Source organism: Rhododendron vialii, chromosome 1a (assembly GCF_030253575.1).
Source record: "Rhododendron vialii isolate Sample 1 chromosome 1a, ASM3025357v1".
Classification (NCBI taxonomy): Eukaryota; Viridiplantae; Streptophyta; class Magnoliopsida; order Ericales; family Ericaceae; genus Rhododendron; species Rhododendron vialii.
The window spans coordinates 2381644-2485320 of record NC_080557.1 but is presented as its reverse complement, the minus strand read 5'-3'; the positions used below and the strand labels follow the sequence as shown (position 1 = coordinate 2485320).

At 38.8% G+C, this 103677-nt stretch overlaps 7 protein-coding genes and 3 long non-coding RNA genes across 13 annotated transcripts; 5 read left to right on the top strand and 5 right to left on the bottom strand.

Moving 5' to 3' along the window:
* Positions 1-2309: 2309 nt before the first annotated feature.
* LOC131303030 (pentatricopeptide repeat-containing protein At4g30825, chloroplastic-like) lies at positions 2310-5840 on the bottom strand. The gene has a single exon (XM_058329826.1). It carries the CDS (start codon positions 5536-5538, stop codon positions 2728-2730), a length of 2811 nt encoding a protein of 936 aa, XP_058185809.1. The 5' UTR covers positions 5539-5840; the 3' UTR covers positions 2310-2727.
* A 1812-nt stretch (positions 5841-7652) lies between these two features.
* On the bottom strand, positions 7653-29936 carry LOC131303127 (uncharacterized). 3 transcript variants are annotated; one of them, XM_058329932.1, is made up of 5 exons: positions 29667-29936; positions 9928-10001; positions 9525-9628; positions 9312-9383; positions 7653-8585 (listed from the first exon to the last, which is right to left on the bottom strand). In XM_058329932.1, exons 1-5 carry the CDS (start codon positions 29693-29695, stop codon positions 8310-8312), a joined length of 555 nt encoding a protein of 184 aa, XP_058185915.1. In that variant the 5' UTR covers positions 29696-29936; the 3' UTR covers positions 7653-8309. The 3 variants fall into 3 exon arrangements, with proteins under 3 accessions (XP_058185915.1, XP_058185906.1, XP_058185911.1); XM_058329923.1 differs by lacking the exon at positions 29667-29936 and adding an exon at positions 12633-13203; XM_058329928.1 differs by lacking the exon at positions 29667-29936 and adding an exon at positions 12633-13203 and having other exon boundaries at positions 9327-9383.
* Positions 16385-17341, bottom strand: LOC131303179 (uncharacterized). Its single transcript, XR_009191915.1, has 3 exons — positions 17199-17341; positions 17016-17087; positions 16385-16828 (listed from the first exon to the last, which is right to left on the bottom strand). It is a non-coding gene; the product is annotated as an uncharacterized LOC131303179 (long non-coding RNA).
* A 6286-nt stretch (positions 29937-36222) lies between the features above and the next one.
* On the top strand, positions 36223-40641 carry LOC131303144 (uncharacterized). Its single transcript, XM_058329939.1, has 2 exons — positions 36223-37769; positions 40184-40641. The coding sequence occupies exons 1-2, from the start codon at positions 37488-37490 to the stop codon at positions 40253-40255; spliced, it is 354 nt and encodes a 117-aa protein (XP_058185922.1). The 5' UTR covers positions 36223-37487; the 3' UTR covers positions 40256-40641.
* A 5673-nt stretch (positions 40642-46314) lies between these two features.
* Positions 46315-48549, top strand: LOC131303166 (uncharacterized). Its single transcript, XR_009191913.1, has 2 exons — positions 46315-46632; positions 47824-48549. It is a non-coding gene; the product is annotated as an uncharacterized LOC131303166 (long non-coding RNA).
* A 13062-nt stretch (positions 48550-61611) lies between these two features.
* Positions 61612-66114, top strand: LOC131318368 (transposon Tf2-1 polyprotein). The gene is made up of 2 exons (XM_058348070.1): positions 61612-63177; positions 63331-66114. Exons 1-2 carry the CDS (start codon positions 61612-61614, stop codon positions 66112-66114), a joined length of 4350 nt encoding a protein of 1449 aa, XP_058204053.1.
* An 843-nt stretch (positions 66115-66957) lies between these two features.
* LOC131303012 (uncharacterized) lies at positions 66958-72437 on the top strand. Of its 2 annotated transcripts, XM_058329811.1 has the most exons (3): positions 66958-67558; positions 68745-69154; positions 71444-72437. In XM_058329811.1, the coding sequence occupies exons 2-3, from the start codon at positions 68747-68749 to the stop codon at positions 72278-72280; spliced, it is 1245 nt and encodes a 414-aa protein (XP_058185794.1). In that variant the 5' UTR covers positions 66958-67558; positions 68745-68746; the 3' UTR covers positions 72281-72437. The 2 variants fall into 2 exon arrangements, with proteins under 2 accessions (XP_058185794.1, XP_058185789.1); XM_058329806.1 differs by lacking the exon at positions 66958-67558 and having other exon boundaries at positions 68091-69154.
* A 569-nt stretch (positions 72438-73006) lies between these two features.
* On the top strand, positions 73007-84939 carry LOC131303005 (uncharacterized). Its single transcript, XM_058329799.1, has 4 exons — positions 73007-74729; positions 74840-75077; positions 75187-75472; positions 84452-84939. Coding segments are annotated over exons 1-3 (1305 nt in total). The 5' UTR covers positions 73007-73664; the 3' UTR covers positions 75189-75472; positions 84452-84939.
* A 3876-nt stretch (positions 84940-88815) lies between these two features.
* LOC131335442 (uncharacterized) lies at positions 88816-91627 on the bottom strand. The gene is made up of 2 exons (XR_009202518.1): positions 91555-91627; positions 88816-91068 (listed from the first exon to the last, which is right to left on the bottom strand). It is a non-coding gene; the product is annotated as an uncharacterized LOC131335442 (long non-coding RNA).
* A 2678-nt stretch (positions 91628-94305) lies between these two features.
* On the bottom strand, positions 94306-101881 carry LOC131322207 (serine carboxypeptidase II-2). The gene is made up of 10 exons (XM_058353450.1): positions 101339-101881; positions 99934-100041; positions 99364-99459; positions 99166-99258; positions 98325-98410; positions 97981-98244; positions 97136-97269; positions 96301-96396; positions 95007-95112; positions 94306-94721 (listed from the first exon to the last, which is right to left on the bottom strand). Exons 1-10 carry the CDS (start codon positions 101613-101615, stop codon positions 94560-94562), a joined length of 1422 nt encoding a protein of 473 aa, XP_058209433.1. The 5' UTR covers positions 101616-101881; the 3' UTR covers positions 94306-94559.
* Between the last annotated feature and the right edge of the window lie 1796 nt (positions 101882-103677).

Below are 103677 nucleotides of genomic sequence, written 5' to 3'. Positions count from 1 at the left end.
GCATACCCACAACGCTAGATTCAATACGCAGAGAGAGAGAGAGAGAGAGAGAGAGAGAGAGAGAGAGAGAGAGAGAGAGAGAGAGAGAGAGATGGTGAGTGTGAATGAAGTGGTGCAAAGCCTTAATGTTCGTGTATTCAAGTGGAACGAGGAGGTTCAGAACGTCGAATCATCGCAAGGATTGTTCCTGTTCTGCGTCAATGAAAATTTACAAAATTTTACTTTAAAACGACCTGAGTTATTGTCAGTGTTCGAGCTTGTAAACTTATCGAATCGAGACTCCATCAAAGAACTGGTTTCTCAGGCCATTAAAAGCAGAGAAGACTACTTGGACGACACGATTGCCAAACTGAGAGAAGCTGTATCCGGATACCTGCTCGGTTGCTTCGACTTCGACATCCAACCACTGCCTTCCCTGAAAAAATCCATACCCGTTATTGTAGTAGATGTTGCCGTACCCGAAAGGACAAACGGTGCAAGGAAGAGGCACTTACCGTCCGGCTTTTCATCAGAGAGACAAGAAACAGAAGATTCTCGTGACGATGCTTCAAAAAAAGATTCTCGTCACGAAGCTTCAACAGGTTCAGAATCCGTAAAGAAAAGAAAAGTTGGGAATGCTAGGGCATATAAGAAGGAAATAAGGTCTCGGATGCAACAAAGGAAATTGTCTAATCAAGAACAAGTTGAGATTCGGGATATTTTAAGGTCGTGTTTGGAAGAACCAAGAGATTCTACGATAATCCCGATAGTCGCTGGGGAACCCAAGGGGCTTAGTCAAGTTGAGGTTGCGGTGAAAGAGAAGGAATTTGATGGTCATGAATTGGAAGATGTGTGTTCGATATGTTTGGATGGGATATTAAGAGGGATGACGGTCGCGAAATCTCCTTGTTCACATATCTTTCACAGAGATTGTTTGTTCCGGTGGCTGCCAAAGGATAGTCGCTGCCCCTTGTGCAGATCTATTTGCGCTACCTTAATACAATCATAGTTTGTTTTCAGTACGGGTGATGGGTATCGGATTTTTATGTAGTTGACTCATTTCAATCTTTCTTGAAAGATTTTATTCTTCCTCAGATTCTGTTGAATTCCTTCGCATTAAATTTTCTTCCCTATCGTCTATCAATTCATGCATTCGGGTTAACAATATCAACACACAGTTAATATCACTAGGTCCGTTCACCATAGGGGAAAAAAGTTATGCCTATCTCTATCAAATTAGTTTTTCAAAGGATTCTCATTTGCAACACTTAATGGGATTTTCTCCATTCAACACTGTTAAGTTTCTCCTATCCAGCAACACTTCATAATATGGATTGCAGAGACGTATAATATGAAGACACCGGTTACCAGCACCCATAGAAATGTGTTACTTCTGTGCCCATATGATTTGTACGAACAAAATCCAAGCACAAAAAAAAGTCGTGAATAAAATAGCAAGCAACGCTAGTTTCCAGTACCCACATGGAGAAAGTAAATAGCAACTTAAAGATCACTGTACAATGCTTAGCTCAAAGTCAAGTAAGTGTGAGAAATCTGGTCATCGGGCTTGAGACAAATGACAAGTTTATTGAGGGTTAACAGAACCTGGTATTCTAAAGAGCCCAATAAACCATCTGACTAGCTAGCCATGCTATGTAATGTCCCCCCAGCCTGCAAGAAGGCCAAACCAACTGAAGTTCAAATAACAGGCAAAACTCAAGTGAAGTGAGTAGCTTATGAGAATTAGTCAGTAACTAAGTACAACTCAAGAGGAAGTTCATCTGAATAACTTTAAGCGTGTATTCCAAGACTCTAACTTTGCGCAAAAGTTCAGTGCAAAATATTGGTGGCCCAATCTCTTTTTTTGGCAAGCTAATTCAGTGAAGAACATAACCCATACAGGAGCAAGGGGTACTCCCCCAGAAACCAATAACTGACTTGACTGCGAAGCCTCACCACAAGACTAAATGTCCCAGAAACACCAGAACCTTAGACCAGCCTAAAGTTCAAAAGCAGAACTCGGCAAACCAAACCACTAGGCAGTCAAGTTAGGCCCTGGCCACTTCTACAATCATGAAACTGAGAAAACAATAGTAGAGATTTGCCAAACTATGCAAAGAACCCTATTTTTATCAGTTTTCTGCCCCTGCCTCCAGGTGCCAAATCTTGCATGACATTCAGTGAATTGTCTCATGACTATCTTTTAAGATTTTCACAGAATCCTTCACCATGTTCTGGTGGCAATAAGTTGCTAAGTTAACTGGAAATCACAGATCTAGATTGCTTATTTATGCAGCTGAGTGGCCTGAGCTAATTTTCACAATGAATTACAAATCGAAGTCATATGATAATTAGGGTTATAATCAAAACTTTCTCATAAGACAACACCGCGATAGGCAGGAGAGTTGCCATTATAAATGGAAAGAAAAATAAAAATAAAAATGCTACATGGCACCAGTTCTTCTGTCACCAATTTGTATCATTGCATACTTGACGCAAGCTCCGCCAAGACCCGCTCATGACATCCATAGGATTGGCTCCAGGTCGGAAATAAAATTAGGGAATCAAAATATTGCCCTGTCCCCCAGTTGTATAGAATGGAAAGACAAACTCTGGGGTTATATTTCATAGGTCAGGTAAAATATATCTTACAATGGGAGTAAAAGATTCAATTTGTTCAAGAAGCAAATTCAATCAGTAGTTTTGAAAGGCAGAATGAGCAGAAACATGGAAACAACTCCAGTTGCTTCATCCACAAACATTAGGGGACAACCCCATTTGCTTCATCCACAAGGACCACTTAACAGCCTCAAAGAACATATCATTCCTTTGCAGCGCAGTGAGAACGTTCCTATAGGTCCTTGTATCGGGTTCTATCCCATTTTTTCTCATTCCCTTCAGCAAGCCCAAAGCATCTTCAACCATTCCTGCTATTCCATACGCCTTTATCAACGTGTTATAGCTGCACAAATCCAGCCCAATACCAGATTCTTTCAATTCCATCAGCACCTCAGCTACTTCTTCAATCCACCCTTGCTCTCCATATATGTTAATCATGATATTGTATGTGTAGTGATCAGCAGCAGCACCCGATTCCCTCAATCTCTGCAAAACACTCCTGAATTTCTCCATTTCACCTTCTTTCCCATATGCATCCAACATAGAATTGTAAGCATGAAGAGAAACTGAAAACCCATCAAATTGCATCTTCTTGGCAATCGATGCCATGTTCCCCAAGTACTTATGTTGCCCATACACAGCAATAAGGGTATTATAAGAGATAACATCAACCATGCCTCGTTTTCTAGCCATCCATAACACTTTTCTAGCTTTTTTGAAAAGCTTGGATCTGCCATATACATGAAGCACAATGTTGAAAGTAACAGTATCAGGGTCAAAACCACGATCAAGCATCTCATCAAAAAGTCTTGACAGCTCATCAATTGGCAAGGCACGAGCACAGCAGTTTATCACCATCTTATACATTTCCTGATCCCAAGTGATTTCAGACCTCAATAATTTGTAATACAAATCTCTCAGGTTATCTAGCATGCCACATTTTTGATAAACGCGGAGCATGTCACAAATAAGATAAATATCAGGGACAATGTTCTTTTGTTTGTCAATTGTCTCTAAAACCAAACAGGCACCTTTTAAATTCCCAGCTTTGATATACATTCTTACCACAACACTGAAGGTAATCAAGTCCAAGGCTATACCTGAGGATTTCAAATTCAGATAAATGTTCTCTGCTTCTGTGAACCGCTTCATAACACTGTAAATGTCTATCATGGTGCAAATGATGTGCAAATTTATCTTTTCATCAGATTTTGGCATATTGGTATATATCTTGATAGCATTCTTAAAATGACCCATGTCCTTACACGAGCATATTAACAAATGGTACAAGTTATCCTCAAAACCCCGATCTTTCCACTTTTTATTCTGTAAAATTTTCACTGCATCATCAACCAAAGAGTGTTTCACATAAGCCTCGGCCAGAATAGAGCACGACGTTTGGTCACACAGTACATGTTCATAAAAGGAACCTTCTAAAACTTGAGGCACTTTATCAAACCTTTCATATCTCTCATATGCTTGTAAAAGAATACCAAGCATAGAAGAATACTGACAACCCATTGTAATCATGTCCTCAAGTGTTGTAAGGGCACCCCCCTCATCCCCATTTCTGGCTTGCAAATTGATCATTGTGTACATGTTGGATGAGTTGGGACGAAATCCTTCCCGTTTAAGTTCCTTATAGTACCACTGTGCCTCCTTGTAATTATTGGCTCTACCCCACCCTTCGATCATGGACCTGTATGTTGTTTCATCAGGCTCAATTTGAATGGCTCTTAGGTTATGGAAAAGGCGGTGTGCATCTTCCATCTTAGATACCTTCCCATATCCGGTGATCAACATATTGTAGACAACTATATTAGGGGAAAATCCAGCTTCTTGCATCGAAACCAATACAAGCTCAGCCTCCTCCAACTTGCCTTGTTGACAATATGTATTAATCAAGACCAACCAATTCTCCCTATTCAAGACAACTTCATCTTCTCTCAAGAAACTAATCACTTTTTCTGCTTTATCATACAAATCCAAACGGGTATAAATCGTCAGCATAGAAGAGTATGCTGATTGACATCTAACTCCAAAATTCCTCATATGGGAAAAAGTAAACTCACCCTCCTCAACATTCCTACTCTTTTGACAAAGACTCATAAGCATACCAAAAGTCGCCTCATTAGGTCGCACACCATTTTCCAACATCATACGGAACCACTTTGCACCCAAACCCACGCGCCTTTGTTTAGAACAAGCATAAATAAGCGTATTGAAAACCTGAAAGTTGAGTTCACAACCTGATTCACTAGTCATTTCAAGAATCATCTTCTCTGCTAGATCCCAATCCCTTGCCCTCCCCACCACCCGGAGAGCCAAGTTATACGCCGCTACATTCTGCTTCAACTTTCCCTTTCTTCTCATCCACTCGAAAAACTTCAGAGCTTTGCTATCATCGTTAGTCCTCTCCAAATTTTTCAAGATAGAGTTGCAACGCTCGGTACTCAAAGCCCCAACTTTATCAACATCAACGCCAGAAATACTTTGCTCATCTACAACAATAGGTTTACTTTGTTGTTCCTTGCTGTAGTCACTACCATTCCCTCCACAAGTAGATTTAAAATACACATCTTTCCTCACTCTCTTCACACCCCGAACCCGTTGCCATACATTTCTCCTACCCTTACTAAATTTCCTACCAAAACCCAAGCCTTTTCCCAAAACCAAACCCGCAATACCCATTTCTTTAGTTGAACAATCAAAGGAACTATCAACTTCATTCGAACCCGAATCGTCTGATACCGCGGTATCAGCCCGAGATACCCTAATTCTATTGAGGTTGCTAAATGTGTTGATGAGATATACACCAGTTATATGAACATAACCACCCGTAAACGCAGAAATTGAACACTGACCCAATAGTTGTGAGGAGCCAATGGCGAAATTAGGGTTCTTAGACTCCAATGAGACGGAGAATTTCAAAGAGGCCATGGGATAGACTGGTGAAAATCGCACCTTTGTTGCATTAAATTCACTGAAATTACATGAAACTCAAATGTAATTTAGTTGTAATTCAGTTGGAGGTCAAAAGGTAGTGAGAGGAAGTGAGTTTCTGGCAATTCATAGTTATGGAATGTGGGATATTGATGGAAATGAAACCCTAGTGAGAGAGTGAGAGAGAAGTGATACCTGTGCAAATTAGGAGGTAGTTCAGATAATGAGCTTCGAAGCAGTGGATGCAAATAACCGTTAATCGACAACCCTCTAACTACTAGAGTTTTTTTTTTTGGCTGGATTCTCTATGTAATTAGGGCGGTAATTTGCCGGTAAACGAGCTGAGCTTTATAGGATTCGAGCCCAACTTGTTTATTTAACAATCAAAAAATTCGATCTCGCGTATGGTTCATTTTGCAAATAAGCTGAGCCCTTAACAAGTCAAACCTGACTGCCGAACTTGACTAAATTTCTTAACGAGTCTCTTTAAATGAGTCGAGTTTATAAGACGAGCCGGGCCGAGCCGAGCCGAGCTTTTGAGTATTAAGTTCCTCTTGTTTAATAAATGAGCCTAAAACTCGAGCTCGGGTAAATAATTACTAAATGAGCTTAGCCGAACCGAGTCTTAACAAGCCGAACCACGACACAAGCAGCTCGATTCATTTGAATGTGAATTTTTATCTGGAATTGTTTGAATGGTTATTAGCATCATTTAACGTGTAAAAATATTTTACAAGGCAAATACTTTTCGAAAATTAATGGAAATAATAAGTTAGTGTAAGAATCTCTTAGATCCAGGAAAACAAGCATGAAAGACAGATCATAAATAGAATGCTTAAGAGCATAATCACATAGCTAGATAAGCTCATACTAAGCCATTAATTTTGGATCCAAATTCCAACTTTTTTCAGAGTATTCAGTTGAAGAATCAAGCACTCTCTTTGCAATGGAAATCACAACAGTCAAGCAAAACGAGGTTCGGGTAACGTCTACCAAGTTGCTTGGCAATGCTAGGTAATAGCCAAAACGTTGCTGAGTAATGGCAACCAAATTGTTGGGTAACATCTACCAAGTTGCCGGGAAATGGCTAAAAAGTTGCCGGGTAACGCTGGGTATCGGCTATAACATTTTTAGGGTTTATGCTGCATCAAATTGCACTTGATCGCATCGAATTGCACTTGGCTGCATCGAATTACTTTTGGCCGCTACGAATTGCACTTGGCTGCATCGAATTGCTCTCTGCCGCATCGAATTACTTTTTGCCGCATCGAATTGCACTTGGCCACTACGACTTGCACTTGGCCGCGTCGAGTTGCACTTGGCTGCATTGAATTGCACTTGGCCGCATTGAATTGCTCTTGGTCAAGAGCAATTCAATGTGGCCAAATGCAATTCGATGCCCAAGAGCAATTCAATGCGGCCAAGTGCAATTCGAAGCGGCCAAGTATAATTCAATGTTGCCAAAAGATAAGATGAGTTTCTTTGAAATTGGGGTTGTTCGAACAACCACTATGCGAATTTAAAACGATAATAAAGATGGGTTTCATTAAAATTGGGAAAATACCAAGCAAACAATTTTCTTTTGCCACTTTTCTTAACCCATGGATGAAACCAACAAAATCCCCATTACTTGTCTGAGTATTGAAAAAGGATGATGACAAAAAAAACCGTTTGAAGGTCCACAGTTCTGTTAAAGGTTATCATATCTCACTTAATAGACTTTACTGTGTTTACATCTTTTCCTTTGTAGTTGGAACAAGAATATGGCTTGTTTGCATTCCATAGCTGGACGGTAGAGGGGACTGTCCAAGTGATTGTAATCATCCTTGAGTGTTTTTCAATCATCTAGATTTGTTAATAGTATCTTACCCAATAAATTGTTTTACCATAACAAATTTGAACCATTGATTGTTGAGATGAACGACCAAGATTAAATTGCAGAAAAGCTGGGTCCTAAAGAAGCCAGGTCCTTGAGACAAATATTTTGCCCGGACTAAAAAATGAATAGAAAGCAACTGAAATGGATGACTTCTTGGGATCAAATCTAATAGTAGAAAGAAAAGATATCACCCAGAGACACAAAAATACAAGAAAATAAGGAAAAAGTAGACTTGTGAAGGCTTTTCTTTCATTTATTTGTGTTTACATAACAGCCCATAAGAAATAAGTAGTAATCATACAAAGTGTAAATTCATTTACCTAGTTATATCTAACGTCATTTAAGAACGTAACAAAAAAAAAATCCACCTTCTCATCTCAAGGAGCAAGCCACCATGCAGCATGTGAACTAGATAACCAGTCAAATTCAAGTGCTACAACCCCATTCCGTACATCAATACTTGGATTTCTTCGATCAATGCTTGGATTCAAGTCTTCGTAGCAGCTTGGTAGGGTTAAAATCTAGTCTTTTGGCTCACAGCACCTAGTGGAACCTAAACTTCGGTCCCCTTGTAGGTGTAGTGGGGTCTTCTGTTGATGATTGTGTGATGCTGAGGATAATACTTCCAGATGGGTACAATGAGAGGCCTAATTGCATATCCATTTTGTTTGCCCAGAAAAAAAATCCAAATGCAACTGACACATGGTTATGTAGCATTACACAGACTGTCGCCTTTTTATTTCTGTGGCTATGGTCATGACAATAATTGATAACCATCCAAAACATAAACGAATTTCCACTGCTATACTTATCGAAATCTGACCAAAATGTCACCTTCTCATCTGAAGGAGAAAGCCAAGCAGCATATGAACTAGAGTATAGAATCCACTCAAATCCAAATGCTACAGAAGGCTTCTTCGAGTGCCCGTTTCCTGCTCAATTCCAAGCTCCACCCTCCCGCCCTTCCACCTCTCTCTGCTCTGAGTCTCGTCATTTCTTCATTGTCGTAATTGTAGGCATCCATGTCCGGGTTCAATCCAATAGGAATGGGCTGTGGAGCCATGCCTGTTGGCCGTGGCTGCCCAATTGCCCCCCCTGCAACCGCGGGGGCATAATAACCTTGCGCACCTGCACCGACACCTCCTTGAAAGCTCTGGCTCGTGGTCTGTACCAAAGTAGAGGTGAAAATAGGTGAGAATCATTGCGATTGTTGTAAGGATGCAAATCCACCTTCATAATAAGCACATTGGATCATTGCAGGCTTAAGTAGTACTCAGTGAGGAAGGTGTTAATACACATGCTCGCGTAAGAAAACATCTTTATTGGGAGATGAATTGGTTCTGCAAAATGAAACCACTTATACTTCTTGGAGGTGCAAGTATTTGCATCAATGCTCCCTTTCTGTAGAACGATTAGCTACAAATTCCTTGCTGAAATAGGATTTCCTCATCACACAGAATCTTTAAAACGTTTGCGTTATACATTGTTATACATTTTTTGCATCAAGTTTAAGAAATCACACAGTTATAAAGGATCTGCAAGACACATAGGTAGGCAGATTTAGGAAGTTTCCAGGCTCCATAGTAGTAACTGGAAGATGTATGAAGTTGTTTATTTTTATTTTCCAATTCGGCTATTTGTTTCTAAATACCGATGCAAAATGATCAGCTCTCAAGGAAGACTTCAAAATTAGTTGACGACAAAGCTAATCAATAATGCCGGAATGCAAGGGATAATTGCATATGAAGCAATGAATTAGTTTAAGGGTTGACAATAAACATAGGGAAATCCCCCACCTTAGGATGCTAACCTAGTTGAACTTAGGGCAATCTTAGAAATTTAGTTTGATCTTAAGTCAGGCACTGTAACTAAAGACAAGAAATGGTAATACACGTAATTTTCTCACTGGATCACTATCATGGTGTCCCTTGCTTGCGGCTAAAGCTGCAGCATATTCTTCAGCCTGTCATAGTCAAAAAAATCAGAATAAGGGTACATAAAAATTTTGCCCCTGATATCACAAAATCACCACCTTTAGCATAAACTAAATTAAATTGAATAAATGCAAAGTACGATAGGAAATTTAGTTAGCTATAAACCAAACCTTGCGGGCTTGAGCATTAATTATTTGTTCAGCATTTTCTTTCTGGTATTGTGCAATTTTTGCCTCAATAGCAGGAACATCTATTCCTTCAATCAAATTGAACGCTGCAAAGGAAACCATTTTCTGTTGGGTAAGATAAGGTTTACAGCCAAAAGGACAAATAGAATGAAGCTAAACCTAAACTCTTTGGATGAAGCGGATAGTTCAGGCTAAAAATATGAATAATGAAGATCTCATAACCTCAGTGTGAAGGTGACGAAACGAAGTTTCTCTTCTTAAAACAGTAAGTAGGTAACAATCATATGCCAAATCAAGAAACACCACTCCAAGATTTTGGAAGAAGGAAAGAATTTATTCTAAACAGCGAACTACTATAATATAGAGGACATGTACACTAACTTACTCATATCTTCCACTTCCTCTAAGTAATCATTGTACTCTCTCAATGATGGGAAATCCTCCTCTCTTTTATTAAATCTGCAAAAATTGTGCATTCTAGAAGTGAAAAACCTAAACAGAAATCAAGAAATTCATATGTGTATTAAGTGGTCGTGGAGGGCCTTAGTGCTAGAGGGAAAAGTCTCTGGTTCGAGTTGATGGAGCAACATCAGTCAGCTGTCGTAACTTACTTACCACCAACATGATAACATCACTATCACTGGCAATGTGGCTATCAAACACAGTACGCTTAATGAAGAAAGGAAAATCATGACAGAGGATCTCAGATGTTAAGCTTAGTGAAGTAGTGATAATCATGCAATAAGATGGTAGTTTGAATTGGCAATAAAGTACTTCATTTACCATTATGCAATTTATCAAGATCTTACAGATGGATTGATAAAACCATATCACAAACTCATTCTATGACGAAAAAATTTGCACCAAGTACTTACTAAGTACTGAAAAATCAGACCCACATATTCTTAGCTGATAGGTGTTGAAAAGCACCAATCCAATCCCTTTAGTTTACGCTTTGTGCGTTCCTTAGCATGTTTGTTTGATGTGTTTCTTGTTAGTTTTGATGTTAGTAGGCCTTGGGACTCAATAAGCACGAAAACATGTCAATTGGAGGACGTTAGAGATGTTGGGGAGCAAAGAGGAGAAGCCGATGTGCGAGAAGAGGCAAAATAGAGCGAAAATCATGTTTGCAGCATCTCTGGTCCGGACCAGCACCCAACAAAGCAAAACCAAGCTTGCAGCAACGATGATCCGGTTCTGGTCCGAAGCATGCCCGCGCAACTTAGACAACTCTCAGCAACGATGGTCCGGTTCTGGTCCGGACCAGCATGCCTTCACATGCTAACAGCTCACAGTAGCCTTGGTCCGGAGCTGGGCTGGTTTGGTCCGGACCAGCGGGACCGGACTTCTCCATTTTCAGCGGTTTTTTTATGTAATTTTTAGGGGAAAAACTATAAATAGGTCTTCCTAAACTTATATTAGGGTTCCCAACTTTTGTTTAGAGGCAAAGGAAGAGAGAAACACAATTGTTCATCATTGTTCTCCATGTTTTCATCAATTCCTAGCGCGTTCTTCTTCTCCATGGCCGGCTAAACCCCTTTTCTAGGGGGAGGATGAAGCCTCACACCAAGTAATCTTGTTCTTTTGCATAGATTAGGGTTTTTATTCGCATTGGATTATGTGTTCAGAACTCCTTTCATGATATCAACGGAATGGTTTTTAATTCTTTCATTCGGTTGAGTATTTGTATCCATGGTTTTCAAATATAGTTCACATAATGGTTTTCACTGTCCGCAATCCGGGTGACTGAGATGGGTTATGCTCGTGAGACGATCATGCCGTTAGGCAGCTAGACTGCGCTAGTGAGATGGTCCGTCCCGTGGGATAGTCCACGCCGGTTGGCGAATTGTAGAAATCTACTTGACCACTACCGATAGGGATTGCAAGCCCTAGCGATAGTGATTTGTGATTCGAGTATTAACTCGGTCTATGTGATACATGGTTATGCGGTTGGGGTGGATTCTAAACCCTAGATCCTTCTCTCATCGTTTCTAAACTCTTTTAATTAATTGCTCTTTAGTTTAATTAGTTTCCTAAAACAATCAAACCAATCAATCAAACTCTTTCTTTCCAAATTAGACTAGAAATTAATCAAATCTATCGTAACTCAGCCATTCAGTCCCAGTTGGAATAATATTCGGTCTTGACCACTATTGTACGGAGTAGTAGTTAATTCTTAGTTTTTATAAATATATTTTTGACACGTACGACGCAGTCATTAGCCACCAAATTTGAAGCCAATTCATGACCAACTTCAGTGGGGTTTCGCCAGATTTTTTCTTGAATATGCAATCTCATATTTCAGATCCAACTATCAATACTCGAAACAAGGACAAAGCTTTCCCCATCAAACCTTTTCACCATATGAATCACCCAAACCCTCGTAATTCCACCTTTCTTTCCCTAGTGCATACATAAAAACCTAATGCAATGATTCAATAACTTAACCTTCATAAATCCATAATGTTTTCCCCAATTTCACAGCTCAATCTAACTCTTTTACTTCTTAATCAATACAATTTGAATTTAAAAAAAATTAAATTTTCACCATTTTCTTTATGTACAGCACAATTAACCATATGGCCAACCCCATCTGCAAAAATTCAAACAGGGGCCAAAAATCAAATCTTTTCTCCAGAAGAATCACCCAAACTGGCCAAATCCTCTGAACTCCATCTCTCCTTTTATTTCCCTAATATAGACCTAAAATCTAATGTAGTGATTCAATAACTCAATCTTCATCAATCCACAGTGTTTTCCCCAATTTCAGAGCTCAATCTCACTCTTCTACTTCTTGATCAATGCAATTCAACCAAAACAATCAATTTTCCCCATTTTGATCATGTAAATCACAATTCACCATTTAGCACACTCTTTTACTTCTTGATCAATGCAGTTCGAGTAAAAAATACACAATTTTCCCCATTTTCATCATGTTAAACAGCACAATTCACCATTTAGCAAAACAAATATTCAAACCGGGACAAAAAAAAAAAATCAACAGTACCCAGACGCACGCACCTACAAAAATATCGAGATCGAGAGAGAGAGAGAGAGAGAGAGAGAGAGAGAGAGAGAGAGAGCGCGTACATGCTGGCGATTCTTTTGCGAATGGCCATCTCCTTGGAGAAGGGATTGACGACAACCATTGGCTTCTCGCGTGCTGGATTTTCAGACTGTTTTTACAGAATTCAATGGCTTGTGTCCGATGCTCCCTCGTAATGAATTTATATTCTCTTCGATAAAACGGGTTCGATACAGCGTGGCCAAATCTATTTTCGCATAAACAATTTCACACAAATCATCTCCGATTATGCATCGATTGGTGCTCGATCAATATGATCTTCAACTCTATATATCTTCTCAACGAGCTCTAGAACATGAACGCTTTAGATCGGAGAGATAAATCGGGATGAGATCACAATTTGACGGATTCGCATTGGAGTTTCCCTGCGACGTCGTTTCAAAGGAACTCGCACCTTCATACGCGAGGTTCTAAAAAATTCAGTGCGGCCAAGCCCATTTTCGCAAAAACAAATTCACTCAAATTGTCTGCGATCATATATCAATAAGTATTTGATTCACATAATCGTACACCTGTTATTTTTTCTTTACAAGATCTTTAATACGAACTGTTCAGATCACAGAGATAAACAGGAATGAGAACACAATTTGTCAAATACACGTTTAAAGGGACTTTTCAGGTTGAAGATGAGAAGTGTCTTTAAGTACGGCCGACGTCGTTTTTTTTAGGAAACCTCGCGTGTTGAAGTTGCGAGCTTAAAACGAAATGGTCGACGCCGTTACGGCATAGCTGGCGTCTGTTAAATGCGAGTTTTCTAGTGAGTGCTACTAATAACCGAATTCCAGATTTCGCCCAAAGATCTCTCTCTCTGCACATTGTATTTCACTGAATCTTCGTCTATAAACGGGTGTTAATTATTTACAAACTGATTCTGGCCTCACATTTTTAGATACGCAAAAGTTCAAATTTCTTTTTTTGGTAAATGCAAAAGCTCAGGTCGATCTTCATTTTACGGTACTTGCATGTTTATTTCTTTTTTACAATTCTTGTTATTATCACCAAGACTATAGTGTTTCCTTTCTCCACATGTGCCTCTATGGAATATCTCGAGTGTTCAGATAAGTTTCCACGTAGGTATATTTAGAAGTGTTGTTGCCCTACATTGATTAGCTACTGGATCTTTGGCTGTGGCCATGGCCGTTTCTCTCAGAATGAAGCCCGATTGTGATTTCAGAAGGTTCTATATCACAAGCTGTTACGTACATATCTTTTTGTATTCTTAAGTTAAATAAGAAATTGAGTTCATTATTCATATTTCTAGCAATGAGAGAAAATTCCTTATTTTGGTTGTCGTCATGGGAGTCTGGGACTACATTACTTTTCCATCGGTGTACACCGTCTTAGTGGTTGCTAGTATCCACGTGCGCACACAGCACACAATGTCGACGGTGTTTTATGAGATATATATATTTCTGTTGTGCAATCTTTGTTGTTAATTTATCGCAAGTAAGCTAGACAATGTGCATACACTTGAGGGACTGTTGTTCAATTCGGAGTCAGTGATTAATGACTTCTACATTGACATGTTGACCAGTTCTCATTGACAGGTAGTTTTGCTAGGATACCCATTGCGTGAAGTGAGGATATCTTTTTATACGGCTTTTAGAAAGAACCATTATTGTGCATGAATATATTCTAACATAGATTTTTAGAATTCAATTGAACTTCATCATTTCCCCCGGCTCCATCCCATTATTCTTTGGACAAAAGTACCACAGTTGACATGAATCAAAATAACAATATGTTGTGGTGTTGTCGAATCTGCCGGGGATCAGTGATTTTTGTTGTATTTCCCAGAATATCAATCGTTGTGCTGTATATTGAAACAGTGGTTGTTATTTTTTATTACTTCTATTAGACAAAAGATGCAAATTTATGCATTTGGTTGTCACTAGTTTGAAACCGGCATTTCAAAATAAGATTTCAGTGAGTTTGATGGAGAATTGGCTCTCATCTGCTTGCAGTTCAATCTAACTGTTTCAAGCATTGGTGGTGGTTTCAGGACAGAGGCTAGATGGTATTGATAGTGAAGCAGCAGCACAGAAGTTGAGAGGGCGTGCTGTAACAATAAAAGTGTTAAATTGTGGGCATTTGCTAATTTGTGGGCTTCCAATCTGATCTAATGTTTTTTCCTCTTCAAGGTAATGATTGGCAAAAGCAATTCCGGTTTTAGAGAGGTTCCAAGTTAGATTTTCTTGAAGCTTTCCCCTATATCCAGCACAATCATCCCTCATAGAACTCAAGATGGCCGTCTAGCTATTAGCTTTCTCTAAGGTAGTTTTACATCATTTGTCTCTTGGCCTTGCCATCTTTTCCCAATCTTTACATTTTGTTATTCTTTATATATTTGTTCAGGTGTTGAATAAAACCACCTTATTCTGATTTGACATAATGCTGCCGTTGATATGGAGAACACAGTTCATGAGATGGAGGATCAGGGGGTAAAATCATACATACTGGACCTGCAGAATAATTCGGTAACTTCCTTATTCTTAGCCAAAATGGAGAAATTTCTCATGCTGCGTTTGGGTCGTGAATTTGTAGATTTGTGTATGGAGGGCAAGAAAAATGATAGGGCAAGTTAGAAGAATATTTAGTTTACTCACTTCATACCTTCTAGAGTAATATTTTCCTTTACCTTTTCTCTTCCCTCCACCATTCTATATGGTACATAAACGGGCTTAAATTTGATATTGTCTTTCTCTATTATTCAAAATGTTTGCAAATTGTTTAACAGGGAGGTTTGGTGAAAAAGCAGGACTTGATGTTGCCCGAATACTAGACGGAAATGAGACACTTGTTAGAACAATTGATAGGGATGGCATTATGGCACCTATCAACATGGCTAATGGCCATGCCTTAACACATGATCCGCTTATTGTGCTCGTAAGTCTTCGACCATCTGCTTAAAGTTCCGTTTTCCAGGAAACCACTTTACTCGAGGAGCAAATATGTCAAGTGAATTACCTGAAACACATACCATTTCCATCCTGTATTCTTCTTAGATTTAATCCAATTACAATTTCGTCTAGGAAAAAGCCATGTTTTTTTTTTCAAAAATGTATCTGTTTGAGCTGGCTCTTCTTCGTGGCTTTAATGCTAAAACATGAAGGTACTTGGTATAGTGATCTTATAGGTCGAGTGCCACTTTGTTTAATTCTCTGTGCTGCTAAAACATGAAGGTACTTGGTATAGACTGTATAGTGATCTCATAGGTTGAGTGCCACTTTGTTTACTTCTCTGTGTTGAAACAGGTGAATAAGGAAAGTGCAAGTGCCGTGAGATTTTGGCTGGAGCTCTACACAACAATGGCTGAGCTATCCTTGTTGGGCACAAAACCTTTAGGAAAGGAAAAATTCCTCTTACAAAAAAGTTGGTACCTTATACATAAGTTTTCCCTGCTTGCACATGGTTTGAAGAACTAGGCAGGCATGTTTTAGTTTGGAAAAGCTAATAATCTTGACTCAAACCATGCCAACACACTTCCCTAGATGGAAAAAAATGATGACACTGCTCATGTGACTTGAAGATAGCATTGGCCATCTCTACAGCTCATGGATGGATTGCTGATTACTTTGAAGAACGACAAAGAATGCACTTTTAGATATAGTTTTTAGCATATTGGAATCCTTTTTTTATCTAGGAAATGTGGAACCCAAAGATGGCTCAGGTTAGTCGCAATAAACAATACCGAATGTTGCTTACTTTTGTAGCCATTGCTTTAGTTCTAGGGAGTCAACATTGATAGTGCTATATTGATACTTCTGTTACGTTCATGTTGTGGCCTCAATCCTGGGCTACTCCATTTTGGCTTCGTTGATGCCTCTGTTATGGTCTTGTTATGAGGGCCTCATTCGAGCTGAGACGCTGCTGCTGTTCCTAATCCCTTGGTGTTACTCCCCTGCTTTTGGAAGTGCTACTTGAAGGTCTCAGTTTTGGTCTTGTCAACACATGCTACTTTACTTTTTGGGTTGGAATGTAATTTAGCACTTAGCAACAAAAAAGAAAAGAAAAAGATTATGCGACCAATATGGTTATCAAAACAAAACATACCCTTCATTCCTTCTTTCTCATCACCTCCCTTGGAAGAGCATTTCCATGTCTTTGCGGCTCGTGGTGTATTTTTAACTCCAACCCAACTTCTTTGGCTCTATTTTCAATTGCATTGAGCGCAGCGTCGGTTTTCTCGCAATATCTTCTTCTGGATTTCAAGGAAGGAATCAATTCTCATTTCATCAAGGAAGCACAAATTAACCCCTAACACTAAACCTAACTGATTGAAAGAAAAACTATACTCAACCCCTAAACCACCTATCAACTCTCAATAAAAAAATGGCAAAGAATACATCAATATGACAATATGACAATTAAGGTACGAAGAAACCTACCCATAAGTTTCAGTCCTCTTGAAAACATTCCTTTGAACATCACGGACTCCTTCTAGACGTCTCGCTTGAATCCTACATGATTGAAAGAAAAACTAGGATCACCAACTATACTGAACCTCAGAACCACCTATCAACCCTCAACCAAAGAAAATATATAATACATCAAAATGTGAAAAAACAAACCACTGAGTTTCAGTCCTTGTGAACACCTTCCCTTTGAGCGTCACGGAATGCTTCCTGCTCGTCGATCAGCTCCAACAAATTTTCTCCAACTTGAGTGGGCATCTCCAGTACCAAACAGGGGACTTCGTTCAACATACCCCCATCAAGAAGTTGTACTCAGCATGAAGCTGGCAATCCGCCAACCATTGTTGTTAAAAAACTACGATACACAATACGTATCCCGTCATGTATCTTTTCTGTATAAAAATCCTATGATATGTGTATCCTACGATTTATACACGTATCCTAATTCTGTACGTATCCTACTATTACTTATTCGAAAAAAGTCAGACCAAACGGAACTCCAAATGCATTAATTTAAGTCGTTTGATCTAATTATGGCATCTTTCAAACCCTTTGATAGAAGAAATTTGATGTAGGACAAAAATGGAGAATTTTTGTATTTTATTTTTATTGTTTTAGAATAAGATTTTGATTAGGAATATTTTCGTTTAGGTTAGAATTATTAACTTTCCGTATTCAGTTTGATTTTGATTTCTACCTTTATTAGGATTCTTGGTCTACAAGAATTAGGATTTTATTTTAATTAATTAGGAAATATCTTTTATTTAATGCCGCTTGTTTTGGCATGATTTATTATTTCTTTACAGTAGGATTTCTAGGGTTAGGGTCTTATAAAAAGGGCTGTAACCTATTTAATTATTGGACTTTTAAGCTTTTTGATCAATAATATTCAGAGATTCTCTCTTTCTTTCTTGTGCGCAAGATTTGCTCGTTGCGACGAGTTGTTTATCTCGTTTGGACTAGTACGCTAACTAGTCTCTCGTGAATTCCGACGCGTCAAGTGGTATCAAAGCAAGGCTTTGCCTGGTTCGATGGCACCAAACAAAGTTGAAGACACACCTATTGACGTTCGTCGTGGTGAAGTATTTAACAAGACTCGCACCAAGGGATTTGCCCATGGTCAATCTGTTAAACGCAAAGTTGATAGGAACCGCGTTGAGGGATTTGCCCGCAACCAACCTATTAATCAAAACGTCTCCAGAAGATATTCTTATTATCAACTTGATAGTGAGGATGAATCTGCAGACGAGTTATTTGAGGATTATTATGGATATCAGTCGAATAAACGACACTCAAGGTTTGAAGGGTTTTATCACATAGATGACGACTTTTCAACTTTTCAGGTACAACCAATAATTCCTAGTTTTAATGGGTATTGCCATCCTGAGAATTTAATTTATTGGTTTCGTAAAGTTGATAAGTTTCTTGAGTATATGGAAATTCCGGAAGAAAAGGAAGTTAGATACGTGACTTGTAAATTACAAGGCTATGCTTCTAGATGGTGGAAGCAATTGCAATATAATCGGGAGCGCCAGTATAAACAACCAGTCAAGACATGGCTCAGGATGAGACGATTGATGAGTGATAGATTTCTTCAATCGCATCATGGTCAGATGTTATATGAAGAGTATCGAAGAAATCTTGAGTCCAAGCGATTGTCCCGAGATAATCTTGAGTTGTCTTATTCTTTTTCAAATAATAAAAATTATACCGTTGCGGCTACTGAAAACTCGAGGGACACATCACTGAGACTGTTGGGTTCGGGTCACTCAAAGCGTCAACAAACCGATAAAAATCTTTCAATCTCAGATTCATCACGTTCCAGCTATTATGATGGATATGAGATCGCAGAAGAGGAAGGAGATCGCATTGAACTAGAGGAGGTGATATTTGTTGAGCCCAACATCGAAGAAACAGTGGAGGTCGATATTGAATGCAGTCATTGTGGGCACATTGAAGCTGACGGTAAAGAGAAATTTGACCTTGGTATTAGCGAAAAAGAGGAAACTATAATTGAAGTTGATAATAAAAAAAAAGGTATCGATTTTGGTGATCAAGTTGTTGATGACCAAAATAATTGTCCATTGGAGGTGGTTGATACTAATATTAGTGTCAATGAGGAGATTTTGGTTAGCGACATTGACGAAAGTAAATTGGTGTCCGAAAAAGTAGATTCAAAAGATTCAGCCAACGATCATGTCGAAGAATACATTCATGGAAAGGATTCAAAACATGATTGCGGGCAAAGCAGAATTAATGATGCTAATTTTGTCGATTTTCTTGGTGTGCAACAATTTGATTGGGTTCCGAACATTCGTCTAATACATCTTGTTAACAAGTTGAAGTACGAAGAGAAAAGATCATTGCATAAATACTTTTCTTTAAATGATTTTTGGAAGACGAACAAGAGGTTGAAGTATTCCAAATATCTATTTTTTTTGGAGTGGAAGGTGGCAAGTTTCTAATGAGAACTCGAGGTCGAGTTCTTTTGAAGAAAAGGAGACTGATGTAGGACAAAAATGGAGAATTTTTGTATTTTATTTTTATTGTTTTAGAATAAGATTTTGATTAGGAATATTTTCGTTTAGGTTAGAATTATTAACTTTCCGTATTCAGTTTGATTTTGATTTCTACCTTTATTAGGATTCTTGGTCTACAAGAATTAGGATTTTATTTTAATTAATTAGGAAATATCTTTTATTTAATGCCGCTTGTTTTGGCATGATTTATTATTTCTTTACAGTAGGATTTCTAGGGTTAGGGTCTTATAAAAAGGGCTGTAACCTATTTAATTATTGGACTTTTAAGCTTTTTGATCAATAATATTCAGAGATTCTCTCTTTCTTTCTTGTGCGCAAGATTTGCTCGTTGCGACGAGTTGTTTATCTCGTTTGGACTAGTACGCTAACTAGTCTCTCGTGAATTCTGCTGCGTCAAAATTCAACCTCAATGTAGGTCTTGTATAAAATAAAGAAGGTCTTGTATAAAATAAAGAACCATACTTCGATTGTATTTTGTCTTACTTTTCTTTTCCTAACAAAGAGAACATAAAGCCTTAATTTAATAGGTCCCAGTTGAGAAACTTAAAATTTTGCATCTTTTTATTTTTTTTTAATGTAAGCATAGTTTGTTGGTGTTATTAGATGTATCTACTTCTTAATTACATTTTAATTATGATTAACATTGTTGAAATATAAACTAAATTTAGTATTTCGACAAAGCTTCAATTGATAAAATCCAAATATGATAGATATTATCGAAAAAGATATAAATATCTAATTTTTAGAAACTCTAAATATCTAGCTCTAGAATCTCTAGAATATTCTTGTGAAATATCTAGAGTTTTTTTTGTGAGAATTAGTCTCATGTGTAATTCTAGAATTACCTCAAAGTTTATCTTGTATGAAAATATCTTTGTACTAGAGTTTACATGGAGTAGTACAAATAGGGATGGGTTCTAACCATTTTGTACCAAGCCAAAAAAAAGTTTGAGTTCAAGTGCAATATAAATACTTCCCTTCGCCACTCTTGTCTTTAGTATTCTCCCTCTTCCAAAACTATTGTCCAACTACTTCTACTCTTCTACTCTTCCAGCAAACGTATCTCAAGAAACATGATACATATCTCGATACGAACTATACAAGTGAAAAAACGATACGTGATACGTATCCCGATTTGAAAACATTGCCGCCAACGTCCTGCATATCGGAAAAAATGGGCTTAGTTCACACAATTTTGGGCGAGTTTGAGCCAAAAATTAAGTGGGACCCGAATACCTCGAGAGGTGGGTCCAAGTGGATTTATCATCTCCTTTGTTAGAAGATTAATCCACAAAAGAAGTGAACAAAAAACCATTGAAGATTGAATGAGAAATTGTCAACCAAAATAAGGGACAGTCCGGTTTTTGGCTTCAAAAGTGTGCTATTGAATGTAGCTGCTGTTGCAACTTGCAGAAGCAAGTTTGATTTTTGCTACAAGAGCTGGAGCACCTTTCCTCAGTTTTCAAACTGTATTTATGGAGCTTGTCTGTCCACCCAATACCCAACTGTGGAAGAAGGGGGTCAAGCATTGAATTCTTGTTCCAATTCCACAGTTCTCTTTTGCCTATAAATAGGCATCCTCTGCATGAGAAAAAAGAAGGAAGAATATTCCAGTGATACATTACCTCTTTTTCCTGTAAACCTTTTGTGTTTTGGTTTTATCATCCGAGAGAGTACTACGCACATAAATTCTGTTCGCAGCAAGTTCAAGTGTGGTGCACGCTTAAACTTTCAACCGGTTAAATCCTGGGAGACAGACGTCTACTAAAACCTCTAGCACCCCGGTGAGGTGACGAATCTGTTTTAAGGACACCGTGTGTAACACGGGTGTCGGTCTGTATCCAATATATTTTAGATTCTATATTTTTCCTTATGGTTTTCAGATTTGAATAAAAGTTAGCTAAACTGTTTTTATACCGCATGCGTGCAACACTGTATGCTTGAGTGATTACAGCGAAGATACCGCTTGTCTCATTACCAATATTTCGATCGGTGTGATATCTTCTCGCTCAATCCATATACGCCAATCTGATTTCCCTAACAGTAGTTGTCCGTCTAGGAAGTCATATAGTGTACCCTCAGTTTCCATCAAAAAGATTGTACTTGTCCTGAGTTTAATGATAACAAGATTGTATGAATATTCTAACGCATCAAGAACAAGAAAGGAAACAAACAAACAATGCACAAAAAGTAAGATGTGACCAATTCAATTAAGGGTACCTCTCAGTTTCTTTGATCACCAACAATTCATCGTTATTAGGTCCTTTGGCCGGCTCGTCATGGAGGTAAAAAGATGTTTCTCCGGCTTCCATGAAGTACAATCGGTTCACTATAGACAGCGTGAGAATCCCATCGTACTCCGCACGGAGTCTTCATGGATTTCAGTGAAGATTTTGGTGGTGTCAACCTCATGCCGTAAATTTCTATTAGGGTGGAAATCCCGGGCTCTCTGGAGGTAAGCTATCCATATTTCCCTAGTGGACGCATTTCTTGAAACCCCAAGAAGGTCATACAGACTACTACTTGCTCTTCTCCTCAGTTTCAATGTACCCCATGCTTCTGATGACATCCATATTTCCAAGTGGGTTTCGAGAATTTTAATTGAGTGAGAGAAAAAGAGATTCTTGATTGAGAGAGAAAGAGGGAGGGAGGGTGAGAGTGAAAGGTTATATCAACGGCTTTACATAACGTATTTTAACTAACTTCCGACTACAGGTACCAAAATTAAGAAAATTATCATGTGAACACCAAATGAAGGGACCCACTTTGGGATTCTACACAAATGATCGGAGCCGTTCAATATTCTTAAAACAGTTTTTCAACTATCATTTTACAAAATTAGCTCAGTTGGACATCGGTAACGGCATGATCGATTCTATGCCCAATTTGCTGATAGGAAATTGAACAAAGAATTGATCAAACCCTTACCGACATCCAACTGAGCTAATTTTTTACATGGACCTTTAAAAATACATGTATTTTTCAGCATTCTTCTCTGCATAGCAATATAGCATGGGTTCATACTAGAGATTAACACCAAAATAAAAGAGAGATTTGATTGCATGGAGAATGTCTGAACCAAAAAATCACTATATATGTGAATATTTAACTATATACTTTATTATTTCAAGGGTACTTTGCAGGATTTAAAGACCTCTTTAATGTGAAATTAAAAATGAAAATTGCATACTATCATGCCATGCATAGCACAGATTTTTACTAGTAATGGTGTATGTGGGAATGTTACGGGCAGATGACCGGCTTTATACTTTTGGAGGTCCTAAGCCATCTTGCAGAATGGGTCCTGTCTATTTTCACTATTAAATTCAAAACTGAGAATATATATATATATATATATATATATATATATATATATATATACATATATATATATATATATATGAATATATACTTATATGTTCTTATTGTTTGTTTTAGATAATTTGAGCTTATAAATATATATATATATATATATATATATATATATATATATGAATATATAGTTATATGTTCTTATTGTTAGTTTTAGTTAATTTGAGCTTATAAACAAACTTATGAAAGAACATAAGACATAAGATAAAATATCAAAAAATTTAAAGGAATAGAAAATATTTGTGTATATTTACTTGCAAAACATAGATAGTATAAATATTTGTTTCTTAACTTTAGAGCACCTTGAATCAAATACCGCAGCTTTGTGCCTTGTGGCGGTCTATTAGTTTGTTTGATTGGGACTGGGATTTGGTCTTAGTTTAGATAGGAATGCTAACTTTGGACAAAAGTGCATAGATTCAGAGCCGTCAAATGCACGTGGAGGAACACCACCTCGTATAGTGTGATTGGTTCTAACTCCTTGCTAAGGGAGAGGTCTTGAGTTCGAGTCCTCGTGAAGGAGGTGCTCAACTCCTGTTGTAACTACTAAAACAAGTAACCCCTAACATCCAATCGTATGACATATATATATATATATATATATATATATATATATATATATATATATATATATATGCACATGAATCTCACTCGGTAGATGCGTCAAAGTTATAAATCTCGTACCAGACATCATACCATTTTTCCAGTTGGTATGGTACATATCGGTATCATACGGGTACCGATATGTTTGGGTGTAATGTAGGGTTCAACTACAAAAATCAAATTGATCAAGTATTGTTAGCAATTTAAAATTTTACATTCCCTTGAGAAAAATGGATCGTTACAATTCTTCACGTTTCTCAATTGATTTCATTGAAACACTTATCGATTGATATCTGATCACTATGATTTTTTGCACGAATAATGTAGATGTCTTTTGAGCTACAAAATGAACGATTTGAATTGTCAAAATATGTTGTGATTATTGGGTGGTATATTTAGGGTAGGAGTAGTTAATTTCGTTTTCATGTCCTAACTATCCACATTTTTGTTTACTTCGTCCCTAAAATCACCTATTTCACGGATACAGGACGGAAAATAGGTCACGTGAGGACCACATGTCTTTAAATTACTGTTTGACATTATCTGCTTTGTCTATTACAGGCAATTCTTAAATTTTTTTTTTTAAAAAAAAAAAAACATGAAACACCCTTCAAATTTTCACGTGAGGACCACATGCCTTTAAGGGAGTGATTTATGCACTCCCCTTCTTACTAACCACACTCTCTTTTTTTTATTTTGAGGATCTAAAATTTCCAAAAACACCCTTCCACTCTTCAATATTTTCTTTTTGTTGTTATCCAAATGAAATGATTTCTACAAAAAGTTTAAGGATGTGTTGTTAATTTCTCATATAGTACTAAAAACAAAAGGGAGAGTGTGCTTAGTCAAAAGAGGAGTACAAAAATCACTCTCCTTCGTTTATGCAATTTAATCCTCAAAATTCATCTTCAATTTCACACTGCGAATTCTTCCTACCTGTAGCCTCGGATCACGTGCAAGCGCAATATTCATCACTAGGATTGCAAGTAATAACCGAGTTATCTCAGTTAAGGGAAATGTCTACGGCACCCTTTTACTTACATTTTTTTTTTGAACAGCAATTTTATTTATTATTAATCTTTAAAATTGTTACACATCTCCTTTACTTTCAAAACCTAACCACACCACCCTTAACAATTGTACTAGATTGATACAAAACCGAAAATACAAAGGTCAACATCACGCCAATTGAAAGTAGAATTACAAAATCAAGCCGATTCAAAATCGAGCCAAGAAAATATTAAGTAGACCGAAGAATCCAAACGTTTGTCATTAATAGCATAAGCGTATTGCTCTTTTTTTTTTATCCGCAGCGTATCGTACTTGATACGCCCAGTAAAATGGGCACATAAATCTCTCCAAATACTCATGTAGTAATCGCTTGTCCACACCAAAAAAACAAACATATTACTGAGCCCAAAAGTGGCCCAAAAGTGAAGAGTACGAGAACAAATGGTTGAATATTCCATTTCTCATTTTTAGTCTGTTCAGCTTATATACTCCATATTAGAATTCCACAAGCTAGCGGCCCCGAAATTATCATCGATTGACATCCACCTGAAAATAACAGGACAAAAAAAAGCTAAATATTGGCCTTCAAAGAAAGCCATATCGGCTAACCATCCACCCATTAACAGACATAAACAACATAGACATAATGTGTACACGGTCCAACGCGAGTATAACCATTATTGTTACGTACACATCAAACAGTCATATTCAAAAGGAGACATATTCAAAAGGATCAGATGAATAAAGCTTCTTGGAACAGAAAATCGAAAATAGATTTCCTTGGCCTCGTTTCCACTAAGGACGGTTCACTATCTTTCTACATGTGGTAGTATTTCTACCCCTGTAATTCCACGGAAATTTCCTTAATATCACCAGAATAATTCTCGTCTTTTCTTTTCCTTTTCTGAAACGGAGAATAATTCTCCTCTGGAATGAGTCTACCCTGTTTGTTCAAGTTCCTAATGCAACAAAACAAGTAGTGACGTAAAAGTGTCAACAAGAACTTAATTCAATTTACTGTGCGATTTATTTGGGATAACAGAAGAGAAGCTAGAAGTCAGCTTTGGAGTGTCCTATCCTCTTGTCCCTTATTCTCTGATAATGTGTCATGCGTCCTCTTTGGAGAGAAGCTAGAACATTTTAATGTTCTAGAATGCTATAAGGGTTCACTCTCCTATTGAACACTCGCATAATCTAATCTGGTATCCTAGATCTATTTCCACGCATTGATTTGTACTTTGGACGGCTATAAAAGGAAGGCTTGGAACTAAAGATCAGATTATTAATTGGGGCATTCATACTTCACCTAACAAAGTGAATTGGCATGTGCAAAATCCTTTTACAAAATTGTTTGAAAGCTTGCTAGGGCATTCAAACCCTTTTCCAGTGTCGTAAACGTGAGATCCAAGGTTAGGCTAAGGGTACTCAATTCACCTTTGTGAAACCCTCCCCTCATAAATCTTTGTACATGCCACTACTGGTGAATTCCCCCAAAGGTTGTATCCCTGTTTCCGAGTTTGTTTGGACGATTTCCTCCGGTAATGTGGCAGGTGTGGCTCCTTTTTACTACACAGATTGAGCAATGGGAACAACTCAACTTGGAAAGGTGGCTAAAATCCATTGGTTCGACACAATCCACGGGTTTCCTCGCCGACGTAAAGACCCATGCCACAACCTGGGGGTCATATCTCAAGTCTTAGAATCATGAGACAGGTCTGCTCTCAACTGACAAGTACAAAAGAGTTTCCAAAGACACTAGATTAATAGGTAAAAACCTCCTCTGTCAAATGTACGAAACAAACAATGAGAATTTCAGCTATTTAAAACTGGCCCGCTAGAGAACAAATTCTTGGGAAATTGCATTGGGCCACCTCTTAGAGAATTGATTTACTAGTGAAAAAAAGGTCCATTTTGAATGGCAAAACAACTAATATTGAGTTTGGGCTCTGAGTTGTAGGCAAGGGGGTGCCACTTTAGTCCAGAGGATAAGGTATGGGGCTTCCCCTAAATCTGCTTGGAATCGGTTATTTATTAGCTCAAATAGCTCAATGAAAGTGCACAAAAATTAGGAGATTTTAGGTCGGTTATTAAACAAGCTAGCAAAAGTTTGCACTGAGATATTCAAAAGTTTGTTATGAAGGGAGGAAATAGAGAAGTGAACAAGAAGGATCTCCTATAGAGAGATTAGTCAACAGTGTGGCAAAGGTAACGGAAAACACTGAGACTTGTCTAAGCACTCAAAAAAAGGGTCCAAGACGCCATACACACAATCTGGTATTTCGTAAAAAAAACATATCATCCCGCGTATCATAAACAATTGATTTTCTATTTTGCATCAGTTCCCCATAGAGTATAACAGTCTATAAAACCGAACTACGATATCATCCATAAATCTTGATTCCATTGAAAAATCACTATGAGTTGAGCAACTGAAGTTGTGTGTTGACATGATGATTCAAATATACTAACTAACCGTGCTAAGGCTGCAGCTCTGTCCAGAACCATTTTTCTTCACCATCACCTAAACCTACAAAAGGGGAAACGAAAAAACTCAAAATTATATATGTGTAGAGCTCTGACAAAAACACTTACTTAGAAACATCTAAACAACTAACTGAAACAGCATCCAATATTGTGGCGAAAAAGCAAAGATTGCCTGCATATTTCAAAGTTCTAAGCAACCAGACTTATTCATTTTTACATAAGCAAAATTAAGGGGGAAAAGTGGCGAAGGAGTCTGATTTACCTTGTCCAGGTTTGAGCCTGAGAGATTTCACTGACCACGGATTGCGGCCATGGGGCGGTCCCATTAACACCTCTGTCTGATAGATCTTAACCTTGCCATCATCAGCAAGATCATTGGCCTCAAAAGTTATGTAGAATGTCATTAAACAAGACGGCTGAGCCATTACAGTTAAAACCTTCACGAACTGCAGCTCAAGACCAAGTTTTTCCTGCACGTCGCCCATAGATGTCATCATGAGGGTATGCCATTACAATCATGAATCATAGGTCAAAATAAATTTGTCAATTATCATTAGTTACTCTTTCCACCGCAAAGGGCTGTCAGCAGCTCCCCTCCATACCTCGTCTCGTCATATCCCTCCCAACTCCCATGTCGTGGGCCACCATGGCCCAAAACAATGATACCAATCGATCATCTCGTAAGTCATAAATAAACAGCAATAATATGCTGGGATCTAACATGAAAATATTGATTGAACATCGAGGGGAGGGCACCTAGAGTCATGGAAAGCAGCCTAATTATCCAAACATCACATCAATGTATAGAAAATTAGAAATTATTTTGGGGGAAGATTCAGAAGACATACCTAATAGCGCAAGTTGTATTCGTTGACAGCAAGCCGAGAACACATGTCTTAGTCGTAGCACCTTTCCTCTTTGCTTATCTCCATCTCGCGAGCTCCACCGAACCAATAAGGCCCACTATCAGGTGCGAAGGGATGCTCAGACTCCTAATGAAGTTTAGGTTAGAAATCTGATTAGGATAATCCAAACTGAGCCAAACTTTAGGGAATATTCATGCTAGTCTCTGGGTACTTCAAACTTCCAAATGACAAACCAAAGCCACAAAAACCGGAACTGAAAACTGCAGTGATGGATCAAGAAAACTAACCGCAGATGAGGTTCAACGCAATCCCAATAAAACCCTTCCCTAATCAAGCATGACTCCGACAATTAAAACATCATTTTTTACCTACATATAAATAGTGCCATCCACAAGAATGGACTGAAAACGGACAAACCATATCACAAACTCATTCTATGACGAAGAAATTTGCACCAAGTACTTACTAAGTACTGAAAAATCAGACCCACGTATTCCTAGCCACCAAATCTGAAGCCAATTCATGACCAACTTCAGTGGGTTTTCGCCAGATTTTTTCTTGAATATGCAATCTCGTATTTCAGATCCAACTATCAATACTCAAAACAAGGACAAAGCTTTCCCCATCAAACCTTTTCACTAAATGAATCACCCAAACCCTCTTAATTCCATCTCTCCTCTCTTTCCCTAGTGCAGACATAACAACCTAATGCAACGATTCAATAACTTAACCTTCATAAATCCATAATGTTTTCCCCAATTTCAAAGCTCAATCTAACTCTTTTACTTCTTAATCAATACAATTTGAATTTAAAAAACTAAATTTTCACCATTCTCTTCATGTACAGCACGATTAACCATATAGCAAACCCCACTTGAAACTAATGGGGCCAAAATTTAATCTTTTCACAAGAAGAATACCCCAAACTGGCCAAATCCTCATAATTCCATCTCTCTTTCCCTACTACAAGACCTAAAACCTAATGAAGTGATTCCAAAACTAATTTTCATATATCCATAATAATAGTTTGCCCAATTTCAGAGCTTAAAACCTCACTCTTTACTTCTTAAACAATGCAATTCGAACAAAAAAAATAAAAAATTTCACCATTTTCTTCATGTACAGCACAATTAATCATATAGCAAACCCCATCTGCAAAATTCAAACAGGGGACAAAAATCAAATCTTTTCACCAGAAGAATCACCCACACTGGCCAAATCCTCTGAACTCCATCTCTCCTTTTATTTCCCTAATATAGACCTAACATCTAATGTAGTGATTCAATAACTCAATCTTCATAAATCCACAATGTTTTCCCCAATTTCAGAGCTCAATCTCACTCTTCTACTTCTTCATCAATGCAATTCAACCAAAACAATCAATTTTCCCCATTTTGATAATGTAAATCACAATTCACCATTTAGCGATTTTGAAACAGGGACCAAAAATCAGATCTTTCCACTAGAAGGATCATCCAAAGACTCTCAATTCCATATCTTCTTCCTTTCCCTAATATATCTTCATAAATCCACACCGTTTCCCCAATTTCACAGCTCAATCCCACTCTTTTACTTCTTGATCAATGCAGCTCGAGTCAAAATACTCGATTTCCCCCATTTTCATCACGTTAACAGCACAATTCACCATTTAGAAAAACAATATTCAAACAGGGACAAAAGAAAAAAAAATCAACAGTACCCAGATGCACGCACATACAAAAATATCTAGAGAGAGAGAGAGAGCGTACATGCTGGCGATTCTTTTGCGAATGGCCATCTCCTTGGAGAAGGGATTGACGCCAACCACTGGGCTTTTCGCGTGCTGGATTTTCAGACTGTTTTTACAGAATTCAATGGCGCGTGCTCCCTCGTAATGAATTTATTCTGTTCGATAAAATGGGTTTTTGATACTGTGCGGTCAAATCTATTTTCACAAAAAAAATTTCACTCAAATCATCTCCGATTATGCAGCGATCAGTGCTCGAATAATATGATATTCAACACTATATATCTTTCCAACAAGCTCTACAACATCAACGCTTTCGATTGAAGAGACAAATCGGGATGAGATCACAATTTGACGAATTCGCGTTGGAGTTTCCCCGCGACGTCGTTTCAAAGGAACTCGCACGTTCATACGCGAGGTTCTAAAAAATTCAGTGTGGCCAAGCCCATTTTCACAAAAACAAATTCACACTAATTCTCCGCGATCATATAACAAAAATCACTCGATTCCAATAATGCTGATCATGGTATTTCCTCTTTACAAGATCTACAAGATGAACTGTTTCGATCACAGAAATAAACAGAAACGAGCACACAATTTGTAGAATACATGTTTAAAGTAACTTCGCAGGTTGAAAATGCGAAGTGTTATTAAATGAAAGCAACGTCGTTTTTAATAAAACTCCCGCGTCGAACAGGCGAGCTTATAATGAAACCTAAAACTCCCGCGTCGAACATGCGAGCTTATAATGAAACCTGTTCAACGCCATTTTGACATAGCTCGCGTCTGTTATATGCGGGTTTACTAGTGAGCGCCAGACCTAACCGACTCCTGATTTCCCCCAAGATCTGTCTCTCTCTTTCTCTCTCTCTCTGTTATATGCCGAAACCAGTGCAAGCGGCTGCAGCATCAGCCCTTGCCTTCACACTAGGTGCGATAATGCCATTACTTGCAGCTGCTTTCGTCGAAACCGTAAGGTGAGGATATGTGTGATTGTGGCGGTAGCGATGTTTGGAGAAGTGTTGGGGAAGACTGCTGCAGTTAGGTCTGGTACTAGGGTGGTGAAGAACGGAATTTTGTCATGAAAGTTTGGTCCGCACAACAGTTTGTTATAGGTGCGGGCATGTCCCAAAAGGTACTCCAGTATATCTTTTGTTAATTTCTTGCTAACTTTAGATTTAGATCTCGGATGAACATGTAATTATTCTTAGCTTTGTTACTTTGTTGGATCTCAAGTTAGGGATACGATGCCATCAATCATTATTCCTTTAAATCTTTGTATTATTTTTCAGAGATTAATCAAAAAAAATTGCCTTTCGAAAAAAAAAAGAATAACAGCCCTTAAGAATAAGTAATAATCATACCTAACATAAGGTCATTCACCCAGTTATATCTAATGTCATTTCAGAATCTAACAAAAGATTTCCAACTTCTCATCTCAAGGAGGAAGCCAACATTCAGCATATGAACTAGGCTAGGGCAGTGAGCTTCGTAGCACGAAAAGCATGATCGCAAGTTGTTTCTTGCCGAGGATAGTTCTGGATAAAATGGTATGTAATCTATATTGAAGATGTAAGCTGACTTGAAGCACTTCATTCCTTACAGAAGTTCTAAATTGTTTTCCCACAAATCATTGCCACATAGGGACGTAAGTTTGAACCTCACAAGTAAAAAATTTCTCCCTCCCCGTACTTCGAAGTGTTCTTCATGAGTCTAAGAACGAAACAAAAAATTATCTCCCATAGTGTTACGCTAAGGCATGAAAGAAACAAATAACTGAAGGCATCTATCAGACCTGAGTAAAAATAGCTTGAACAATCGTAAGATGTTTGGCATGTTTTTCTACATTTTCAAACAAATAAGCACGAGCTGCCCTAAGACGATACCATAAAAGCAACATTCCAACTTCGAGCTACTCTTTTACATAATTTGATCTTCCACCAAACATTCATGAAAATTTTCCGATTAACATTCGACACGAAGGACCACGGCGCACAACCGGGCTTGGGAAAGCAGCATTTGGCCAGAAAGGCAATAAAAGCTCAACTTTACGCAGCTGCTTTAAAAAGCAATGGAGGTTCTTGCAATGCCCTCATCTAGATAGAACAGCTCCTTGTTGGGGATTAATGGTGGACAAAATCTGAGAGGAAAACAAGAAATGCTAACAGCTCAAGTGATCCTTGTACAGTTTGACTAATCAACAGTTTAAAGGTGAAGACAAGCAGGGTTCACGGAAATGTTGAAAACGTGATACCTTGTCAGTAAAAATACAGAGAGAGAGAGAGAGAGAGAGAGAGAGAGAGAGAGAGAACACTTTCAATTTTGGCATCAGGGGAGCAGTCGATGTTGCAAATTAGTTTTTTAAGCTCTTCATCCTTTAAAGCATCTAGAAGAAGCTGCATGGAAAAACATGAGTTCTCTAATGTTTTCTGAAGGTTCTCACACCGATCGAGCTGCTGCACTAAACCTCTTTTCTTCTCCCTTTCAAGATGCAAAACTTTAAGATGGATCCATCGGACCCTCTACCGTAGTTAGAAAAAAATTGTAACTGGATGACCCAAGTTCCTTACCATGCTGTCAGCATGCAAATAAAAGAGCAAGAGTAACCATCTTAAGTTTCAACCAGTTGTGCCTAAAATGCACAAGATAATGCGCAAAAACACACATCAGGTAATGGATATCCCTATAAAACTCTGTCTAATAACTGACCCATGTGACAAAACTATACATAAATGAATAGGATGAGCCATCCAACGAAGATGGATGGAATCTATACGTCTGGCTGTTGTAGTCAAACATCAAAAGTATAGCTATTGAGATGCATTGGAATTTAAACGCAGGGCTGTTGTAGTCAAAGATGCCGCACTTCTCTCCAAGAAAGCCTGGTGTATGGAACACAGTCCAGGAAATGTAAGTGTCTATACTTTGTAAAAGCTGAAAATTGGAAATACCATCTCTGACACATCCCAGCACAATCATATGGTGTCAAGTCCTGTAAAATTTACAGAATCGTCCAGACATTTGCATGCGAAACTTCTTAACTTAGCTCAAAGGAGGAGCGAAGCACTACCGTAGAGGATCTCGATCTGCAATTAGGATTGTCAATGTTTCAAAACAGGGTCCATTCTTACTGGTTTCTTGTATACAGAAACATTAGCAAGTTTCTTCTAGCTGCAGAGACAATTTGACACACAATACCAATGTTACTGTAGCTGTCACTATTTCATAGGATCCATTGAGAAACTTTTCCAGTTTTGATGTATACTTCCATCGAACTTGCAGAGTTAAATACCATCTTAGATGAACAGAATTGTCACTAGCACAAAAGAATACCAAATTGCAGAACTACCATTATAGTTCTAACCCAATACCTACAGACTGCAATTGCAATTGTTGCAGCACCTCACCTGGTTCATCAACATGGTATGGTCTTTCAGCATGTACTACCGGACCTGAGCCTTATATGCAGGATGAAGAACAAGAACGCAAAAGATGTTAAAAACGTTCCCAAAAATTGGTGTCTTGTAGCTAGAGAGGAGGGAATGTGGACTGATCTCCAAAGAGATTACCACACGTGTACTAATACTGAATTCTTAGCTCTAGCGGCATACCCTAAATCGTAGAGCCAAATTTGTGCTCTGTGCTCTGCAAATTACCAAACTGCTTGCTCTCAGTTCTGAACATGCTTATATGAGTTAGATTGACCTTTAAAGAACACAATAGGAATAAATAAAAAGCAGGCACCCCCAAAATATCATTGGAGGCCAGACTTCTTTCGGTTATCTTATTTTATTTACGCATAACAACTATAGATTACCCAAACGTGCAAAGAAAACTGTAAGGTCTCATTTAATACAGCATCATATATCTTTGATGGTCACAAAAACAAAAAGATCTCACTCACCACCCCAAAACGTAACCGGTACACAATAATGGGTTACAAACCTAAACAAACCCTGTTCATCGAAAACCAAACTGCCAAAAGTAGGGGAAAAGAAATCCAGACCAGATCACAAAGCATGCAAGATCAGCAAAACGGCAGGGGGGAAAACCAAACCATTTTTATAAACAACACTTTGTAATGAAGCATCGAAACCCAAAACTGTATTTTCTTCGATCAACACAACAAACATTAATGCCCTACTAAAAACAACGGCGAAACGATTACCTGCACACATCAAAGCCCCACACCACGATTGCTAAGAAATCGAAGAGATACCTGATTCCCAGAATCCCGATTGAATGATTTGAAAGAAGAATGAGCTCCACCAGTGTCCACCAATTTTCCCACCAAATCAGGGAAGAGCAGGAGAGAGAAAGAGGTCGAGGAGAGAGAGAAACGTTATCTCCCCACCACATAAACAGCTCTGCACACAAGCCTCAACCCCCACCCCACCAAAAAAAAAAACAATTGATTTTACAAAAAACCCCAGGCACAAGAGACCCAAAAGGAACAAAAAAAGGACACATAGGGAAAACCCTAAAAGTCTGATAAGGGCAAATTTGTAAAACTGGCGGGCCCACAGTTTTATCCACTGTAGCAGCAAAGGAATAGGAATACCCCTAATTCAATAGTGTTGGGCTCCCAAATAGAACAGTACGATTGGAAAAAATGCGCCAAATGTGGTAGGGCTACAATTTTTCCTACTCACTCTTTTATCTTCTCAGTTTTCAGATAACCAGATCAAACTGAAGTGCTACTTTTTTTTTGATTGGCAAAACAAAAAATTTACTAATAGAAACTCGATAAGGGTACCTCAAGGAGGAAACAACAAGGGAAAATCACCCACTTCATGATATTGATACATGAAGCAAAACGATTATCCAAACAAAAACGAACATCCAACAAAGAGTTGAATGGAGAAAAGGAAAGGGAGTTCAATACAATGCAAAACAAAAACAAGGCACAAAGGCCAATCCTACCAAGTGGATTCAGGTCGCTCCTCATCAGGGACAGATCCTAAGCCTCCAAATAAAACTCCTCATCAGCATCCAAGAGAGATTCAACATTCTCCAAGTGATACAGCCAATGTTCTAACTGGTCAGCGCTAGTCGGGTGGTCAGCCACCTTCAAGCAATTAATCGGATTAATTGGCGATTAATCGGTGCATAGCAATTAATAATCAGCGGTAAATCGGCGCATAGCAATTAGTCAAATCTAGTCGGATAGGCTTCGACAGCGATTACTTGCCAATTAATCCCTTGTTTTAGAACATTGGTGATTGGTTACAGCAGCAGCATCCAAAAGGCAGTTTCCAGATAAAAAAATAACAGCACCATAGTAGCAGATTCCATTGAGAATAACAGCATCAAAGCAGCAGAATCAGCAGATACAGGTTCAGCTTTTCAAAAACAGGATCAGCAGTAAGATGATGCCAGGCCAATAGTGAGCCAAAGCCTCAATCAGCATCACAACAAACGAAGCGAAGGCTAGAGGAGCCAGAGCTTCCAAAGTGAATCAAAGCCACAATCTGCACCAGAATGAAAGAAGCGAAGGCTAGAGGAGCCAGAGCTTCCAAAGCAGAGTTCCAACCGAAAACCAAACTCCTGTTTGTTCCAAGCTTTGAGGTGCTTCTTTATCTCCTTAAGTTTCTTCATGATCGGGCATCCAGTCCACGCATAGGAGACTGTGTTTTTCCATTCCTCTTCAGCTAACTTCATACACTTAGGATGTGACAACCAGGTGTCAATAAATCTGAAGGTATGGGTCCCCATCCCAATTGGAATTTGGAATCTGAAAGCAGACTGTGGTCAGAAATGGGCCTAGGCAAATTCCATTGTGAAATCTTGAACTTGTCAATCCATTCCAAAGAGACCAAAAATCTGTCTAGTCTGCTGTGAATGGCCTGATCCTGAAAGTTGGTCCATGTGAATTGTCTTCCCATCATCGATAAAGTCCATTAGTTCTGAATTGTTAATGAAATCCCTCGTGCTCCTATCAACTCCTGTGCACCCCACTCTTTCACCAATAGACTTAATTACATTGAAATCTCACCCAAGACACCAACGTAATGAGTAAGTAGCTTTGAGTTGAAGTAATTCATCCCACAAGGCTTTCCTGCTACTGCTATCATTGGGCGCATATACATTGACAAAAGCACATGCAAAATCCAGTAGTTCTCCAGTGATGAAAATGTAGTTCTTGTGAGTGATAGTCAGCATAGGTTTGGAAACCCCTTTATTCCACATGGTAAGAATACCACCTGACGCACATTAAGCCTTAGAACCTGCAAAACCCATCTCATTCTTCTCCCAAAATAACTATATTATCTCAGCATCAAAATTCTCCATTTTGGTTTCCTGGAAAAACACAATGTCTTGATAAGTTTGTAAGAAATCTCTTTTAACCATGTTTCCCAACCCTTTAATATTCCAGGAGATGATTTTCATACTCTATCACCTTTTCCACTACAGGTTTGCCTAATTATTAGAGAGATTTGTTTCTCTGTAGAACAGAAAACTGATATGAGCCCAAGGAGCTTAACATGTTTAAGTGGGTACTTGTCTCATATCGCTTGGTGAGTGGAAGTTGCTAGACCATGTGGTGCAACGGGGAGGAGATTGTGGAGTCTCACATCGGCTAAGTTAGAAATTGTTGAATGGTATATAAGGGACCGCAAGCAGCTGCTATATAACCTGAGGTTAACCTTTTGAGCCATGTGATTAGGCTAAGGGTAAGCAGGTCAGCTGGCACGGGTTGTTACAGTTTCCCTTTCTCTTTTCGTATCCTAGAGAGAGAGAGATAGAGAGACGTGTTGATGGACATCTTGTCAAGGATTCAGTCAAAATCCCTCATCCGATTCAAATCCATCTCCAAATTAAACTGGTACTTTCTCATTTAAAACCATAGCTTCATCTCTCTCCACCACAACCTTGCCCAATACTACGACTGCATCATCTTTCAACCTACCGCCAACAAATGTTGCATGTATTTATTCCCCAATGAAACTTCAATCGAAGAACTATATCTTTCATTAGACCACAACTAAAATAATTCTACCACGGTGGCTTTTGTAACGGCCTCATTTGTCTCTTCGATAAGTCCACTATCGTCATATGCAACCCTGGAATTAGAGAATACAGGCTACTCCACACCCCCCTTATGAAACATTTCATACTACCTATTTAGGGTTTCCTTTTGTTCCAAAACCAATGATTATGTTATGGTTAGACTCGCTACTCTCTATGAATCTGACCTTAAAACTTTTAATTCATATGATGATATGCCTATTGATCATAAAGTTCAAATCTATGGTATGAATACCAATTCATGGAAAGAAATTATTACTACGGTGCCCAACTACTACATCACCCCTCGTCCTTTTCCTTGCACATCATTGGATGGGATTTTCTACTGGTTATGTGATGATTCTTCTACTGATGTCAAGGTAATTCATGCCTTAAACACCATTAAAGAATCATTCAACAAGGGCAAATAAATCATTCAGAAGACAAACATAAGAACAAAATCCATTTCCCTTCTCCTTTTTCTTCTCTTTCTCACCATCTTCTTTGTTCTTTTCCCTTTTCTTAGAACAATCAGCAATGGCAGCAACGAGGTGGTGGTGGTGACGACGGAATTCGGTGGCGGTGCTAGTTTCACGGATCTCAGCAACCGATTTTCTCTGGCCGTTTTTAGGAGCCTATACACTGTGCTTCACGGCGTCTAAGCATCGGGGGTGTCGGTCGATCGACGACCTTCTCTAATATGGTCTTCGATCCTTTGTCTTCTCCTTCTGACTCTATTTTTTCGACCCCCTAACCGTATCGATTGGTGCTCTCATATCATGGCCGTAAATCTGACTGTGCATTCCAAGTCGATTTTTTGCTTAGCTTTTTGAACATGCCTAAAGGTGAGGGTTTCTACGGGTTGGATGGTGCAGTTGGTGTGGCTCCCATCGTGGTCGTTATTGGTCGGCCTGGTTCTTGCCTAACATGTATCTTCCGCAGTAGGTTTGGTGCGTTTGGATTCCAGTTTGCAACTCTGAAAGGGTGGCCAAAGGCGTTTCGGTGTTTCTTTGGGCTAGGTTTTGGGTTTTCTTTGGGCTGGGCTTTATTGTTAGATTCAGGTTTTCTGGGTATTTTGAGCTGTTTTTGTTTTTATCTGTGCACATTAGCCCTTCAGGTGTTGTATAAGGCTTTGTCCTTCAGGCTGTATTTTTCAACTTTTGGTTGGAATCATTTTCCCTATCCCTAATAGAATGTTACTTTTAACGATAAAAAAAAAAAAAACACGTCTTCCAGCAGCTCGTCCACAATCGTCATAGCCTTCTTTGCCATGTCAATAGATTGTTAAGAAATCCAGTGCTTTCTGCAAAATCTAGCTATTATTTGCAAAAGCAATATTGGCACAAGAAACAATCCTTGTCTACTAGCATTTGCGATGAATTTTGTCTTTATATTTGTCTTCTGAATGATTCACTTGCCCTTGCTGAACGATTCTTCAATGGTGTTCAAGGAACCAATTACCTTGATATCAGTAGAAGAATCAACACATAACCAGTAGAAAATTCCATCCAATGATTGTAAGGAAAAGGACAAGGGATGATGTAGTAGTTGGGCAGCGTAGCAATAATTTCTTTCCATGAATCGGTACTCATACCATAGATTTGAACTTTACACTCAATAGGCGTATCATCATACGAATCAAAAGATTTAAGGTCAAATTCATAGAGAGTGGCGAGTCTAACCACAACAAAATCATTAGTTTTGGAACAAAAACAAACCCTAAATAGATAGTATGCAATGTTTCATGAGGAGGTTGATGGAGTAACCTAAATACTCAAATTGCAGGGTTGCATATGACGATATTGGACTTATCAAAGAGACAAATGAGGCCGTTACAATAGCCACCGTGGTAGAAATCCTTAAGGTGCGACCTGATGAAAGATATAGTTCTTCAATTGAACTTTCATTGGGGAATAAATACATGCAACATTTGTTGGCGGCAGGTTGAAAGAAGATGCAGTCGTAGTGTTGGACAAGGTTGTGGTGGAGAGAAATGAAGCTATGGTTTTGAATGGGAAATGTTGGACAAGGTTGTGGTGGAGAGAAATGAAGCTATGGTTTTGAATGGGAAAGTACTAGTATTTGAAGACGGATTTGAATCAAAGGAGAGATTTTGACTAAATCCTCGACAAGATAGCCCATCAACACGTGTGTCTCTCTCTCTCTCTCTCTCTCTCTCTCTCTCTCTCTCTCTAAGATATGAAAAGATAAAGGAAAAGTGTAACGATCCGCGCTAGCTGATCTGCTTACCCTTAGCCTAATCACGTGGCTCAAAAGTTAACAGTAGCTGCTCGCGGTCCCATTCAACAATTTTTAACTTAGCTAATGTGGAACTCCACAATCTCCCCACCTTGGCTGTAACGTCTCGCTACTCTACATGATCCAGCAACTTTCACTCACCAAGCGATGTGAGACAAGTACCCGTTTAAGCACATCAAGTTCCTCGGGCTCATCTCATGTGGGGCCCACCCAAGCACGACAAGCACCTCAACTTCTTACTTGTCGGGCCCGCCAAAGCACATCTCTTCGCGGGACCCGCCCCACACTTCTGGTTGGTGTCGGCTTTGATACCACCTGTCACGACCCAAGCCAGCTGACCTACTTACCCTTAGCCTAATTACGTTGCTCAAAAGGTTAATCTCGAGTTATACACTAGTCGCGGTCCCTTACATACCATTCAACAATTTCCAACTTAGCCGATGTGGGACTCTACAAAAAGGCTAGGGTTTATGTCCTGGGGAAGAGTCTCTGCCACTCCCCTCCCCCGAGGCTTTCCTCCTCCCTTCCCATCCTCTGGCTCATCTCCTTGTCCATCTTCTCATCCCGCTTATCCATTTTCTTCTCCCTCTTGCCTTCTTTTCCGTTCTTTCATTTTCTCAAAACGATCCGCAACGGCAGCAGCGAGGTGGTTGTAGTGACAGCGGCTTCTGGTGGCGGTGCTAGTTTCACGGATCTCAACAGTCGATTTCCTCTCGTCGTTTTTGGGAGCCTATACACTGTGTTTCACGGCGGCTACGCATCAGGGGTTTCGGCCGTCTGACGACCATATGGTCTTCGATCCTTTGTATTCTCCTTCTCCCCTCTATTTTTTTGACCCCCTAACCGTGTCGGTTGGTTTTCTCGTATCATGACTTTAAATCTGCCTATTTATTCCCGATTGGTTTTTTCTGAGCTTTTCAATCATGCCTAACGGCATGGGTTTCTATGGGTTGGCGTGGCTCCTGTCGTGGTCGTTGTTGGTCGGCCCGGTTCTTGCCTAACGGATTGGTGTAGCTTCCACAGTAGTATTGGTGTGATTGGATTCCGGTTCGCAGCTCTGAAGGGGTGGCCAGTGGTGGTTTGGAGGTGTTTCGGAGGTGGCTGACCGGCAGTGGTGGCTTGATCTGTCTAATCGGGAGGGCAACGACGCTTTTCTTTGGGCTAGGTATTGAGTTTTCTTTGGGCTAGGCTTTATTATTAGATTTAGGCTTTTTAGGTTTTCCAGGTGTTTTGAGTTGTATTTGTTTTCATCTGGGCACTTTGGGCCTTCAGGTGTTGTATAGGGCTTTGTCCTTCAGGCTGTATTTTCCAACTTTTGGTTGGAATCATTTACCCTATCCCTAATAGAATGTTACTTCTGCTGATAAAAAAACCTGTCTTCTGGCAGCTCGTCTACAATCGTCATAGCCTTCTTTGCCATGTCGATGGATTGTCCAGCAATCCAGTGCTTTCTGCAGAATCTAGCGCTTATCTGCAAAAGCAATATTGGCACAAGAAACAAAGATAGGATAAAAGAATGGGTTTTTTTAAAAACAATTTTAGGCCTCGTTTGATTAGCGAATTGAAACAACGGGATTAACAAATCAGGCACTAATAGTCTGGAGCCCCATTCCGCTAAGGGAAATAAGTACTTATTTTTTGAATTAAAGGTGATGTATTGTGAGAGAATGATCTGTCTCTCGTAAAGCGGAAAATAAATACTTAAAAAATAAGAATCTTAGTGGAACGGGGCCTAGTCCTGGAAATAATTTCATCCCGAATTGAACCTAGTAATTCTTATGTTTTGATTCTTCAAAATGAAACCCCTTGTATTGAATCAACGCTCCCTTTTAGTAGAACGATTACACAAATTCCTCGCCGAAATAGGATTTCCCCATCATACATAATCTTAAAAACCTCTAGTTTATACATAGTAATTCTTATGTTTTGATTCTTCAAAATGAAACCCCTTGTATTGAATCAACGCTCCCTTTTAGTAGAACGATTACACAAATTCCTCGCCGAAATAGGATTTCCCCATCATACATAATCTTAAAAACCTCTAGTTTATACATTGACAGATTTTCAAAAATGGAAAATTGCTTCTTGCATCAAGTTTAATTATAAAGGTTCTGCAAGACACATAGCTAGATGGATTCAGGAACGTTCCAGTCTCCATAGTAGTAATTGGAAGACGTATGAAGTTGTTTGTTTAATTTTCCCTTTCAATCTATTTGTTTCGAAATACTGATGCAAATGATCAGCTCTCACGGAAAGACTTCCTGCATTGAGAATCATATTATCCATGAGAGGGATCTGCATGTCTTTGCAAGAGCGCAAGTACGGGATTAATTTTGGCAATTCTTCATTCAGATCTAGTTGAAGTGACTCCTTAGGTCGAAGACTTTATGCCTACTCCAAAGAATCATCCACAGTATCAAACTTGCAGATAATCCCCATTGTAGCGAACAGAGGTCCCAGTCATTTTTAAGATGTACTTGATGACCTATTTGGGTTTTCAGAAATAGTACACTAGTCGGGAAACCAGTAGAGCCCATGTTACATTTTTCTTCACTCTTTGCCAGAAATAGTCTAATGACTCTAATCGTCAAGTGGAAGAAATTTCAGCAAAAAGCGCCATACTTTTTCAAAATAGATAATCCCAATTATTCATTGGCTCAAGTCACGAGAACTTCATGTCAAAGGAACTTTGTACAAAGTTCAAGTACCAATTACTTACATCAAACTTGTATAATATCTCCACGCGTAAAAGAAAAGCATCTTTGGACCATGTATTCACGGGAAGAACATGGAAACTCCGCTGCTATGCCTTCACAATTGAACCTCATCATGTGCCCTACCCATTTTGCTCCGGGCACAAGATGCTCGTATTCCCGTGGTCGGTTAGGATGCCTACTTTCAGGGAATTCAGTTGGCAATGCATTGTGTTCAAAAAATCACTCCCTCCTCCACAATTTAATAGTCCCTCGTTCTTTTCTAACCAGATATAAAACTAGTTATATATTTAAATTTGTAATGAATTTTATATCCAATATGGATCTCGTCTGAAAGATCTCGATTAGTTCTATAATACAATATTTTTAAAATCAGATAAAACATTATAAATTACAAGATATAATCAATTGAAAAGTGGCACGAACTCCCAAAAGGGACTTGGGACGGAGGGAGTAATTGGCAAGGCATAAAACGGCCCAAAGTTAATTGACACCAAAGCTAATCAATAATGTTGGAAGGCAAAGGATAATTGCAAATGGAGCAAGGATTTAGATCAAGAGTTGATAACAAACATACATCCCCCACCCTACGATGCTAACCTAGTTGGACTAAGGGCAGTCTTAGAAGTTTAGCTTGTTCTTGTGTTAGGCACTGTGACTAAAGAAAAGAAATGGTAATGCACATAATTTTCTTACCGGATCACTATCAAGGGGTCCCTTGCTTGCGGCCAAAGCTGCAGCATATTCTTCAGCCTGTCTTAAGAAAATAACCAGAATAAGAGTACAAAAAAAAAAAAATTTCTGCAGCTATTACAAAATCACCATCTTTAGCAAAAACTAAACATGCATGAAATAATGGCAAAGTATGATGGGAAACTTAGTTAGCTTTAAACCAGACCTTGCGGGTTTGAGCATTAATTATTTGTTTAGCATTTTCTTTCTGGTATTGTGCAATCTTTGCCTCAATAGCGGAAACATCTATTCTTTCAATCCAGTTGAATGCTGAAAAGGGAAGCACATTCTTTGGTTGGGTAAGATAAGGTTTAGTTGGCTCAACCAAAACTCTTTGGAGGAAACCAAATAACAAAGCTGACATAACCTCCGAGACTTAGAGTGAAGCTGACATATTTCTCTTCCTAAATGAGTAATAGGTAACTAATAACTATCCTATGCCTACAAAAGAAACACCTATATCCAGAACTCAGACCCCCAAGGGTGCCACTCCAACATTTTGGAAGAAGGAAAGCATTTATTTTAACCAACGGACCACAATAATATAGAGTACATGTACAAAAACTTGCTCATATCTTCCACTTCCTCCAAGTAATCATTGTAATCTCTCAACAATGGGAAATCCTCCTCTCTTCCATTAAATCTACAAAAATTGTGCATTCTAGAAGTGAAACAAATGAAAAGAAATAAAGAACCCAATTAATTACAAACTTCCATATGCATTAAGTGGTCGTAGAGGGGGCCTTAGAGCCCATGGGAAAGGTCTCTGGTTCGAGTCGAAGGAGCAACATCGGTCAGCTATACTAACTTACTAACCAGTAACCACTATACTAGCGAGCGCACACACACACACACAAAAACTAGAAGCCATGCAGCTATCAAACCAAGTAAGGCCTCGTTCCGCTTTCTCAAATAAATACTTAAAAAATAAGGACCTATTTTCAAGCTTAAAAATAACGAACTTACAAAAGTAATTTTTTTAATATTTTTTTATAGGGTTTGATAGATCTCATCGAAATCTATCAAACAAGATCCATATAGCATATTTTTTTTTATTTCATTAAGCCTACTATTCTTAAGCTTGAAAATTGCAAATAAGTACTTATTTTTTAAGGACCAAAAGCGGAACGGCGGCTAAGCTTAGTGGAAATGAAAACCATGGCAGATGATCTAAGATGTTGAGCTTAGTGAAGAAGTGATAATCATGCAATAAGATAGCTGTTTGAAGTGGCAATAGAGTGCTTCATTCAACATTATGCAATTTATCGAGATCTATAGATGGACTAATAGAACCATAAAACAAACTCGTTTCTATGAAAACAAAAAAGTTGCACCAAGTACTTTTACTAAGTACTCAAATAACAGACTCACGTAATCTAAGTCACAAACCTGAAGACCATTCATGACCAACTTTAGTGGGTTTTCGCCAGATGTTTTCTTGAAGATGCAATATCGTATTTCAGATCCAACTATCAATACTCAAAACATGGACAAAGCTTTCCCGTCAAACCTTTTCACTAGAAGAATCACCAAAACCCTCTTAATTCCACCTCTCCTTTCTTTCCCTAATATAGATATAAAAACCGAATGCAACGATCCAATAACTTAACCTTCATAAATCCATAATGTTTTCCCCAATTTCACAGCTCAATCTCACACTTTTACTTCTTAATCAATGCAATTTGAACAAAAAATTTATATTCCACCATTTTCTTAATGTACAACACAATTAACCATATAGCAAACCCCACTTGAAAAATATTCAAAACGGGCCAAAAATTGAATCTTTTCAGCCAAACTGGCCGAATCCTCATAATTCCATCTCTCTTTCCCTGCTACAGACCTAAAGACCTAATGCAGTGATTCAATAACTATTTTCATACATCCACAATGTTTTCCCCAATTTCAGAGCTTAAAAAATCTCACTCTTTTACTTCTTGATCAATGCAATTCGAACAAAATGAATTAATTTCACCATTTTCTCCATGTACAGCACAATTAACCATATGGCAAACCCCACAAGAAAATATTCAACCAGGGGCCAAAAATCAAATCTTTTGATCAGAAGAATCACCCAAACTGGCCAAATCCTCTTAAACTCCATCTCTCCTTTTATTTCCCTACTACAGACCTAAAACCTAATGTAGTCGTCCAATGACTTAGTCCTCACAAATCCACAGTGTTTTCCCCAATTTCAGAGCTCAATCTCACTCTTTACTTCTTGATCAATGCACTTCGAACCAAAAGAACTGTTTCTTCCCTATTTTCATCATGTGCAACACAATTAACCATATAGCAAACTGCACTTGACAATATTCAAACAGGGACCAAAAATCAAGTTTTTTCTCTACAAGGATCACCCAAACCTTCTTATTCCGTAACTTCTTTCTTTCCCTAATATCTAAACAACTCAACAGTGTTTCCCCAACTTCAGAGCTTAATATCTCACTGTTTTACTTCTTTATCAATGCAATTCGAACAAAATGAATTAACATACCATTGGCTTCATCTACATCACTATTCAGACAGGAGCCAAAAATCAAATCTTTTCCCTATAAAAATCACCCAAACCTTCTCAATTCCATCTTCTTTCTTTCCTTAATATCTTCATAAATCCACAATGTTTCCCTCTCTTTTACTTCTTGATCAGTGTAATTCGAGCCAACATAATCAAATTTCCCTTTTTCTTCATGTCAACAACACAATTCACCATTTAGCAAAACAAGTATTCAAACAGCGACAGAAAATCAATACCCATAACAGGAACAACGCTTTCCCCATTAAATCTTTTCACTAGAAGAATCACCCAAACCCAGAAGCACGCACATACAACAATATCTAGAGAGAGAGAGAGAGACCCAGATGCACGCACGTACAAAAATATCTAGAGAGAGAGAGTACATGCTGGGTCTTTTGGCTCGATTCAGAAGAGGAAGCTATTCTCGATGCAGCAAGCAACGCAGAATCCGCAGAGGTTTTTATTCCTCGATGGTTCACCATTTAGCAAAACAAGTATTCAAACAGGGACAGAATCAATACCCATAACAAGAACAAACGCTTTCCCCATTAAATCTTTTCACTAGAAGAATCACCCAAACCCAGATGCACGCACATACAAAAATATCTAGAGAGAGTGAGAGAGTGAGTACATATCTTTTGCGAATGGCCATCCCCATTGGGCTTTTCGTTTGCTTGATTTTCAGAGCGGTTTTGTTTGTACAGAATTCAATGGCGTGCGGCCGTGCGTCCATACACTCCCTCCCTCGTAATCAATTTATACTTCGATAAAACGGGTTTGATACAGTGTGGCCCAATTTATATTCACAGAAACAATTTCACACAAATCATCTCCGATTATATAGTGCTCAGAGTTCTATGAATATCATACTCAACAAGATTTATGTTCTCTACAAACTCTACACCATGAACCATTTTGATCACGGAGATAAATCGGGACGAGATCACAATTTGACGAATTCGCGTTGTGCATTCAGACGCGAGGTTCTAAAAGATTCAGTGTGGCCAAACCCATTTTTGCAAAAACAAATTCACTCTGATTGTCTGCGATCATACAAAAAAGAAGTACTCGATTCCAGTAATCTTGAACATGGTATTATTTCTTTACAAGATCTACAACATGAACTATTTCGATCAGAGAGATAAACAGAAACGAGCACGCAATTCGTCGAATACATGTTTAAAGGGACTTCTCATGGCGAAGATGCGAAGTGTAATTAAGTATAAGCGACGTCGTTTTCACAAAACTCCCGTTTTGAACTAGCGAGCTTTAAATGAAATCCGTTCCGCGCCGTTTTGACATAGCTCGCATCTGTTATATGCGGGTTTACTAGTGAGCGCCGGAGCTAAACCGAACTCCAGATTTCCTCCAAGATTTCTCTCTCTCTCTCTACACATTGTGAATCTTCGTTCAAATGAAGAGAGAGAATGGTGGAGGAGAGAGAGAAAGAACAGCCGCCGAAACCAGTGCAGGCGGCTGTAGCATCAGCCGTTGCCTTCACACTAGGTGCAGATGCTTTCATCGGAAACCGTTAAGGTGAGGATATGTATTGTGGTGGCAGTGAGTTTGGCGGTGGCGATGTTTAGAGGTGTTGGGGAAGACTTCTGTGGTGAGGTCTGGTACTAGGGTGGTGATCGGAGGGTGGATGGCCGTGGCCATCACTTTTGGACTGACCTAGTTGATTGGCTCAAATGGACTGCAAGTGTGATCCCTTGATTTCAATCCTCTGTTAGCTGATTCTGGCCTCGCATTTTCAGGTATGCAAAAGCTCAAATATTATCCAAATCGTACATGATTTAAATTATACTTTCGATTTCGTTATTTTATGTTACCTAATTTAATTCAGGCCCATCTTCATTTTTCGGTACTTTAATTTTTAATTCTCTTTTGCAATTCTTGTTATTATCACGAAGATTGTAATTTTTCCTTTCTCTATATGTACCTCTATGGAATATCTGAGTGTTCGGATAAGTTTCCGTACAGGCAAATTTAGAAGTGTTATTGTCCAATATTGATTAGTTGCTGGATCTTTGGCTGCAGTCGGTTCTCTCAGAACAAAGCCTGTTTGCGATTTCAGAATGTTTCATACCACAAGCTGTTATAGTGCCATGCCATTTGTGAAGATTTTTAACTGTCTGGTTAATAACTTTGTAGTTCATTCAGAAATGTTAGGCACACATCAAGTTTATCTCAACTTTTTGAAGAAGCCATGATGTACATATCTTTTTGTATTCTTAAGTTAAATAAGAAATTGAGTTCATTATTCATATTTCATAGCAACGAGAGAACCTTCCTTATTTTGGTATGGCATCGTGGGACTACATTACTTCTCCATCGGTGCACACCATCTTAGTTATTGCTAGTATCCACATGCGCACACAATAACTGTGTTGTATGCAATATGTATTTCTGTTATGCAATCTTTGTAGTTATTGCAAGTAAGCTGAACCGTGTGCACACACTTGAGTGATTGTTGTTCAATTTGGAGTTAGTGATTAATGACTTCTACATGGACATGTTAAGCAGTTCGGTTTGACAGGTAGTTTTGCTACAATACCCATAGGTGAAGTGAGGATATCTTTGAAATAGTAAATATTGGATGTTGCGTGATGAGCCAAAGGATATCACCAATTTGTTGGCTGCAAGGAGAGTATAGTGTAGTATTCGTAGAGAGAGGAAATGGAAGGGAGATTTGAAGTGAAGATCAGGATCGGATATTGTTGTTGATTAACGGAATTTGAATTGATATCTTTGTAACTTTATATTTGGAAGAAGTGCTAATATCTCGTCCCAAAGCTCAATTGTAATGAGCAATTAGAATGTGCACTCTAGTACACTTCAGTTCATGACCAATGTTGCTTTGATATTTCCTTCTATGGCCCACAGTTATCCATCCATCATCAATGCCATTTCCTTCCCTCTTATCTTTCCCATCTCTCTATGATAAGGATCAAAGCTATGGTGGACTCTACTTAATATTCAGAGGTAGGAGGAGCAACTCAATATGCTGCAACTTCAGTTGAATCGAATTCAAGTCTTGGGTAAAACAGCTATGGGGGCCAGGGGTGTGAGCAAGTGGATATGATGCAACTTCAGTTGGTGGGTTGATTGTCGGGGTGAGTGAGTAAGGAGCAAATCCTTCTGCTGGTTGAATTGGCAATAAAGTACTTCATTTACCATTATGCAACATCCCTTGAAGCACTCAAGGGATGTTGTGCTTTGTTCTGCTGTTTGGATAGCCAAGAAGGATATGATGTAAGTCTTATTTGCTGCATAATAGGAATTGGGTGTTCTTAGTTAAATTCACTTTTTTTTGGTAATGAAGAGTGTCCCGATGAACCAGACTAATCTCTCCAGCCCTTTCCATGCGTTTGCATAAGGTAAGGTGGTCCTAAGGACAAATCGCTGCTGATGGGGTGTTCTTAATTTGAAAGGATGTAGATTGTGTTTGAGTTGTTGCTAATTTTTGGGTTTGAATGGATCGGATAAATTGGTGAATTTGGAGGTTAGAGGAGCAATCAATGCGGTAGAGGCATGTGCACAGATAGATAGCATACAGAAGATTGTGTACAATTCTTCTCTAACTGCAGCCATATGGAGAGAGGATATTAGCTCAGAGAAGGATGTAGATGAAAAGTACAGGAAAAAGAAGGTATATGTGGATCCAGTTAAAACGTTTTTTCTTTTTCATAAAATTAGTGGTGTCTTATTGTTTTGTTTGGCCAAATAGATTTTATTTGAATTATCCGGCCTCAAGCCATATTTTCTCACCATGAATGTTCCAACGAGATTGAGAAATTTCAAAACTAGCCAGCAATGATCTAATTCTTATAAGTGGGTAGTCTTTCCATGACAGACAATTCTAAAATGGTAGTATATTTTTCCTTTTCCAGTCCTTATAAGGTTATCTTGTGTAAGCGATCTTTTCTTAGATTGAGTTCATATGCTGCCTCATTATGCTAATCACTTGTGGTAGTTTTTTCCTGCAATTATAATCCATTATCTTTCCAGCATGAGTTAATTCTTGTAATAGTTTCCTAGACATGCACTCATTTGGTTGGTTAGGAGGACGGAAGAACTTTTAACTGATTTCACCGTTTGGTTTGTGAAAAAATAATAAACTGGTAGGACAGAGATGATATGGAAAAAAGAAATAGACAGATGTGGCAAAATCTTTTTCTCTTCTTAAAAAAAAAAAAACAGATGGGGTGAAATCTTCATCTTCTGCCTTCTTGTTTGTCCTGAGCTTTTCTGGTGAGTTTTTTATTTATTAGTCTAGAGAGTGTTATATAGCTTACATTATGGAGGCCCGGTTTGTTTAACAAGTAATTTACTTCACTATAGTTGGATATGGTAATCTTTGACGTTCAAGACATGGAATGGTTATGCTTTGCTTAGTACTTCGAATTCACACTTCGAAATGTGAAAATGTAATTCATAAAGCTCGGTATAGCAGCAGACTTTTGGGCGTCGATGGCATAGTCTTAACCTCAACCCCTTTACCAGTCAGAAGAAGAAACTGATGCTCAGGCTGTTATTTCAATGCCAGAGAGCCTAGCTATAAGCATAGCACTTAGATACATACGAGGAGCCGCACCAAACTCTCGTGTTTGAGAGAGGGCTAATGGATTTGCATATAGCTTCACAAAGTGCTGTTCTGTGACTGTAGATAGCTTCTTCTACCCCCTACGAATCAATTGAGGATTACATGGGTGCTGTTATTGTTGTTTTTTTCTTGCCTGAAATATATGAAAAGCATCATTGAGGTGGATGAAAGAGGCGGAGGCTCTAGGGATCATGCGACTGATTGATGGTTTGACGGTTACTCTATTTGCTTCTTGGTGTTTTTGGCTTCATCTGAATTACTACGTACCTCAACTCCTCTCATAACCCTAACCCAACCAGTCATTGTTTTTTCACCACCCAAGACATTATCAGTCGGGCACAGGAATGGTTTTTTGTAGCACAAAAACCAAAGATCACTCCAGGTAGAGTGGTGCAACAAATTGGTTGACAGCCCATGATTGGGGCGGTAAAAAATTAGTAATACGGATGGATCGGTGAAATGGGATGGGATCGCAGCAGCAGGGGGTGTTATGAGAGAGAGTTCTGGACATTTCATTGCAGGTTTCCAGAGAAGAATTGGGTATTGCTCTCCCTTGCGGCAGAACTCTGGGCTTTGCGAGATTTGTTGGGGTGCTTGGTTATATTTTGAAGTAAATTGGACAAGAGAGTGGGAAAGGATGAGTGAGAGATGTTATAAGAAGGAGTTGTGAAAGGCTTTTAGTAGATTTTCATTACACAAAATGAGTACAACAAGGCTCTATTTATAGAGCACTTCTACCAACCTACACTTCTCTAGAATTGTCTAGAGATAAGCACATGTGCTTAATTTCATGAAAGATCTCCCATCTTCTAGAATCATCTAATTCTACCCATGTGCATAAATACAATTATTACTTCTACACACTTCTAATACAATTATTACTTCCACACACTTCTAATTATTTTTAACTTAGACACTTATTCTACATTATACAAATTACATTTTTTAACACTCCTCCTTAATTTGTAATCTTCATGATCTCTTGAAATTGAGAGAATTTATCTGCTGCCACTGCTTTGGTCATTATGTCAGCTAGCTGCTCCTTCGTGTTGATGAACTCAAGCTGAATTTCTCCTTTCTGCACTAAGTCTCTGATAAAGTGATGTCGGAGCTCAATGTGCTTTGTCCTGCCATGAAAGACTGGATTTTTGCTCATTGCTATGGCTGACATATTATCGCAGTAGATGACTGCAGGGCCTTCTTCTTTATGCTCCATATCAGAAAGTATTCTTCTGAGCCATACAGCTTCACATGCTGCATCTGTTGCTGCAATATATTCTGCTTCTGCTGAGGACAAGGCAATTGTCTTTTGTTTTTTGGAATTCCAAGATATAATTTTAGTTCCCAAGCAAAATACTTGGCTAGATGTGCTCTTTCGATCGTCAATTGATCCGGCCCAATCACTATCGGTGTAGCCAATAAGCTTGCAGTCATTCTCTTTTGTATACTTGATGCCAAATTTCTTCGTCCCTTGGAGATAACGGAGGATCCGCTTGGTTGCTGCATAGTGTAGCTTGCTCGGCTCGTGCATAAATCTCGAGATAAGATTTACAGAATACACAATATCAGGCCTTGTATGAGTGAGATAGTTTAGCGATCCAACCAATCTTCGATAGGCCGTAGCATCGACCTTCTCCGCTCCATCATTTAATTGCAACTTCTCATTTAAAGAGAGGGGTGTAGAGACTGGTTTACAGTCGCTCATGCGGAATTTCTTTAATAAGTCTTCAAGATATTTTTCTTGAGAGATAAAAATCTCTCCTTTAGACTGCCTTACTTGAATGCCGAGAAAATATCTCATAAGGCCTAGATCTGTCATCTCATATTCCTTCATCATAGCATTTTTAAATTCATCGAGCATTGCTACATTGGTGCCTGTGTAGATTAAATCATCAACATAAAGGCAAACAATGAGAAAATCTTGCGTACCTCCTTTTTTGACATATAAGGATGGTTCACTTTGGCTTCTTTGAAATCCGCTTTGACAGAAGTACTTGTCAATATTGCTATTCCAAGCTCGCGGTGCTTGCTTCAAGCCGTAGAGGGCCTTCCGAAGTCGATACACTTTGCCTTCTTTTCCTTTGACTGTATAGCCTTGTGGTTGCCCCACGTAAACCTCTTCTTCTAGTTCACCATTGAGAAAAGCAGATTTAACATCGAGCTGATATACGGGAAGCTCGTGATGTGCTACCAAGGCAAGAACTGTTCTGATGGTCTCCATGCGAGCGACAGGAGCAAATGTTTCATTGAAATCCACTCCAGGCTGCTGTGAGTAGCCTTTTACTACTAAGCGTGCTTTGTGCTTCTGGATTGATCCATCTTCTTTGTATTTTGTCTTATAGACCCATTTGAGTCCGATTACGTCCTTTCCTTTTGGTAGCTCCACAAGATCCCACGTGTGATTTTTCTCAATAGTTGCAATTTCTTCATTCATTGCTTTTAGCCAAATTTCTTCTTTTGCTGCTTCCTCAAAATTATGTGGTTCACAAGTGAAGAAGGCAAAATCACAAGAATCATATATATCTCGTAAGGAACGTACCTTTCTTATTGGATTGAGATCATCCGACGATGAGCTCTCTGGATTGGTCCGTGGGCTTTGATTTGGACCTGGGTCTGGAGTCAAAGCTTCTTGCTCATGTCCTGCATTATCAGCCTCAAAAAGCTTTGGCTCTTGAAAGGAATTGTCCTCCCACTTCCACGCCGCAGCTTCATCAAATATTACATCTCGAGAAATAGTAAATTTATTTGTGTTTGGATTATAGAGACGATAGCCCTTGGATTCGTCACTATATCCGATGAAAATATATTTCTCCCCTTTTTCGTCAAATTTTTCCCTTTTCTCTGAGGGAACTAATGCATATGCAATGCATCCGAAAATCTTTAGAAAATTTACCTGAGGCTTCTCTTTGCTCCACGCCTCATATGGTGTCTTGTTTCGAACTGCCTTAGTGGGAGAACGGTTGAGGATGAAAACAGCAGTATTGACAGTTTCGGCCCAGAATGTGTTAGGAAGCCCTTTGCCTTTAAGCATGCTCCGTGCCATCTCTGCAATTGTCCGGTTCTTTCGTTCTGCCACTCCATTTTGTTGAGGTGTTTTCCGGATTGTAAGTTGCCTCTTGATTCCTTTTTCCTGGCAATAGTCCATGAATGGAGTGTAGATGAATTCGCCACCACGATCTGTCCGAAGTGTCTTTATTTGTCTTCCGCTTTGTCTCTCCACCAAGGCTTGAAATTTGAGGAATACAGAGTAAGCTTCTGATTTTTTGTCAAGGATGTATAGCCACATCATCCTTGTATAGTCATCAACAAAGAGGAGAAAATATCTTTTTCCACCAAGAGATGGTGTTCTGGTAGGGCCAAAAATATCAGAATGCACCAATTCCAAAGGCGCTTTAGCTCTCCAAGCGAATTTTGGAAATGGTAGTCTATGCATTTTTCCATATATACATCCCTCACAAACTTTATCAATTTTATCAATATTTGGTAGCCCTTTCACCATATTTTTCTCCTTTAGTAATCTCATGCCCTTGTAATTTAAGTGGCCATATCTTAGATGCCACAAATATGAGTCATCAATTTTTTCTCCTTTAAGGGCAAAATTTTCATTAAGTGGCATTATTAACGGAAAAACTTTATTTGGAGTCATTTTGACTGTTGCCACTTTAAAATTTTTCTTTTTGTCAATGATGGTGCACTCATCACTATCAAAGTTAAGTGCATAGCCTTTTTGCAGTAATTGCCCCACGCTTAATAAGTTTTGAGTAAGCCCCGGAACATAAAAGACATCAGAAATTAGTCTTTTGTTACCTCCCTTGGTATAGACGGCAATAACTCCTTTTCCTTCGATATTCTGCAGCTTTCCATCTCCGAGCTTCACTTGTGAAGAAACTTTATCATCCAGCTGCACAAACTTTTTACGATCGCCTGTCATATGATTACTGCATCCACTATCCAAATACCAAATGTTATCTGACTCTTGTTGAGCATTCATGCAAGAGAATAGGTGTTCAGCTTCATTTTCTTCTGAAAAATTAGCTTTGTTTTTTTCTTGATTGAACCAGCAATCTCGATCAGAATGATTAGAAACCTTGCATCTCTTGCATTTAAATCTGCAATCTTTGGATGCATGATTAGATTTTTTGCAAATAATGCAAGAAGAGTTAGAGTTACCGCCATTAGGATTTCTCTGATTGTCGTATCCTTTTCCTTTGTTCCGAGCTTGAAATGCATTTTGGCCTCCCCGTCTTTGTCCGTTCATGCCTCCTCCTCGAGATGAGCCCTTCTCTTGATCTTCTTGATTCTTTCCTCCAAAATTGATTTTGCTTTGAAATGCTTGCTCCAATGATTGATTTGTGAACCTGCTCATTCTTTGTTCATGGGCCTCGAGAGAACTCATTAGTTCATGTCGAGTAAGTTTAGACAAATCCTTGGATTCTTCAATAGCGGCTACAACATGTTCAAACTTTGGAGGCAAACTCCTAAGAACCTTTTCAACGATTCTTTTATCCGGAAGGGTATCTCCATAACTTCGAATTTGATTGATAATTCCAGCAACTCGGGAAAAGAACGTTTGAACGGATTCATTTTCCTTCATTGCTAGATTATCAAAGTCTCTCCAAAGTGTTTGAAGTTTAATGGAGATAACCCTATCATAACCTTGATATTCAATTTTTAATGTCTCCCATGCTTCTTTTGAAGTTTTTGCACCCATAATTCGTGGAAAGATAAATTTGCTTACCCCACGTTGAATGTTGAGGAGGGCCAAAGCATCTCTCTTCTTGTTCTCCTTGAATTTCTTCTTCCTTGCTTCCGTCCAAGTTGCTTCTTCTTCGGCATGTGCCGGTGCCTCGTATCCGCTTTCAACAAGATCCCACAATTCTTGTGAGACAAATAAAGTATGCATTTGGATGCTCCAATAGTCATAGTTCTCTCCCTCAAATATAGGGATGAGATTTTGTGCATAGTTGAAAGTGGAAGAGTTGGTCTCCATGGTGGATGAAAGAAGGACAAGGATGGATCGGTTAAACCTGCTCTGATACCAAAATTGTTGGGGTGCTTGGTTATATTTTGAAGTAAATTGGACAAGAGAGTGGGAAAGGATGAGTGAGAGATGTTATAAGAAGGAGTTGTGAAAGGCTTTTAGTAGATTTTCATTACACAAAATGAGTACAACAAGGCTCTATTTATAGAGCACTTCTACCAACCTACACTTCTCTAGAATTGTCTAGAGATAAGCACATGTGCTTAATTTCATGAAAGATCTCCCATCTTCTAGAATCATCTAATTCTACCCATGTGCATAAATACAATTATTACTTCTACACACTTCTAATACAATTATTACTTCCACACACTTCTAATTATTTTTAACTTAGACACTTATTCTACATTATTCTAGAAGATTACAAATTACATTTTTTAACAAGATTACCTAGAGTTGGGGATGCCGGCATGGTCATTCAACTATTGGAGGATTCAATCTCAGTTGTTCGTCACTCTTTGACCAGTCTCGTTTGTGATTGCAGGTACCTCATGGCATCATTCGAATCGGCAAAGATTAGCCACAGTTTCAGAGAATCAAATAGAAGTGCGGATGTTCTAGCCAAGGCTTAGACTTTATTTCTCTTTACTGTTCCACTGGATGTTGTTGTCTTTCAATAAAAATAAAACGTTTTGATTGGCTCCTTCCCTTTCTTATTTCACCCTTTCTCACCATCCAAATGGGCTATTAAAGCTTTTGTAAGCAGCCCCCATTTTTGGGACCACACGGAACGACACTTGAGAAGATCCTTTTGGATCTCATTTTGCAAAATATTTAAAATTTATGCATTTGGTTGTCACTAGTTTGAAAACGGCATTTCAAAATAAGAAGACTTCAGTGAGTTTGAAAAGAAGAAGATTCTTTAATAGGTTATTTAATGCTTAAAAAGAGAATTGGCTCTCACCTGCATGCAGTTCAATCTCTCTGTTTTCAACACTAGTGGTTCTTGTAATTTTAGGACAGAGGCTAGATGGTATTGATAGTGAAGCAGCAGCACAGAAGTTGAGTGAGAGCTTAGTAGCAGGATCCTTTTAAAATGGGTGTGCTCGCTAGATGAGAGCTCGAATTGGCATGCCCAAGATGGCTCGTTTGTAAACAAGCTAAGCCCTTAACAAGCTGAACTTGGCTAAATTCCTTAACGAGTCAAGCCTATAAAACAAGTCGAGCTTTTGCGAGCCGAGTTGAACTTTTGAATATTGAGCTCCGCTTGTTTAGTAAACGAGCCCAAAAATCGAGCTCGAGCTCGGCTATATTACTAAATGAGCCAAGCCGAAGCGAGCCTCAATGCAAGCAGTTCGGTTCATTTGAAACCCTATCCAAGTTTGTACGAAATTCACATTTTGAGATAATTCTAGCAACAATGAAGTTATTGGAGAGCTACGGTTTTCTTCTCTTGTTTTTTCTAACAGGAAATGTACTCGAATCTCGATTAGTCGCTTGAATCTTGTAAGTTTATCAATTGTTCTCCGGAATTGGAAATCTTGCAGTGCGGGCACTGTTGGGCGGCCGATCCGGTCTTCCATTTTCCGAGTCATCCTTTTTTCGGATTAAAATTCAAACCGTCAATTGCCGAAATTGATGGCCGGTTGCCGCCCTACAGCCTGCTGTGCGGTATAGCTGTGTTGATAGAGTTCATCTGTGAAAAAATACTTTACAAGGCGAACAGAATATGTATCCATTCAAAGAAAATACTTTTGGGTTGTGTAAAAAGTGCATTGAGACTCCCAGTTTTTAAAAAATACTACCAACAATTGAAAGGGATTCAAATTCTCTACAAAAAAATTTAAAAAAAATGAACCATTAATTGTCGAGACAAATGACCGAGATTAAACTGTAGAGAAGCCGGGTCCTTGAAACAAATATATTTTCCCTGGATAGAAAGCGACTGAAATGGGTGACTTTTTGGGATCCAATCTAATACGGAGTAGTATTTGAAAGAAAGGATATAACCCCGAGAAAAAGAATCCAGGAAAAAGTAGACTTGTGAAGGCTTTTCTGTCATTTATTTGTGTTTACATAACAGCCCATAAAAAATAAGTAATAATCATACATAACACGAAGTCATTTACCCAGTTATATCTGATGTCATTTAAAAATCTAACAAAAAAATTCCACCACCTCTTCTCAAGGAGCAAGCCACCATGCAGCATGTGAACTAGATAACCAGTCAAATTCAAGTGCTACTGCCCCTTACAGTACATCAATAGTTGGATTTCTTCGATCAATGCTTCGATCAATGCTTGGATTCAAGTCTTCGTTGCAGCTCGGTAGGGTTAAATCTAGTCTTTAGGCTCACAGCACCCAGTGGAACCTTTATAAACTTCGGTCCCCTTGTAGGTGCAGTGGGGTCTTCTGCTGATGACTGTGTGATGCTGAGGATAATACTCCCAGGTGGGTACACAAGGAGAGGCCTAATTGCATATCCATTTTGTTTGCCCAGGAAAAAGAATCCAAATGCAACCGACTCAAGGATATGTAGCATTATGCAGGCTTTCGCCTTTTTATTTATGTGTATATAATAGGTCGACAATAATTGATAACCATCCAAAACATAAACTAATCTCCACTGCTATACATATTCTGTTTTGGGAATCTGACCAAAATGCGTCACCTTCTCATCTGAAGGAGAAAGCCAAGCAGCATATGAACTGGTATAGAATCCACTCAAATCCAAATGCTTTTGAAGGCTTCTTCGAGTGCCCATTTACTGTTCAATTCCATGCTCCACCCTCCCGCCCTTCCATCTCTCTCTGCCCTGAGTCTCGTCATTTCTTCATTGTCGTACTTGTAGGCGTGCATGTTCGGGTTCAATCCCACATAGGAATGGGCTGTGGGGCTATGCCTGTTGGCCATGGCTGCCCAAATGCACTCCCTGCAACCGCGGGGGCATAATAACCCTGCGCACCTGTACCGACACCTCCTTGAAAGCCTTGGCTTGTGGTCTGTACCAAAGTACAGGTGAAAATAGGTGAGAATCATTGCGATTGTTGTATCCACCTTCATAATAAGCACATTGGATCATTGCAGGCTTAAGCAGTACTTCAGTGAGGAAGGTGTTAATACACTGTATACACATGCTCATGTAAGAAAACATCTTTATCGGGATATGAGTTGGTTCTGCAAAATGAAACCCCTTGTACTTCTTGGAGCTGCAAGTATTTGCATCAATACTGCCTTTCTGTAGAACGATTAGATACAAATTCCATGCTGAAATAGGATTTCCTCATCACACAAAATCTTTAAAACCACTTATGTTATACATTGTTATACATTTCTTGCATCAAGTTAAAGAAATCACACAGTTATAAAGGATCTGCAAGACACATAGGTACGCAGATTTAGGTAACTGGAAGATGTATGAAGTTGCTTATTTTTATTTTCCCATTCGGCTACCTGTTTCTAAATATCGATGCAAAATGGTCAGCTGACTCAGCTCTCATGAAAGACTTCTTGCATTCATAATCATATTATCCATGAGAGGGATCTGAATCTCTTTGCAAGACCGCAAGTTCGGGATGAATTTGGCAATTCTTCATTCAGATCCAGTTGAAGTGACACCTTGGGTCAAAGACTTTATGCCTACACCGAATAATCATCCACAGTATCAAACTTGCAGATAATCTCCATTGTAGCGAACATAAGTCCAAGTCCTTCATAAGATGTACTTTGTGGCATATCTGGGTTTTTTTCAAGAAATAGTACACTACTCAAGAAATAAGGAGAGCCCATGTCACATTTTTCTTCCCTCTTTGCGGAAAATAGTTGAACTGTCGAGTGGAAGAAGTTTTCAGCAAGGAACATCATTCTGTTTCAAAATAGATAATCACAATTATTCTTTGACTCAAGTCATGAGAACTTCATGTCAAAGGAACTCTGTACAAAGTTCAAGTACCAATTACTTAAATCGAAGTTAATATCTTCATACTTAAAAGGATAGCATGTTTGGCCCATGTATTCACAGATGAACCTCATCATGCGCCCAACAGATCCCCCTACCCATTTTGGTCTTGGGCACAAGATGCCCAAAAACCTGAGGTCATTTAGGATGGCAACATTTAGGGAATTCAGTTGGCAATGCATTGTGTTAAAAAAAAAAAAAGTTGGCAAGGCATAAAATGGCCCAAAGTTAATTGACGCCAAAGCTAATCAATAACGCCGGACCTCAAGGGATAATTGCATTTGAAGCAATGAATTAGATTAACGGTTGACAATAAACACAGGGAAAGCCCCCACCCTAGGATGCTAACCTAGTTGGGCAATCTTAGAAATTTAGTTTGTTCTTGAGATAGGCACTGTAACCAAAGACAAGAAATGGTAATACGCATAATTTTCTCACTGGGATCACTATCAGGGTGTCCTTTGCTTGCGGCTAAAGCTGCAGCATATTCTTTTTTGCCTCAATAGCAGGAACATCTATTCCTTCAATCAAATTGAACGCTGGAGAGGAAATCATTTTCTTTAGTTCGGTAAGATAAGGCTTACAGCCAAAAGTACAAATAGAATGAAGCTAAACCATAACGAAGTTTCTCTTCCGAAAACAGTAAGTAGGTAACAATCATATGCCTACTAAAGAAACACCCCTCCAACATTTTGGAAGAAGGAAAGCATTTATTCTAAACAGCGAACTACTATAATTGAGGACATGTACACTAACTTACTCATATCTTCCACTTCCTCCAAGTAATCATTGTGCTCTCTCAATGATGGGAAATCCTCCTCTCTTTTATTAAATCTGCAAAATTTGTGCATTCTAGAAGTGAAAAACCTAAACAGAAATCAAGAATCCAAATAATTATAAGCTTTCAAATGCATTAAGTGGTCGTGGAGGGCCTTAGTGCAAGAGGGAAAGATCTGTTGTAACTTACTTACCACTAACATGATAACATCACTATCACTGGCAAATAAAGACTAGCAGCAACATGGCTATCAAACACAGTTAAGCGTAATGAAGAAATGAAAATCATGACAGAGGATCTCAGATGTAAGCTTAGTGAAGAAGTGAAAATCAAATAAGATAGTAGTTTGAATTGGCAATAAAGTACTTCATTTACCATTATGCAATTTATCGAGATCTTACAGATGGAATAATAAAACCATACTATGAACTCATTCTACGATGAAGAAATTTGCACCAAGTACTTACTAAGTACCGAAAAATCAGACCCACGTATTCTTAGCCACCAAATCTGAAGCCAATTCATGACCAACTTCAGTGGGTTTTTGCCAGATGTATTCTTGAAGATGCAATATCGTATTTCAGATCCAACTATCAATACTCAAAACAAGGACAAAGCTTTCCCATCAAACTTTTTCACTAGAAGAATCACCCATGCCCTCTTAATTCCACCTCTCCTTTCTTTCCCTAATACAGACATAAAAACCTAATACAACGATCCAGTAACTTAACCTTCATAAATCCATAATGTTTTACCCAATTTCGCAGCTCAATCTCACTCTTATACTTCTTAATCAATGCAATTTGAACAAAAAATTTACACTTTCACAATTAACCATATAGCAAACCCCACTTGGAAAATATTCAAAAAGGGGCCAAAAATTGAATATTTTCAGTAGCAGAATAACCCAAACTGGCCAAATCTCCTCATAATTCCATCTCTCTTTCCCTGCTACAGACCTAAGACCTAATGGAGCGATTCAATAACTAATTGTCATACATCCACAATGTTTTAAACAATTTCAGAGCTTAAAATCTCACTCTTTTACTTCTTGATCAATGCAACTCGAACAAAATGAATTAATTTCACCATTTTCTCCATGTACAGCACAATTAACCATATAGCAAACCCCACAAGAAAATATTCAAACAGGGGCCAAAAATCAAATCATTTCATCAGAAGAATCACCCAGGCCAAATCCTCTTAACTCCATCTCTCCTTTTATTTCCCTACTACAGACCTAAAACCTAATGTAGTCATCCAATGACTTAATCTTCATAAATCCACAGTGTTTTCCCCAATTTCAGAACTCAATCTCACTCTTTTTCTTGATCAATGCAATCCAAACCAAACAAACTGTTTCTTCCCCATTTTCATCATGTGCACCACAATTCACCATATAGCATACAACATACAAACAGGGACCAAAAATCAAATTTTTTCGATAGAAGGATCACCCAAACTCTCTTAATTCCATATCTTCTTTCTTTCCCTAATATCTTCATAAATCCACAATGTTTCCCCAACTTCAGAACTTAAAATCTCACTGTTTTACTTCTTGATCAATGCAATTCGAACAAAATGAATTAACATAATTACATCATAATTCAGAATATAGCAAACCCCACTTGATAACATTCAAACAGGAGCCAAAAATCAAATCAAACCTTTTCACCAGAAGAATCACCCAAACCCTCTCAATTCCATCTCCTCTCTTTCCCTAATATCATCCACACTGTTTCCCCAATTTCACAGCTCAATCCCTCTCTTTTACTTCTTGATCAGTGCAATTCGAGCCAACATAATCAATTTTCCCATTTTCTTCCTGTTAACAGCACAATTCACCATTTAGCAAAACAAGTATTCAAACAGGAACAAAACATCAATACCCAACAAACCCAGATGCACGCACATACAAAAATATCTAGAGAGAGAGTACATGCTGGAGATTCTTTTGCGAATGGCCATCTCCTTGGGAAGGAATCGGCGACAACCATTGGGTTTTTCGGGCGCTGGCTTTCACACTGTTCCTCACTCCCTCGAAATGAATTTGTTGTTTGATAAAATGGTTTTTATACAGTGTGGCAAAATCTAATTTCACTCAAATCATCTCCGATTATGTATGGATCAGTGTTCGATGTTATATCCAAGGGACTGAATTGTGATTTCGTATTCTTGTTGTATTTCCGTGGATTTAGGGAGTTAGTTGAAGTTAGTTAGGAGAGAGTGGAGGGAATTGTAAGGGAGGCGTTATAAATAATGGGGAGTCCCCATGACTGTGAGGTGTGTAATTTTCCAAAAGAATAATACAAGACTGAGTCTTTTCTCTCTACATTTTGTGTTTTTCTTCCCCAGCCATTACATTGGTATCAGAGCAGTACGGTTCTTGGCCTGACTTTTCTCTGTGTCCACCATGGCCGACGGAACTAGAGCAGCGGAAGTTCGAAAATTTGAGGAGGCATTGAGATCATTGAAGGAAGCAAACGAGAAGAATGCCGCAGACATTGGGGAAATCAAGAATTCCCTCAACGATTTGGGTGATATCAAGGAATTGATTGCGGCCATGAGCGTAAAGTACGATCAGATGGCAGGCCACGTTTACGGGAAGTCGCATCAGAACCCGAATGGAGGATTTCGCATGGATCGTCAAGAACCAAATGGCGGATTTCGCACGGATCGTCAAGAACCATCAGGATTTTCTCAGTTAGGGTTTCAAGCTCTTGGGGATCATCCCCTAAGGTCAGAACATCAAACCCATGCGCCATTTACCTTTAATCAGAGACATGCAAAGATTGAATTTCCTCGTTTCTATGGCGACAATCCACACGGGTGGCTCTATAAATGTGAACGATATTTTGAGTACAATGCTGTTGATAATCTAGATAGAGTCAAACTGGCATCCTTGCATTTAGAAGATTCCTCACTCCAGTGGTTTCAATGGTTTCAAAAATGCCATCATTATATTACTTGGGAATTGTTTACACAAGGTTTGTTATCAAGATTTGGTCCTAACTCGTATGAAGACGCAATGGGGGACTTAACCAAATTACGGCAGACCAGCACTGTGAGAGCTTACCAAGAACAGTTTGAGATCTTGGCAAATAAGACCCAAAATCTTCCTGAAACTTTTTTTGTTAGCTGCTTCATTAGTGGTCTCAAGGATGAAATCCAACCAGGAGTGTTAATGTTTCGACCAACTTCTATTACCCAAGCAATAGGGTTGGCCAAATTACAAGAAACCAGTATTGAAGCAATTACTAAGAAAACTAGGTTGGGATTCAAATCAGAGGGGAATCCTCCCTTTATAAACAGATCATCTATGGGTAGTGGAAGCAGTGGAGGTTTTGTGAGGAAGGAGTTTTCTAAAGAAATGGAGGAAAAGAGGGCAAAAGGGTTATGCTTTAAGTGCAGTGAGAAGTACACTAAGGGACACGTGTGTAAAAAGAAGCAACTGTTTGTGCTGGAAGGAGAAGAAGATGAGCAAATACCAACACCAATTCTTGAAGAAGACATAGAGGAAGGAGAGGAGCAGTTGTCTGGAGAGGAACCTCAGATTTCTTTAAATGCTCTAACTGGTTCAATCTCCTACAGAACCATGAGGGTCAAAGGAAATGTTAAGAAAAAGCTTATTATAATCTTGATAGATTCGGGAAGTACTCATAACTTTTTAAATCCAGAAGTGGTTAAGAGGGCTAACATTAAAACTGAGGACACTGATTCATTACCAGTGTCAGTAGCTGATGGTACAAGGATGCTGAGCACAGCCATGTGCAAGAACTTCCAATGGGAAATGCAAGGGGCCAAATTTCATGCTGACATGAGGATTTTGCAGTTAAAAGGATGTGATATGGTCTTAGGCATTCAGTGGTTGGCAACTTTAGGGCCAGTCAAATGGGATTTTACAAATCTCAGCATGGAATTTCACCTCAATGGCAGAAAGCATGTACTAAGGGGAGGAAAGAATGATGAGCTAAAGATTGTAGGTTCAGGGAAGATGCACAAGTTGTTACAGAAACAACCTCAGGGGGCTATAGCTCAAATTTATCTGTTACAAGCTGACTGCATTCCAAGGGAAGAGGACACTCCATAAGACTTGGGAGTTTTACTTTCAGAATTTACAGATGTTTTCCAGGAGCCAAAGGAACTCCCACCCCCTAGGTCACATGACCACTGCATTCCTCTCAAGCTGGGAACTGAACCAACAAATGTGAGGCCTTACAGGTACCCCTACTTCCAAAAAACTGAGATTGAGAAACAAGTAAAGGAAATGCTTAATTCTGGAATTATAAGGCCTAGCGTTAGTCCATATTCTTCACCGGTTCTTTTGGTTAAGAAAAAAGATGGCACTTGGAGGATGTGTGTGGATTACAGGGCACTAAATAATGCCACAGTTAAAGATAAATTTCCCATACCAGTCATAGATGAGCTTTTGGATGAATTATGTGGGGCAAAGTTCTTTTCTAAGTTAGATCTCAGGTCAGGTTACCACCAAATAAGGGTTCACTCTTCTGACATTGACAAAACTGCATTTAGGACTCATGATGGTCATTATGAATTCTTAGTAATGCCTTTTGGGCTTACTAATGCCCCTTCCACTTTTCAAAGCCTAATGAATGAAGTCTTTCGGCCTTACTTGAGGAAATTCATTTTAGTATTCTTTGATGATATCTTAGTATACAGCCAGTCTTGGGAGACTCACTTGCAACACTTACGGCTTGCTTTGCAGCTACTTAGACACCAACAATTGTTTGCTAAGATAACTAAATGTGTGTTTGGCAAGACAGAGGTTGAATATTTGGGACACTTAGTGTCAGCCAAGGGTGTTTCAGCTGAACCAACTAAGCTTCAAGCCATTAACTCCTGGCCAGAACCAACTAATATCAAAGAGCTGAGAGGATTTTTGGGAATCACTGGTTATTATAGGAGGTTCATTCAGAATTACAGTAGAATATGCTCTCCACTTCACTCTTTGCTCAAGAAAGACTCTTTTGTATGGACTCCAGCAGTCACCACAGCTTTCCTTCAACTTAAAACTGCAATGACTTCTACCCCAGTACTAGCCCTGCCCAACTACAGCAAGTCCTTTGTTGTAGAGTCAGATGCCTCTGGAACAGGACTGGGTGCTGTACTCATGCAAGATGGGCATCCCATTGCTTATTGGAGTAAGGGAATTTCTACAAGAGACATAGCTCTTTCTACTTATGAGAAGGAATTGATGGCAGTGGTATTGGCAGTATTGAAATGGAAGCATTATCTGTTGGGAAGACATTTTCTTATAAGAACAGATCACCAAAGTCTTAAGTATCTCTTGGAACAGAGAGTGGGAACACCTTTTCAACAAAAATGGATAACCAAGCTATTGGGTTTTGATTATACTATAGTATACAAATGTGGAAAGGATAATCAGGCTGCTGATGCTTTGTCAAGAAAAGGGGAGTTAATCAATTCTGCAGATCCAATAGCCATGATTCATGCATTATCTTGTGTTTCTACCAGTTGGTTGGGAGAGGTAAAGCACAGTTGGGAGGCAGATGCTAACATCCAACAGTTGATTTTGGACCTTCAACAAGGTCAAGCTCATGTTGGTTATGCTTGGGCACATGACCTTCTGACATACCATGGCAGGCTAGTAGTAGGGGATTCTCCACTCAAAAGGCAACTCATTCAGGAATTCCACTCTTCATCCTTGGGAGGTCATTCAGGAATCAGCAAAACAACAAAAAGATTGCACAAGAATTTCTATTGGAAGGGACTCCAGCAGGATGTGGCACATTTTATCTCTGAATGTGATACATGTCAGAGGTATAAAAGTGAAAATGTGAAGTACCCAGGATTATTGCAACCTCTCCCCATTCCTGAAAGGATTTGGACTGACATTTCAATGGATTTTATTGATGGTTTACCAGCTTCTCAAGGCAAGACTGTGATTTTTGTGGTGGTGGACAGACTGACAAAATATGGACACTTCATGGCTCTATCACACCCTTATACAGCTAAAGATGTGGCCAAGGTATTCTTTGATCAAGTGTTTAAGTTGCATGGTCTTCCTTCTACCATTGTGTCAGATAGAGATGCTGTGTTTACTAGCCATTTCTGGCATGAACTTTTCACTTTGCAAGGCTGTAAATTGTGTCTTAGCACTGCGTACCATCCACAAACAGATGGCCAAACTGAGATCCTGAACAAATGTTTGGAGAATTACCTTAGGTGTATGACTGGGGACTGCCATAGGCAGTGGGCTAAATGGCTCCCACTAGCTGAGTGGTGGTATAACACTACTTATCATTCAGCTACCAAGACCACTCCTTATTTTGCAGTTTATGGGCAAGAGCCTCCTGACCACACTTTTTGCATTTCCAAACCTTCTTTAGTGGCAGTGGTGGATAATTGGGTAACCGAAAGGGCTGCTATCATCAAACACTTAAGGGAGCACCTATCTCAAGCACAACATAGGATGAAACACTATGCTGATAAGGGCAGATCTGAAAGGGAATTTGCAGTTGGAGATTGGGTGTTTCTCAGGTTACAACCATACAAGCAAACTACAATGGCTTTACAAAGGAATATGAAATTAGCCCCACGATTTTATGGCCCATATCAGGTGTTGGAAAGGGTTGGAACAGTGGCATATAAGCTACAGCTACCAGCAGCTGCAAAAGTTCATCCAGTATTCCATGTTTCATTGCTCAAGAAGAAACTAGGGGCTAATATGGTAGCTCACACTACTCTTCCCCCAGTTGGTCCTGAAGGAGCCTTGCAATTGGAACCTATGGCAGTCTTGCATAGGAGGATGGTTAAACGTGGTAACAAAGCTGTGATTCAGTGGTTAGTGCAGTGGGTGAACTCTTTTCCTGAGGATGCTACTTGGGTTGACCATTCAGAGATTGAAGCCAAGTACCCCCAGTTCCAGCCTTGAGGACAAGGCTGTGTTCAAGCAACAGGGAATGTTATATCCAAGGGACTGAATTGTGATTTCGTATTCTTGTTGTATTTCCGTGGATTTAGGGAGTTAGTTGAAGTTAGTTAGGAGAGAGTGGAGGGAATTGTAAGGGAGGCGTTATAAATAATGGGGAGTCCCCATGACTGTGAGGTGTGTAATTTTCCAAAAGAATAATACAAGACTGAGTCTTTTCTCTTTACATTTTGTGTTTTTCTTCCCTAGCCATTACATTCGATTAATATGATCTCCAACATGGTTTATCTTCTCGACAAGCTCTGAAACATGAACTCTTTCGATCATGGAGATAAATCGGGATGAGATCACAATTTGACGAATTCGCGGCGGCAGTTCCTCGTTTCGAAGGACCTCACACGTCGAGAGTTCAAATTGCGAGATTTCAATAAAGCGATGCCGTTTTTAATAAAATATGTTTGATACGGTGTGACCAAATATATTTTAACAAAAACGAATTCGTACATATCATCTCCGATCATATACCAGTATTTGTTCGATTCAAATGATCTTTAACGAGATTGTTGTTCTGGACAATATCTGCAAGATGAAAGATTTCGATCATGGAGATAAACCGGAATGAGCTCACAATTTTACAAATACACGTTTCTATGGGACTTCAGGGGTTCAAGATGCCAAGTCTATTTGAGTACGGGCGACGCCGTTATCGAAAAACCTCTTGTGTTCAAGATGCGATCTTTTAATGAAACCCGGCCGTTATCGACGCGGTTTTGACCAAGCTCGCGTCTGTCATATACGACTTTCTAACGAGGGCCATTAAACCGAACTTACCGAACGCCAGTCGTCGTCCCCGTTTCTCTCTCTCTCTCTGTATAAGGGTCTGTTCGGACAAATGAATAAGCTGGCTTCCCCTCCAATTTTGAGCCAAAAGGCCACAGTGCTTCTGCTAAAAAATGCCAATCCCAAAAAGCCAGACATGGGATTGGTGTAATTACCAAAATACCCTGCCTGTGTGTCTTGCTCTGGCCTTCCCAACAAATCCTATACTTTTCTCCACCGTAGCCATACATCGACTGACCAAACCCTTTTCCCCTGCTCTTTTTTCATCACCGATTCTACAGTTGGGCATCTCCAATAGCGTCGGGGAAGCTCCGGGGAGGTCAAAGTGCCGACCGGAAGTCGTGTTTCTGGGTTTCCAGCAGCCTCGCCTGCAGCTCGTAACTTTTCCCCCTCGCTCCCACTCCTCGCCACGCCCAGCGACGTACGGAAGCCTCGCTGGGCCTCTCTCTCTCTGATGTGAACAAACACTGAGCCCAAAACAGATCAGCGCCGACTCCGACGAGTATAGATCGAGGCCGACTCCAACGACTACAGATCGTGGCCGACTCCGACAAGTATTGTTGGTCCTTCTCCAGCGAGTTTGCTTCAATTCCCGGCGAAATTTCCGGTGGGTTAATTGAATTTTTAGTGGTTTATATATATACACACACACACATATGAATTTGTGGGTTTCAATTTATGCTTGGTAAATATGAATTTCAATTTCTAAGTTTGCATAAATGAATTTGTGTGAATGTGTATAAATGTGGCTGGATTTTAACTTCTCTCTGTGAAAGTTGAGGTTTCTGGGTTTGTTCGGAGGGAGAGGAAAGAGGATAGAGGTTTGACGGAAAAATAGGTTAGGGGGTAGAATAGCAGATGATTTCCTCTGCGCCAACCGTAGAACTTTCTTAGAAGGACTAATATTTGAGTAATTTTCCACAAAGCTAGGGATCTGTTACTGTCTTACCATTACTTTGTCAACTTAATTGACTAGGTAGACCAATATGCATGTATGAATATATATTTTCACGTGTGGCACAATGCATAAAATTAATTAGGAGAATGGAGCCTAATTAACGAACTTAATTTGACAATATCCCTTCTTCCGGTACTTCGACAGTCTTATTCTAATTGGTTTCATGCGGTAGCATATATGTGCATGACATGGCCATCACTTGTTGGCTGTTTGTTTGACACATACCATGTACTTTGCCAATGACTATTGAAGGATGTGAAACAATTTATAGTGGAGTGTGACTGTTTAAAATTGATTAATGGATAGGTTGTCTATTCTTCCAAGGGTTTGTCAGTGCAGTAGTTTCTTTATACTCCAAAGTTTTTGTTAGTGCTCTTGTGCTGTACTTGATCCATTCTGAATTCTTGCACTAAGCAAGAGTGTACATTGCACTAACCAAGAGTTGGTGAGGACTCTAGTTTAGGAAACACTGATTTATTTGGGTTTTTGAAGCACTTAAGTGGTGGAGGATTTGTTTTTTTTTTTAGAATCTCAGTGGTAGATGATTGAATGATTAGCTTTCCAACTTGGCTGGCTGCTTTGTCACCACATCCCCACCTATTTCATGCATCTAAAACGTGCTGAAATCAATAACACCTTATGTGAATGTGCCTTATGCATATTAATCTTGCAAACTTGTGACTTAAGGTGCATAGTATGAAAACTTTGATACTTGTTTGATGTTTTATGTATCCTTCAATCTTTCGTAACTTTTAATTTGTGGCCACATTGGATTTATATGACATGATAAACTCTAAGAGTGTTATTTTTTTTGCTTCGTTTAATATACGTGAAGACATGGTGTCCCCTCGTAAGAGGATGAACCTTGGGAAGAAGGTTGCACCAACTGGCAGTCATCGTCTTGGGGTTCTGCCTCCAGGAGCATACACCCCCGGAAGAGCTAATTGGGGTTCACATATGACAAGGCTGTTCTTACAGCTAGCCATAAAGGAGATTGAAGCTGAGGGTAGGGGAACAACACAACTTTCGAACAACTCACTGCGCAAAATCGCTGCAGAGCTCAGCGCTACGACTGGAGAACTGATCACTCTGAAGCAATGTAAGAATCGGTATGGCGTCTTGAAGCGGGATTGGCAGGCATGGATATTACTTGCTGATTCGAGAAGAGGTGCAACAGGCTTGGGCTGGAATCCAGTCACGGGTACTTTTACAGCGCCTGACCATTTTTGGCCTAACCTAATTGCAGTAAACACTTTCTCCATTTATTCATTTACTTTTTCTTGCATCACATATGTGCATGACGAAAGGCCAATATGATACCGTTCTAGTTTTTCTAGCTCATTGCATCGATCAGTTCATATTCAAGGCATTTATTGATGAACCACTCGTATTTCGATTTTCGACATAGAACTTATTTTTGGTGGCTGACGAAATACTAATTTGGCAGATTCGAGTATATTTTGGACAGCCTAATTTATTTCACAACACGGTCTTTACTTAGTTGGCAGATTGTCATGTTTTGGGTAGAGCATTTGTTGTTAGTTTCAGCATAACTAGTCTTTGATATGCTTTCATCAGGGGGTGCGCTATTTTTGTGTCACAAGTTTAGAGTTGCCAAGTGTTTTGTTGGTAAATATAGACTATTTATGACGCTCTCTCTCTCTCTTTTTGTTTTGTTGTCTTTTGCTTCCTGGTTTAATTTGCTTGCATCTGAGGCGAGAGATAATGTGTATTTGTAGCTTTTGGTTCCATAATATGTCAAAAAACATCAAATTGAGACTGATTCCAATTTAGCAAGTTAATAAGTTTTCTAGCTGGAGATTGTTTATGTGCGTTTTAAACCAATCAGCACCTAAGTTATGTTGGAATCTCCCATTTTTACAAATCTCAACTGCATTTGCAGTGTATTGGTAAGATTTTATTAGTCCTGTGTTTGTCCGTCCTCCATCTTGCACCCTATTATCTTTGTTAGGGTAGAGCATCTTTTGCGTGCCAGATTCGTGTCTGCAAAGCCAGTTTGCACATGCTGCTTTTGGCCAGGCTTCACATGCAAACAGTGCAGATGGTCATCTATTTGACCCAAACAGTGAACTCAGCCATGCATTTGTAGTTTTTGACCAATAATGTTGTACTGCATGATCAGCACTGAACTGCCTTTTTCAGAAACCTGCAATGCCTTACATGTTTTTGACCAATAATGCCATTCACTGATCAGAAATCCCATGCCAAATAGTAAACCCTCAAATGCCTTACATGTTAATAACCAATAATGCCATTCAAGGGAAAGACATCATATGCCAAATAGTGAACCCTGCCTCCATTTCACCTTTTGCAGCCTTTTAAAGCTCCCAGGAGTGTCATTGTTTTTCTCATCTCACCCGGGGTTATAAAATCATGATACAATGCATCTGATATATGGTTCACCCACAAGTTGAAATCATTGGCTAGGTCATACTCTAACCTAAACATATATGTTTTAGCATCGAATTGTACTTCTCATGTTACATTCTTTAACTTTCATAGTGTTATGTGAACATCATTTTGCCTCCTTTAGTTATGTGAATGTATTATGTGAACTGCAATTTTGTACTTTAGTTATGTGAATGTCTTATGTGAACGATAGAATGAAGTTACATTGACATGATGGTAAACTTTTTTTACTGAACCCTGCCAATGCTTTAATAATATTGTCACTGCATTATAGTTATGGTTTTCATGCTTGCCCAATGTTCTAAAAAGCGCTCGGCGCTAGGCGGGCAGCCGACCACCTTCAAGCTTCGAGACCTATTAATCGGCCATTAATCGCCTTTTAGCAATTAGTCGGGTTTTTTTTTTTTTAAATACTCTGCAACCTCCCTACCATTAATAATCACAGATTTCCTAGTTGCTGTGATATATCTTCTCTCCCAAAAAATTTCCTAGTTCTCTTTGGCTATTGGATACTCAATGTTAACACTTCTAAATGTTAACAGTTCTCTACAATTCAAATATATAGACATAGAAACTAGGTACTACCAAATAACTAGTCAATCCATAATGAGAAGTTCAATGTTCATAGTTCAAATCAAATGAAACCAAGTACGAAATTACCAGTCAATTACAAAGTGCAACGTTCAAACCAAATGAAACCAAGTACGAAATTATTAGTCAAATACTCCTCTTCTTCTCCATATCCATCCATAACTTCATCTCTATCGGACTCACACTCAAAATCGCCGTTTAATCGATTAACCGATTAATCACCGTTTAATTGCCAATTAACCAATTAATCGCCGATTAATGGGCGATTAATCGCCGCCAAATCCCGATTAATCTCCAGACCGCCTAATTCAAACGCCCAAGCATTAATCTGATCGGAGAGGCCATAAAACCTATTAATCGCCCATTAATCGGCGATTAAACGCGATTTTTAGAACACTGTGCTTGCCACCGCCTTTTTGGCCTCTGTGTTATACTGCCAGCAGTCATGCTTTCTAACTATAACGTGTCTATGTCATGCTATATGTATTTCTGTTTTTGTGTGTTTCTCTATAGCAAAATGAATGTGTGGCCAAGTTCCGCGACTGTCCATTGGAGCACGAGGAGTTGATGCAAAGGGTTTTTGAAGAAGTTACAGCCACCGGGTCACTGCAATGCACTCCGGGAGCGAATGGGGAGCTTGGTATGGGTGCAGAAGGTCGTCGAGCTTTGGTTACCGACAATGATGACCGGACTGATACGGATGGTGAGGGCAACACAGTTGGAATAGAAAACGGTGAGGAAATTGGAAGTGCATACACAAGCGCCGAAAATGGTAGGGGGGCCCACTTTCCCCCACATGTCCCTCAACAGGAATATGGTACACCCACCACCCATTTTTTTAACCGTGGTACAACAAGTACCGCCCCTTGCCTGCAGCCCGAAATCAGGTGCTCCCCCCCTTTATCTGAGCATGGTACAAACACCCCCCCTTTCCCGAGAGCTATGCCCAAATATCCCAGTTCCAACTCAAGTGGAACGAAACGGAAAAGCAGATCGAGTGGGACAGATGCTCTCTCGCAGTCCATGTGTAATATTTTGGCAACCATGGTATCCAGGCAGAGTCAGTACAGATCAGTGATTAAGCACGGATGTAACATGGTGGACATAATGAAGATCCTTGGTGGAATGGAATATTTCCAACAAGATCCCGTTCCCCCGGTTTATTGGTGGCTGATTGACTACTTGTCAGGTGATCCCATGAAGATGGATGTGTTCTATGGCTTGCCAAATGATGAACAGAGGATTTCTTTCGCTCAACGGGAGCATACAAAGGCAATGTTAGCACAATCACGCGGACAAGGCAACCCAAATGAGACTCTTCCACCTTGGCAACCGCCCTCTCATATTTAATTATTTTATGACTGGAAACATTATCAATAACTGTGTTTTTTCCTCTGGCTTGCGGCAAAGTACACTGTAGTATGTTTGGTACTTTTAATCGATGTTTAATGTGTTGATGGACGGCATTATTTAGGATTGTTGGAAAGATTGGGTATGAATTTTGTGAGTAGTATGTGTTATATGGTTTGCTGTGTTCTATGGCTCGTTATGAATTGTTTTTCGTAATATGTTTTCAGAGCATAAATTGTTTTTGTAATATGTTTTCAGAGGAGATTAGTTGAGACAACAGAGGACATCATCAACAGTACAGGTCAAGATCGGAATTGGGCCTGTCAATTACGTGAGAGCCGGTATACTTTTTCATTGTTATGGTTAAAGTATGACATGCAATTCGAGATTGGAACTAGCATTTTTTTTATCGGGATTGTGTTCTGGGCCATTTTATTAAATTGTGACTGGTATTTGGAGCTAGAATTCCAATTTCCATATCACAAACTTGAAAATAGATAGGAAAATCGTGATTCATATGACTTTCAAGTTGAGGATACCCGACCTTTGAAGTGCGTTGATTGTCCACTATTTAAGTTGTTTGGTACACTTATGTTTCCTGTTTTATGTTTTTTTATTTTTACAAATTTTCCAAAATAATAATGAAAATATGTTTGGTGAACTACTTCCATAATCCATTTTGTAAACAACTTTCCGTATGTTTTTTTTTTTTTTGATCCGCAACTTTCCGTATGTTGAAAATGTGAGAAAGTATCAAAATCTGACTTTCACTTCTTTTAAAATAAAAAAAATCGTCTGCCAAAAATCCCAAAGTCTTCTGCTTGCACCAAGGCTTCTCCTTATCTCATCCCAAACATTTCGGTTTCCTTTACGTTGGTGACTGCTTTTGGCCATATGGAAGCTTTGACACCTCTCTATGGCATTATAATCCTATGTACTCTATACCACATATACCACTTGGGAACATCTTCCCCCTTCTGTCTCTCATATCGTTTGGGACTTAGTGGAGAAATTTTTGTCTGAGACAATTTTAGGAAAAGTAAAAATTGGTTTGATAAATGGTTCTTTTTTTTTTTTATAAAAAAAACAGGTTCACACAAACATGTTTTTACCTTCACTTTTATTTAAGCCAAATATAGCCATTGCTTTCGTGAGTAGGAAGAAACAATGATCAAATTGGCTTATTTTTTCTCTGGCCGTGAGCTAAAAAAAATAGGAACAAACAATGATCACATTGGCCATTGTAAAGCAATTCGATTGTTGTTTTTTTTAGTATCAAAGCCGTTGAGTTTTATGTTTTTGTCTGGGACTATGTACATTACAATTTTTTTTTTCATGCAAATCATCTGTTGTTTTTTTTTCTACCTTACAATTGTACCCTCATATGATGGCAAAAGTTAAAGTGAAATTTTATTCTACAAACAACGAATTGTCTTTGTCCGTAGGGGTCATGGCGAATCCAAGTTGGGGGAACTATGGAAGTCCAGACGACATTGCAAGGGGGGCGTTCGACTTTGGTAATTTTAAGAGGTTATTGGAAACTGGAGTTTACCCGGAAAATTATCTCATCTTTAACTCTGGGAACGGAGGGAATGAGCTTCCCAACTTTAATTATCCAAGAGCGCATCAACAATCGAACGAGATATACCAAAATAGCGAGGGCTTTGGAAACATGCCATGGGTGAACAGGTTTGCCACTACCGGGCAAGGTGATGCAGGACCGAGTGACAATGGTCCACGTGTTCAACAAATAGTGGAGGAGTACAATTCTTTGCCTCACTTGTATGCCAATTCTGACTTCCGGCAAAGTCACAACGGTACATGCCATGGAACTGAGGCCCAGGCCGGATATGACAATTGGGAGTGGATGAACAACAACAATGGAACTTCCGGTTCAAGTACGAATGTGTTTGACGAAGACGCTGACTCTGAGTATTCAATCCCGGCCGACGAGTTTTATGCCGAAATTGCAGAGGACGAATTGTTGGTTGACATGTTGACCATAGCGTTGTTGCATGCCATACAAATCCTACGTAGGCCGCAGAGCCTACCATTCCACACATGCCCCTTGTCAGGTAAAGCTTATTTGCATGAACTAATGACTAGTCGTGATGAGAGATTTCAACTTGAGCTTTGCATGCCCAAAGACACTTTTGCAAAAATAGTCCAAGAACTTCAAGGAATGTATGGTTGGAGTTCTTCTCGAATGAAAAATGATGGAGTTGATTGCTTCGAGAGTTTTGCAATGTTCATGCATCTATTGAGGGGTCACTCAAACCGGAGAACACGGGAGAGGTTTCAGCACTCGGGGGATACTGTGAGCAGACATGTGCATAAGATATTGGCGTGCATGAGGAGAGGTTTCACTGCTGATAAGTTAAAGCCAACGCGACATCAACATGAGACTCACGAGTACTTAGATAGACGCGACTTCTATAAACCATTCAAGGTGAGTTATATTTCGTGTTGGATTGTGTTTGGGTAATGTTAAGGATACTGTGTGTCTTTCCACCAAAATGAGGGTTAGTAAATCGATAATATGTTTTGTTATTGGTGCAGGGAAATTGTATTGGTGCTATAGATGGGACCCATGTTATGATACGATGCAAGAAGAAGGAAGATGAGAAGAGGTTCTTTTCACAGAAGGGTTATGCCACCCAAAATATAATGGCCGTATGTGATTTTGACCTTACTTTCGTGTTTACATCAGCTGGATGGGAGGGGATCTATCATGATTATAGCATATTCAAGCGGTGTGTCTTGAATCCAAGATATCGTTTCCCTAAACCAGAACCATGTAATAATTTAGTGCAAATTTACGCAGTATAGGAGTTTTGTATGATTTGTTTTAAATATATTACATTGGCCCTCCATTTTGTAAAACGGTGCGTGTACGAATTGCACAGGAAAATACTACCTAGTGGATGCTGGTTATCCCAACAGGCCGGGCTTTCTTGCTCCATACAAAGGGTTTAGGTACCACCAGGCTGAATTTAGAAGGGGCCAGCGACAACCTCGCGATGATAGAGAGCACTTCAATAGGGCACACTCATCGCTGAGGAGTATCATTGAAAGGACATTTGGCGTTTGGAAAAATAGGTTTGGTTTCTTGGCCCTCATGCCGTGGTATGAAATGTCAACTCAGGTGGACCTTGTGTTGGCGTCGATGGCAATTCATAATTACATCCATAGGTGTTACCCAAATTATGCAACCTAGAGGGGGGGTGAATAGGATTGCTAGTAATAATTACCAATAAAAATTTATCTCTAACAATATATGCAAACAATAAGTATGCAATCAAAATAGAGAGATAGAGAGATAGAACCCGTTTATAGTGGTTCGGTCCGGATTTGTCCACGGTCCGGCCCTACTCCACTTCTCCTCAAGCAATTACTTGAAGGTTAGACTAATCTTTAAAAGATTACAACTTGTAAGTCTTGCGGGTGCTTACAAGAACCGAATGCCTCTAGCTTTCCCGAGGAGCTAGCACAACCGCAAGAATTTTCTCCGAAAACTTCTCAAAAACAATAACACCCAAATTCCAACCCGAATTTGGTCTTCTAAGCTTTCAAGTGTTTGACTCAAACACTCACTTAGGAAATACAAGTATGTGAAGAAGGTATGAAAATTATCGCTCACGACTTGTACAAATTTTCTCTCAAGAATAATATGAAAGTGGAAGAACAATGAGAATTTTTGGCTTTGATCTTTTGAGAATTTTCTCTTGCAATAATATGGAATGTTGTAGCTTGTGTGTGTACTCATTAATGAGTTCTTGATGCCTTATATAGCCATCCATATGCTTCCTAGCCGTTGGAAACTAGCCGTTGGAACTAGCCGTTGGAAACTAGCCGTTGGAAACTAGCCGTTTGAAACTAGCCGTTGGAAACTAGCCGTTGGAAACTAGCCGTTTGAAACTAGCCGTTTGATAGAGTGGTCATCCGGGTGGTCGTCCGGTTGTCACAGCTTTCTGTTCAGACAGCCGGCTTGTCAGCCGGTTCGTCAACCTGTGGCTCACAATTTCATCTAAATAAACCGTTAAAGCATGTATTGAGCTCAATAAAGTCTTTGTAAATATAAATCATGAATCCAAGAGACTTTAAGCTATATTTCAAGGTCACGAAAATATTTAATTCGGGAATCGACTTTTCGATAATTTTGTATTTGCCGAATAAAAATATCATTGAATTAATCATCAAAATAATTAATAGAGATGCATATAAATTTTCACAAATTATAATGCATACATTTTTCAACAATCTCCCCCTTTTTGATGATGACACAAAATGATAGTTTTTATTCAAGTAGGAGTTATGCCAATCTCCCCCTTAATACATGCACCAAAGCAGTTATCTACGATCAACGAGTAATAGCAATAATCATCAGATCATAGCAAGCAATTTTTTAAATTTGCCCAAAATGGCAAGATAGATCAATTAAAACTTGGCTTTTTCTCCCCCTGTGACATCATAAAAAAAAAACTAAAAAGAGAAAAACAATAGGGCCATGGTTCCAGCACCATGCCGCTCTTGCCCTGTAGCACTCTATCTTCGTACATTGAGAGCTTGGCGTCCTTGATTTTCGTATTCTCGAATAATGGCTGCTACAACGGCAGCTATAATGCCAATCCAATACCACAGAGTATCCACATTTACATTCCATCCGAACCATGGTGGTATTCTCATGGTAAGTAACGCACACAGCAGAATGAAGATAAAGAGTTGCATCCAAATGGTTTGGATAAACAACCTGAACTCTGCTCGTTCGGCATCTCTTTCGTAAAACTCAAACGGTAACCCTTGCGGTATGTTTGCCATTGCTCGATTTGGAAGGATAGAGATTTGGAGAGATTTAGGCCGAGAGAGAAGGAGAGATAGATAGATGAGGAGATAGAGATTGTGTTGTTGAATTTATAGAGTATGAGATTGCCGAATTGTTTGAAATGCTGCGCCGAATTGTTTGAAATGGTGCGCCGAATTGATTGAATTGCTGCGCCGAAAGAGAGATAATAGGGGATGCGGCACCGAATAGAGATAGGATAGGGGATGCGGCGCCGAATAGGACAAGAATAGGGGTGGCGCTGAAAAGAACAAGAATAGGGGAAGAAAATTGTGTTCGGGTGTTTATTGTTGTGTCCCCTTAATACATGCTCCCCCTAAAAGAGAGCTTTTTAAAGAATGCGAGGGGTATTACCGAGAATGATTATCCCTGCAAGCTTAGAGACAAGAAATTCATATCGGCGAAGTATATAAGAGACAATTTAAGCACTAAGCCATGAAGTTCATACAAACTAAGTGTAACAGACTTAATAAATCAGAGTTAGCAACGCAAAAGCTTGAATAAGTCTCAATCCTCACGGTTGTCCGGTTGGACATCCGCTTGGACATCCGACTGACTGTCACGACCCTGACCCGCCCCTTGAGGTCTTAATCATGACAAATGCCAGTGATTTCTAGCAGAGGGCTCCCAAAAGACAGATTTCCAAAACCCACGAAATTATCAGCATATAACAGATTTGTTCAAGACTCAAAAAAAATGATCAAACTTGATTCTTGTACATCTAACCAACACTTAAACACGTAAAGAAGGTAGGAGATCCCTACCTCGAGGGTTAGAAGCAAGCCCGAACATGGAGGAAACCTCAAAGTGCTCCGATCATGATTCTTCTTCGATCAATAGGAAGATCTCGTCGCGTAGAACAACTTTAGTACTTGGGATTTTTCCGAAATCTCATTCTAAGGCGATGAAATCGAAGAGAGAAGTTTGGACGAGAGGTGAGAAAGAGAGAGAGTCGGTCGAGGGAGTAGAGAGAGAGAAACGTGTGTGTGTCTGCCCGGAAAAGAAAAGAAATATATGTGGGGGAGAATTATCCCCTACACACACCTTCACTTATACACCCATGCATAGTACACTTGCATCCCGAACTTCTAAATTCTAGCACATTCGACATCCGAACTCATTCTCCATTTTATATCACAACTCATGCCTTAATAAAACATAAAGAATTATGGAAATAAAATACGGGTCTCTACACTGACAAATGCAGGTTAAGTCCAGAAAGCGTTTAAGAGGAGTAGCATTAAAGACCATAAAACTGTTTTTCTGCATACCAAACACAGGAAAATGAATCATATGATAAAATGTTTGGAGGGTGATTTCTTTATCAAGATCATTTGTACTCTCCATCAAGTATGATATTTACGAATTCAATCAACTCAACATTGAATCCAAAAAAAAAAAAACTTTTGACATCAAGAACACAACTTTTTCATAAATGATTAGACATGCCGAGTTCTCGTCGAATGAAACAAAATTGTTCTTCACCAAGGGGTTTTGTGAAAATGTCCGCCAATTGCTTGTCGGTACTAATAAAGTTAAGTTCAATATCCCCTTTTTGAACATGATCTCTTATAAAATGATGTCTAATCTCAATATGTTTTGTTCGAGAATGTTGAATTGGATTCTTGGTTAAGCTAATTGCACTAGTATTATCACATTTAATAGGAATATGATCATATTGCAAATTGAAATCCTCCATTTGTTGTTTGATCCACAATATTTGGGCACAACAACTTCCGGCCGCTACATATTCCGCCTCGGCGGTAGATAGAGCTACGGAATTTTGTTTCTTGCTATGCCAAGACACTAGAGAGTGCCCTAGAAATTGGCAAGTCCCACTTGTACTTTTACGATCAACTTTGAAACCTCCAAAATCCGCATCCGAATAACCAATTAAATCAAATGCAACTCCACGTGGATAAAACAATCCTAAGTCATGAGAACCGGCAACATATTTAAAAATACGTTTAATAGCTTTTAAATGCGATTCTTTAGGACATGATTGAAATCTAGCACACATGCAAACACTAAACATTATATCCGGTCTACTTGCAGTGAGATAAAGTAATGAGCCGATCATACCTCGATACATCTTTTCATTGACGGCCTTACCATTCTCATCTTTGTCTAGTTTAGTTGATGTGCTCATTGGTGTGCTCATTGGCTTTGATCCTTCCATGCCAAACTTCTTAATAAGTTCTTTCGCATACTTGGCTTGGTTGATTAGGATCCCCTCATTAGTTTGCTTGATTTGAAGTCCGAGGAAGAAGTTAAGCTCCCCCATCATACTCATTTCAAATTCACCTTGCATACACTTAGCAAACTCTTTGCACATATTATCATTAGTGGCACCAAAGACAATATCATCAACATATATTTGAATAATGAGCATATCTTTACCTTTGGCTTTAATGAAAAGAGTAGTATCAATTTTTCCACGAGTAAAGCCATTGTCAAGCAAGAATGAACTAAGTCTATCATACCATGCACGTGGTGCTTGCTTCAAACCATATAGAGCTTTTGAGAGTTTAAAAACATGATCGGGGTATACATGATCTTCAAAGCCGGGAGGTTGTTTGACATAAACTTCCTCATTTATGAACCCATTCAAAAATGCACTTTTCACATCCATTTGATAAAGCTTGAAATTTTTGAAAGATGCAAAGGCAAGCAATATGCGAATAGCCTCTAATCTAGCTACCGGTGCAAAAGTTTCTTCAAAATCAATACCTTCTTCTTGATTATAACCTTGAGCAACAAGTCTAGCTTTATTCCTAACAATATTTCCGGATTCATCTAGCTTGTTACGAAAAACCCATTTAGTACCTATAATAGTGTGATCAAGAGGCTTAGGTACTAATGCCCAAACTTTATTCCTTTCAAATTGATTTAACTCATCTTGCATGGCCAAAATCCAATTTTCATCATCTTGAGCTTCCGGAAAGTTTTTAGGCTCAATTTGAGAAACAAAAGCTTGATTTTCACAAAAATTTCTATGAGACGAGCGAGTGGTTACCCCTTTCGAAACTTCTCCAAGAATCAAGTCCTTTGGATGGTTTTGCACGAATCTCCAATCCTTGGAAAGATCTTGGTTGTCTCCCATGGCATCTTGAGGTTGATTAATAACTTCATCTTCTTTGATTTGAGAGCTTTCTACTTGAGTATCACCATCAACTTTTTCTTGAATTTTCAAGTCATGAATCTCATGTGTAATTTCTAAGTCATCATTATCAACAACATCCTTAGTAGCACAAGGATTAGATTCATCAAAGGAAACGTGAATAGATTCTTCAACAAGATTAGTGCGCTTATTATAAATTCTATATGCTTTGCTAGTAAGAGAGTAACCAATAAAGATGCCTTCATCCGATTTTGAATCAAATTTACCCAAGTTATCTTTTCCATTGTTTAATACATAACATTTACAACCGAAGGCATGAAAGTAATTAATGTTGGGTATTCTACCATTCCAAAGCTCATAAGGAGTTTTCTTGAGGATAGGCCTAATTAAAACTCGATTCAAAATATAGCATGAGGTATTAACGGCTTCCGCCCAAAAATATTTTGGCAAAGAGTTTTCACAAAGCATAGTGCGGGCCATTTCTTCCAGAGTACGATTTTTTCTCTCTACTACTCCATTTTGTTGAGGAGTACGAGGTACGGAAAAGTTATGACCAATACCATGTTCATCACAAAACTTTTCATATAAAGAATTGTCAAGTTCTTTTCCATGATCCGTACGAATGTTAGAAATAACAAAGCCTTTTTCATTTTGAACTCTTCTACAAAGTTTAGTGAAATTAGGATAAGCCTCATTCTTATGAGCTAGGAACATCACCCATGTATATCTAGAGAAATCATCAACAACAACAAGACAATAATAGTTTCCACAAAGACTTGGAGAGCGAGTTGGTCCAAACAAATCCATATGAAGTAATTGCAAAGGTCTAGTAGTTGAAACAACATTTTTGGACTTAAAAGAAACCTTGGTTTGTTTTCCTTGTTGGCAAGGACCACAAAGTCTATCTTTTTCAAATTTGATTTTAGGAAGACCTTTTACCAAATTTTTTCTAGAGAGTTTTGAAATAGCATCCATACTTGCATGTCCTAGGCGCCTATGCCAAAGCCAACTATTTTCACTCAAAGCGGAAAAACATTTTATATCACAATTACTTAAATCATTGAGATTAAAAACATATACATTTTCAAGTCTTTGTCCAACGAAGAGTGTCTTGTTGCTTTTGACATTTTCAATGATACATTTGGATTTTTCAAAGATAACACGATTTCCTCTATCACATAATTGACTTATGCTAAGAAGATTGTGTTTTAAACCACTAACAAGTAAAACATCTTCAATAATAGGAGAATTACCTATATCACCGATTCCTATGATTTTGCCTTTGTTGTTGTCTCCAAATGTGACATGTCCACCATCTTTAGGCGAAAGAGAATTGAAAGCCCTCTTGTCACCGGTCATGTGTCTTGAACATCCACTATCAAGGTACCAACTTCCTTCCTTGAGAGAACTTTTGAAGCATACCTACAATAGCACATCAATTCTTGACTTTTGGTACCCAAATCATCTTGGGTCCTTGAAGGTTAGCATTGATACGGTTCTTAGGAACCCAAACCTTTTTTGCATTAGAAGATGAGTATCCTTTCATAGGACATGTAGGAGAAATATGACCAATTTTACCACAATAATGACATGTCAATTTAGAATGGTTAGAAGGAGGAACATCTTTTCCAAAAAGATTTTTGTGTTGAGTGGGATTATAACCAATTCCGGCCTTGTGAAAAGAAACCATTTGTTTTCCAAGAAGAATGTCTAAACTTTCTTTTCCATTAGTGAGTTTTGAAAGAGAATTAGTTAAATCGTCAATTTGTTTTTCTAAAGATTCGTTTTTGGAAGTATCCTTCAAATACTCTTTTTCTTTTGCCAAAGAGGTTCTTAAACTTTCATTTTCTTCCTCCAAAATATCTTTCTCTTCAATTAAATCATCCATTTCTAGTGAGAGATCTTTAGCAACCTTTTTAAGAAATTTGTTTTTAGAAACAACTTTTTCAAATTCTACTTTCAACTCTTTATAGGCAATAAACAATTCATCAAAGGAATAGGATGAGTCGAGATCTACCTCGTTTTCTTCGATGGCCATGAAACACAAGTTAGCGACCTCTTGTTGCTCATCGTCCTCATCGGAGCTACTATCGTCACTATTGTCCCATGTGGCCATCATAGCTCTCCTTTTGTCCTTCTTTGAATATTTTTTGGCATATGGACATTCACTTTTGATGTGGCCGGGCTTCTTGCACTCGTAGCAAATGATTGGATCCTTTTTGCTACTTTCTTCTTTGCCTCCATCTTTTCTTGAAAATCCTCTACCTTTGCGAGATGCTCTATTTTTGAGGAGTTTCTTGAACGTTTTTGTGATGAGCGCCATTTCATCATCCTCACTTTCGTTGCTTGAATCCTCCTTGCTTTTTGATTTGCTTGTTGTACTTTTGAAGGCAAGATCCTTAACTTTCTTCTCTTTTTCACCCTTGAGGTTGTGATGCATTTCCTCCGTCATGAGAGATCCCATGAGCTTGTCCATCGTGTATGTTGAGAAATCTTTGGATTGTAGGATGATGGAGGTGGTAGTGTCCCAATTGGTTGGCATGGAACGGAGCACCTTCCTTGTCATTTCGGATTGACTGTAAATCTTTCCAAGAGCTTTTAAACCGTTAGTAATACTAGCAAATCTAGCAAACATTTGAGATATAGATTCATCCGGTTTCATTTTGAAGAGCTCATAGCTATGCACAAGAATATCAATTTTGGACTCCTTAACTTGACTATCTCCTTCATGTGACATTTCTAACTTATCCCATATTTCTTTAGCCGATTCACATGCGGAGACACAATCATATTCATTGGGAGTAATAGCACAAAAAAGAAGGTTCATAGCTCTATAGTTCTTTTCTATTGAAGCCTTTTCCAAATGACTCCACTCATAATCTGGTTTAGGCATAGTCTCTTCTCCAACTTTCTTAGTAGGAATAATGGGACCATTTTTGATAATTTTCCATAGATCATAATCCGTGGATTGAATAAAGATCATCATTCTATTTTTCCAATGAGAGTAATTTTCTCCGGTGAACAAGGGAGGTCTATTGGACGATTGACCTTCGATACAAGAAACATTACTAGTGGTTGCCATGGATCTTAACTCTTAGATGGTTAAATCTACAAACAAGAGCCGAGGCTCTGATACCAATTGTTACCCAAATTATGCAACCTAGAGGGGGGGTGAATAGGATTGCTAGTAATAATTACCAATAAAAATTTATCTCTAACAATATATGCAAACAATAAGTATGCAATCAAAATAGAGAGATAGAGAGATAGAACCCGTTTATAGTGGTTCGGTCCGGATTTGTCCACGGTCCGGCCCTACTCCACTTCTCCTCAAGCAATTACTTGAAGGTTAGACTAATCTTTAAAAGATTACAACTTGTAAGTCTTGCGGGTGCTTACAAGAACCGAATGCCTCTAGCTTTCCCGAGGAGCTAGCACAACCGCAAGAATTTTCTCCGAAAACTTCTCAAAAACAATAACACCCAAATTCCAACCCGAATTTGGTCTTCTAAGCTTTCAAGTGTTTGACTCAAACACTCACTTAGGAAATACAAGTATGTGAAGAAGGTATGAAAATTATCGCTCACGACTTGTACAAATTTTCTCTCAAGAATAATATGAAAGTGGAAGAACAATGAGAATTTTTGGCTTTGATCTTTTGAGAATTTTCTCTTGCAATAATATGGAATGTTGTAGCTTGTGTGTGTACTCATTAATGAGTTCTTGATGCCTTATATAGCCATCCATATGCTTCCTAGCCGTTGGAAACTAGCCGTTGGAACTAGCCGTTGGAAACTAGCCGTTGGAAACTAGCCGTTTGAAACTAGCCGTTGGAAACTAGCCGTTGGAAACTAGCCGTTTGAAACTAGCCGTTTGATAGAGTGGTCATCCGGGTGGTCGTCCGGTTGTCACAGCTTTCTGTTCAGACAGCCGGCTTGTCAGCCGGTTCGTCAACCTGTGGCTCACAATTTCATCTAAATAAACCGTTAAAGCATGTATTGAGCTCAATAAAGTCTTTGTAAATATAAATCATGAATCCAAGAGACTTTAAGCTATATTTCAAGGTCACGAAAATATTTAATTCGGGAATCGACTTTTCGATAATTTTGTATTTGCCGAATAAAAATATCATTGAATTAATCATCAAAATAATTAATAGAGATGCATATAAATTTTCACAAATTATAATGCATACATTTTTCAACAATAGGGATAGAGAACCTGATAACTTCTTCGCTCCTGTAAGCTCGGCGTATGAGTACGCGTTTGAGGACTTGCCAGATGAGGACCCGGAGTTGGAGGACAGATTGGACGACAGGGACGACATTGTTGACGAAGATCATGTTCCAGAAATGAATGACGTGAGGAATGATATTAGAAATGATATTAGAAAAGCACTGTGTACACTACGAAGACGTGGTAATAGAGCTGCATAACCAACATTGCGTACGGACGTGGCAAAATGTGAGTGGCAATAAACTTGTACTTGGCCTTAGGTTGATTTGCTGAAACGTTAATGTGTGTATGAAAATTGGTATGGTGTATGCGGCAATTGGGGAGTGGCGTCGGTGGGCTTGTTTTGTTTTATTTTTTCGCGGGATTGGTGGGTTTCCCGTTGTCTGTAACATGGAAAAATTCAATTGTATTCCAATTATTGTGTAAGGGCATTATAGCCTTCGTGTTGGTATGAGAAGGACTAAAAACTGTCAAAACCCTTCAACATCATTTTCCATTTTCTCTTAATTCTCGTTTGTTGACATAATAATCTTTCTATGTTTGTTCTATTTTATTTATTTAGCACCAATTATTTACGTGTTTCGATTTTCAATTTGGTTGAATCGGTGCAGAGATCTTATTTTCTAATCATATCATCTTTAATGGTCATAATAAATTTTTGACTCTAAGGCTTTTTAACGACCACCCTAAGGCTCCTTATTTAGTATCCTTCAATCTTTTACGGGTGCAAATTGAAAGGCATTAGAGCTAAAAATTCATTCCGACCATTAACGATGAAATGATCACAAAAATAATATTTATTAATAACTAAAAGAGAAAAAAGATAAAAATTAAATACAACAGAAATCAGGAAATTTGGGGTAATCCAATTTGTGGGGCGGGGGTATTTTTGGAACAACGGGGTGGGGTCTGGAGAGGTTGTGTGTGTCAGAAGTGGCAATAAGCCAATAAGCCATTTGTTTTGGCGGGAAAGCTAGGTGGGTTTCTTTGGTCGAACAAGGCCTAAATGTATACATATTGTATTTCATTGAGTCTTCGTTCACAAACAGATGTCAATCTTCTGCAAATGCCTTAAATTTTCAGGTATGCAAATGCTCAAGTTTTATCCAAATTGTATACAATTCAAATTATGCTTTCGATTTCATCATTTAATGTTACCTAATGTAATTCAGGATGATTTTCTTTGTCGGTGCTTGGTTTTTTTGGCAACTCACCAAAACTACTCATTTGTCCCGTTTTGTTTGCTCTCTATAGAAAATCGTGACATTTTAACCTCAAAAATAAATTACTTCCCAAGATAATTTTTTTCGATTTTTTTGCACTGATCTGCATTCAAGCAAGTATTGCTGAAAACACCTTATTTGTTTGGTTAAAAGACACGACTTTACATAACAAGAAAATAGAATGGATCGGAGGAAGTATCATTATCCCTTTCTTTAGATGTACCTCTATGGAGTATCTTGAGTGTTTTGTGGTCGGTTCTCTCAGAACGGAGCCTGATTGGGATTTCAAAAGGTTTTATACTTGAAGTTGTTCTAGTGCCATGTCATTTGAGAAGGTTTTAACTGTATAGTTTTTTGGCATAAAAAAGAACTTCATTGATAACCATACAGTTAAAACATATCGTATGTGTTTTAGCCGTATAGTTAAAAACTGTGTAGTTCGTTAAAAAATGCTGGGCACCCATCAAGATTATCTCAACTTTTTGAAGCATTGCATGATATACATATGTTTTTGTATTCTAAAAGTCAAATAAGAAATCGTATTCTTTATTCATATTTCATAGCGACGAGAAAACCTTCCTTATTTTGGTCGTCGTCGTGAGACACATTACTTTTCCATCGGTGCACACCATCTTAGTTATTGCTAGTATCCACATACGCACACAATGACTGTGTTAGTGTGTTGTATGCGATATGTCTTTTGGTTATGCAATCTTTGTAGTTATTGCAAGCTGAACCATGTGCATACAGTTGAGTAACTTTTGTTCAATTTGGAGTTAATGATTAATGACTTGAAGAAGCAGTTGTTCGAAGTCAGTAAGAGAAACACCATAGTATGCTGAACCACCTAGCCACTTGAAGATGCAGTTGTTCGAAGAAAGATGCTCCGATATCCTTACTCTATTGATCATTTCAAGTGTAATTTGGATGGCATAAGAAGGCTAATGATCTATCATGGTAATTGGAGAAGATAATCCCATCCGGTTGGTGTGTATGAGTGGGATTGGGTTTGACATGGGGTCTGTGTGTGGGGTTTGGGCAGCTTGGGTGTGTAAGGTCTGATTCCTCTCTGTTTCTAGTCAAAGGTGGTTCCATATTTTTCATTTGCTTTTGAGTGGGGAGAGGGTAGTTTTCATACGGTGTGTGTTTGGAGTCTGGCTCTACTCTTTAAGATCAAGTTTGTGTCGTGTGTGAGTATGTTTGTGTAGTCCTAAAATCTGTGAGTCTGGGTTAGGCCTTTTGAGGTGTGCGGCGTGTGCCTTGTTTCGGCTAGTTACATGTTTCTCTAGTCCAAGCAAGTGCTGATGATGATGTGAAGATTGTTTAATCAATGTAATCCGTTTTTGCCGCCACCTTGGCCAGGTCTATGATTATGTTTGATATGCACAAAGTCTGCCTCAGATTGCCTATTTGGTTTGTTTCCGCTGCTGATATGGAGAATTCTTGTGCTAGTTTCTGCTGCTGTTTTAATTGTGCTGTTTCAAGGAGATCATGAAACGAGGGATACTTTTTGGAGATTTTGCATTGGCTTCTAACTACTCTTGGCTACCACCTAGGCCATGTCTAGATGTCTGATTGGTTATGCTCAAGGTCTGTTGTCTAGTGCTTGAAGGGCTTACTGTTGCTTGCTCCTGCTGCAGTTTTGTGGTGCCGATTCTTGAAGAGGTGATTGACCATGTGGGACCAAATCCCTTCAGGAGTAGCTTGATTTCCTTAGCTTAGCTCTATAGTCTAATAAGGCCTATCTTTAGCCAACTGTTTGGCTCTTTGTTTTTGGATTGATTTGGTAGCTTCAGCTAGTGCTAGTCCTGTCCTACTACTTCATTTACTTTCTTTTTCACCTCTTCCAACTTTTTGTTGGAAGTTTCTTTTGTTATGGTCCAACACTTTGCTCTAGCCTCTATGTATCAATATCATGAAGCGAGTGTTTTTCCTTTTCTCGATGTACCCTTATTGAGGTTTAATAAATATCTTTTTGCAGATCAAAAAAAAAAACTCTTGGGGCTGATCCTCCTTCTGTTTCTATGGGTGTTGTCACTGCTGTTGTCCTTGCTCATGAACTAATTTGGCCAGATTTTTCTAATGCTACTGTGATACGTTCTGAGGTTGAATGCTGGTTCTTTAGCAGCAGTTGAATGTTGGTGCTGTAGCTGCTGTTTGTGAGGTGGCTTGCATGGATTGGGTCTGATATAGATACATCAGTTGCTGCGGCTGCAATTTAGGGACTATATTATCTTTTTCCATTGTCTGGCTATGTATTCAAACCGGAAATGCCGGGGAAACACCTCTCGGCCACTCCCCAGATGCTCCTCGATCTCTCACAAGCAGTGGGCTCCACACATCTGCGGGCTCCACTACTTGTAAGAGAGGAGTGTCTAGGGAATGGCCTTGAGGCGTGTCGGTAGCATGATATTCAAAGTGTGGGTAAGGTGTGTACTTTTGTATGTTTACCATTCTTCTCTGCTTGGCTCCTTGCCAACTGGTCGGTGCTCCCTCCCGTCCCCCGGGTTTGAAGTGGCATATGGTTGTCGAGTGGTTCACCGGGCGTCAACTTTGTTGGGACGCTACCTCTCATAGTGATGCTTCTTGCTTTTTTTCTTTAATCTTTGTGAATTGTTTCCAAAGATTAATTAATTCCTCTTTTTTGCTGTTTTAAAAAATAATTTGTACAAACAAAGGCAATGCTCGGGGGTTTGCATCTTTGCCTTTGTTATCAATTCGTGAGGGAGGCTGTGACCACTTTTGTAAACTTTGCTAGGGATGTTAGTGCAAATTTTGAGAATTTTTTTTTAATTGAGTTGAACGTTTTGAATAAGAGACAGGGGAATGATTTTCACGCTCCAAAAAAAGCCTAAAGTGCTCCACCTTTTGTCTTCATTAGACAAACTTCCTGCATTTTTTTAGTTTTTCGTCAAATTTTTGTGGATTCTTACTTCGTCATGACGAGAGAAATTTAAAAAGTAAAAAATTACGGTCGAAACCCAATTTTTTTGAATAAAGACGAAAATAAGCTAATAATCCTAAATATGAATAAAATTCCAAGAAACTTCAGAGACACAGTTTTTTTTTTTTGAAAGCAAGCAAATCCCATAGATAAATCAAACATTACACATTATTTTGAAAGCATGCAAAATCCATAGATAAATCAAAACATTACACCTTGTTCAAGGCTGCCCTAGCTATACCATGAGCAGCAGCAACAAACATCCGTTCTAGGAAAATTGATAACTTTTACAACATATACTGATAACATAATTGAACAAAATCCAAAAGAGCATGGCAAAGCAAAGTGGAAGCAGCTGACCACTCGAGAAGCCCTTTGACAAACTCCAAGCTATCTGTGCAGATACAGACCTTCAACCCTCTTTTAATTCTCCTTTGCCCACTGCAGAGCCATGATGCCAGCTCTAATTTCCACCAAAGTTGCTGAACAGGCATCTCCGCCACTTGCTGAGCAGCGTCTATGCCTTGACTCTTCTTTGTAACTCAAGCAGCAGCTCCGCGCATTGATTCTGCACCCCAAGCCTCATCCATCCGTGACGAAGTGTCATGCTCCAGTCAAATCCACCTCCTCATCCACAGAGTTGAAGGTATAGGAGATCTCTGATTCCCTCCCTAATTGTTTCCCCTTAAGACACCCAAACCTCTCTAATCTCTGCTTGCCGCTTCTTTTCTGGATTGAATTTAAGTTGCAAGGCTGCAAATCTGGCCATAGCATCATCCAAACTAGCCAATTCCCCTCGAAAGGCCATATCATCGGGACTGCACGGATGAACCACAATAAGCATACTGAATCCCACATCACTTTTATATAGGGGCCTCCCTAATCCATCCTTCCAGCCACTCCTCGACTGGGACAGGCCTTCCACTGTCAAAATCAAATCCCAGATGGGACGCTCTCCATAATCGCTTTGAAAAACCACATTTGAAGAACAGGTGTTCCATCGTTTCCACCTCAGTCTTGCACAGTGGGCACTCCAAGTCTATATCCATTGATCTTCTTCTCAAAACATCTTTTACTGCCAGAATACCATGCACTACCTTCCAGATAAAAAGCATAAATTTTGGAGGAAAGCCAAGAGCCCAGACTTTACCCCCAAGAACTGAACGCATTCTGCCTCCTCTGAAGATCCTCCAAGAATTTGATATAGAACTGATGGAAATATGCTGTTTTGACCGAGAATCCTGAGCACTTTCAAGACGCAAGTACAGAGCTAAGAGTTGCCGAGCTATCTCTTCCGGGAAAAGAGTCTTTACTAGTGGAGCCCCCCATTGCTTAGAAGAACCATCAAACAGACCCTTTACTTTGAAGTCTGAGAAAACATGCTTAAAGTCACGCCCAACAAAGATTTGCAAACCTTAGGAATCCGTTGGTCTTTGAGAACTCTGATTCCATTCCCATTACCGATTCTCCACTTTAAGCCCTCGATCAGAAGATCTTTTCCTTACATAAACACTACTCCAACCCCAAGGAGCCAAAGAGTTCACTTGGGTTATCAAGGAAGTCACTCATTTGACTATACTTACCCAAAAGAACTGATGCTAAGAGGGAGTCAGGTTCCTTCAAAATTCGCCAAGCTACTTTTGCAAGAAGAGCTTGATTGAAACAAGCTAAATCGCATAATCCAAGACCCCCTAAGCTTTTGGGTTGACAGCATACATTCCACCTTTTCCATATGATACCCGATTTCACCCCTCCTTTCCACAAAAAATTAACCACAATGGATTTTATCTTTTTCAAAAAATACACCAGAGCTCTAACTACAGATAGGAGACACTCACTTTTGTTTAAAGGCAATTCACGTAACTGAAGACAAGCAGACACAAGGAACCAAATTTTATTCTGCCAAAGGTCTCCCTGTCATGCATAAAAGCAGCAAAAGAAGTTTTTGAATAAAGATGCTCCACAGAGAGAGAGAGAGAGAGAGAGAGAGAGAGAGAGAGAGCCTCAATAGCTCTGCTTAATTATATCTAGGGGCTGTTTTATTTTCTCCAATTTTATTGTTTCTTTTTGACAACCAAATGTTTGGCCCAGCTTGCGCACACCTCGACTAACGTGTGAGAAAATAGGAAAAAGAGAGCTCTGGTCAGATGCTCAGGCTGGCCATCATACATAATTGGATGAGATAGAAGTGCAATGGGGTGTTGTTTTGAAGGGTCGCATTAGGACTCGTTCAAGATGAGATACATCAACTCTAACATGACATACAATTGCTGGCACGAGCGGAACAAGAACTTCTTCTATTCTAAAATCGAGAGAAATCAATTTCCTAATGCGAAAAAGTGAAAATCAGGAAAATGGAAGGCCATCTTTATCCATCCTCATGAATGTTTGACTCATGTACTCTGCATCGTTTGCTTCTATTGCCTGAAATAACAAGAGAAATGCATATAGGACACAAGTATGCCAATCTCTATCACCATGGACAATAGCTAATGATCACCAGATCCAAATCAAAGCAAATTAAGAAAACACACACAATACACAGAAAGGAAACCTCTCAAAGATTTGAAACTTTAACGAGCTTCAAAAAGTGAAGGTTTTACTCTCCCTCTTTTCTTACTTGTTCCTATCAATTATGTATGTAGAAGGAAAACCGGAAGTCCAAACCGAAAGCAATCATTTCGATTCTAGCAAAAACCAGCTCGTAGAGTAATACACAAAGTTAAAGTAGTTGACAATTGCATCAATTTAACCATGCAATGGAGCAAGAAATTCTTTGTGGTCACAGATTAAAACTCAGGTGACCATGAAATCACTCTCATATAAACACAATTGTTGTCAGACGAGGAATGGAGTAGAGAGAGGTATGCCAAGAACAATGAAATCTATACATAATTGAAATTAGCTTACTGGGTATCAGTTAGGGTTGAAGGATCAGTTAGGGTTGAAGGATGGAAGATTAAAGACTGACCTCTTCGTCGGGGACGTTCCTCCGTCGTCGGAGTGAATTTATACTTCATTCTTTGATGAAATGGGTTTGATACAGTGTGGCCAAAATTATTTTCATAAAAAAAAATTCACTCAAATCATGTCCGATTGTGGATCAATCAGCATTAGATTAACATGAGCTTGAACATGTTTTATCTTCTTGATGAGATCTACAACATGAACCCTTTCGATCACCGAGATAAATCGAACTGAGATCACAATTTGGAGAATTCTAGTCGCAGTTCCTACAGAGCATTCTTGCGAAGTCTTTTGTTAAAATGGGTCTGATACGGTGTGGCAAGATTTATTTTCGAAAAAACAAATTCACTTCAATTGGATTCGATAATATATCAAAATGTATTGGATTCAGATGATCTTTGACAATTCTTTTGTTCTTGACAATATCTGCAAGATAAATGATTTCGATCATAGATACAAACCAGAACGAGCTCACAATTTGACAAATACACGTTTCAAAAGACTTTTCAGTTTAAAGATGCGAAGTATCAATGAGTGCGAGCGACCTCGTTTTGGGAAACCTTCCCGGTTTTATTCAAAGCTCGCTTATACCACATGCGATTTTCTGGTAAGTGCTTGTCCCATGCATTTAATGCATGGAGACCAGACCGATGCAGCTAAACGAACACCGGTTGCCGTCACCATTCCCCCAGATTCACGCTCACCATCTCTTTCTCTCTCTCTAGAAAATGTACTTCACTGAAACTTCGATCACAAACTGGCGCCAACCTTGCAAACTGACCTAACATTTTCAGATATGCAAAAATTCTAATTTTATTTCGATCACAAACGGGTGTCAATTCTAAATACATAAAGGACACAAGTACGCCAATCTCTATCCCCATGAACAATAGCTAATGATCACCAGATCCAAATCAAAGCAAATTAAGAAAAAACACACAATACACAGAAAGGAAATATCAAAGAGTTGAAACTTTAACGAGCTTCGAAAAGTGAAGGCTTTACTCATTTTTTTTTTTATTTGTTCCTATAAGGCCCTATTCCAGAAACCTTCTTAAAAAATAAGCAGTTTATTTTACATTTTCAAACTCAAAAATAATGTAAATAAAAAATAATTTTTTAATTTTTTTTTGCACCGTATAAAAGATCTTAATAGGATCTATCAAATAAGATCCATATTGGTAGAAAAATTATTTGCATAAACACATTATTTATGAATTTGAAATTGCCTTCTTAAAAAATAAGTTCTTAAATCGAGTTGCAGAACGGAGTCTGCCTTAATTACGTACGTAGAAGGAAAACTGAAAGTACACCCAAAAAATGTATCTTCAAGGGGTGAAATTCAAACCGAAAGCAATCATTTCGATTCTAGCAAAAATCGGTGCTCGCAACAGCTCGTAGAGTAATACATGGAGTTAAGTAGTTGACAAGTGCATCAATTTAAACATGCAATGGAGCAAGAAATTCCTTGTGGTCACATATTAAAACTCAAAGTGACCATGAAATCACTCTCTTATAAACACAATTGTCGTCAAACTAGTAATGGAGTAGAGAGAAGTTTGCCGAGAACAATGAAATCTATACAGAATTGAAATTAGCTTACTGGGTATCAGTCAGGGTTGAAGGATGGAAGATTAAAGACCGACCTCTTCGTCCGGGACGTTCCTTCGTCGTCAGAGTAATCCTTCGTCGTCGGAGTAAATTTATACTTCTCTGATGAAATGGGTTTGATACAGTGTGGCCAAAACTATTTTCATAAAAAAAAATTCACTCAAATCATCTCTGATTATGCACCAATCAGCATTATATTAACATGATCTTGAACACGTTTTATCTTCTTGACGAAATCTACAACATGAACCCTTTCGATCATCGAGATAAATCGGGATGAGATCACAATTTGAAGAATTCGAGTCTACAGAGCATTCTTGCGACGTCTTTAGTTAAAATGGGTCTGATACGGTGTGGCAAGATTTATTTTCCCAAATGCAAATTCAAATCAATTGGATTCGATAATATATCAAAATGTATTGGATTCAGATGATCTTTAACAATTCTTTTGTTCTTGACAGTATCTGCAAGATAAATGATTTCGATCGTAGATATAAACCGGAACGAGCTCACAATTTGACAAATACACGTTTCAAAGGACTTCTCAGTTTGAAAATGCGAAGTATCAATGAGTGCGAGCGGCGTCGTTTTTGAAAACCTTCCTGGTTTTATTCGAAGCTCGCGTCTACCACATGCGATTTTCTGATAACTACCAGTCCAATGCAGCTAAACGAACACCGGTCGTCGTCACCATTCCCCCATATTCACGCTCACCATCTCTCTCTCTCTCTAGAAAATGTACTTCACTGAAGCTTTGATCACAAAAAGACGTCAATCTTTGCAAATTTGGCCTCACATTTTGCATATTCAAGTATGCAAAAGCTCAAATTTTATTCCAATTGTATACGATTCAAATGAGGCTATCGATTTCCTCATTTCATGTTACCTAATTTGATTCCAGTCGATATTCTTTCTCGGTGCTTGTACGGATTTAAATCAATTATCTCTGTAACTTCTATGCGGAAAAAGAGCCAATATCTCATCAGTCATCTCAAAGCTCAGTTGCAATGAGCAAGTCAATCAGAATGCGTACTGTAGTAGAAAACAATGCCATTGAAATAGACACTCTGCACAAGGAACCAGTTTAGAGCCAAACACCCCTTAATCTTTTATTTCTGATAAACAAATTTTCGTTTGTGGACAGGTAACTACATCAAGTTTTTACAGGTGTTCAAATGATGTCAGTGGAAATACAAAGCCACTCCTTTACAGCATCCCACACTTCCACAACTTTCTTTCTTCCAATTCAGGAAAGAAACGCTAATGGGTGGAAGTAAGTTCTCAAGAATCCGCGTAAATTGGCCCGGACACCTGAGTTATTTGAAAACAATACGTTCTCAAAAGTCACTGACTTGCTCAAATGCTGGCATTGAGTTTCCTGCTAAGAAGGATTTGAACAAAGTAAGGGCTTGTTTGGGTTTATGCAAGGGGACTTCATGGCCTGCTCCCCTTACTGTCACAAATGTGAGCCCTTCATATTGCTGTGTCCACCCTCCCACCTGATTCAACACAACATTTTCACTTTAACACGACCGTCAAGAGAAAATGAAATTCAAACTCAAAGCCAGAAACTTTAAACCCAAACCCATCCAGAATGACGCAGTGCTATTTTTTAAATTATGAGGCACAATGGAGGTTGTTGCGGTTGGTAACGAAGATGATAATATGCAATAATCAGAACCACGTATGTTCAACCAGCAAACAAGTTCTTATTTTTATTTTACCGGCTTTTAGACTTCGAAAAGAAGAAAAAAAAAAAAAAGTTCATGTGGGAATGTCCGTACCTGTCCGTCATCGTACCAAGCGTGCCAAGGGCCTACAGTAGTAAGGTTGAGAGCATTTACACTATACCGGGTAGATGTAACTGGAATTACAGAATCTGTATCGCCACTGTCCAAAAAAGAGAAAAGAAATAAGAATGGTACTTGCACCAACATGTCATAAACCTGCCTATAACCACTTGAACAGACATTTTCCAATTGTATGCTGTCCCTTAAGTCTAAACCAATATTTCTAGAGCACTCAATAGAGATGCAACCGAAGTAGCTCAACTTCTTGTTTCTTTCAATTCATTCTTTTCCCACTCCCATGTTTAGATAAATAAGAAGATATCTTGCTTCTTGGTCCAAAGTTCTACAACCAAACTACACAATCAGACTACGGTTCTATTGCAAGATTAGCTGATGGGCAATACTACAATGACTACATTTACGCAACACATTTTGGATACCATCTCCTATGGCATGATTGGCATCAACACAACAGTTGAATAGGCCTCAAATATGATAACTCTATTAATATTTGAACAACACATGACATGGTAGCAAAATATGGTCGCCCAAGCATTATTGTTAACTGAAAGCAACGTGAGAACAATCCTCATGGAGGATATAGATAATTCTTTTTTTTTTTTATGAAGGTCAAGAGGGTAATTTCACCTACCAACTCACCTAAGCAATTGCTAACTAGGGAGAGGTAGAGTGAACCCTTTAAACACACACATCCAAACCCAAATTCCCGATGTGGGAGCCAGCCCAACTGACGCAGGCCAAAGAGCCTTGCCGTGGATCGCAGCACTACGACAGGCGGGCCCAAGGGGCCTACACCAGAGGTCGGTCACCACCACAACAGGTAGGCACGACTTAGTTTTTTTTGATGAAGGTCAAGAAGGTAATTTCACCTACCAACTCACCTAGGCAATTGCTGACTAAGGAGAGGTAAAGTGAACCCTTTAAACACACACACCCAAACCCAAACTCCCGATGTGGGAGCCGATATAGATAATTCTGACACTTAGCATATGTTACAATTTGTGCATGAAAAAACGAGTGAGAAATACAGGAACATCCAAAAAAACTATCTTTGGAGGTTTCGCAAATCATCACAGAGATCAGCTTGTTTATTTGAAACATATTTCAATTGGGTTTTCTGGAGCGTGCTTTCTTCAGTACCAGTTATCCTTTTAATAAACAAGCAAATATGATAAAAACAAGTAGCAAAATGCAACTACAAGACACAAGGGAAAACGCATACATTCAGTTACTGAATAGAAAGTTTGTGTTCAAGGTTGAAAAGTACCTGAATATCCAAATACGAACTCCTGACTGTATAAGCTCGCGGTAGATGTCGAGCACTGAGGTAGGAGAGTCATTCCAGTTAAGATTTACCACATCACTGCAAAACAGATATAATGTTGAGGAATAAGAAAAACATAAAAAATACATCAGCGTGCAACTTGATCGGTATGACTTCATTAATTACGGAACAGTACTGCAACGCTATGCCACCGGATGACCAACAATTCTCCATTTGCACTAGAAAATAACTGGATTTGTGCGGGACTTTGTGCAAAGGTAGACTCACCAAAGGAAATGAATTTTGTACTTCATAAGTACCAGATACAATATGAATTTACATATCATGCAATGGACATGAAAGTTGTGGACAGAATATAAGTGTTGTGGACATAATCTGTTTGTTGGATAAAAATAACACCTGCAGATCCCTACTGTATGGGAGCTAGTTAGATTGTTGGGTTTTGCATATGGTTTTGTATAAGCGTTGTGGACATAATCTGTTTGTGGGATCAAAATAAAATCCGCAGATCACCGTATGGGATCTAGGTAGATTGTTGGGTTTTGTATATGGTTCTTCCCAAACATGTTAAGTTCTAATGGTCTGCTCAAGACAGGTGGTTTCTATTCATCCATCTTTGATATAGATCTTTGTTCTAAATCATAAAGATCATACTAGAACTGATAAGATATTGTTAGCAGATGAACATTTTGCTCCACTAAATGGAAGTAGTAATCACTAATCGAGCCATGAAAAAGCATTGTGACCAGACAACATAATGTTGTCCAAAAAACTAGCTTATATGTGATCGGAAATTTACATAATGAAGAAAATCTACCTGCAGGTATCCCATTTAGATGGTGCATTTTCACTGTGAACATGAAGTGCCTTTTGAACCTCAGGTTGATTGAAGTAGACAACTGAATGCTTCTCGGTGCATGGATCGTATGTCCGTCCAATATGACCAACCATCTATAGAAGATAAAATCAACAATCCAAAGAAGGATTTTAAAAACTTAGTTGCCTAAAGAGAAACTGTCTTCTAGGAAAAAGATTTGAACTTCTAGCGTATGGAAAATGTTTATTCAAGTCATCCTTTACTTTAATATCCACGAGTGCGCATAAACTGAATAACCATGGTGCCACTAAAATAGAGCTAGCTCATGTGGAATTACATACAGGCATTGAATGTGATTAAGTGTCGACCTCATAGAGTTCTCATACCTAAGGACCCAAATAAACAGGACCATATTTCAAATTTGTTATACTTCTTTCATTTCTTTAGAGCAAAATCGTATTTAGGAAGTACAAGGGAGAAATTACAAATTTAGAGGGAGAAATAAAGATGAGTTTTATAATATATACATCAAGGCGTAACTAAAATTTCAGCAGCTTCTGTACCTCCACCACTGTGAACATGTTATACATACGGTGCAAGGCTTCCGGAGTATTTACAGGGGAGAAGTTGTTGAAAAATTAGACAAAATGTTTTGCTAAGAAATCAATATAAATCAAACTTGAAGTAGTTGAGAACAGGAAGGGGTGCCCAAATTTTAATGGAACCACATTACTTTCGGAAATCGAAGAACTTGCGAACATGAAAATATTCATTCACAATATATAGGAAGAGGGAGTTATTCTTCTAACTAATTCTATTGGTATGTTACGTGTGTCCATACTTACGCGCCACCTCTTCTTTTGCTGACTTGTCAAGCTAGAACTAGCAGTGCACGGAGGAGTGAAGATACTATATGGATCAATATCTCCAAGTTCCTTAGAAGCCATATCCAGAGCCTCATCACACTGCCCAGAGTAGTGTATAAACGACTGGGAATCACATAAAAGATTCAACTGCTTATATGTCTCATCGGAAATCATGCCAGCTGCCCACATAAACTCGAAAAGTCCCAAATGGTCATGATAATCATCTGTTAAAGCATTTCCGACCTGCGTTTCATATCCCTTTTTCTTGTCAACTTTGCTTCATAAGGACCAACTTAAGCAAAACTTCTAAGAACATCACATACCATGTATCCCTTCAAGTTTATTGTTTTTTCATTTGTTGCTGAGTTGTACCTTGATATAGCTTGGCTTAGCTGTGGAACATAGTGTCCTGGAAAGGAAAAACATGATCCAATGGAACAAGAATCTAGGAGTATATGAACCAAAAAGATACGTAATGATAGGTTAAACCACTTTTGGCTTTGGTGAATCTTCATCATTGAAAACCCCCCTTTTTTTTCTCATTTTCGTTTTCCTTTTATTTTCTCTTCTTGAAAGGCGGCTGAAGGGGTGGTGCTCAGAGATAGAGCGTCTGCAGGTCTTTTAGGGCGGCTACAAGGGAGGATACCGGCAGATACCGGTTTTTCGTGTTCGGTGATCGTGTAGTGTGATGGTCATCGGAAGAGGGGATATTGGGGAGATGTTGAACTGGGGTTATTTTAGGCACTTTTGTAGATATGGATGAATTTTAGTTGCCCTGGGTTATTTTGTTGGCATCTTGACAACATCTAGGTTCTTATTTTTTGTGTGTATGTCTTTTATTTTATATTCGTAATAAAAATCGAGAGGCTAAGGGTAGGCTGAGATTTTGCGAGTAGCAGAGAGTTGAGTGTACTCTTTAAAGCTCTCTCTATGCTTTTTTTTCCTTTTGTATTGTACTGAACTCTTTTTTTTTTTTTTTTATCTTAATGGAATTTTCTTTTGCCGATAAAAATAGAAGAGCACAATTCATTTATAGCTGGCTCAACTACAAATCATAGCTTCTGTTCAAAGAAACTACAAACGATAGCTTCAGAGCCATGTCATGCAGACATATTATGTGTATTTGTTAGCAAAGTGTATCTTTTAGATTTAAAAACCATGTACCTGCATAACTCTCTCCAGCAATATAAAAGTCCCTTCTTTTATACTGGGGAAAACGCTCAAGCCACTTCAACAGAAATGTCAGTGAATCCGAAGCTGCAACCCAAATGACAAGTAGTAAATTTTCAGGTGCATAACAACAGCAAAACAAATATCTTTCTGGAAGTAGGAATACGCCATATAAAAAGGCTAGAGTGCTACCGGTCCTTTTATCTCCATTGGTCAGCAAATCAGCAGAAGTGTTGGAATATGAAAAACCAACTCCAACAGGAGAATCAAGAAACAAAACGTTGGCAACTGCAAAATGGTACAGCAAAAGCTATTAGACAGTGTGGTTGCTTAATTATGGGAGCCAAATATTATGAAGTCCCACTCCACTGGAAGAAGTGAAGAACTAAAGCACGGTATCTTTAGCCATACTTCAGGCGTGACGTTTAAAATGTAAAGCTCGCATTCTGGAATAAATTCCTCACCCATTATATTCTCTGATCTACTCAGGTTCCAAGAAGATGAACGGAAACAAACGAATGACACCAGTGAGATAGAGAAATTAGAATCCTATGGAAAATAGCAGAACAGAAAACAAAAATGAACTATAAACATGCACTTCATGAAATTTTAGGGGCGAAATATTAAGATGCAAGATAACTTCCAGCACACGAATTTAGCACACAGTTCCTTTACCAACCTATTGCTCAATCTACAGATCCTGAACTTATGCAGCTGTGTTTTGTTATATTTGAGGATGAGAAATTGTAGGAGCCCACATACCTTGGTTCCAAGCATAAGGGTTCAAATAAAGAGTCTTCCCGTCTTCCTCAATGTGAAAAGGTCCAAGTTCTTCAGCCATCCCATAAGCAATTGATGAACATCCAGGCCCTAAAGAAACAGCACAGGAAAACCATACTATTTTCACAAAAAAGTACTCTCGGATTGAATGTCAACGGGAATGCGAAGAGAAGACTAAAAATTTAAACCAACACCCATCTGGTCAATAAAGGTATGAAAGACATACTAAGAAGTTATAGGTGGACATAATAGATTCAAGTTTATGAAATTGTGTGAACTATATCCCAAAAAAAACACTGTATTTGCTGGCACAGCCAGATACACATACGTACACTTGGAACAAAAAGATAAACTTGCATAATACAGGATGAAAATGTAATCTTTTACCAAAATAGCATTTACAAGCATACTTACCCATAATCCATAGACAGATATAAAGATGGATTCATGTATGCAAATATACAGATAGAGTAAACTGGGGGATGGAGGACAGATGAAGCAATTATCATCTTCTTCAACTTACTGCACAAAATGTAATCTTTTATGCACAACACCGTGCAAACATATTTATCCACAGACAAATATGAAGTTGGAATGGTGTATGCAAAGAGGAAAATGGGGGGATGGATGGACACCGGAAGTGAATATCATTTCTTAAAATTAGTATACAAATTTTTAAGAAATCATTGCGAATGGTACCACATATGTGACGTATCACATAGACAAATTAACAAGAGTGTGCTCATCTGAAAAGGAATACAAGCACAAATCTTAGCTATAAAAGAAAAATTGTTACCATGCAGTTAATACAACTGACACAAATTAAGAACCAAAAATAAAAGCACCCACAAAGCGAACTTCAATCAAAGCAACACAATAAAGAGAAGAACAAAAGGACATATTTCTACTTGAAAGACTCACCTCCATTGAGCCAAAATCAGAACTTTACAAGTAATTAATGCCCTCTGATAATACAACCATCCTATTAATACAACTTAGGAGAATCTAGAACCAAACCCACTTAGCAAATCAAATTCACAGCAGAAACAAAAGGGTCTGTTTCCAATTGAAAGATTCACCTCCATTGATTCAAAATCATAACTTTTTAAGAAACTGAAGCCTATGACTAACACTATGTCCAATTAACGCAACTTAGCAAAATCTAGAACCAAAGCCACATCGCAAATTGAAGTTAAAAAGCAAGAACAAAAAGTTGTGTTTCTAATTGAAAGATTCACCTCCATTGAGCCAAAATCATAATAAGAAATCATTGACCACTGATAATTCTACCATGCAATTAATACAACTTAGGAAAATCTAGAACCAGGGCCACAAAGCAAATTAAAGTCAAAGCAAGAACAATAAAGTCTCAATTGAAAAGATTCACCTCCATTGAGCCAAAGAACCAGAGGCTTAGAAGAAGGCTCATCAACAGCCTCAACAAACCAATAGAACAGAGCCCTCCCAAATTCCTCATTGACAGTGACATACCCAGAGTAGTGTGCAAAACTCACATCGAAAGCTTGCCCAGGAAGCTCTGAAACTCTATCCAACAGATGCTGGGCAGTTGGGTCTGAAGAAAAACTGGAGCTACAGCTGCCTACATAGACATTATTGATGAAAATATAGATACATAGCACAAAAACCCACTTCAGATTTGGCATGTTTGTGGGGTTTTGAGGTGGCCAATGAATAGTGTTGAGTTTCTGGAGAGGGGTTATACCTATAAATATGGATCGATCATCAATGGGTATGGGAAGGGGAAAGGGATTTAGTTGGGTCAATGATGTATTAGGTTGTTAGCGTCTGTTATTCCCCCATGATTTTGCTTCGTGTGCTGACAAAGGCAAGGAACGGTTTAGATTGGTTATGATAACAGCCACAGGGCTTGATTCTTTTTTCTTCTGATGATGAAATTGGACAAAGGGAAATTTGTGGATAAAAATGAGTTACCTAACAGTCTCATCCCCCTGTTCAAAAAAAAACTAAATTTCGATCTATTTTGTAAAGGTACACGACAAATGTGTCCTACCATTATATCAATCGAGATTCAATCAATGTCATAGTTAGCATAGCATAGTTGACCATCTCAACGAGTTTCTATATAGTAAACGATTTCGGTAAGTACACCAAAATTTTCTAATGTGAACCATTCAGTTATTTTAATATACTTTCTTCCTTGCCTAAATAAAGAATAAAAAAAAAAGTAAGTATCTATTTTCAAGATTTTTTCATCTTTCTTTTTTACTTCTCTCTTAGGCTCCATTTGTTTCAAAGTAAAATATTTTTCGGCGTGAAATGTTTTTCATGAAAAAAAATTTTGCCAAAAAGAAATCTTCTGTTTGTGTTTTGGGGTGTTTGGTTGATAATGGAAAAGAATTTTTTGGAAAAATGTAGCATCGCTCAAAACCATCAAAATAGAGGTTTTCTATGTGATTAAGGTTTGATTGTGAAGTTAGAGTGTTTGGACATTGGAAACATATTGAAAACGAAAAGGTTGGGGCCTTAGCGGAGGCTGTGAATTAATAAATGAATGATTGAGTGCGTAGAATAAATTGAAAACCAAAAACGACTTAAGCGCTTTCCGAAAGGAAAACATTTTCATCCAAATGGCCCTTGTATCAATCCAGTGGGGTTGGACTGGTTTAGCCATAAACCTGGAGTCCACATATTTGTGGATCGCAGGCCCAAAAAATGAAAATAATTTTTCAACGGCTGTGCCCAGACATGCTACTTGCACATACACTTTTACACATATCTTGCACATATATTTTTATGGAGCCCACCTCGGGTCCCACCATTATGATCTGAACCGTTCATTATTTTTAAAATAATTTTTTAAGAGTTCATGTTAAAAATCAACTCGATAGGATATGAGAATATCGGTAAGAGCTTTTTCAGAAATCATAGGGTGAAACAGTCTGATTCGCACTGCGATTTTTGAAAAAGCCCTTACTGATATCCTATTGAGTTGATTTTTTACAGAAACTCTTAAAACATTATTCTAAAAATAATGAGCGGTTTGGATCATATTGGTGGGACCCATAAAAGTGTATGTGCAAGATATGTGTACAAATGTATGTGTCCTTAGCATTTTTGTATATGGATACAGTAAAGATTGAGGTACAGCAAAGGCTGTATAGCAACCCTGTACAGATGGTTTTTGCGTCCATCTCGGGTCCTGCAAAAAAATAATACTCCACATCTTTTCCAACCAAAAATTCCAAAAACTTACATAAATCGATAGAACTCATTGATACCTATCGAATGATGTAATTTCTTTGAATTTTTAAGCGAAAAATGTATTTCTGAAAACTTGTTGCTTCCAAAAAAAAGTTCGCTTAAAAATTCAAAGAAATTAAGCATGTTTGTTTGGGACCATAACATATATGGATTCCGGCCCTACCATGGTATTGGGCCTATTGGCCCACTTAAATTCTTGATCAAGAGAGAATGGAAAACCGAGAGAAAAGAACAAAGGGGACAGCAAATTGGGCTAGGTTTTGTTCTCACTTGGGATGGGAAACTTCTTTCATGTGTTTCCATGTGGTGGTCCTCTCAGTCCTCACTCATTATATTTGGTTGAAGTTTCACCATCACACCTGCAAATACATTCACGTGGACCCTCTAATTAGTCATGTTGATTCAAGAGGGGTTGGCCGACTGAAATTTTGATACGCCGCCCACAGAGTGTGTGAAGAGAAAAAATCAATTGATAGTAGTTTC

Bases quoted from the DNA above. Each gene is read 5' to 3' on its own strand.
- LOC131303030 (XM_058329826.1), bottom strand. From the start codon at position 5,538: ATGGCCTCTTTGAAATTCTCCGTCTCATTGGAGTCTAAGAACCCTAAT.
- LOC131303127 (XM_058329923.1), bottom strand. From the start codon at position 12,691: ATGGTTGTCGTCAATCCCTTCTCCAAGGAGATGGCCATTCGCAAAAGA. The intron at 10,002-12,632 runs GTACGCGCTCTC...CAATTTTTGCAG, and splicing joins CGCAAAAGAATCGCCAGCAT to ATTTAATAAAAGAGAGGAGG. The intron at 9,629-9,927 runs GTAAGTTAGTGT...TTTCCTTTGCAG, and splicing joins AGAGGAAGTGGAAGATATGA to CGTTCAATTTGATTGAAGGA.
- LOC131303144 (XM_058329939.1), top strand. From the start codon at position 37,488: ATGCCTAAAGGTGAGGGTTTCTACGGGTTGGATGGTGCAGTTGGTGTG. The intron at 37,770-40,183 runs GTGTTGTATAAG...TTGGGCCTTCAG, and splicing joins TGTGCACATTAGCCCTTCAG to GTGTTGTATAGGGCTTTGTC.
- LOC131318368 (XM_058348070.1), top strand. From the start codon at position 61,612: ATGGCCGACGGAACTAGAGCAGCGGAAGTTCGAAAATTTGAGGAGGCA. The intron at 63,178-63,330 runs GTAGGTTCAGGG...GATGTTTTCCAG, and splicing joins AGAATGATGAGCTAAAGATT to GAGCCAAAGGAACTCCCACC.
- LOC131303012 (XM_058329806.1), top strand. From the start codon at position 68,693: ATGATAAACTCTAAGAGTGTTATTTTTTTTGCTTCGTTTAATATACGT. The intron at 69,155-71,443 runs GTAAACACTTTC...GTTTCTCTATAG, and splicing joins TTTGGCCTAACCTAATTGCA to CAAAATGAATGTGTGGCCAA.
- LOC131303005 (XM_058329799.1), top strand. From the start codon at position 73,665: ATGATGGCAAAAGTTAAAGTGAAATTTTATTCTACAAACAACGAATTG. The intron at 74,730-74,839 runs GTGAGTTATATT...TTATTGGTGCAG, and splicing joins ACTTCTATAAACCATTCAAG to GGAAATTGTATTGGTGCTAT.
- LOC131322207 (XM_058353450.1), bottom strand. From the start codon at position 101,615: ATGCCAAATCTGAAGTGGGTTTTTGTGCTATGTATCTATATTTTCATC. The intron at 99,259-99,363 runs GTAGCACTCTAG...TTTGGGTTGCAG, and splicing joins CAATGGAGATAAAAGGACCG to CTTCGGATTCACTGACATTT. The intron at 97,270-97,980 runs GTAAGTATGGAC...TATCTTCTATAG, and splicing joins AGCAAAAGAAGAGGTGGCGC to ATGGTTGGTCATATTGGACG.